This window comes from Cricetulus griseus (genome assembly GCF_003668045.3).
Source record: "Cricetulus griseus strain 17A/GY chromosome 1 unlocalized genomic scaffold, alternate assembly CriGri-PICRH-1.0 chr1_1, whole genome shotgun sequence".
NCBI lineage: Eukaryota > Metazoa > Chordata > Mammalia > Rodentia > Cricetidae > Cricetulus > Cricetulus griseus.
Window position 1 is genome coordinate 93,782,723 of NW_023276807.1, and position 144,179 is coordinate 93,926,901.

At 43.1% G+C, this 144,179-nt stretch overlaps 1 protein-coding gene and 1 long non-coding RNA gene across 16 annotated transcripts; one reads left to right on the forward strand and one right to left on the reverse strand.

The window, feature by feature from the left end:
• Positions 1-15,984: 15,984 nt before the first annotated feature.
• Positions 15,985-90,093, reverse strand: Ikzf1 (IKAROS family zinc finger 1). 15 transcript variants are annotated; one of them, XM_035453345.1, is made up of 7 exons: positions 90,054-90,093; positions 81,733-81,852; positions 40,352-40,612; positions 36,049-36,216; positions 31,672-31,797; positions 28,052-28,156; positions 15,985-16,694 (listed from the first exon to the last, which is right to left on the reverse strand). In XM_035453345.1, exons 1-7 carry the CDS (start codon positions 90,091-90,093, stop codon positions 15,985-15,987), a joined length of 1,530 nt encoding a protein of 509 aa, XP_035309236.1. The 15 variants fall into 15 exon arrangements, with proteins under 15 accessions (XP_035309236.1, XP_035309235.1, XP_035309240.1 ...); XM_035453344.1 differs by having other exon boundaries at positions 28,022-28,156; XM_035453349.1 differs by lacking the exon at positions 40,352-40,612.
• Positions 17,256-24,981, forward strand: LOC118239725. The gene is made up of 2 exons (XR_004772574.1): positions 17,256-17,326; positions 23,235-24,981. It is a non-coding gene; the product is annotated as an uncharacterized LOC118239725 (long non-coding RNA).
• Positions 90,094-144,179: the final 54,086 nt, after the last annotated feature.

The following is a 144,179-nucleotide window of genomic DNA, read 5'->3' on the forward strand; positions in this document are numbered from 1 at the left end:
TGAGGAGCAAGAGAATTAACTCCCTTGTCACGAATTATTGTCATCATTGCCACAAAAATATTACATTTTTCTCTGTGCTTGTCCCATGCAAATGTTCATGCAGTGACTGCATCAGTGTCCACAGGGAAGTGTTCTGATCCTTGAGATGGTAAGAGAGCATGCAGGTTCATCCCTGGGCAGGGCAGGGCAGGGCAGGGCAGGGCAGGGCAGGGCAGGGCAGGGCAGGGCAGTGAGAAAGGCTGTGTGATCACTGCTGGCAGAGGTCAGGGTTTTTCTCATCTTGGATATTAGGGCAAAATCTATGTGGTATTTGGTGTGATTTAGTTTGCAGCCACACTTTTTATTACAGAATATTGAAAATAACAGAAAAACAACTGATCTTAGGAGATGACTTGGTAAACACTAATAGCAATTTTATTCTGTTCAAAGTTGAAAAGTGTAATTCCTTACAGGGTACAGGACAGAATTCTGGAGGGCTTTAGTCCCATGCAACTTTGAAAACTAAAGTTTGTTTTTTTGTACCCCCCCCCCCCCCCCGAGACACAGTTTCTCTGTGGCTTTGGAGCCTGTCCTGGAACCAGCTCTTGTAGACCAGGCTGGTCTCAAACTCACAGAGAGCCACCTGCTTCTGCCTCCTGAGTGCTGGGATTAAAGATGTGCACCACCACCACCCAGCCTAAAGTATGTTTTGACTTATGGTCGACATATAATTCTTATACCTATTTGTTGATAAGGCACAGTATGAACTTCCAGTGGGTGTATAAAAACATGTAAGGATCAGATTAGGACTCAGACATTTTTCACATCTTGCTGGGACCCTTCAAATTGTACTTCACTGGCTATTATGAAATGGTCACACTTAGTTGTGTGATTTTACAGTGTGGATGTCGTTGTGAGCAGAAGACAACTAACTTTATCCTAAGGTTAGGTAAGAGGTTTTTGTGATACATTGTAGGATCTCTCAAAGAAATTCTCCTTAAATTTCCAAACCTTCAACCGGGAAGATGAAGTCTTGACATCTTGTGCTGTGCATCATTTGATACTAAGAATAGTCACTATAGTCTGACAAGAACAGTACCATTGAAGTTTTTCCTGTATTGTTTCCCTCCCACCCCAAATATAGCTTCTACTACAGCTGATATCCCATCTGAATGTTCAGTGTTAGTTTGCTTCCTGTTGCTATGACAAATGTCATGACTAAAAGCGGCTTGAGGGAGGAAAGGGTTTATTTGGTTTACACATCCTCATCATAGGCAATTAATTGTTAAGAGAAGTCAGGGAAAGAACTCAATGCAGGGTGCTGGGCAGTGGTAGCGCATCCACACCTTTAATCCCAGCACTCAGGAGTCAGAGGCAGGCTAATCTCTTTAAGTTCGAGGCCAACCTGGTCTACAAAGCGAGTTTCAGGACAGCCAGGGCTGTTATACATTGAAACCCTGTCTTGAAAAAAAACCAAAAACCAAAAACCAACCCCCCTCCAAAAAAAAAAATCCCCCAAACCCTCAAGGCAGGAGTCTGGAGGCAGGGACAAAAGTAGTGGCCATGGAGGAACACTGCTTACTGGCTTGCTCTTTGTGGCTCACCCAGCTTGCTTTTTTAGCTAATTCAGGACCATGTGCCCAGCGGTGGTACCATCTATAGTCGATTGGGGCCCTCTCACAACAATCTATTAATCAGGAAAAAGCACTACAGACTTGCTTATGCGCCTATCTGATCTCTCAATTGAGATTCTCTCTTCCCAGATAACTCCAGTTTGTGTCAAGTTGGCAAAAAAATAATCAGCACGCCCACCTTTGCTTCCCAGTACATTTCCTCCTTCATTTATTAGAACTCAGACACACAGCACTGAAGCACACCACCTAACTCAGTCTCATGTCACAGGTACTCTGGGGCATTTCTTCTCATGTAAAAACACAGCCAGAGTTCTTCACCATGGTTTTGCTTCCCCAGACCAGTCTGTTCTCACCTGCTGCAACTTCCTCACATATAGTATCGTAAGTAGGCTTGCCACCACCCAAGTGAAACAGTTTTGAGGATTCATGATTTGAAATCATTAACTGATGTTGGACAATCTGCATACTTTCACAGCTAAACCCAAATCCTAACTAGAGCCATCAAGTTATAAGTAATGTAAATTGGAAAGCAGGAAATTAATTAACTGATACTATTTCTACTCCATTTAAAGGCAACATTAGAGATATTAGTAATACTTTATACCACCTCAGTGCTGGTATGCTATGTTTTTGTTGTTGTTAGTGTAAAGGGCATTATCCTGCCTATCAGGGATGCCTGTTTTGGGAAGATAACTTGTCCCATCCGAGCCTTAGCAGTCCACATTTGTAAGTGGGTACAATAAATCCTTATGGGTAGGTTCTAGTCTGGTGCAACCTAACAAATGCTAGTGTTTCTTTTTCTTCTTTATTGTCATCTCTAAGCATGTTTGATGATAGGTCTCACTAAGGGTAGAATAGAAAACATATGTAGCAATGGTATGTTTGTGCTTCTTGTGGTCAGCTCAGGTATTTAGAACTTAGATCTGTTTTGAGCTGTTCAGTCCCTAGGTCAGGCTTCAGTTTCAATGTCAAGCTCAGATATAGGCTGAGGTCATAGGTTGCCCTGCCTTTTATTCCCTGTCATAAGGAGAACAAGCCTCAAGATCCTTCCCAGTGGCTATAATCTCATCTTTGAACTATGCCAGCTTTCTCACTATGGGCTGACAAATGGGCCCCAGAAGCAAGAGATGGTTATGTCTTGAACCTCTTGAGAACAGAGATGCCAAGTGGCCAACAGATTGAGTTGGTTAAGGTTCACCTGTCCTTACCCCAACATTGGCTAACCCGTTCTGTGAACAAAGCCCATCTTCATTCATGGTTCAGGGCCTGGTGCTCCAGGAAGGGAGCAGCAGTGCAGGGGACCTTCATGTCCTGAGGGCAGTTATGTAGGACTATGCCAGGCTTGGGAGATAGGGTCAGACTGTTGTGCATCTGTCATGGATCAGGGCTCTTCCTCTAGGGCCCCATTTACCTAAATTGTTTCCTGCCTACAGTGACATGCATGTTGAAAACAATTTAAAACCGGTTATAGGGACATTTTAGACTAAATAAGTTTGTGGAGATCTGCATTAAATAAGTTATGGCCATTCTCCTCAGGCTTTCACAGGGACATTGTGGATCTCCATGAGGGGATAAGAGTGCATGACTTTTCCTGAGACTTTTGGCCTCATTCCTCTTTTTTGGTATTGTGCACTATGAGCTTTAGGAAATGTGGCTTAAGGGCGACTCCCTGTGACCTTGACCAAGGCTTTCTTCTTCCCTGGCCTTAGTTTCACTACCTGAAATCAGGGATCACACCCATTTCCACCCTTACTCCAGGGGCTGTGCCACCCAGAACAGCCCGGCAGCTGCAATACAGGCCAGGGGAATCATCTTTGGCTAGGATGCTAAGAGATGCTTCTGTAGCTGAGTGGTAGTCACCCCTTCTGTTTTGCTCATTACCACTGAGGTCAACAGGCCTGGGAAGCAAGCCCATTCCAACCCTACTACCTGGCATACTTGAGCACAATAGTCCAGGTCCAAGCTGCAAAGGCCCCACTGCCTAAAATTTCCTCACCATCTTTCTTTGCCTAAGTCATTATTATTTTGCAGGTTAAGTACATCTTTAGTGACTTCCAGGCTTCTGAATCTGTTACTTCTTTTTAAGAAAAAGATTTGATCTGGGGGTGGTGGTGGGTGGTGGGTAGTGGCACACACCTTTAATCCCAGTTATTCAGGAGGCAGAGGCAGGCAGATCTCTGTAAGTTGAGGCCAGCCTGGTCTATAGAGTGAGTTCCAGGACAGCCAGGGTTACACTCAAGAAACCCTGTCTGGAAAAACAGAGAGAGAGAGAGAGAGAGAGAGAGAGAGAGAGAGAGAGAGAGAGAGAGAGAGGAGATTGAGATTTGAAAATTACATTTCCTTTCTTTGTTTCTTGTGTGTGTGTGTGTGTGTGTGTGTGTGTGTGTGTGTGTGTGTGTGTGTGTGTGTGTGTGGCACAGCCCCTGGAGTTCAAAGGACAACTTTCAAGGGCTGTTTTCTTCTATTAAGTAGGCTCAGATGCTAGGCATATGCATGTTCAGGACTGTTAAATTATCTAGGAGTGTTGACTACTTGTTCATTATGTGATGCCCCTCCTAACTCACAATAACTTGCCTTACTCTGCAGTCAGCTCTGTATGACATTAGTATAGTTACTCCTGATTTTCATTTATGTCTTCAAATTAACATCTTCTTTCTTTCTTTTTGAGACTTCGTGCTTTTAATAACAAATACAAGGTACAGCAAAAATGAGCATGGTAACATGATTGGGCTGAATTAACTGTCCTCAAAGGTCTATTACATTTCTGTGATGTTCTGCAGCTTCTGATGTTCTAATGTACATATAGGCTTTTATTAGCTTAAGGTCAACAATTTCCTTTTAAAAATTTTTGAACATTTCCCTTTTTATTATTCATTCACAGCTCTCTGTATACATATAAATATAATAATGTACTTTGATTATATTTCCTCATTATCCTCCTGTCCTCCTCTCACTCCCCCCAAACCCTTTCTTCCCGACAAGCCCTTCTATTTTCATGCTCCTTTTTGTGTGTATGCATGCCCACTGCATTTCATTAGGGTTGCTTGCATAGACATAGGTGGGGATTGTTAACTAAATTGCAAGGGCAATTTAGTGAATACCCCACTGAGGAACATGACTCCCCTCTTCTAGCAATCATTAACTGCCTATGGATCCTCAGGGAGAGATGGGGCCTCAGGAGCCCCTCCTTACTCCAAGCTGTGAAGTTGCTGGGCCAAGTCAGGAGCAGCTGTTGTGCAGGTTAAACAAGCTTCTGCAAGTTTGTGGGTGCAACAGTCCCATCATTCCAGAAGTGAGTTTCACAGCACTTCTCTCCATCCGTGGGTTCTCTTTGTGCTTCCTCTTCTAGGGTGTTCACTGAGAGGTGATGTAGGTATTCCATTTAAGGCTCAGAACTCAATGGTCAATAATTCCAGTGGTTTGACCAGTAATGAATTTCTGCCTTTACTTCTACCCTCTGCAAAATGAAGTCTCTGATTGAGACTGAAAGCAGCACTACTTTATAGGCATAAACAGAATCCATGGGTATCAACACATCCATTTGGTAAAATACAAGTTCTTTATTAGTTCTTCAACAGGTTCTTCACTACGACTTCCCTAGTCACTGGCTTTTGACCAGGCACAATTTCCCTCTAGTGGAATAGGCCTCAAATCCAACCAGAAAGTAGTTGGTTATCATTGTAACAATCATGTCACTATTATACCAGTGGCACATCTTGCCTGGCAGTTTGGGGTCCATAGCTGGGTGAAACCATTAATGACTTTTCTCACCTAACATCCTACATAGTACCCTCCAGCACTATGAAAAATAGCCCATGGGGAGGAAGCTGTCACCTGAATTCTATCTTAGTTTCTCTGTGTCCTACAGATAATTTGTGTGTGTGTTTAGCAGTAGGGTCTTACCATCTAGTTCTGATGGGTAAACCAAAATCAATGGTATTAACCTATACTGTTTTGGGAGTCCTTTGGGGATTCTCTAACAACTTACAGAGAAGAACCACACACCTGGCACTGGGATTTTCATGTAACAATTGATGGCTTCTGGGAGCAGCGTATCCTCATGGAAATTGAACAAAAATCTAGGAAATCAAGGAAAAAATATTTTCCTTCCTTCCTTCTCCTTTTTTTTTTTTTAAACTTTTTAACCTGTATGTACTGTTATATCTAAAGTGAAGGTTGTATGGACAATTTGTAGACATAGTGTCTGTCTTTTATTTATTTATTTATTTATTTTGAGATGGGGTCCCACTATGTAGCTCTGACTGTCCTGGAACTCACTGTAGATCAGGCTGGGCTTGAACTCACAGAGATGCACCTGCCTCTGCCTCCCAAGTGCTGGAATTAAAGGCATGTGCCACTATGCCTGGCTAGTATCTGTCTTTTAATTGGTGTGTTTTGTTTACTGGCACATAACATAACTGTTGATATAGTTTGATTTGCATCTACTCATATGTCACTGTTTTCTTATTGTCCCCTTTGTTTCTTTTTCTTTTTGTCTTCCTTTGTATTCTGCACCTCTGGTTTTAAATATCTTTTATTTCTCCGTTATTCATTCTTTTTTGCTGCCTGTTTGTCGAAAGTTGGCTGAGATGCACTTGGTCTATGGATCCTGACTAGTTGCTGGGTCCTGTCTGTGCACTGTTGGATTTGACTCTGGATACCTAACTCAATCGTGCAGACATTGGCAAAACTTTGGCATTGATCTGATCTGTGGTTCTCTCGTATTTCTATCACTTGTCTTCGGCCCTGAGATGTCAACAGCTGGGCTGCTCAGAGTCAGCTGGGATGAAACTCAACCATGCTGTAGGACAGCACTATACCACTATACTCTGATAGGAATAACAATTGCTTAATTTAGAAAATAAAAGTCACAATCCTTGAATGGCAGTCTCCCCTATACCTACTGCTGCAATAGCTAGCTTCTTGTTTTTTAAGTGACTGCTTCCACCTCCTCTGCTTCATGGCACTTTTCTTTTCTTTTCTTTCAATGATGAGTCCTCAGATGAAGGCCTGAATGCCAGGACAAGGAGAGGCCTCTCCTGGAGATCCCAAGGTAGATGCTGTTGCATTCACCACTCTCCCCAGGGGAAGGCTGAAGCAAGTGCAATGATGAGAAGGAGCTTCTGGAAGAAAAGTCAGGAGCTAGAGTCCAGGTCATCACCTCAAGTAGGATCCATTTTGGAGTCAGGGATCCCAGGACACTGGGTGGGGGGCACATCACTGGATACCATTATTAAGGGAGGGAGTGTCTGGGAAGCTTGGAACCAGCTTAGATCCCTCCCTCTAACCTCACAGTCTGATGGGGGAGGGTCCAGCACTCAATACCAACCACCAAGAGTGCCTAAACACCAAGTTACAGATTGGGTCTTGAGGAAACAAAAAACAGTGGGTGCTGTGAATTCTGTTTTTTTGCAGCCAGTGCAGTGTGGGAAGACTTCAGGGGCAAGCATGGCTCTTGTAGTGAGACTGTTCGGGAATTAGATGTGGTTTAGAAGATATCTGAAGCAATGGATTGGGAACAGGATTGTCATGTTGGAGAGAATGAATTTTATCCGTAGAAGAGCCATCTGCATTTCATGGTCTCTGAGATCATGAGGTTGAACTCATAAGAAAGTCTGCTTTACTTTTGTATTCTGCAATATTCTAAATAAAAGTAAATGTTGAAAAAATGGAGGAAAGACAAGAAGCCCATTTCAACACATTTGAATCCACAGTCACAAGATAAATCAGCAGTAGCAACAAGAAGAAAGGCTTTCATTTTCGTATGGAACTGAAGCATCTATGTGTGCTGATCAATCATCAACGCCACTTCACATTCTGCTTTTTGGGACCAACCAACCAGGAAGAGATAGAAGCTCTCTCTAAGCCAAACCTCCTGTCCCAGACTATGCTTGCCTGTCCTTATTATCTGTAGAGAGTGTTGGTGTATGATTCTTCTCTCTCAAATTTCAATATAAGACACTGGCTGCTTAGAGGTGTGTGTGTGTGGTGAGGACAGTTTTAATATAATCTGGGCATCCTGCTTGTGGCTTAGGGAATTTGTCTCAGGTGAGTCTTTCCTTTGGCTCACATCTATACAGATCTATAAATGCTTTCTTCTCTGTCTTTCTTTCTTCCTTTCTTTCTTCCTTCCTTCCTTCCTTCCTTTCTTTCTTTCTTTCTTTCTTTCTTTCTTTCTTCTTTCCTTCCTTCCTTCCTTCCTTCCTTCCTTCCTTCCTTCCTTCCCTTCCTTTTTTCCTTCCTTCCTTCCTTCTCTTTTGGTTTTTCGAGACAGGGTTTCTCTGTGGCTTTAGAGGCTATACTGGAACTAGCTCTTGTAGACCAGGCTGGTCTTGAACTCACAGAGATCTGCCTGAGTGCTGGGATTAAAGGCGTGTGCCACCAACAGCAGCTATAAATGCTTTCTTTTAGAGTAATTGTCACCTCAAAATTTGGTAACAGAATCAATGGATATAAATGTACAACTTCGTTTCTGTGAGGCGTTATAAAATTAATATTAAAAAAATAGCTCATGCTGCTTGCAGAAGTGGGAATTTATGGGGGCAGTAGGGAGTCCCTGGAAGGGTTAGAGAAGGGCTGTACCCCATCTGTGGGTGGGGACGAGTGTGAGGGTGGTACCATGAAAGGAGGAGGCCTGAAAGGGGAATGAAATTGGGTAGCCCTGAAACCACACACCCTTCTTACTCTGGGACTGACCCACCCTCTGCCAACAGAAAGCCACAGGGATAATGTCAATGAGGAAGCTCAGGCTTTAGGGAAGCAGCAGAGTGAGATAGCATTGGTCAAGTATACCAGCAAAGAGGCAAATGACCATTAATATTGGTTGTGAGCCTCGAATATCACATGGTTGTGCCCAAGGTAAGAGCATTTGGGTGTTCCCATTTGGCATGTGCATGGGAGAGGCCCCTGAGGGAGTGTCAGAAGCTCACCTTTGGGCACAAGGGAATGGTAAAGAAAAGGCTTGGTACCAACTCATGAAGGGGGACAACACTAAAGATAAAACAACACCCCTAAACCTTTGGACAAGTCACACACTCTACCTCATAGCTAGTTAGTTTGAGAAAACATGGGAAAGAAGAAGTGAAATTTGTGAACTATACTGAGATCCATGCAGTTTACTTCAGGGGACAGTTTTGGTACCAAATTATCCTTATTATGCAAATTTCCTCCCCTCGTGGCAAGTTCCCAGTTGTGCCTGGGGACCATGGTAGGCACATCTGCTTCCCTTGGTGCCGATTCACTGAGTTTTCAAGGCCCATCTGCCTTGTCCTCGGCCAAGTGCCTGCTGCTAAAGGGAACATGGGCCAGGACCTCATGGCTGTACAAGGACCCACTAGACTTGTTCTTTGAGGTGGAGATTGAAGCATCCTGCCATAAGCAGCCCTCTCCCCAGGCACTTGCAGAGCTGTAGTAATTGCAGAGAGAGTCAGAGGTCAAAGGATGTTCACTTCCCTCTTGCTTTTGCCATTGTCAAAAAGTGAGGCTCTCTTTCCTTTTTTTGAAAGTCTGGCCAAGAACTTGGTTACTGGCCTGGACTTGGCACCACATAGCTGAAGCCCCTGTCTTCTCTATTAGGTACCTTCTGGAGGTCAGAGTCTGCCTCTTCCCACATGATCTCTTCCTATACACTATCAATCTTTAGTGTCATTTGGAGCATCCTAGACCTCTGACTCAGAGGCCTTCCTCAGCTGCATTCCTCATTTGGGCTTCTTAAGACTTGTAATTTGGTCTCTTCTTTTGAAAATAAAAACTGGGGATGCCTGCTCAACTGACTTTCTTTCCTTCCTTCATGGACAATCATTTTCATTTCCTTTGCCTGCTCCTCCTGTTCCTTTCCCCTGTCCCAGAGATGTTTTCTACTCCATAGGAGCAGCCCCAGTACTGCTCACAGCTTCCATTAACAGTCTGGGGTGGACAGTGCTGCCCAAATACAACCTCCATGCACTGGTGTCTGGAGATGTTCCACAGCTGTCAGAATTATACAAGACCTGGCTCCCTACTTCTGGCTATATCCATGTTCTTTTTTCCTCTCAGCTCTGAGTCAGGATCCTTGCCCTATGAATTTGTCTTGTGGCTCTGGAAAGGTCTCAGGGATAGTGACTCTCATTGAGGGCAACACTGAGAAACTGATGCAACATACAACCTCTGAGGACCAAACTGAGACTGCTTTGAAGGCAGGTATCTAGACACAGGTATTTCCCTCCCTCTCTGGGAGTGACACTGTGGCTCAAGAGCATCAGATTTTACCCATGTTTCCTTAAAAGAAACATTCCAGAATGAAGCAGGAGCCAGGTGGAGAAAGGGCCTTGGCCAGGGTCTATAGTCTATAGTCATATCTGCCTCTGCCCAGCACCTTCTTTCTGTGAGACTTGGGATCTCAGGTGAGCCTCTTTCATCTGTCCAATGGGGCATGATGCTGCTCCTCCTAGGGTAATTGGGAAGAGTGGGGTAATGAGAACTTATCAGTGTAATTGGTGCTACAAGGGAGGAGAGGCTTGCTGCTTCCTGACTACAACCATCTGATCTCTAAGGTGAGGATACAGATAGACTAATGGCTTGCCTGCCTGTCATGGAGATGAAATAAAATAAGAGGGAGAGGACAGCATATACAAATGTCAGACAAAGTAGGACTATTGGAATGACCCAGCCCATTTCTCACAGTTTGTCAGATATTAGTGACTTCAGCTTCACAACCCTCCAGCCTTCAGTGATGAGGAAAGGGACCTCAGAAAGTTTAGGTCACGTAGTGCAGACATTCAAACACAGGTTGGCTGCCTCCAGAATCCTGTTCTTAATGACCAGACCATACTCTCGGGGGTATGCCCAGAGGGATGCCTTCTAAGGAAAAGCCTACCTCATATTCCTAGCTGAGGAAACTACTCTGCTTTGAAACTTCAGTGGAATCACAGTAACTTGGTGAGTCCCCATTTTCACAAATTACGTTGAAAACCCCATAGAGGTTGGACTGTAGTAGGGATACTCAGGAGGCAGGAGGAGTCACGGAGACCACATTGTTTCATACAGAGACACTAGCGAGACCCATGAGAGCTGGCATTGTGGCCTTCTGTCTCTGTCAGACACACAAGCCCGGTAGAGTGACAAAGCTCTCCACTAGGGGAACCGCTGAGGTGTTGAGGGTAGGCTGCTTTTGCAGGGTGGTCACACTTTAAAGCCTAGCTTTTTTGAGTAGCAGAAGGGGCATTTCAATTTCTCACCTGATTCTTACCTGTCTGTGTCTAAGCTGTTTGAGACCCACGTGGAAAGACATTGTTCCTCTATCCAGACAATCATGGATCCAGGCTCAGGAGAGTCAAGGCTGTAACTGGTCCTCAGTGAACTAGGATTGACTGGTTATCTGCTTAGCATGCTGGAGGGTGGCCCCATACCTCATGGCTGGGGATGGGAGAGTTGTCCCACGAATGCCCCCAGCTCCAGAATGCTCAGCAAACGACCTGTAGAAACTGTAACTGAACAATGTGGGTGGGGTAGGGTGGGCTCTGAGATGCTTCTGAGACCAGTTCTGGGACACATGGGAGTCTTGATACCCAGCAGGGCTGTGGTTGATGAATTTGGAGCTGGACCTCTTGTGTGCTAATCCCAGAGTGGGTTTGCTAAGGGGTAGAGGTTAATAGTGGAATAGAGAAGCCAAAGGCTTCAAGGTTGCTAGAGGCAGTACTGTTCAAGGGGCCATGGGAATCCCTTTTGGTTTCATGAGAGGTGGTATGTGTGCTGGGTGGAGGGGAGTGGCCTGGGAAAAGACAGAAGAGGAGGATGTTGTAAGGCAACAGCTACATCTGACCCCACCTCTGCATGGGGGCTGTGCCAGCTGCTTGCTGCTTTAGGTTCCGGTGCAGAGGAAGAGCCAGAAGTTTCCAGAATGATGGAGGAACATGGAGTTCCCACTTTGGTGGTCTGAGAACTTCCTCCAAGTCTTTCACTAATTGCTCAATGCTCCATTTCTTTTGCTCCTAGCTCTGTGTCTTAGTTGAAGCCATGGCATAAGGCAACATTCAGAAACAGTTTTTTGTTTGTTTCTTTTTATGAAACTGGTGTCAGGTACCAAAGGCTGCCCTTGAACTCCGTATGGAGCCAAAGAGCACCTTCAACTTCTGATCCTCCTGCCTTGACCCCCAGAATACTGGGATTTAGAGGTATATGTTACCACAACCAGTTTATGGCGACTGAATCCTAAGGCTCTGTTCATGCTAGGTGAATGCTCTCTGCCAGCTGAGCCCTATTCCCCGTGGCCAGACTTGTTTTGTTTCCTGTGAATCTCAGTGGGTTTGAGGAATTTAAGGAGGTTTCAACCAGAGATAGAAAATATGACTGAGAAACACTGGAAATGGGATCAGGGGTCTTCCCCGCCCCCTAATGATGATTCCAGGCACACACCGGAAACAGAGCCCAGTGTTTACATTTACATACTCCTTGGAGGTGAAGCCTGCAGCAGTTTTCTAGAAATCTTCTGGGAAGAGAAACAGGTAAAGGAATGGGAAAGCCTCACCCCACAGTGTCAGAAAGTCAGGCTGAGAATAGTTCTTGTGCTTATTTAAAATGGAAAGGACATGAAAGCCGCCATTCTGTCTTGAGTTTTGGATGCTGGGTTCCAGAAGGCTTACCAGTGACTACCTAGCTGGCCAGCAGAGCTAACTAGCTGTGCCTCCTCCTGTGTGTCCATTACTCACACTTCTTGTCTCAAGACCTGTTGCTCCTTACCTCCTGGGGTCCAAGAGACTAGAGCAGCCTCCTACATGGGTAAGGCTTCTTTTATGCTTGTGTGAACTTCACTGGATGGGGCAGACAGAGTGTTTGTAGAATTTATTTGTTCTATCACTACAGAAGAAACATGAAATGTATACAAAAGGATACTCTACACCTCCAGTGGAGATCACTTGTTCACAGCTAGACAGAGATCTTTTAACATCACTATGGAGCCAGGGCTGCAGAGGTGACTTCATTGTGTCACAGTCCTCTGCATGCACCCGCCAGCAAGAAAGCGAAGGGCTGCAGCTGCAGTGATGCGTGAAGATTTGACCTCAACAATCACCACGCACAACATTATGAAAAAGTGTATTAGAAAGGACTCAAAACAATATTGCAGATTACTATCTGGTCACACTTATTCACAGTGAGTGTCATAGCACCAGATCCACATGTGCTTCTTGTTTTTTGATGCCTGTACATCTCAAGTCTAATGGTGGCTCACTTTAAAGTAAAAACAAAACAAAACAAAACAAAAACATAGGAAAAAACCCATGGCTGTTAAATGTGGGAGATCTGGGTTTTAGAGTTTATCCATTCTTATTGCTGGAACTGAAGAAGAGAGAAATAGATGATATGTTATGACATGTCTACATAAGTTTAGTTCATCTCAAGTTCGTTTTGGCAAGATGATGTTAGAAGTCACAATGCAGTCAAAAACAAATAAAAGAAGAAAAGAGCACAAAATATAGCACAAGCATAAAACAACCCCCACCCCCATTTCCATAATGAGTGCCTCTGCTTTTCAGTGAAGACTCTAACGTTTTATTATTGGTTGATTCTAAATTGGAAACAGAATGTGCTGGTATCTGAAGCAACTGGTGCTGGGACATGCCCTGGATGATAGCGCAATGGTAACACAGTGATTGATGCTCCTCTCATGGGGACACACACACTAAGGTATGAATCACAGAAGGGACCTGGGACAGGAAGCTGTGGTAACAGGGAGTAGAGGGAATGAGAAATGGTGATTGCTAGCTGTCACTAACAGGCCAGCCTGCTCTTTAGAGCCCTCCTGCCTCTGATAGCTACTTAAAAGACAACACGAGGGCATGGAATCTCGGCACACTTCATCACACAGCAATACTGAAGACACACGTCATACAATAGAACAAACCACAGAACAAAAAGTGAGGTCATGCAAAACCCTACTTTACCAGCTAAAGAAAAACATCAACTTTTGATACAGAATATAGCCACCTTCAAACATAATTTAATTACTTGTGGACATAATATGAAACCTTATCTTAAATACAATAGTTTCAAAAAATGCTGTTATAATATAAAACCACAACAAAAGGTGTGCAAATAGACATTTATATCAGCTAAAAAAGGCAGTGAGAGGAAGGGGCAAAGCATTCTAGAAAACAGCTCCTGAAGCCACTATTTACAATTCTGCTTCAACCTCTGCATGCCAGTGGCAGGGGTGGGGGTGGGGATTGGAGTCATCTCCCTTGGACCAGCTGACCCTGTGGCTCTCACAGATAAGGACAAGGGTGAGCTGCCAGCAAACTGGATTCTTGGAAGGCTATCACCTGGAATATATGAATTTGGGTAAGGCCAGCCTTTCTCCTTACCTGCATATTGAACAAAAGCTGTTCACAGCTCTAGTTCCTCAAATTCTCCCTTTACTCAGTGTAAACCATTATAGTTGCAATTTTATTTTCACTTTCAAAATGCCACATTGTTCTGGAAGCAAAGAAATTGACACTTTAGAGTGACACCTTGGTGAACTTCATTCCTGCAACTGAACCCAGAGGCACTTGAGGAAGTGTAGTCTCAAATGCACAAATAGAATTCATCCACTTTCCAAAGAAGCAAGTGCAGCTTGAGGCTGCTGACTGGGGAAGACTTCAAGTGCTTTTGATTTTTGGAAAGCTTTCCATACTTTCCACCAGCTTAAAATTTAGATCAGTGGTTTGTTTGCCCCAGGAACACCTGGAAGACAGTTTTGGAAATCAAGTAGGATGCTACTGGCATTGACAGTGACCAGGGATACTGCTAAGTAAGCTACAATTCATAGGACAGTCCCCAACAGTGATGACACCTGCCATGTGTTAGGAGGGCTGCGACTAAGAACCCCTGATTTAGTCTAAGAGATGCTACAGACAATTTCCCCTCCAGTTCTTCGGAATCACCTCAGAGAGTTTCTGTGAAGACGATGCTGTAAACACTGACAAGTATATGTTTTTTGTTTTTTTGAAGTGGTGGAGGGTAATGACCTTAATACTGACTCTTAATAGAGGCCCATCCTGATAAGATCTCCAGCTAACTGATTTGGCTTCAGTATGGCATTCCTGTCTTGGTCTGGCTGGACCAGATCTCACCTCTACCACTTTAACCTGCTTCTTTCCTGTGATATCTGGTGGACATTCCTCTTTGGGAACCTGTACATCTAATAAATCTACCTGATAAAGGATACATGCTCCCTGTCCTGTCTATGTGAAAACACATGCTACTTGGTGTTTATACTGAAGAGCTTCAGAACATTTAAAATTTTTGTTTAAAAACAAGGATATTCTGTGTTTTAGCCACTGAGATGCTGGGCTCATATATTTACTAAAAATGGGCATTCTGAATAATGGTTCGAGTAGGGAAAGATAATTATCAGACTAAGATAGCCAGGTCCATAGCTACAATCAAAATAGGGATTCAATTGAAATGAAGAGATGGAGTTGCACTTTGGTGGGCTAGGTCCTGATCCCAGGTACAACCAATCCAGGGAAGAATAGAAACCCAGACAACTGAGAGTGGGGCTTGGAAGAAAGCTTTGGCTTCTGAGGAATTTTAAAGTACGAGAAGTTTAAAGTAAGGTCTCAATTTCAGGATTGGGGTCTAAAATGCAGTGATGAGCTTTGGGACCATTAATGGCATGGGGTGTCAAGAGAAGAGGGCTACCCAAAAGTGCCCATAGGAGCACTGAGCTCATCTCACTGGGCAACAAGCACCAGGAAGCTGGGTGCCATCAGGCATATGAAGAGGAGTCTGCAAGGCTCTCCAATCCCCTTCCCGTCTTGCCCAGAAGAATCCTCTAGCACAACTGGTCCAGACACCATATTCCCATGCAATATATGACTTTAGTATCTTTCAAAGATCAACCTTTGGCCCTGGTCTCCACACAGGCTTCATCCTTGCTCCTTCCCAGCTGCCTTTTATCTGGTCCTGTGGCTCACCTGTGGAGTTCCCTGAGATGGCCCCACCCCAGTGGCTATTATGTTTTGGGGGATTTGGAGAATCCATGCAGCATTAAACTCTGCTTAGGGCAAGGTTCACTTTCCTCCTTCTTGGATAATTGTTTCATTTAATTCTCTGAAAATGCAGCTCTGTTTTGGGAGTGGGGGTGGGTCAGAAAGCCACTGGTCAGGGAAATCTCAGCTAGCAGTCAATAAAACCGTCTAGATGCATGGATGTTCTGAATGTTCCTGATGCAATGCAAGCCTGTCTCTAACATTAAAAACCTGTCTTCTAATGCAAATTAAATCCCAAACAACCAACTTAAAGGAACAAATACTGCCTGCAAATACACACCCAACATTGTCCGCCATGGGTCCAGCTGCCAGGAGGGAGGCAGAGGCAGCTATCTTTGTGCTTCTGTGGGGCCTGGCTGGATTTAGTTCAGGTGGTAGCGATGCTCCCCACGTGTGATATGGGATGAGAACTCGTACCTGTCCTGGCTGTGATAACCACACATGTTACACTCAAAAGGATCCCGGAAACCATGGCAGCCCATGTGGATGGTATACATGACGTGATCCAGGAAGAGCACGCGGCAGTGTTCGCACTTGTACACCTTCAGCTGCTCACCACTTGTGCTGACCACGCGGAAGGCATCCTGCGAGTTCTCTGAGGCCGCCCTCAGCACCTCATAGGCGCGCTGCTCCTCCTTGAGGGCCAGCCCGTTGCGCACATGTGGGGTGATGTGATTGGTCAGGTAGATGAGGCCACTGCGCTGCTCCTCTGCGTTGCTCTCGGTGTCTGTGGAGTCTTGGCAGCTGTTGCTTGGGGAGGCCTCCCGCTCGGATGACACAGACTTGGCCTTGGACAGTAGCAGCAAGTTGTCCACGGCACTGGCACTGTCCTGCGCTGAGTGGTTGGACCGTGGGGGGCCGTCAGTGGGAGGCTTGTGCAGCTGGTACATAGAGCTGATGACAGGTACCACCTCGGAACTGCCAGGGGGCGTCTGCACCAGCGGGCGCAGGGACTCAGCCCCCAGGTAGTTGATGGCATTGTTGATGGCCTGGTCCATCACATGGGATGTCATCATTTCATCCTTCTCATAGCTGGCACTGTCATAGGGCATGTCTGACAGGCACTTGTCTCCTGTGGGAAGTAGGTGACCATTAGTAAAATCTGTACCCAGAGGGTTGGATGGTGTCCCAGTGTCACAGTAGGTAGGTCACATTTACCCAGGCACAGGAGGGAAAAGGGGAACATCCTGCCTAGGGTCTTACTATGCTAGGTACCTAGGCACGTTAAGAAATCCTGTTTACCCATGTATAGGGAAACTAAAGATTGTTCATATAAGCTTAAACAGCTATGTTTCACAGGGTTAAACCCCATCTTTCATTAGATAAGGTAAAATTAACACTATTATATTGAATTCAAATATTTTAAAAGTTTTCTAAACGTATACTATTTAATTTATTCTAAAATTATTTTGTTAAAATACACAGCCATGAATTAATATATGTAATAAATTTAAGATACTATATTACATTTATCATTTTAATCTAGAAAAACATGTGCTCAAACCATGATTACATATTGCTTATAATAAACTAAATATTTCTTATAAATATCTCAAAAGTGGATGGACTCCAATGCATGATGAAAGTAGAATGAATACATTAACATAATTGTATGCACTCTCTTTTTATGGTTAGCAGTGGTGAGTTATCTCAGCAGAAATCAGAAGTTGGAAACAGAGAAAATCTTTTTGAGCAGGCTGGAAGGTAAGCACCATTCACTTACTCTTTACAAACATGCCTAATACTAAAGATGAATGAAATTGAGAATTCAGTGGTGACTTGTTGTAGAATAGAGTATTTAACTATGTAAAGGTGTGTTGTTCTTGTTTATGCTGTATTTGTTTATGTAAAGATGTGTTGCTATTTTACCTTCTTGCCTAAGGCACCTGATTGGTCTAATAAAAAGCTGAATGGCCAATAGTTAGGCAAGGGAGGGATAGATGGGGCTGGCAGGCAGAGATAAAAGGGGAGACAGCTGGGGCCAGTCAACCAGAAACAAAGGAAGCAAAAAAGTAGGATGGACAGTATGTAGATGAGGTAAATGAGCCTGGGGGCAGCACATAGGTTAATAGAAATAGGCTAATTTAAGTTAAAAAAAAAAAAGAGCTAGCTAGAAACAAGCTTAAACTGAGGCTGAGTATTCACAATTAATAATAAGTCTCCATGTCTTTATTTGGGAATGGTTTGGTGGCCCAAAGAAAACCCCAACTCAAATGGTACCCAACGAGGGGCACGTATTTTTCTGTAGGTACTGAGAAAGGTGGGAAAAAATCCCAAACATGGCTTCCTAGTAACACAGTGCTCATAGCATACAGAGAAGCATACAACAAACATTTGAGTGACTGGAACATTAAGTAAAAACAACAAGCTAAGTAAAAATGCCTGCCATAGTTCAATCACCAACTTCCTAGAGCTGGGGCAGTTAAATGCAGCTCCCAGTTAAACTCAGCTCTTGGCCAAGCCTGCAGGGCATAAAGCTTGAGCTCTCACAGACCCTAGTGGGGTGGAGCCAGCCACTAGTGCAAAGTCACCTCTAAACAGGTGGCAGTGTTTAAAAATGTGCATAGGTGCTTAAGAATGAAAATAAGTGGGTATAGACAGTCATAGGAAAAAAAAACAAATCATTTAAAAATAATAAAGTCTTTAAGGAGAGAGTAAAGTAATATAAATGAGAAAAGCCAGGGAGTCTGGATCCTGTATGGCATTGTGCTGATTTTGAAATTTTTTGAATGCTGATGAGCAAATTACATCTGCTGATGAGAGACATTGGATTTTAAAAGGGATTGCTAAATTAAACCAGCCTGGATACTTTATGGGTGTCTTAACCTTAAGATGGAATTCAGAAAATGTGTTGCACTGGAGGAGAGGTTATCCTTTTGTTTCCAAAGGAAACGAAAGTCTGTGGATCCTTCAAATAGAGATCAGGTTTGACCAGGGAAGACCTCCTGAAAATTTTGGCTACAGACATAGAGTAATAAACTAAGAAAAAATACAAGCCACTGATCCCTCTGCATGGGAACAGTTCTGAGACTGGACAACAAATTTACAACTAGTTTTCCAAGAACTTGACCACTGTCTCAATTTTCTCAGGGTCCCCTGGAGATGCTGTTGCCTCCATACAATAGGAATCAGTCTAGAGAACACAACATCCACATTCTCAAGAGGCAGGGTTGGGTGGTTTTTGGTCATTTGGTGGCTTTTGGATGTTTGTCATTGTTTAGGGGGGATATAGGAATACAGGATAAAAAGACAACTTATAACCTCAATATTTTACAGTGGTATGGATTTTGGTATATTGATACAAATTTAAAGTTATTTTTGTTATTCTGTATGTATGTTTCTACTCTTGTTTGGGGTGTTGTGCTTTTAAAAATGTAATGTATAATTAAGAAATGCAGGTTAGTAGTTAGTCATCTATAATAATCAAACTTGTAGTCATATTAGATATGCTTTCAGTGTTAAACAGATATATTTTAGATAGGTGATCTTCAAATGCTTCAGAGACATACAGAATCTGGCATTTAAGATGTTTAATAGCACAGGGCTTTTCATGAAAGTGAGACATGTCTGCTTCTGGTAGCATCAATCTACATAAAAGGATGATGGACTTCCAAGAACCTCAATATGGAGTTTGCTTTCATTGTGGCAAAGCTAGCCATTTGGGCAAGAAACTGTCCTTACCTCGACAGTTTCTTTGTCCAAACTAGACATGCAGGACACAAAGGAAACTTGACTTCAGAACTTTGCCAGAACAAGGCAGGACAGTCCTTCAAAACTCTTATTTCATAAAAAGTCTGCCAGATATTCTAGGCCTGTAGACTAAAGACGGATGCCCCAATGTTGCAGAGAAACCTTGGGTGACTGTCCAGGCAGCCAAATGTCTCTGTTGTTTTTATATTTTTGGAAGTTTCTTGCTCTGTACTTCCTGTTTACTCCAGGTAATACCATATCCTTCTGGGGTCTTTGATGGAGTTGAAGACTAGGTAGTTATAGTTACAGTTTTCCTTAGTTATGATAGAAGGTAAATTAGGTACAGAGCTTTGGACTCATCAAGATAGGATAGATAATAGAATGATTTCTCTGAATTTGCCAAGTGCAAAGGGACTGGATATTGTAATTTTAATTCTTACTTAATAACTGTTCCTATTGTATATACAGTTTTACTATGTTAAAGTTAAAATCTTTCTTTTTATTTAGACAAAAGGAGGACATGTTGTAGAATATTTGTTTAACTAGGCAAAGATGTATTACATTTGTTTATGCTGCATTTGTTTAGTTATGTAAAGATGTGTTGCATTTGTGTTAATTAAATAAAATTAACCCAGGCTCAGCGGGCTGGGGTTAGCAACTAGTTAGCAGGAAATAGCAGGGAGGAGCAAGCATAGCATCAGTTTTTTTCTTGGGGCGGTGTGGAAGGAGAGAGGCTTCAAGGGTCACCAGCAAAGAAAGAGAGTTAGCCAGTTGCTACTTAACTCTCTGAGCTTGCAGGTTTTCACCCTATCCTTTGAATCTCAAATTTTATTAGAATGATAGAGATTTAGTTAAAGCTACCTTTAGTGGCCTGAGCAGTTGGGCTGCTAGTAGTTTAAAACATGGCAACTGCGACAAGGGTAAAACAGCAGTGAGTGGACCTGGGACTCAAGACACTTTTATGCTCTCCTGGTGGTGACACATGCCTTTAATCCCAGTACTCTGGAGGCAGAGGCAGGCAGATCTCTTTGAGTTTGAGGACAGCCTGGCCTACAGAGTGAGTTCCAGGACAGCCAGAGCTGTTACACAGAGAAATGTTGTCTTGAAAACACATATACACACACACCAACAAAAAAACAGGAAGAAAGAAAGAAAGAGAGAGAGAAAGAAAGGAAGAAAGAAACTTATGCTCTTATCTGAGCATAAGCTTGTAGCTCTCACATTAGCTTTTGGACTACATGAACTCTTCTATAATCTGGACCTCGGAAGTTCCCAAAGGCCCGTGTTTTCAGCTATTGTCCAACCTGTGGCTCATAAACCAGATGTATCCCAAGATAGCTATGAATGTGCCTGACTATTTGTAGATGGCAATGTCTTATCACAATGCCAAAGAAGCTTGGTGACGACCCAGGGACACATGCTGTTGGGAGGTTCTGGACTCTTTAGGGAGGAAGGGCCTAATGGGAAGACCTTAGATTTGGGGGACTATATTTAAGGGGATATTGGGACCCTCACCCCTATATATTTCCCTCTTGCTTCATAGCCATCTGGCAAACATTTCTGCTCAATGACCTACTTGTGCTGCCTTGCCACAGGCCCAGCACAACAGGGTCAGTCTTGGAGAGGAGCCCTCCAAATCTTCAAACCAAACTTCTTACAAGTTGAATATCTCAGATATTTTCCTATAGTGATGGAACATTGGGCTAACATAAACCTCCTTCCCTGGAACCTGTGGGAGATGAGTCTAGATTTGGCTTCAGGTAATTAGTTTTGGAGCAAATGTTTTGTTAATGAAATAAAATGAATCTCCATAGGGGGAAATGATGGCCACGCCCACTTGAGGGCTGGCACAGGTGACGATGACTATGCACGCTTGGGCATGGTCAGAGTGACATAGCAAGGCCTTAAATATGAGGGTCGCAAGTATGTGGCTCTCTCTGTTCCCTCTTGGGAAGTACAGTCCCGCTTGGTTGTACAGGACTGGCTCCGTTGCGTGAGTACTTTCCTAATAAACCATCTGTTCATCAAACGAGCTCTGACTCCATTGTGACCCGCATTAATTGCATTTCACAATAAATATCTTTAAAGATTTATCTTCTAGCTGTAGTGCCATAAGCCTTTAATTCCAGTACCCAGGAGGTAGAGGCAGGTGTATTTCTGTGAGTTTGAGGCCAGCCTGGTCTACAGAGTGAGTTCTAGAACAGCTAGGACTACACAGAGAAACCCTGTCTCAAAAAATATGTTTTATCTTCTAGATGTTAAGACTAAGATGACTCAGCAAATTCTCTCACTAAGGCAATTGTTTATATCCTATTAGCAGGGATAGCCATTTGTGAACCTTCTCAGTGATGGTGATTGAGAACACATCAGGTAGCCCACAGGATCACATGCACTGTTTACATCTCACCTCCCGCTCTGCCTCTTTCCTCTTCAATAAATCTGGCTCAACAGCGGGACTAAAACGAAAGCCAGTAAGAATGGTCCCTATCCTTGGATGTACACAGCTATCAGGAGACATACATATTCAGGAGTGATGGCATACTCCATCCCCATCCATGAAATCCCACTAGTACAGGAAGGCTTGCTGCCAGAATGTCATACAGGCGTCTCATCTCATAAGAGCCAGATGGTTGTGTAGGCTTCTATGTCCCACAGCTGGGGACAGCAGCAGCGAAGGTCATGGGGGGAGAGGGAGCCTGGAGCTTTGGTAGGGCAAGGTGAAGGTTCAGGGGCCAGAGCTCTAGGAACATAGGCAATGTCCAAATGGAAGCTGGGGTCATTCCCTGGAACCTTAGACTAAACTGAGTTAGTTTAATGAAAAAAGGAAACTGGTGAAGGATCTGAAGAAAGTGATCTACTCAGCCACAGTCAGAGGACAGACAGAAGATGTACAAAGGTGAGTGGTGGCTCACAGTCAGGCTGTACCTGAAGGCAGCTGATGAGGGTGGTGACAGAAGACGACCCCAGTGTCTTTCACACTGGCATTGAGGTCGTCACCTCCCCCAAACTCTTACAGTAGGACAAACTATTGCACAATTCATAAATCTACCATAGTTCATTAATAGTAGCCCAGGATTGTAGACAACTTGGTCTACTTGTGGGACTCATAGCAGTAGGAGTGAAGTCTGTCCCTGATGTCTTGGCAGGCTTTTGGGAACCTATTCCTCATACTGGGTTGTCTTACCAAGCTTTAATATGAGGCAGGGTCTTAGTCCTACCTCAACTTGATATGCCATGCTTTATTGACACTCATGGGAGGCCTGCCTTTTCTGAACAGAAACAGAGGAGGAGTGGATAGGGGGCAGGGCAGAGCAGAAGTAGGGGGAGGGAATGGGAGGAAAAAGGAGAGGGGAAACTGCAGTCAGGATGTAAAATAAATGAATAAATGTAATTAATAAAAAAGTGGTAGCCTAGGGCTCTATCCCCATGATCTTTCTTTGTATTGTGTTTCTTACTGCATGTGTACTACATGACTATTTGGCTTCATTTGCTTTCATCTGCTATGCCCGAAGCAACACATAGCCTGAATATGGCGCAGAATGATCTGCAGACTATAGAAAACAAACTTGTATATGTCCAGTTACATCTTCTCAGAGACTGGACAGAACAAAATCCCTGTGTAGTAGATGGTAGACACAATGAAGGAATTTCTCTCTCCATTCCCGGGGGATGTAATTATGCAACATCTCTAAGTTATGTAGCATTCCTAAAACCAAAAATTTTTTTTCCTGTAAATTATTTTAGAATTAAGGTGCTAACCTATCTGGTTACATGGACAGAAAGAACTCATTCTTGCTGCACTAGCATCTCACTTGCTGCCAAAGCCTAGCGATGGAGAAGGGTGTGGACCTGGCCCTAGTTCTGCGAGCCATCAAAGTGTGTGTTTTCTCACCTAAGGTGGTGCTTTCCTGTTTCTCCCCAGAGTCGTGGTTCTGTGGTTTTCTAAGCAACCATTGAAGCCTGCTGTTTCAAGAACTTAGTTTCAACAACAAGTGGGTGTTGCAAAGAAAGCAATATACATTATAGATGAGCTTGGAGTGACAAATCCACCCATAGAATTCCTTTACCCATATGTGAAAAATGAAAGCTACAGAAGTCCCCATTGCCTCAGTGAAGTCTATCATCCATCCGTCCACCCATCCATCTTCTACTTATTTCTACTTTACATTCATCTATCAATGACCAAGGAAAGAACAGAAAGTTCTTGAACAAGACGCAAGATAAGCTCTGGGCAGTGCCACTTCTAGAAACAGGAAGTATCAATAACATTTTCAGCATTCTCCCCAATCCTCACACTGACAGAGAAACAATTGAATAGACTGAATTGGTTTTTTCCCTTTTCAGATCATGGAGCTGAAAGCTCTGCTGGCAGGAAGCACAGGGCATCAGAGAGCTTACTTTGTGGGCTGACTCCCCTGCATGGAAGCAAAGGCCTTGAGCTACACTGCAGGGCAAGTGAAGCCCTGAGGTGTCCCCTGTGGAGAAGGAGGCACCGTCTGCTGGATTAGGGCTTTAACCAAATCTAAAAAATCTCAGAGGGAACATTTTAAAACAAAAGCAGCACTTTGCCTCACCTCAACTCCCCCAACACCATCCTTGGCATTCTTTCAGGATTTAAAAAAGTCATAGTTCTCATAGGAAAAAGTCTCAGATACAATGGGAAGAACATTGAAATGTCAATCAAGCCCTATTAGACCAAGTAGAATGAGCAGCATGAAAAGAAATGTCATGGTTACAGTGAAAATATTTTTTTGGCAAGAAAGGAAGTAAGACAAACCAGTAAGTCCATCCTAGGGGAAAAAGAAACTTAATTCCTGGAAGAGGGGAAATTCAGCATAATTGCTTCATGACATGGAGTAAAAAGTAATTTTTAAGTTTTAGCTGTTATAATTTTTGGAATATGCAAGCAGTCAAACTTAGAAAATATTCAAAGGCAATACAAAACAAAACCCCAAACAAACAAACAAACAAACAAAAAAACCAAACAGAAGAGAGGAAGGGTTCAGATCTCAGGAAACAAAATGAAATCCAATCCAATAAACACTTAATACATGAGTTAGAAATAGCAAACACTAGAATAAAAATGGCTAGGAACTGAATTTCTGACAGTGCAGGGATAATATAAAATAACAGTGAATAAACTTAAAAATAAGAAAATAATAACAGATATGGGAGACAACTTATCCAACTATTGAAAGCCAGCACTTTTGAGTAGAGAGCACAACAGATAGAACAAAAGTTATTTATGCAAAGGAATGTTTCCAAAAGAAATAGAGAGGAACCTCCCAGTTTAGAAGGCATGGGTTCCTCCAGCCTGTAAAATAGTAGGATGCTTCTTACTGAGAGCTTTTGGGTTCAAGGAGAAAAAAAAAAAAGACACTTTGTATGGAGAAGTAAAATCATATTAAAGAAAAAATCAGGCTGGACTTAGAATCCCAGTACCATCCAACAAGCAACGCTACAGCCAATGGGGTATGATCTATCAATCTCTGAGAAGGAAGAGTGACCCAAGGCCACATCCTCCTGAGGAAACCCCTCAGGTACAAAGGTGACAGTTGGATATCTTCAAACTCAAAGCAATGTAGATGGAATGTCTACAAAAAGAATGCTCGAATGTAAGGTCTACTCAATGAAGGCATTAAGCAAAATAAACAGAAATGATACTAAGACGTCTGGGTCTGACTCTTCAACATGTTAAAATACATAGTAGTGAATATCTAAATGATGTAAGAGTAATGATTGCTGAATAGAATGTGAATATTCTAGAGATGGGCAATGCTAAAGCAAAATAAATAAAAATGGTTCATAGTTCTTAATGTCCTTTATAATAAATACTTTTATTCTGGGAGTAATTCTTTTTAAAAAGTAGAATTCCCTCTGGGAGTGAATATTTTTTTGAGGGTCAGGAACCTCTTAAAGTTTAAGACATGTTTAATATGCCATGGCCATTTGTGCCATGGTCACTTGAACGTGTTTTCTAGCAATGCACAGGAAGAGGTTAAGCACATCAAACTCATATATTCACCCCCAGGAGAAGCAGTTGGAATCTTTCTAAGGTGGTATCTTTGGAAACTTCCAAAGGCATTTACTTCACATCTCTGTATTGTAATCCACCTATGAGTAACCCTATCCGCTGAAATATATATGGCAGGGAGATATTTGCAATGATGTTCATCTAATTTAGTACTGGTAAGGTCTGGATGTTGGGTTTGAATAACTGAAAACCATCAAATATTTCTGTCAAAATTCTTATTAGCTATCTATCATTTTAGTAACAATAATATATCATCCTAATGATGATATTAGGCCCTTTGAGGGCACCTCTTTCTGTTTTAGAGATGGAGAACTGTGAGACAGTAGGAAGCCATCGCATAGCAGGGAGAGGAAGGCTGGCATGTGAGGGCAGGAAGAGGCACTGGTTAGGACATGAACTGCCAATCACCTCTGGGGAACACCAACAGGCACAGCTGCTAGGAGCTCTTCCTTGCACACTCCACTTCTGCTATCCTGGTCCTTCTGTTCCCACAATGCCACTTCCTCCTGTGTTTAACCTCTCCCCTGGAGAGGGCTTTCTCATCTCAGCTTTGCCTCACCAATTTTGTTGCTCCCTCTCACCCTGTAGCGTGTGAATCAAGACAATGCTCATTCACACAGGACAGCCATGGTAAAATTTCAGATGCTCCATTTGGTAAGGTCTCCCACAGCCTTAGGACACTGCAGATGGCCTTTACTAAAGCATGGGGCATTCTTCAGGTTCCTAATCAAAAAGAGGAAGTCACACCCTGCCTCCTGAGGTCAGAAGCTCTTCACAACCCTTGACCACACTTGCTGCTTCATCTCTGCCAGTCTCCCTGGGCAGTCCATCAAACTCTCCATGATTCGGGTTCTCAGTGCACTCTGCAGGGGGAAATAGGGACCTCACACCCGATACTGTCTAAAGTTTCAGTCATCCAGCAGATGTCTCCTTCCCAAGATTCCCTCCTTCTGTGATCGGGAAATTAAGTCTCCTTCCTCCTTTCAGTTCTGAAGCTCACATTTGCACACACAAAGCCCAGAAATAGGATTTCCAAAAAGTGGTTTCTGTTTTGTCTTCTAATGGTCTCTCTTCCCCTTCTTCCTCCCACGAGAAACCTCTATTTAATCAATAGATAAAACTGGAGTCCTAGTTGTATCGGTAACAGGAAGGCTGTTGCCCAAGAGCCTGACTATGTCTTTCTGGCTCGATGTAGGTGCCCTGGTGTGAATTCTCTCTCTCTCCTCTCTCTCTCTCTCTCTCTCTCTCTCTCTCTCTCTCTCTCTCTCTCTCTCTGTATGTGTGTGTGTGTGCCCACTTTTTAAGTTCCATCTTCTCTCTAGCATAGTTTCCATGGGATATCCTTATCAGGGTGTCATTCTTCAAAATAATTACATTAAATCCTGAACTCTCATTTTCCAGACTTGGTTTCATCTTTTCTGCAAATGGCACACTAAGCAAGGAAACCCACGATTTCCTTCACCAACCCCACCCTGACTTCCATTCCTTCTTCATCTAAGCTCCTCCTTTACTGCCCCTTTCCAGTTAATCTGAGCCCATGCTGTATCTACAATCAAAGTTGCTGCTCCTTCTGAGAACATACCCCTGCTTCTGTTATTCTGAATGAGACTACATTGCTCACGTTGACATGTAAAGGCCATCAATGTTACAGTCAGAGCTTCTTGGAACAACTTCTCCCGCTGCTTCCCAGTAGGCACTTGAGCAAAGTTAGGAACATACCTGCCCCTCCATCATATCCCACTGGTCCTATTCCAAACCCGCCAACAGCATAGTAATTTCTCCTCATCTGCCTAGACCCCATGACTCCTTCAATGACTGTGTGGTAAGCTGCTGAAGTCCTACCCCTTTCTTAAAGTCCATCTCAGCTTCATGAATACTTCTTTTCCTTTCCTGGACATAGATTTCCTTTCTTGACCATGATAATAGTTGACCTTCACACTGAGGGCTTCTAAAAGTTTTTATGTCTGTAGGGGCATTTTATGCTCACAATTGTCCTATGAGAATGAAGAATGGAACCCAGGCTTGGGAAGGGTTGATTTATCTCCCCAAGGTCATAGAGTTAATAAGTGTCTTTGTTCTGACCTCAGGCCTGTCTCCGAGGCTAGTGATTTCCATTAAGGAACCTGCCTCAACTTCTTTCCTGTCCTTACAGTGTCTGCCCTAGCTGGCAGGCATGAAACACTTGTCTATGATTGACAGTAGGCAGCAGTGGCTCAAGAAGCAAGGGGGCTCACTCTGTATTATTCCTCATAGTATCAAGGACGGGTTAATGGTCAAAATAGTAATTCTAGCTGCAATACACCATCACTGAAACTTCTGAGGGGCCATTCTCTGTTTGGTTCCTATTAGCCCTCGCTGTCCTCTGATGGGAGCATTACACAGGCTTCCTGGAAAAATGTGCATTGAAGCTCTGAGAGGATTGTCCTAATTGTCATCAGAGAGGTCACAGAAACATCATACCAAGATGCTACGAAATCCTATCTAATTCCTGCTGAAAGGTTTGTCAATTTGAAAAAAAATATTGAAAAAACTTCAATATTTAAGAAATATTAATCTTATCACTTTCTTTTCAAAAAGTGAGATTTTTCTTTTCCTTTACTTTGAAATAACTTTCATTTGAGTCTAGAACACCCCCATAGTTGTATGTTAAGAGACAGCAAACATTTAACTCTTACCAAGAAATTTCTGAGGCATAGAGCTCTTACGTTTGGCGACGTTGCTTGCCAGTCTGTCCAGAACAAGGGACCTCTCTGCTCCTATCTTGCACAGGTCTTCTGCCATCTCACTGTGGTTAGTTTCTTCCTTAATGACTAAAGTCAAAGACAGAGAAGCTAGTTTAGACATGCTTGCCCTTCAAGATGCTGCTGCATCCAGTGTCAACCTCAAAGTGCCAACAAGAGCCTATTTCTCATCTTCCAGCCCCCTGGCAGAATCAGCCTGCTAATGCCCCTTCCTCCACCTGCTCAACCTCACAACAAGCTTGAGTGTCTACCATCCAAGGCTGGACCATAGAGAATTAACTGTGTCACTTTGGAGGGTCCTGTCTCAAGGTTACCTTAACCAACTCTAACAACAACCATGAGAACCAAACATCATCAGGTCCAGAAATGATCAAAGGGTATGAAGTCACCACTTTATAGGGTACAGTCCGCAACCACACAGCAAGTTCCTAATCGTCACAGCAGCACAGGGTAGGAAGCCTAGCAGTCAAGAAGGGAAATGCAGACATATGAGCTAGACCAGTCCATCTCCTTTTCTTTTCCTTCCTTTTCCTTTTTAAAGATTTATTTATTATGTATAGTGTTCTGCCTACATGTATGCCTGCACTCCAAAAGAGGGTACCAGATCTCCTTATAGATGGTTGTGAGCCACCATGTGGTTGCTGGGAATTGAACTCTGCACTGATCAGTCAGTGTTCTTAACTTTGGGCCATCTCTCCAGCCCCCATCTTCTTTTCTTTACCAGCTCTCCCTATCCATAAGATCCAAGCCTGTCTCCTGCATAATCTCATCTAGCTGACTTCTAGTTTGTATGGCAGGGATTTCTGAAATACAATTCCTTCATTCCCCTGAAACACACCCTACTGTTTACGGACCTGAAAATGTACGGTGATCAGATTCCACTTTTTTTTTTTTTTTTTGATTCTTTTGAGACAGGGTTTTTCTCTGTGTAGCTTTGTAGACCAGACTGGCCTCAAACTTAACAGAGATCTGCCTGCCTCTGCCTCCCGAGTGCTGGGACAAAAGGCGTGTGCCACCAGTGCCTGGCTTAGCTTCTACTTTTTAATCAGCTCTTCCAACACGGTTTCTGTCTTGTGTGTTTTCCTTCTCAGACAGATCATGTTGATTTACCATAGGTTTATCCAGTTCTGTGCTGGCTTATCTCCATGTTCCTTGAGCGATGGCACATCTTCATATAACTCTAGTCTTGCCAATATTCTCATTTATTTTTTCAGAGAGATTTTTGTAATCAATGACTATCAAATGTCAAAAGTACCCATAAAAATTTTGTGTGAAAACTATGCCTAGATTTGGGAGGATGTTCATAGATGGACCAACCTTGTTTTCCCTCTTTCATCTTCTACATTTCTTCCTGGCCCAGGATGACATGGTAGCTTTCTGCCCCTTACTCTGTACTCTGCACGCCAACAGGACCCCTATGTATTTTATATTTTCAGTGCTGTTGTGAATGCCACTTTAAACTCTGCGTTTGTAGTTGAACACTACTGCTTCATGTTCTTTTAACAGTGGATTATGTGTGTCTTGTTAAATAGCTCAACATTCAGCCCACACTCGATTATCTGGAGGAAATAAAGTCATCAAACCTAATTCTGGAAGTCATTCCTACATGTACTCTATCAGGCTAATATGCTCATTTACATGCCTTTCCTTCTCTGTGAACTAGGCTCAGTCAGTCACTAGCCCAGGTCTCCATCTCTCAGGTGAGACCATATCACACCTCTGAGCCCAACCCTTTTTCTCTGTCTTTTGTGCATGTGGGGCCCAGGAGAAAGTTTTTTTTTTTTTCCCATGAAGATATTATCAACGTGTAACAAGTGACCCCAGCCATTTTACAAAAGAAGCTTGGTTCAGAAAAACAAATGTTTTCTTACATCTCTTGAGCCAGGCAGTTTTTGCTTAATGGACTCAACGTCAATAGGTCTGGGGAGTTAATGTGGTGACCCAAGGGACATGGAGGGTCAGGAGAGGGAAATGAACAAGAATGTACAGGCTTATTGGCAGGACTTACACTAAAGTTCATTTCTAGAGCCCAGCAATGCCAAGTTTCTTAACCCAGCACTCACTGTGTATCCACAAGGTAGGTGTTGGAGGGGTGAAATAAACATGGCCTTGGCAGCTCTAATTTGGAATGGGAGTGGCCCTCAAAGGTCCAAATATTGGAGTCCTGGGGGTCTAGGGTGATCCAAGAAAGAGGTGCTGGAACCCTTGAGGGTGGAGTCTTTGGGGGCAGTCCTTATGTCACTGGGGTACGTTCTCAAACAGGAGCATGGGTGCCTAGCCTCTTCTTTCTCTCTTTCTCCCTGGCTTGTGATGATTACCCCTGCTTCCAGCAGGGGATTTCAGTGTACCCACGCTTGCTTCCAGCATAGCATGCCCAAAGCAATGTATCCTACCAACCAGAGGCTGAAATCTTCAAAATTCCAGGGAGAACTGTCTTCTTTTTAGTACAGTGATGGGAAGCTGACTGGCACTGGTTCGGGCGTCTATGATGGTCTTATGTATCTTAATGTGAGTGAGGCAGAGGCAGGAAGAACCCAGTGTAATTAAATGCCGGTGCCCACCTATGTGGCTGTGCTGTCTGACTGCTGCTTCCTGCTAGAGTAATTTCTCATTTCTTGAGAAAGAACTGGAGCATGAAGCCATCACTGCAGTGTTTTGAACCACCTGGCCAGCAGCCAGGATACACCAGAAGTTCAGGGTGAAACTGATTCTCACAACAAGGTAGAGTTTAGTATACATCCCAGCACTTCTCCCACAGCCTCAGTACTGATGACTTCTGGGTCTTCCAACAAGTTAGGCCCTTATCTTCCCAGGTGTGGAAACTCAAAGCCCAGTCTAAGCCCCACCCAACACTTCTCCTTTGATGACCTTAATGAAATTTTTAAAAAGACTCACGTCTTTAAAAAAGTGTTCATTATTTTATTTATATGAGCACTCTATCTGCATGTATGCCTTTGTGACAGAAGAGGGCATCAGATCCTACTATAGATGGTTTTGACCCACCACGTGGTTGTCAGGAATTGAACTCAGGACCTCTGGAGGAGCAGCCAGTGCTATTAACCAATGAGCTATCTCTTCAGCTCAAGACTCACATCTTATTTGGACTTTTAAACACAATGAATCAATCACTACACTTCTCTAGCTTGTTTTTATTTTCGTGTGTGTGTGTGTGTGTGTGTGTGTGTGTGTGTGTGTGTGTGTGTATGTATGTGGTGCTGGAGATCAAATCCAGGGCTTCCTGCATACAAGGCAAGGTCTTTATTGCTTATCTAATGCTGCAGCCAATTCCTTTTGGTTTAAAAATCACCCTCCCCCCCAAAAAAACCCAAAACCAAAAACACCCCACAACACAGAATCTTACTAGGGTCACTACTGGTAAGGGAGGTCTTAAGACAGGCTATGTCTGGTCAGATGAGAACTTGGAAAGTAGAGGAACACATGGGCTGTCCCTAGTGTAGCTGCAGTACTACTGGACAAAAAGTTCCTCTTGGACAGCATGGCCAGAAACATGCCACAGAGCTCCCTCCTGACCCTGGTGCCGGGAGGGGGAGGGGCCCAGCTCAGCAGGGAGCCTCAGTGCTTACCTGGGTACATCGTGCCCGGAAGGCCCATGCTTTCCAAGTAGTTGTGGCATCGCTCTTTATGTTCCTCTAAAGAGCTTCGCTGTTTATAGCTTCGGCCACAATATCCACATTTGTGAGGCTTACCAACTGCAGAAAACACAATTGAGTTTAAGACTCCAATTAAATATTGGCCTTCTGGGTAAAGGGAATGCATGCAATACAATTATAACAAAAAAAGGTAAAAAACAAAAATGTACTCTCTGGGAGCTATGACTATTATGGACTGGGTCAAAATGAATGAATTTCAAAAATGTTAATGCCCATTGATTGCACCAAGAATTCATGATCCTTGTTTTATCTTAACCTATCACACTGTCTACAAAACTCCTTTCTAAATCACTGGAGTGTGTCCTTTAATGGGAAAAAGTAAACCATCACAGTGCCACAGAGTGGACACAAACACGAGGACACTAGACATCACCGTCAGGTGGGCCTCCTACCAGGTCTGACCCCTCATTGGGACAACATCTAATGGAATAAAGTGATCAAAAAGTTGAGGAAGTCACTCAACATCTCTAAGAAACCATGACAGTAAAAGGCTTTAATGAAATGAATATTTATAAATTGTATCTTTGTATATAATACAAACGTATTTTACATTTGCAGTACATACCATCTTGCTTAAGAATATACAACATGAAAATACAAAATGAAAAGTGATATGGATAACCAAACTGTATTTTCATATACATGGAGAATATACAATGTATTTTGCATTGGAGAGCCTATGGAAAGCCTCTGTTTTATCCCCAGAGAACACTAGGATGATGAAACTTCCAGATCAGCTCGTGTCCATTAGAACTCACTAAAATGTTCTAAGTGTTCTTTGCATATCTGTTCATCGTGGCACTCACTGTGTTTTCAATATGGCAGCCACCAGCTTCATGGAACCATTGGACATTTCAAGTTTGGCTAGTGCCACAGAGGACTAACATTTTGATTTTGTTTAATTTTAACTCACAAAACTTAAGCGCCACATATGGCTAGTGACTTCTATGTGGAACAACATTGTTCTATATTAGTTTAGCTTTTCCTGGGTTTTTTGAGTGGTATTTTAGGAGAAGACTAGCAAAGGGCCCACATTGGGCCATTTTTAAAGTCTTCAGTAAAAACAGTATTTAGAGAAAATATTCTCCAATTACTTTATGAGGAGTATGGATTTTTCACCCCGATGCCAACACTGCATTTCTCATGCTGCTGGATTTAATATATTTCAAAGTATGACACAAAGCCATGCGAATAGAAATGCTTGGTAACTGGTTTACAGTGGATGTTACTTAGCTCTCTTTCCTAGATGACCAGATGCTATGAAGACGTTCTCATGGAAACCAAAGCTTCATCTACAGACTAGATTTTTATTTTAAGTATACAGGTGTTTTGCCTGCATGTATGTCTATGCATCACTTGCATGGCTGGTGCCCGCCTTCAAAGGCCATAAAAGGGAGTTAGGTCCCCTAGAACTGGAGTTACAGATGATTATGGATTGCCAAATTGGTGTTGGGAATCAAACATGGCTCCTCAGGAAGAGCAGCCAGTGCTCTTAACTGCTGAGCCATCTCTTCAGCCCTAACAGAATTTGTGTCTAGAGATAGTGATATACCCCAAACTAGGAAATAATGATGAATTATGGAATGAATTTTGCCTAAAATTACATATTTATATTCTATTGCCATAGAAATTAATACAATATAAACACCTACACCATGTACTTTTCTGAAAACTTTATAATGTTAACGATTTAGTGAATCAAAATTGCCCCCTGTGTAAATGGTATGGTGTCTGGGTTTTCCTCAGGGTATGGTTGATTTCAATGCTAGAACACAAGAACCAAACTATCTCTAACAAAGCTTGGAGTTTCCAAAGAAGTACTAACCCCAATATCAGCATAAATTCCTTTACTATACTGAAGTCTAGAACCTCAGACCACCACCAGATGCTAGGGAAAGTTATATGGTTGATCCCCAACTTTTAATGGAATATGGGCCTGGCTATTCACACAGGAGTAAAATGTGCTACTCTTTGCTAGCCTTTGCAGACAAAGGCTGAAGTTTTTCATTCCAGTAAAATCACTTTGAAGAAGAAAACACAATGTTTCTTTTCTCCCAGAGCTGTGTGCCTTAAGGGCATTTTTTTCAGACAATAGAGTCATTAACATCCCTGGTCTATGATGGATGTCTTTATTAGCTCATTGGTGATCTTGTGACAGAAATAACCTGTCAGGAGTCCACCACCTGTTTTTATGTAACTACTCAAGTCATTAGCCGCACTGAGAGGAGGATTCCATCAGTACCTCAAATACAGTGAGCAAGCATATAGGCAAAACACAAATCCTGCACCAATTTCACAAGATTTCATCTTGCCATCTTACAGCTAAGGGATGGATATGCAGGGAAGATTTATATTGTAAACGAGGAATTAAAGGGTGATAATGCTGTGGCTGGTGTTAGCCTAAAAGTAGGTCTTTGAATTTTCTACTGACTTGGGAAGCTGTGCTTGCTGCCAACCCTAGTGCATGGTGCCTGTCAATTGTGTTTAGGTGACTTCGTATAAATGATAGATGTGCAGCTGCTTTCTCTTTGTCACCTGCTAGCATGCAGGAACTGTACGATTCTTACACCTGGCACCTACACAGGTCTGAATGTCACTCCCTCCCTGGCACCACCCTCACTCAGTGACATGCACATACTCATCACGAATACACGTAGACAGTGTTACCCCCATCTCAGAGTGCCTACAGTTCTTCTCATTCCTTGGAGAAAACCTGTCCCAGATCTCAGCTAGTGTCCCACCTAGGACAGGGAAGTGTTCGACCCTTGCATTACCCTCTGAGAGAGCAGCTCCTCAATGGAGGCCAGCACCTTTCTCAGCAGTGCCAAGAAACTCACCACAATCACAGCTTTCTGCTATAAGCTTTTGTGAGTCTCCTGCATGTCCAGTGTCATCAGGGGGAGAGCAGACTAGAGGGGAGGTGATGCTTGGCCTTATCTCCTTTCCTTCCCAGAAGCTGTCTTGTGAATGCCCATCTGAAGGGGACCACTCACTAGAAAAGCCAGCTCTGGCCAACATCTGCTAAAATGTGCCCCATAGTAATACCCTACTCTCACTTGTTTAGAGCTCCCCGAAAGCAAACTCAGTTTGGACCGAACACATTGTCTAGCCCTTCTGCTGTGGGAATCTCTCCCTCCTGATCCTCCCACGGGACACACTGTCTTTTCTTTCTTCTCCTAAGGCACCCTCAGAGCTCTACCATGCCACACACACACACAGAGGATGCCGTGGAGGGGCTTAGGCAATGCAGGCAAAGAATTGGACCATGAAAGCATCTTTCCTGTCTGGGAAGAGGTTAGCAGTGGGAAGGAGGTATAGGAGGCCCTCCATTCTGCACAGCCACTGTCTCAAGGGTGCAGCTGCTGCTCAGAGAAGCCACTGAGCAATGACAGAGTGATGGCTTGCTAAGACAGGGCACTCTTTGAGGGCAGGGACAAGGCCCATCAGTCTCGTGCTCCTAAAGCCAGTGTAGCACATGATACCACATGACAGGGCAGAATGGGGGCAACCTGTGTGCCTTACATCATGTCAACCATATTTCAAGCAAACATAACACAGTTTTTGGACAAAAATCCCTTTCTCTCAGACCTAGAGGCCTGTGGGGCTGCTGGGTAAGAAGCTATTCAGGAGGCAGAAGATGATATCTAATTAAAGATGAGTCTGTGTGTCAGGTTGAGAACATTTGGACAACTGTCCAGCATTCATGTAGATTGTGTGCTGAGATTTCAGGGTATCTGGGACATTTTGACAGGGAAATTTTGCTGTCTGTAATTTTTGGACAGCTCCAGACTGGCCAGTCCCATCAAAGCCTCCACTGGTTTCTGGCATGGGAGCCACTCTCTGGCTGGGGCAGTGTGCCCTGGGCTGGTGTACTCTGACCAAACCTGTGTCCTCTCTGCAAGGAAAATTATGTCTATTACTACTATTCAACATATTCTACACAAGCCAGCAATACGTATGGCATAGCAATGAGCCTAAAGAGATGTGTTTGGAAAGTTAAGGGCAAGAGCAGTGCACTTTAGAAAAATTCCACTTACTAGATATGGTGGGAGGGAGAAGGCTTTTCTGAAATGCACCAAGGAGGTGGGTCTTCCTTTTGTGCTCATCCCCCACCCATTTCCCCTTGTTCAGTAGGGAAAGCAGGTCACCATGTAGGAGGCCAACACCCCAAGAGGGCTGAGGACTGGGTAGAATGGAAGGGCAGTGGCTGCGAACATGGAGCACATGATCTAGGGCCCCTTTACTGAGATGGTCATGGCCTGGCATCCCTGCCATGCCCAGGAAACCTACCAGAGTGCGTCCTCAGGTGGCCGGTGAGGGCATCCCTGCGGCGGCAGGCATAGTTGCAGAGGTGGCACTTGAAGGGCTTCTCGCCCGAGTGCAGCTTGATGTGGCGCAGCAGGTTGCCTTTCTGGGTAAAGGAGGCCCCGCATTGGTTGCACTGGAAAGGCCGTTCACCTGGGTGGGCGAGAAGGGAAGAGGGTGGCTTGGTGAGAAAAGAGCGAGGGCTGCTCAGGAGGACCGCCGGGCCGCAAGAAAGTTGTTTCCCATGGGCTTGGTGACTTCCACCGGCTGCAGGTTTGATAGAACACGAGGCTTTTAGACTAGACCTGCCAGCTGCTTAACGCTTCACTGGCTGGGTCAATTTGATCTGAAAATCTAATTTTTTTTCCCTAAATCAGAATGGCACATCACAATGCAAATTCAAACTCATTTAAATAAAGTGACTGCAACATTTTGTGATGAAGAGTCACTCTTCCTGATCAGCAGTTTTGGAATAAACCAATATCCAATTTTGCGTGTTGTGGCATTTGGTGGGGTTTTTAATGTGGCTTTTTTCAAAGGGTCTTTAAAATATGCCACTGAAGCAGCAAAATAAAAAGGAAACTCATTAAAAATGCATTTCAGGATCACAAGTTCATTTCAGCGTTACATTCTTATATTTAAATGAAAGGCACTTCATTATAACAGTTATAATAACTTCTTTTCATTTACATTTTCCCTGTATTTTCCCTTTCAATTTCTTCTCCATTACCTGTCTGTCCCTAAGCAGGCAAATCAGGAGAGAGACAGCCAGAGAAAGTGTGAGGGTGAGAGGGAGAGATTGGAAAAAGATTGAATAAAACGAGAAGTTAAGAAACAGGGCAGCTATGGCCTGCCCTGCAGAGGGACTCCCCAGGCTCCGGCATAGTGAGTTTGCCTTGAGACCTCTTGCTTATCCTTTTTTCCAATTCAGAAATCATTCATGTTCATTTTTATGTCCACACTGGACAAGTTGTACTTCAGGTACAGATTTCACTGTCATTGGAGGAATCTTCCAAGGAGGCTCCTTGGTTTGTGACTGAGATAGCCTAGAGATCCTGCAGTGCCAAGAGCTGCAGCTTACATCCTGGGTTTAGAGAAGGTGCAGGAATTACTACTTGTGAATAGAGACTGTGTGACTGTCCTACTGGGCAGTCACAGGTCTTAGCACTAACCCAGCCTGTAACTCTCAGGATGATGTGTTGTCGTGATCCTCATACAAGCTTATTTAAAAGACCACAATGTATAAAAATATATGTCCCAAGACACATTTCCCTTAAGAATAAACTTGTTAAAAATACCTAATTAACATTTGCCCAACTGGGTAATGGTGGAGAAGAGATTGCTTATCAAGGTGACTGAGGAAGAACTTAGGTGGTTCTGTTAAAATCCAGGCCAGGTTAGACGCTAAAGCCTGTACTGGCGCTTGAATCTCCTAATTACCACTTAAGTCTTTTTCAGTGAGCAGTGTAGACACAAAAGTTAAAACTAATTCACAATAACATTTAATGAACTGTAGGCCAGTTGGAGGGGTCTTGATACTGATCAGTATATAGTCAGCCTTTCCCAAGATTCCTGTCTGGATCACTCAGCCAATCGTAAAGATGCCATTTAAAGTCAAGGAGATTGGAGAGTGATAACTGGAGTAGCTCATTAACCATCACCAAGTCTTCGAGTCCCAAGTGCATACTTAGCCGACACTCTGTCCACAAAGTGTTCAACTCTAATTGGATGAATGGAAAAAAGAAAAGTGGCCAATGTATGGAGAAGACCCGGGGGGGGGGGGACTGGAACATGCCTAATACCAGAGTTGTTACTCAGAGGGCAAGCCCTCAGTCTATAAGGGAAAGCCCGTGTAACAAAAATGTTCAGGAGATAAATTGTCCTTCTATAGGAAGGGAAGGTTGGGCATTCTGAGGGGACTGAGACCTGCCTTCTCACTTGAGTCAATGCACCTTCATGGGGATTGCTTGCCTGGTATCTTAATCCTGCCACAAAGCAAGCTAAGGCAGGCTTACTCAAATCTGTTGCTATCTAATTGCTTGTGTGGGCATGAATGTACAGCCCATGGTGGGGAGCCTTATAAGACCACATTCCCCAAATGGGTCACACAGTGTTCCACTCAATGGAGGGGTTACACATAAAGGGACATGTCCAAAGAGCTGTATCGTAAGACACAGGCCATGTCTCTCTCTGCTGCTAGTGGCCACAGCCTGTTTCCTGAAGGACAACAGCTTGATACTGTATCTAACTTCAAGTTTCTCTAAGCTTGTATATGCTTACATTTAACTGGCACGAGGAATTAGATATTGAAAATTCTAAATTTAAGTTTCATCCCAGGCACTTCATACTTTTCATGAAGAGGTGTTCTGCACAATGTTTGAGACCTTTTGGATAATGTACTTGGGTAATAATGTCTTCTTCTTCTTTTTTTTTTTAACTTATAGAATGTCTGAGGGCATGTCTGCAGAAGGCAGATTTACAAAAGTGTGGCACGCAAGAATACATGTGCAGCTACCATGCCGTGGCAGTGCCTGTTAGGCTGGAGACCATAGTAAGCCAGAGTTTTTGTTCTTTTCGGGCCACTTTTTGGTCTATACTATTCAGAATAATAAAGTCATGGGTGGTGGCCACTTCCTGCAGCTTTTCCTACCACCCCAGGAAGAGTCTCACACTCACCCTGAGATGCTGGTGGGGACATCAAGGTTGTGACACTTGAACCAACTATGAAGTCAACTGAACACCCAAGGGGAAGTGACAAACTGGTGCCCACAAACCATTTAGGAAATGGTGGCAGTGGAACTTCACTTTGTGAGAGGAGCAGAAACTGGGCTCCACCCCTGAGATATCTGTCTACCAGGGAAGGGCCAGGGAAGTCATGAGCCTTGATGACTGGATCATGGGCAGTATGGGAAGAGAGGCTCTGGTGCATGTTCTAGTTTATCCACTGGGGCATCACATCCCACATAACTGAGAGGCCACACTGATGCTCATTATCTGTTCCTCCACAACATGTCCCTAGAGACTTGTGCTCCAGGTTCCACACCCAGTGTTGTTGGGGACTTCTTAGGAATGCCTGCTCTCCAGATTCTCCTGGGGTCTGAATTAGAACCTGCATTTTCTCAAGACTTCAAGTGGCCCACAGCTTCTTTCATGCTGGGGAAGTATTCTAACTACCTGCTGTAAGTGGAGGAATGTAGAACACAGGAGTTTGCTGACACCTTCCACCTGTCCATCATAAAACCTGTCCATCATATCTGGTTATTGAAACCTACTTGGCTAAACAGGGTTTTTACTTCTACCTGTGGCTTTGTGTATTCTCAATATATGAAGACATACTGTGGAGTCAGCCAGGAGCAAACTCTGACAGGGAATCTCTTCCTGTTTTTAAAGTGACTGTTCATAGACATGATTGTTTCTACTAGAAAGGTGGAACAGGGGTAGCAAAGCCAACTGAAGCTGGGCAGGTTTTCCATACTGCCAATGGCAGGGGTAGGCACAGCTCTTGAACCATTGTTCAATAAATGTGGATAGTCCACATTTATTCACTTTTGAACAGACTATTTCATTGTCTTCTCCCCAAGCTTCCTGCAAGCCTTCTCCTACAAGAGCAGTTTGGCAGACAGTTCCTGGCGGCTCTGGGATGAAAACCTGTGGTGATATAGGAGCCGATCCAGAGACTCAGATTGCAGGGCGAGCCATCTCAAGCCGACCAGCACCCTTTCTGAAAAATGTTTTGCCGCTAGGCCACCACCCACTAATGTCTCTGAACAGAGAGCCCTGAGTGTCAATATGATCAAAACAAGTATTTTATTTATCGTTTCTTAATGGCAAGTTGGTAAAGTCAGTTTTGGTGCATCTCTAGCTTCTGATCTAGAAGGATGGATGCTTTATACACGAAAGTCAACATTGTGGCTGAGGTTTTTCAGTGAGGATACCAGGCCCTCAGAAGATGGCACACATAAGCTAGCAACCTGCTCTTTTGTTTATGGGGTTGATTAGGTATGTGCTGAGAAGACCTTTCAGATACTGCCCTAGAATAAGAAAGATGTGCCTCAGTATAACCTGGGAGTCAATTATGTGCAGCGGTTGCCTTGCTGGCCAATAGGAAACAGGCTTCAAGACCACACTCCCCTCCCACATTCCTTTTGCACTTTGAACTTAGGGACTTGCACGCCTAGGCAGATGCCCTCCTGCTAAGCTGCATCCCCAGCACTTGACAGTACAGTTTGCTCCTCCAGCACCCACAGGACCTCTTGAGACACTAAAGGAAAACTACGCCGGGCCTTACCAGTATGACTTCTCTTGTGAACCATGAGCACATTGGGCCCGATGCAAATGATCCCACAGATATCACACTTTAGTTTTCCGTTAGGAAGTCGAATGCCTCCAACTCCTGACAAAGCCGAGCTGCCTTGGTCCCTGTGGGAGCCATTCATTTTCTCTCCCGAGGCATCAAGCATTCGTAAATCCTCTGCACATTCTTCCCCATTCATTTCACAGGCACGCCCATTCTCTTCATCACTCTGAGTCTCTACTTTAACATTACTGGCTGAAAGAGACAACACAGGAGGCCACTCAGTGTCAGGGCAAAAAATAAGTCACAAGATAGCAACACAGCAGCAACAGGTCATCAAATAGATATTCAGAGCAGTTCTGGGCCTGTACCTCAGGGCAGGCAGCCTGGCTTGGCATACACTAGGCCTTCAGAAAGTGTGGATGGCGCCTACAGGATGCACTGAAGGTGCAGGGACAGAGGCAGGTCTGGACAGGGAGTACAGGTCAAGCAGGAAGAGGCTGTTTATAGAGATCATATTGCAATGGGGGCTTGTGGGACCACAGGGATGGCAAGGGACCTAGAGCTGAATCTAATGTGCTCACAAGAACACCTGGCAGTAGGTAGTGACAGGATATCTGGTCACAATGTCAGTCTCCCTAGGACTGGGGATTATCAGCACAATTCATAAGAAGTGGTTTTCAGGCCTGAAAACGCCCCCCGTACAAAAATGCACAATGAATTTGGAACAAATCTTTGCTGTTTGGAACTCTGATTCCAACTCCTTTTTCTAGGTTCCATTTTGTTTGCGTTTGCCTTCCTTTTTATCTTACAGTGGCATGCCTGACCTGTGCCCTAGGGTAGAGGTGTCCCTCTTTAAGTCTTCCTCCTCTGCTAAAGGGTTAGCTGGAACAGTCTTTGAATGTAACAGGTAGGAGTTTTTCAAACAGAAAGATTGTAGGTTAACAAAGATAAAACCCACTTTTGACTCTGTATCCCTTTATAAGTTACATAGTTTTATTATTCACCCGTTTTTTTTTTAAAAAAAGAAAATACAACATATTGCATATACATTCTCCTGAAACACTAACAGTACAGTGATGCATCTCACATGCAATGGCCAGTAGAAACTGTAGTGATATCAAAAGTTATAATGTCTCTCAATATTTTTACATGCTCATAAGAGTTAGGGAGGTATTTTTTTTGAGTAAAATAAGCAGTGTGGTGATTATCTGACATAATTAAGAAACAATTATTTGTTTTTATTTGGTGTGTATATGGGAGCACCTGCATATATGTATGTGCACCATGTAACAGGCTTGTGGGTTGGACTGTCTGGAACTAGAGCTAACAGCCTATTGGGAACCACCAAATGTGGGAGCTTAGAACTAAATCTGGGTCCTCTGCAAGAGCATCAGGTACTAGTAACCATTGATCCATCCCTGCAGCCCCTATTGACATAATTTTTGAACAGCATTTTCAGTCAAGAATTCTCAAAGTTTGGACCCCAGAGAAGCAACCAGGACACGATCCAAGAACATGTCTCAAGTGTGTATTTTTGGATTCCCCAGCCCTGCTGCTTCCCAGATCCTGAGGTGAATTTAGCCATGTGTTTCAATGGACTCTTGGGGGATGCAAAGTCACTTTACAGTGACCTGCTTCACAGCCAGCAAGATGATCCTGTTCTTGACTGGGACATCTGAGGTCCAGACAGACACCAAGAGAACACTGGCTGACAGGAGGCCTGGCTCCTTTTTAATGGAACAGAGAGCTTAGACAGCTTCTCTATGCCTTGATTACTCATCCATAAATGCAGGAGCTATCACAGCCCTGGGTAGCCTGAGAGACCTGAGGTAAGTAACAGGTAACTGGGACAGGGACTGGGGCACAGCAAGTGACATTCTACTCTGCACACTGTGGTTCCAAGCATAAGACTTTGCCTGATTCCAACAGTGTTTTTGACACTTACCTCGTATAAACCTTTGGTATTTTAATGTCACTTGCCATGTAACCTCACAAGAACTCAACAAGGGCATGCCATTACCACCCTGTGTTTTGTCATGGTTGAGGTACAGTTCAGTCACAGAACTTGCTATGGTCACATAGCTAGCAACTGGCAGAGCTGGGAGGCAAATGCAGCAAAGCAGTCCCCAATGCCCACTGATTGCCACCATTATCCTGTGAGCTCTTCATAGAAGTGACTTACTGACCAATAATGGGATGTGCTGGACAAACCAGAGCATGGGCTCTGAGGTCCTGGAAATGAAACTGTACTCTGAGGCTGAACTCAGCCCATGCGTAACACTGAGAAATTCTGTAGTGGGGGATTCTCGAAAACACTTTTGCCTACAAGATTCTGACTTGAGACTTTGTAAATCAGCAGTCATTCCATTCCCTCAGAGACCAGATCCTATCTGTGTGGCAACAGGGGGAGAGGTTTGCAGCTCACAGGTCGGTGTTTAATGATACTGAGCTATGAAGTATTAGAATTCTCATGTATCCTTTGGGGTATATTCAAACTTACCAGTGCCTGTACCCACTTTGCTATGGTTTGGGTAAATACTTCCTAAAGGCTCATCTATTGAAGGCTTGGTTCTAGGGTGAGGATCTGTTCCGAGGCAGGACCTACAGGGAGGTCCTTAGATTGCTGGTAGTAGTCCCTCAGAAAGGACTGTGAGGCTCCATCTTCCCAGTTACTCTCTGCTTCCCAGCACTTGACATATAATCTGCTCTGACACACTCCCCATCATTATCCTTGGCTGCTCTCACCAAAGTCCCCCCTCGTTTTGCCTGGAATTCCCAGAGTGAGAACTAAATATAAACTTCTCTATAAACTCCTTGCCGTGGGTATTTCACTTAGTTATGCAAAGCTGATTACAAAGTGTTCCCTAAAATGAGGGAGACAGGTCTGGGCTAGAGTGAGTGCCCTGTCTAGCTACACAATGCCTCGGGTTGGTTATGATGAAGCAAGAAGACACTTACCAGCTGCAGACAGCACCCTCAACTTCTCATCCTCCAGAAGTACACGCTAAATGAACTTCTATTCTTTATATGTTACCTCGCCTCTGGAATTTATGTTATAGTGACAGATCATAGACTACATCAGACTACATCTCAGAAGCATGATAAAGCCTACAAACATCTCAATCTCTGGTTATTTTGCTATTGCTCATCCTTTTCTTTTCTTTCTTTTCTATTTTTAAAAAACTGAGACAGGATAGTTAAAGACTCCCTGGAGCAAATCACAGCTTGTTGAGACAACTGGGATTTGTTGTCTTGACAACAATTTGTTGTGTTCTGTCATGACAGCTAAGACACAGGGCTGCAGCGAAGTGTATAGACCAGAAGCACCCACAGCTGGTCAAAAGTCACCCTGCAGAAGAACACATGTTGGAATGATCCCCTTAGCATATTCCTGACTCAGCTGGATTCCGCTAAGGTAAAGGACCTAGTCAAAGGGAAGTGACACTGCTTTCCTGAGGACACTACATACAGGACACAGAAACACATGGCAGTCATAAGCATTTTTTCTGCCCGAATAAAAACTGCAGAGTTCCTGTGCAATCCTCTGGGGAACTCCATGGCACATGTCACCAAAGCCTATGTGGGTGCTTCCCAGAGAAGGCCAGGATGGCAGGGTGCATGGGCAGTGACCTTCAGGCTTCCAGGAAGAGTCCTACTCCAGCAGGCTGCTAGGGAGGGTGAGTGGAGAGTCAGGGAGGAAGCAGGTGAAGAGTCACGTGATGGACACTGCCTTATAGGTCACTGCCTTCTACCTCAAAGCCACCAAGGGCCTACCACTAATGTGACTAGGGCAGCTGAAGGCAGGGCTTTGGCATTTATATCCTACAAGATGGCGCTGCCACCAACTATGAAAGAACCAAGAGAGAGAGGTATCTCAAAAAGCATGAGAGAGTTGTTCATATGCTGCCCTGTGATCAGTGTGGGCACCAGATACAATCTGGGGAAGAAATGTATGAAGAAGAAATGGATGGATGGCTACTAAGCACATACAGCAAGAATATCACGCTTACTTGATCTGATTTATACTGGAGTGGTAATATTTTCAATTATATGTAACATGTAATTCTATATATAATTGTGTGTAGTGTATGTATGTGTGTATGAGAGAGGGAGGGAGGGAGGGAGAGTGAGAGAGACAGGGAGAAAGAGAGAAAGGAGAGAGAGAGAGGGGGGAGCCCATTGCATAGTATGGGAAGGATGAGCAGTAATCAGAATTTTTTTAGCATCACAAAGTTTGTGTTTCTGTGAAAGAAGATACATTGTCTATAGATGCCTGTGGGCTTGGCCAAGGACCATGAGGCCTGGAAACCAGGTTGAGGCTCACAACAGGTGCAAGAGCTCTGGTGCAAGAGTTCCATGGCAACTGCTGAGTGCTCTAGCTCTGGGAGCCTGCTGGTTGTGAGGACATTCCCGGCCACATTTTGAGTTGGGAGGTCTGTGATGTCCAAGAAAGACCGAGTGGCCAGAGAGAAGAGGCTTTGGTGACACACAAGTTGCACTGTCAGCATGAGGAATTTAAGATTCCTGTAGTGCAGGGGTTTTCTATACAAAGATGGGGAAGGCCCTCGTATCTCTGGGGATAAATGCAAAGTGGGTGCTAACTAAGTGGAAGAAATCTGGAAGATTTCTGTCCAGCCAAAAAAGGTTGTCAATGGAAACGGGGGACTCTGCTTAGAACTATTTAGCTGTGGTGTTCCTTCAGTGAAATGCTGCACTCTCCCCAAATAGAAGGAATAGACTTGTAAATATCCTGTAAACTATCCCTACTCCATGACGTAGAACAATGAGGAACTTGCTAAAGTGCAGCACTGAGCTGATTAAATTCAGAGCATGATTGTAACTCCAATCATGGAGCTCGCCTTCAATTGCTGGAGCTTTTCCAGCAATTGACAGATAGTGGACGAGACCCCATCTGAGTGTTTCCCAAATGTGGCTTATATTAACATGAGTATTTTCATGCCCCAAAGAAAAGCTGCTTTGCTTCTCAGATGCTCCTCAAAACAGGAAAAATGAAAACCTCATCTTTACATGTTTTAGAGGTATATACCACCAGCCCAGTGACCTCGCTGTCCTAACAGAATGCTTCCCAAGTGTGCCAAGGCCCCTAGTGTCTAGAAAAAACGTTACAATCAAACAACCCTGAGGAACCAGGTGACTCAGGCCAACAGGAGCCCAGAGGCCTGGCCTCACTGCCAAGTGTGCTGTACCCGTGTGAATAATTGAACATTTTTAATGCAGAGGGGTAGTGCGCACAGGTAGGCTCTGGCTTACAGATGTTATGCTGTTTTCATGGTTATTCCTTTTTCAGAATTTATCTTCATAGTTACTAGAAATGTAATGTTTTGGAACTTAGAATGTGATTTTTCTATTGGGAAGAAATAGTGAAATTGTCCTGTCAGCATGGATGTAGACCATGTAAACGAAATGTTCAACATTTTAAAAGGAAAATGGATAAAGATAGTTAGAAAAATATAATGGGATAAAATACATAAAGTATATAGCAATCTATCTGTGGTAATAAAGTGAAGATATGAGACACCTGCGCATGTGCAGATCAGTGTTCTTATGTCTGTGCTGCACACACATAATGCTAGCACTTGGGAGGCAGAGGCAAGGGGTTAGTCCCAGGTCATCCTCCACTACATCGGGAGCTTGAGGCTAGCCTGAGCTACATGATGCCTTGTCTCAGAAAACAAAAATAAAACAAATTGTAAGCATTAGCTAGACCAATTTCTGTAACTTAAAATGTAGTTAATAGGGTTTCTATCTGATCAAATATGTTTTTTAGAAATAATCTTATTTGACATTTTAGGCTTTCAGTTATGATGAAGTCAGAGATAAGATACACAGAGAAAAGCTGAAAATTATAAAAAATTAGTTTTGGCATATTTTTATTTCTCTTAGATGTCTAGGGACCCAAAGGTTATTTTAACTTAAGTAGGGAGGTGCCTGGGAGCCTGTGGGTCAATTCTCCATCATGACCACAAGGTGGCGATATTGACCCAGAACAGTTTGGTTGCTGTTGGGTGGAGACCTGAGGATCAACCTCAAGACTCAAGTATGTCCCCAGATACTTACATGTCAGGGATATTGAGGGGACGAGGGAAAGAAAAAGAGATAGTACTACTATGAACTCATTTTTATAAGTATGTAGACATGAAATACACGAAAACATCTATTATGTCTCAGAAAATCTCCCACTGTCATTAGTACACGCAGCACTTTGCCCACTGGAAAGCCGCAGGCATCTGCTTGGACATTAGGGTACAGTGGGCTGTGCCCTTACTTGGGTTTAATGACAACATGTCTTAGAATGTGCTTGCTGTCTTACTATTATGACCATCTGACTTCTCAAAACATTCCAAAAAAATGTGATTGGTTGGCTCCAAATTAACATGAGTTCCTGCCCTGGCACATTCACGTCTACCCACACATTAAAAATGTTCACGTGTGCACACTGAAGAAATAAACCTGAAGCTCTCGTCTTCAAGCTGAACTGAAAGAAGGTGAGTAGGAGAAACATCTCAATAAGCTTCTTATGTTCTGGGAGGGGAAGTCAATCCAGTCTTTGGCCTTAAGCATACTTAGATGGATACTGCCAAATCCTCTACTTCCAAAATGGTATCTGATAACAGGATGTCAAAAACCTAACCTTACTGTTACTGACACTTTAATATTAAAAAAATAGTTGTAATTACAATGTCAACAAACTAGCCTCAGGGTGCGATCTCGTGGTCGAGCACTTGCTTGGGTTTGACCCAAAGCACTATGCACAGACAAATCTCCTCAGAGTGATATCCACATAGTCTGTTCTCTAGTGATGCTTTCTAATACTGAAAATTTAATGATACAAGGTCTGAAGACTGAAAACCTAAGGGGATTAATAACCTGTAACAAGTTTCTATTAATTCCACTTGCATTAAGAAAAAAAAAGCCTTCTTTATTCTTGAAAATACTCTTCATAGTTGTCCAAATATAATTATCATTTTCAACTCTCAATACATTAAAATATGAAATGGCTGTCTAGTTTGTGGTCTCACAGCCCAGAGGAGAGCAGGCTAGCCTGCATGCTAACAGGGCGCAGGCTCATGCTTCAAGCCACCACAGAAGAATGGGCTGGAAACCTGTGAGCTTTTTCTTTGTTCTGAGGTTAGCACTCCAAAGCCAGAGAAGGAGAATGCCCTCCCCCGCCCATGACACAAAATTGCGTAAGTTATCTGAAAAGATGTTGGTTTATTTGATGCTGGCAGGAAGCATGGACCACAACATTGTTGATCACAGCTTTAATCCTGAACCTGCTGAAGAGACTCTCAGAGACAGGCCCACGGTGGCTTCATTAGCTCTTTCTTCAACTGCTTCACTTTCATGCTCTCTATACCTCTCACTATCAAAACCATACTGGTGAGGTGGGCCTGGGTCTGCCCAGCTCCAGGGAGCAGAGGCAGGAAGATATTGCAAACATAAGGTGAGCCTGGGTACCACAGAATATTCTAGGCCAGCCAGGGCTAATAGGGAGACCCTGTCTCACAAACAAACCCCAAACCAACCAAACAGCCCCCTCACCTTTTATTTTTATTGTATTAATGGCATGCCCAACAGTGGATGTTTAATGAACAGAATGGCAACCACTGGATTCATCACATTTTTTTTTCAAGTGTAAAGGAAGGTGTTTAAGAGAGAACATGCAAGTTGTGGTGTTGTTCATGTGATGGAACTGACCATGAAATGAACACATGCTACTGTTTTCTAGAAGCAAAGCATATACTTACGGGAGAAAGATTTGGGAATTATTGCATGAAAATCCCTAAAGCCATCAGCCCCATATGCAACTGCAATAAAGAAGGCAAAAGAAAGCCAGTTTGTAATATCATCACACAGAGTTTAGAAGACAGTGCTATTTTAAAAAGTATTTTATTATGTAAAACCACCAGTCAGCTGCTAATTTGTTACTGTTGGTCTTCATACAGGCAACAGAAGTCCCTCTTCAGAACAGGATGTCTGAACCCAAGGGTCACAACTCAGGGTTTCATCACACTGAACCAATGTGGACTAGTTCTGATGGGTGCCTTAAGGCATTCTAGAGCCACGAGAAACCATTCAGTAGTGCTGGTCCACAATTTCAGCCACACTGCAATATCTGTGGGGAGAGCAAACATCTCCAAAAGAGCAGTATGTTTCCTCACAGGCAGACTGCACCCCAAATGCTCTTCATTTGGTTTTCTTGTCTTAGAAAGTATCCAGAGAAAATAAAAAAAGTTTCCAATCAACACATTGGATAGGGAAAACTGTTGCTCCAAAAGGAGCTCCTGGATTTCTGTAGGCATTCCATAGCAGTTGCCTTCATAAATGGCACCAACTCTCCATATTTGTACTCGATTTTTCAAGGAATTCCTGGTGAGTTCCTATTTCAAAGGCTTGTAATACTGTGTACATGAGTCTGTATGTACATACATGTACACACACACACACACACACACACACACACACACACAGAGTTTCTTTCTAAGAGTGGCAGTCAGAATTGTGTACACAATGTAGCTGGCTAGATTAAACTTGGATCAACTACTGACTTGGCAGGAAATAGGCTGAAGAGCTCCAGGAACTAGACATATTTATTGGACTTTGCTTAAACCATTGCTTCTCAAATTTGTTTGGCCATAGAGCGTCCCCTTTTCCCTCATGAAAAACTTTATATATGTGGATAGTGCATGTGTGGCTATGGATGTGGAGACATCAATGTGTGATGTCTTCCTCAACTGCTCTATTATTATTATTATTATTATTATTATTATTATTATTATTATTATTACAGATAAGGCTTTCCACTGAATTTGTAGCTTGCCAATTCAACTGCACCGACTAGCAAGAGAGCTCAGGGAATCCCATCACTGCTGGAATTACAGGTATTCGGTGCCCTGCCTGGATTTTACATGGGTGCTACGGACCCCAGCTCAGATTCTCATGCCCTCACAGCAAGCACTTTACCACTGAGTGACCACCTCTCAGTCCCCTTCAATAAAACACTGGGGTAATGTACAAACACAGTTAAGGCGATATTGTCACATCCCCTTCTGGGAAGTGACACATGTTTTTCATCTATTGGTTTTGTCTCTTGGTCTAAATCTCTAAGTCAATATCATGCATCACATCAAAGTCATCATAAATTTGTTTGCTGGCTGGTAAAATGGCCTAGAGGGGGAAGACACTTGCTGCTAAGCCTGAGGACCTGTGTTCGATACCTGAGTCCTGAATTCAACCCCCTGCAAGTTGTTCTCTGTTCTGCTCCACACCCTCACCATAACACAATAATTAAATTAATATAATTTTTCATATATCGATGTGTACAGATAGGGATATGAATAATGGTCTTCAAACCATTACATATGATGAACAGAACACTACTTGTCACCCTTACTGAACCCAGAACCTTCTATATAAACTTTTCTAACTTCATTACGTCTATACTACAGGGTCCTTAGACATCAGGAGACAATGCAAATTGTTTTACAGGGTAAGAGTTCACATTGCCTTTTTAAGGTGGGCATATTACAGTAGGTGGGACAATAAGAAAGTAGGTGACATGATGCTGAGATGGTGGTGCTGCTGAAGATAATGCTGATATGGCCTGATGGGAAGTCACCAACCTAACATATCCCACTGATCATATGGCCACTGTTTAGCCACATGCTGTGTGTATGCTGGCGGGCCACTGGGGGCACTGGTACCTACTGACACACAGTGGAGTGAAGGTGAAAGAATGAGATGGCTTTCAGTCTGTGTACCATTAGACTGTACGCAATGTTGGGCAATCTCATTGTCACCTGCTTTCCACTGTGCACATTAATTACTATTTAATGTAAAGATCATGATGATGTGTTATGTGCTATGAAATGTGAGCCCCTTTCTCTATGGTAACTCAAGTCAGTCTACTAATGTTCATCCTTAATCAAAAACTATGAAAATATTAAAAACATAGCTCTAGTTATTAAGTTCTATTTGGTACAGCAAAGGTGAATCAGTACAAATACACTGTTCACACAATAGCCTGAAAAAAAGACATTCTACATTCTTCTAAGTGGGTAGGAAATAAGGCAAAACCCTGCGTTGTGCTGAAATCCAGTCTCTTATAGTAGGAACTCAGTGGGGCTTTATAAATGTCAGATGCATACAAGCCACTTTCCACAGATAGCCTTGAAGGCCCTTGGGCCTTTGAGGTAGATACCATCACTGTTTTGGTAGTAAGGGATCTTGAGCTCAAAGTAAGTTTTACAGTTTGCCATTTTGGTGTAAATATGAAAATTTAAGGTCATGGCCAGTTATATGGCACTCAGAATTCTGAAGACACATTATTTTTGCAAGCAGCCTTCCTGGGTGCTTGTGAGGCACTGGGGAATGTGTAAGTTATTGCAGCTGCACACACATTCACAAGTGTGCGCACACACACATATGCATACACTTGCCTGCACATGGTCACATTGGGTGACAGAGCATTTACAGCAGAGTTCCCCAAATGGCAAACACATGGTCAACCAAGAACGTGCAGGATTATGAAATACAATTGCCCTAGTCATACCTGCTGCATGGCCCTCACCACTAAGCCTAGCATTCCTCATGCACACATATGAGGTAAGCTCATAGGTCATTGAGAATACCTTGTCTTCTTGGAGCTGGCTGGCCATAATGCTATCTGACTACATTGTTCCCAGAGGCAGAACACAGCTACTGGTTGCTTGTTCTTTTGCAGAGGTCTGTAGGTACAGGGTCACTCTACTGTGTGACAGCCTGTGAAGTCCCATCAGAAGCAGCATATCCCACTAAGAATGGGACTTAGGAACTACCCAGTGATTCACTTTTGGCTTTTTCCTCATTTCTTAGACAGTCTATCTCCAGTTTTAAGATATATTTTATGAAATGGCAGCCATAACAAAATGAATTTTTGAGACAGGGTCACACTTTGAAGCCTTAGCTGTCTTGAAACTTGCTATGTTTCAAGGCCTTAAACACACAGAGCCATTTGCCTATGCCTCCTTAGTGCTGGGATCAATGGTGTCTGTCATCGCTCTTGGCTGTATTGAGAATTTTTACAAGCATTTAAAGAAGCACAAAATAATTTTTATTACACTTCTCTGCTAGGGATTTCTGATTCCCAAATCTTGAGCGATCACCACTACATAATATGCTGTAATCACCTGAGATTCTGAGCCCTGTTTGAATTTGCCAAATCTGTGAACATTATGGAAAACAGGTTCACACTGCAGAAACCACAGTCTACAGTTGACAGTGCCCTGGCATTCCTGATAGATCTAAAAAAGGGGTGGGGCTACCTATGGATGTGATTGCAGTTGGGGCTGCAAAGGGCACTAGGTCTCCATAGACACTGTAGGTACCCTTCTACAGAAATGTAGGATGAAGTCAGCTGTGGATCCTTTTTGAGAAGCTATATATTTTATAGAAGGATGCATTTGTTCTTAAGCCTCCCTGTTGCTGGGTGTCTCAGGGTTTTCTCACGGGAAGAGGACCCTAGCTAGCTGACATCACTTACAGAAGATGCTGTGGTTCCAACCTTGCAAAGAGACAACTCAAGTACAAAGAAGCTCAGTGTCCTGCCTACGGACATAGAGCAGAGGAGTGTCAGTGTGCGGTCTTACACCTACTCAAGTGACTGCCACAGCTCACCCAGAGGCTGGGTCAGAACAGTTGTGAGGCTGTCACACCTCTTCCCTGGGTTAGCTCTTCCTGTCTAGAATTCAAGGGTCCTGAAGGGTAGGTTATAATGTCCTGAATGCCTCCAGGCACACAAGTGTGGAAAGAGCAGGCACGGGTACTATGCCAGGGTCCAGAGAACAGAATACCCCAGGCTTTATACTCCCTGCCACTCCTCTGCCTTCCAGGTCCCAGACAGTTGTCTATCTCCAAGTTTACCCTCTTCCCCAGGCATAGCTTTCTTCCTACATCTCCACATGCATCAATGAAGAAGGTTATCCAATCCACCAGAACTCCTTCCCCATTACTGTCAAGTCCAATGATCATGTCAGTTTTTCCAAGGAGCCTCATTTCCCCCCACTGTTCTCCAACCATACCACACCCCCAGCCTGTCCATGAAGCTACTACCACCAGCCCTGCCAGTCCTTAGCCAAAGCTGTGGTCTGTGGCACTTGCCGCCTGTGCTCTCTGCTCACCATCATGCACTTGTCTGGCTGTGTGCATTGTGGGTTGTGGCCTTCAGGCTCCTGTCCCAAAACATGTCCACTAGACTAAGGCCATCATCTTCCTTAACTGCTCTTTACAGATCACATCTAGCTTCCAAACGCCCCAGCAGTCTACAGTGCTATGTGAGGGGAGACCTGGAAATCCTGTGTCAAACTTCTTCTGTCTCTGGCAACTGCTGTCAGAGAATCTCTTGGCAGATCACACAATTCAATAAAGGATGAACCTTAAGAAAATGTGATACCAAACAACAAAGCTCACAACTACCCATGTTTGTAAGTGCCGTGGTTTCCGTTTAGCTATGCACATCCTTGTTTCATCATTAAGCCCCAGCCTAGATTTGCACTTGTCACCCAGAAAACCAGGTTCCTCACTCCTCCAGCTCCCCATGTTTGGTTTTTACAGGATTATGGAGTCTTCAAGGCCTGCTTGGTGACCCTAGCCCAGAGATGCTTCTTCAGAAGCCTGCCTTCTACCCCACCCTACCCCACCAGCGACTATGGCCTTTGGTCTTCACATGAACCTATACCAGGTCAATGCCCAGCTCTTAAAACTCATGTGCTCCAGCTAAACACTGAGTTGAACTGGAATCCAATTGCAGGGAGGGAGAGTGATGAGCAAAGGGTTCAAGACCAGGTTGGAGAAACCCACAGAAACAGCTGACTTGAACAAGGGGGAGATCATGGATCCCAGACTGATAGCTGGGAAACCAGCATAGGACTGATCCAAATGCCCTGAATGAGAATGTCAGTTTGGAGGTCTGGTTAATCTATGGGGCCTCTGGTAGTGTATCAATATTTATCCCTAGTACACGAATGGAGCCCACTCCACATAGAGGGATACTCTCTCAGCCTAAACACACGGGGGATGGTCTAGACCCTGCTCCAAATGATATGACAGACTTTGAAGATTCCCCCATGGAAGGCGTCCCCCTCCTTGGGGAAAAGAAATGAGATGGGATAGATAGATGGTCGATGGGGGCAGGGGAGGAGGGGAGAGAGAGGGAACTGGGATTGACATGTAAAACAAGTTTGTTTCTAATTTAAATAAAAACCCTCATGTGGTCTGAGTTTAGGCATGCTCAGAAAGAGGCCATGAACGACTAGCACACGGTGTCCCCTTGGCAGCAGGTACGGGAGGCATAGGGTTCCTATGACAGGGTTGGATTAGAAAGTTCCCTACTTAATAACCATAATAGTTGGTTGGCTATTTTCAGAAATCCACTTGAACTAATTGAGAAGTGTCAGAACACAAGGCAGAAAGAACAGGGTTTTACATGCAGTTCCAGGGCACATGTATATTTAGAGCAAAGTCAACAATGAGGAAAAGAATTTTTGACATTATTTTCACACAGTGTCAGACATTACTATGTCTACTGGCTCTCCAATCAAATGGAACCCCTAGATTCTTTTGGTTCTGGATGTCCTTGAACTCATACATTCATAAGTCTGCAGGAAACAAAGGTGGCCATGATCTCATGGGAGAAAGAGGCAGCTGACCACACCCTGGTCAGTGGAGGCATCAATGCTGGGCTTTCCCTCCTGGCTGGAAAACGTATCATGGGCTGACTATCTGAGCTCACTTTCCTTATCCACCAAGTGGGAATAATCCCATCTGTTCTGTCAGGTTTGCGTGCTAATTCATGATAATACTCTAAGGGCCCAGCTGTCAAACTACAAGACAAGTAGTTAGCTTTGTGTTCAGCACAGAGCCACAGGCTGGGACGATAATGCCTTATCTTCGTGTCCACAAAGAATCCCATGGGCCTATGGCATTGGCTACACCCAACTACCGTTTGCCACCTTCCTCAAATGGGAACAGCAGCAGGAAAACAGCTCGGCAGCCCACCCACGACAATGGAGTCAGGGTAGAGGACGTCAGGACAAACACCATTTGTGTGTTCCAACCTCAAAGATCCTAGCAGTGGCCTTTTGTGCCAACACTTTGATGGGGACTAGTCCCATCTAGGATACGTTTGAGGTGATCATCTCTGTGTTTTAGGTTATTGGGTAGACTGACACTGGGGCTGCTCCCAGTGTCACTCTGTCTTGCTCCAAGTCCTACCTGCCCAATTTGCTTCCAGAGCAGACAAGGTAGAGAACACAATGGGAGAGGACAGTGTCACCCTTGTTCTTGATGTGGCCACACCTGGATTTTACTTTCAGTACTGAGGGCAGAACCCAGAGCCTTGAAGATGAAAGGCAAGTACTCTCCCAGTTAGTCAGTCACCACCCCAGTCCCTGTCCTCTTTCTGTTTTTATTTTGTTAATGCAGCATTAAATTGTCACAGTGAACAAATTAGACAAGACAAAGTTCAAGCTGATAAAACAATGACTTATAAAGAGAGATGGATCCAGACTTTCCTCTAGAGAATACAAGGAAAGAACAGAGATTAAAAAATGATTGTTCTATTAATATTTACAGGAGTGTCATTATGGTACCATTTGTAACTTCTCCATGTTTTCTCCCCCTCCTCTTACACACACAGGTCTCTGTCAGTAGGTCAGGGCCCTATGTCTCACAGACCCACAATTTGGAAGATTAAATTAGGTGGGCTGAAAAAAAAAGCTTAGAGATATATTATGAATGTTTTAAGTTTCATGCTTTTTCTGTATTTTTAAACAAGTGTTATATTTTAAGCAAAAACATAACTTGTTCTTGTTGTGTTGGCACTAAGTATGCAGAAATGCCATGAGGACATTTCTGTGATCCAAGAAGAACCATGTGAGCAAGAGAAAATTAAAAAAATAAAAAAGCTTTTCAAAAAGATTTATTTTATGTGCACTGGTGTTCTCCCTGCATATATGTCCGTGTGAGGGTGCCAGATTCCCTGGAGCTGAAATGACAGACAGTTGTGAGCTGCCATGTGGCTACTGGGAATTGAACCCAGGTCCTCTGGAAGAGTAGTCAGTGCTCTTAACCACTGAGCCACCTCTCCAGCTCCAATAAAGAAAGCTTTAAAGGCAGAGAAAAGGAATATTTTGACAAGTAGGGTGGGCACAGTAAAGACAGAAGAAGGACAATTATTAGAAAGGTGCTTGTCAGTAGGGTGGCATTATTGGAGGTCTTGGATCTGAGTTAAAAGTTGAGATATTTATCTCCCGTTTCACTTGAAATTCTGTGTATTGAGAGACATCTTTACTAGATGGCACAAGCCAGTATGCTAAGGGGGGAGTGTATGTGGGGAACCTTGCTGGATAACTAGATCATACCCCAGAGCACTAATTGCAGATGGCAGGAGGCACACCAGGAGGTTTCTGTGGTTATCTTCCAACACCCAGGTCCTGAAAAGGCTGGGCAGACATAGCCAGAGGCACCCACCACAAGGTGCAGGAGTGGCTGTGTTCACCAGAGAAGTAGAGAGGCATGGGAGGAAGGCAGCCTGTCACACATGACAAGCTGAGGCATCATAGGAGTACTGAGGTATCGGCCAACTAATGAGCGTTTCCATCCACTGCAAGAGCTGAGCAAAGAGGTTACACATGGACAGTAGCCTGGCCTTCCCAGCAACACACTTCCAAGAGCAACAAGTTGAACTGTCTGCCAGTTGGCAAAATGTAGGGCTGAAAACATGTGGACTGTTCCACTTGACCTGGCTTCCTAAGTATAGCTCAGAAGTGTAAAGCTCTCACATTGGTGAGGTGCAGGATATGCCGGTCCTTAAAATGAGGGGACACATGCAAAGTAAAGCTAGGGTCTCTAAGTCCCAAGGTGCTCAGGAGAAGAGGACACCAAATGGGTTACCTCCCTGTGGGCTCTGCTTACATTTATGGCCATTCTGTCTCATCCCCAGAACTGGCTTTGTGTCAGCCCCAATGATTCCAGAAGCCTAGGCCCAGCTTCAGGGAGGCCAGAGATAATGTAATCTCTCCTGGGACACACAGAGGGTGGATCCTCTGCTGTCCCTCCCTTCCAGAAGCCCAACAGATCCCTGTCAGAATTCCAAGCAAAGAGTGACTCAGCAATGAAGGAGGAGTGATGGGAAGGACAAGTGTCACTCTGCAGCCCTCTGGGCCACAAGCCCAGGTGTTAGCTTGCAGTGTGTACCTTTGGGTGGGTGCTTGTCTATGGAAAGGCACTTATGCATAAACAGGCTGAGAAATTGGGGTGGGGGTGGTTCCCAGGCTTCTGACAATTCCACATACTTCGGGAAGCAATGAGGCCTTAGTTCTGCTTTGGTTATTTCTCCATGTGCCCCCCACCCTCAGGAAGCCTGTTTCTCACATACTAGTTCAGACAGTGAGGAGCAGAGAGAATATCTGTAAGGATCAGCCATGAACACCTGGGAGTTGGTGAGCTTGGGATCAGCCGCATGGGAATTAACAACCCTCCTACGGAATTCTGCCACCAGCTGCAGTTCACATGATGATAATTCACATGATGAGAAGGCAGGGCACACAGAGAGGTCAAGCCCTTTACCATCTGGGGGCAACTTACTGCTAACTTCAGCATAGCAAAGCCTTTGCACTGTGTGGTTCTTTTTATAGGGAGGTCTTTAAGGCTTGTTCTCCATTTTCTTACTTTCCTTCCTCTCCTCTCTTTATTTTTCTTCTAGTCTCCCCTTATAAGAAGTGAGTGTGACAAATAGAATGCAAACCACATTCTATCTTGTTCGGCCATCATAGCAAAGCTCTCAGGTGTTAACAATGAATATGGTCCTAGCGCCTGGCCTCCAAGCTTTGGAGGCTGCTATGGAAATGACCCACAGAGGCAAGCCCTATTTAGGCCCCATCCCTACCTCATCATTTCTACATCACCAAGCTGCAGCTTCCTCAAAAAGAAACCCAGAAAAATGCCTGTCTGGGAGAGCAGAGAAGACACCTGGCCCTCAGTAAATGCTGGCTGCCCTTTTGTTCAGGTGCCATTACCTTTCTCTGAGCTCAGCTCATTACTCAGAAACCCCTAGGTTACTGGCACTTTCATCAAAATGTCACATCTCTTGGGAAGAACCTTCAAATACCACATGTTTTTCCTAGTAGGGCCCAGCAGTTTCTTATGATCAGGGCAACTCAAAAAGTCCTGCCCTTCTTATCATTAGCATTTCTTTGAAATGAGAGAATTTCTTTCTTCCTTTCCTGTTTTTCTCCTTTTATGATTCAGTAGCATTTATTGGGAAATGTATAGAAATGAGTAGTTCAAGTCATGTGTTCTTCCCAGTTAAAAATCAGATGTATTATGCACGTAACATCTGGGTCAAGGCCACTGGCTCTCCCACAGGCCCCATAGAAGCTTGTGAGCTTTCTCTAGGTGAGGGAGCTATGTTGAGCATCTGCTGTGGATTTCTTCTTTAATCCTTGAAGCAACCCTTAGGAAAAATCCCCTTCCCCAATCTGTATATTACCAGAGAGAGAAGTAAGAGCTGCCCAAGGTCACCGGCAAGACTCAGCCCAAGTTCATGGGACCCAGAAGTCCATTCCTCCCAGGTTACTCCCTAAGTCCTGAAATGGGTTTTTATAAACTTTCTGCTTCTAACAGTTTTTGAAACATGGCCTTTCCAATAAGCCAAACATCACTGTAGGAATGTAGGCATTCCAGAAGCATGGTCATAACCCCCATGGGGTCACTTGAGAACTTGCAAGAGGAAGCTGTGTCTCTGCCACCAGAGTTTTTAGCTTGACAGCACTACAGGAATACAGCAAACACACCACTGCTGCCCAAGAGCCACCATGGAGCATCAGCAGAAATGGGCCATGGGCCCGGGTTTCCTAGGGGGCTTGTCAGAAATCGTGTAGGTGACTCAAGCTAGGGAGAGACGTGTAGTGGGCATGCAAGCGATCCTCTGACTACTCAGAATTACAGAGACAGTGCTCTGCGATCCAGCGGTGCAGGGATGGGAGGCCGGGAGCCATCCTAGGACCCTCTGGAAACTGGAGTTCCCAGGCAACAAGAACTATCAGAGTAGGGACTGGCTTGGGGATGGGGAAGCCTCTGAGGAAGAAGAAAACCATAGCACTCCATGGGCAGAAATAGGGAAGTTGGGAGCCAACAGGCATTTTGGAGGAAAAACAGGATTATGAGGCAATGACTGAGAAGCTCTGTCCCCAGGGCAGATGCACGAACCCCAACTGCCATTGTTGAGAGGTATGATATGGTCTACTTTGGCCACCACACTTCTGGAACAGCAGCTATGCAGCAGGAAGCCCGGGGCTCCCAGAGCAAAACTTCTCTATTCTGTCCTTGCCCCTCCCTGCCTCTCCTACCCCACCAACATCACTATCTCCAGAAGGTAGGGCCAGGCTCAGTGATTGTGACACTGCGCTGTGTGTCATATTGTAACTGGGTTTCCACATCCTCCTGACTGTATGGTAAGAGCTTGAGAAGAGGAACGAGGGTGAATATTGAAATGTAGGAATACAGGAAAAGAGGAAGCTGCCCAAGACACCAGCCCAACTGAAATCAAAGAATTATGGAGAACTGACAGAAAGGGAAGTAAGAATAGGGAATCATACCAGGGGTTGAGTAGAGAGCTTGGGGACACACACACAACACACAGGCATGCATGTAGACACAGTTACAGGTTCACACACAAACAAATACTGCCACACACACACACACACACACACACACACACACACTGAATAGGCATATATGCACAAGTTTATACAACAACAAACATGCCATATATAGGCACAAAGTTACAAGACACACGTACACATACATGTATGCTACACACAGGCATGTGCACTCCCACACACACACAGCATTTCTTGAACATAAAATGAGAGTTTGAGCTTTCCATTCCTAGTCTCTATAGAAGAGTATGATGGCCACCTTAGTTTTGCTGGCTGAGAGGAACTGCTCAACTGCACCATACATATCTATCTGTCTCTATCTGCTATTCAGCCCTAAAATCTAGGTACTTGTGACACTCCTAGTAGACCACTCAAATATTTTTCTTCTATATTAAAAAAACAGAGTAAAAACCACAATAAGATTTTCTTACATTATAATAAAAATCCAATGTTAGGGCTGAGACAAAAGGAGCAAGCAAATAACGATAAAAATAGACTAAAGAAACAGAAAACGTAAGTATATTTAGGAAGGGCACATTTGGAGACCTTTATAAGTTAGTTTTTGGGTGATGAGAACACATGAAAAGAGAATATCCCAGAAAAATGAGAACAAAATTACAAATCCACACGTTTGTCTGTGGCATTCTGTTAGCAGAGATAATCAGCGAGCAGAGTTGGGCCAAAGGCATCCACCGGTGGAGTGTGGACACCGCTTAGAAAAAAGTCCTTATCTAACATGTCCACAGGCTTGCAGCAGAGCCAGCAGGGCCCACCGAGGAGGTGAGAAAGCAGCCTGGTGCAAATGGAAAGTTCCCTTACCAATCAGGGTTAAACTTCACATGCTGCTGTCCCACATGGTCCCTGAACTCACTGCCCCATGGGAGCATCAGCAACCCCCGAGACACTGTTAGTCTAACAACTAACTGATGCTCACACAGACACTCCATGCCAGTGGCTCTGAGGATTGTTTCTATTGATTTATTGTCTTGTGACATAGCATTTGAGACTGTTTTTAGGGACTCTCCACAAGAAAGCCTTAGGCCAACTGAGAAATATTTGGAAGCTCCAGCCTCAGCCGCAGCTTAATGTAGTGGGCAATGCATGCAAGCCTGTGTGTTTTTGAGTGTCTGCCCTGGGGAGGCCATGCACTGAGTGGGAGAGGGCTCTCCTGTGCTCTGAGCATTCATCATACAAGACATTCCTACTCAGACACTACCATATTCAGCCCTTTGCCAGGCCCCAGAAGATGCACTGTACCAGGTGCCTATCCACCTGTACGGGACAGTTGTGTTTCTTTGTGAGTGGGAAGGAAAGTTCAGATGTCTCAGTCCTTCCTGGAAAATGAAGGCTAGGGAAGATTTGCCTAATGGAGGCTGGTGGAAAGGGCTATGCAGAAGAGAGGTGTAAGACCCATTGAGTCAACTTTTCAGAGAAACCCTGGCCCATTCCCCACCTGTCAGGCTGTCTTCAAGGCTTCTGATGGGCATTCTCCTGATCAGATGCTCTGGGTAGTATTTTCTCTGTGCCACATGTCTCAACCATCATTATTTTTGATCTTAAAGTATACACTGAAGCCTGCAATGTCAGGTAAAAGATCAGAAATGCTAGAGACTATGAAAAAATCTATACCTGGAGATTTCTGGCATTCCATTTTCCTCTTAAGTTCTGATAAATATTTTCATTTCCAAAAACTGCTTTTTTTGTACTATGTAGAAAATGCTCATGGTGTAAAGGTGGCTGCCTGGGTGCTGTCTCTCTCACTTGTCTGGTACCTCCCAGGCCACGTTCAGAATAAACAGCCCAACGTCATCACCTCAAGCCTGGCATCTGCCTTCTGTGCTGGATGCATCAAGCCGTGGAAAGGGCTGTGCTCACGCGTGTGTAGGTAGGGAAAGGAGGTTGCCCACCTTTGCCATGCCACCCTGAGGGAAGACAGCCCACAGCAGTAGCTGCCACATACCATTTACACCATTTTCCTCTCCAACCTCTCCCCTTAAGTCCCTGGGACCACCAGCTGCTCACAGTCCGAGAGAGCTCATAAATATGTAGCTCAAACACACAAAAGGTAGACACAGCCCTTGAATGCTCACATGGCAGAAGGACTTAGCAGAGCCCAGGAACAAGTCCTCCAGACAGAAGCTGGGGGTTCTGCCTTCTCTTCCCACACCCTAGCTTGGTGCTAGGCTGGGTCCCAGGATAAAGGTTCTGGGTATAGATTGTTTGGGACAACAGGGCCTTCCCTGAAGATGTCAGGTCAAAGCTGTGGAACATGGAATGTCTTGGGTGCATAAATATTAAGAGGGTTGTTGATCCTCTGTAATAAATGAAATGAGAGTATTTTTATTATAAACAATAAAAGCAATACAGTTGAAAGTTAATACTGGGGCAAAGGCCATATCCACTAGGCCCTTGGCCATCAGTCTGTCACCACAGTCTCTGGGACACCACAGACATAAGTTTAGGTAGTTGTGCTGGTTCTGGTGGCCTGAGTCTTCATGTGTGCTGCCTTGGTACTCTTGAATATTAACTGGATTTCCTAACTTGTGCCATTTGTCACCAGAATGTCCCAACTGTAATGTAGATAGCCTAACTTGTGTCACTGCATGTAATCATGTGCCATGTGGAAGTCCTACCTGTGCTTAGCCCATATCACCCGAATATCTTCACCTGTGTCCCATGGCCACTTAACCCATGTCACCAGGGATTGCACTAGATAGTCAGCCATACCATGCCTGTGACACTACAGTGGCCTGGGAGAGGTGGCAAAGGCTGAAACAGCTTGTCATTGTAGTGTTGGGGGGAAGAGCTGAGGTCAGGAAAATCAGGCCTATCAGTCCAAGTGCTTTGGAAACCTTGGATATACAAGCTGCAAATACCTTCTGGTGCAGGCATGGACACTATTACTGTAGCCTGCCACCCCCCATCCTTTTTTTGTCTTGTGATTTTACGAAGAGATCTGACTGTGAAAGCAAGACCAGGGCCGAGAGACACAGGGAGCCATACACCACCCATGAGTGTCAATGTGTTTTCCACCAACAAAGTTTTAACAACTTGAAACATATCTGAGGAGCAATGTGCATTGCATGAAATTTGCAAACTTTTGCACTCTGCAGTGACAAAACATTCGTGTCTATGCTATTGATTGATACTGCCAAGCTATGTCAGGGAAGAAATCCAAGTAAAACATATTCTTAACAAATATAAAGACATATTTGGACATCAGTTAAGGAGGTGGTTGTGTTTCATGTCAACTTGGAGGCCTCTGGTTTAAGAAATACAATGGAAGCTTAGCTAGGAAGAATGTGAAGAGAGAGCAGGGGTTGCGGCCTGACTTTAAAATGCTAAGTTTAAAATGCACCCTTTTGAGAACACCAGCAGATCCGTATCCGGTCCCTGCCACCATCACCCTGCTCACTCCTTAGCCATTCCCATTCATCTGCACCTAGCAATGACAAGGGATCCAGGATGGGAAAAAGAGAAGAGCCAAACACCAGGACAAGCAAATCCCTGAACTACTACAGTTCGTGCACTTACTCAGCAAACCCCTGAGTTAGCCACTCTCAGGATGAGGATCCCTGTTTTACACACTGTAGTGGGGAAAAGACACTTTCTTATCTTAATCTTCAGCAGCTTAACAGAGGAAGAGACAGAACTCAATAAAGGAACACAGCAGACATCTCAGAGCCAGCAGCTCCAGAGGCAAAACAACTTCTCTTTAGTGGAGTGAGGGACCTCGGGGGTTGACAAACACAAGCAGGTTTTCTGCCTCAGGGGTTCTAACCATCTGAAAGTTGAACAGAAGTGAAAACCTCAGATCAGTACCCCTGCTGTGTGGGGAAGCAAGAGACATGTTTGTGGAAGGAATGAATTAATGAATGAACAAGGCGTGGGAGTGTGGCTCAGTTGTATACCATGTGCCAAGCATGTACAGCTGCTGGGATCACTATCATCATCATCATCATCATCAACACACATACTTTTTTAGAGAGGTATCAAGCAGATGCAATGAAAATTCTTTACACACAGTGGTTCAAGTGCACCGGAAATAGAATAGGACAAGATTAAGGTGTTTAGAAGCTTTAGTTTTGAACGCCACCCCCACTTCAATGACAGATTGAAAACACTGTCTGTGGTAGATTGGGAGCACGAGAGCTTGTGCGTCAGACATGGCACATCGCTGCTGTGATGAGGAGCTCAGTGACTGGCTGTGACATTTCAGACACTAGGGGAACAGCCAGCCCACAAATCTATGTAAAGATAGTTTAGAATGGACAGCAGCTATGTGCAAAATGTGTGACTCTTAGGTGGGGCAAGAGTTTGATGTTGACTTCCAGGGTCATGCTCCTGGGAGAGTAGATATGGAGCAAATACAGAACAACCTGAGATTAAAAACAGGAAATGGGTGAATTGAGTGCCCCTTCTGGGAAATGATGAAATGAAATGTGTTTCAACTTTAAGGTGTAACCATGAAAGGCTGAGTTTAATCAAGGTTCTTAAGCTGCATGCTACGACATCCTTCTAAACATAAAAGCCTTATTAGTACTACGGTTCAACCAACCTCTCCAGTAGCAGAAGAATACAATGCTCAAGTCCACAAACCATTCACCACACCACAAAACTACCTAATAAAGTGTACAACTCAAGAACTGCAAAGTGCTGAATGTTTCAGAGCTCCTCAACCTGAACTCTCAAAGTTTATTACTTATTAGTCAGCGTGCGTGATTTTATCCTGAGATGGTAGCACATAAATAAGTAGAAATAACTGGGGATCTGAAAGAGAATTCCTCAGTTCAGAAGCAGGCCTACGTTTACAAGGCAGGTTTTAGACCAGTAATTGTGTCAAACAAATACACACCTTGTTTCCCCAGCCCTTGGCTCCAGGCCAGCTCCTATGGTACCACCTGTGACTCACATCCAGCACTTGCAGATGAAGTAGCACCAGAGGCCACCCCACCCCCGCCCCAGCAAGGCCTTTCTACAGAGTGACAACAGAGCAGTTGTACAAATCATACCCAAGATCTACATTTATGAGTAACCCATGCAAATGAGAGGGATCGAAAGACTAGAAATGATGGGAAATCTAACAGCATAAATATTTTCACACTTTGGTGACACATTTCTAACGGTCAGGAGTGAGGCAGAGCTCTCTGCGGGCAAGGTTAGCATCTCTGGGCAATGGCCAGCAGCATTCTGCCTGAGGGTCTGCGGTGCAGCTGCAGCTGCAGGGCCCCTTGCAACAGATACTCTTGCAAGAGAAGTGCAGAGGGGAGGGAGCTGCCTTTGCTTCAGTGCACTAGATTTCCAGGAGGGTGCAAACCACACCTCGAAAACCTACTACAAAACTCCAAGGGTCTGGACCAGTGGGGAGGAAGAAGGTTTGGAGATCTTTGTGAGGTATCAATCAGGGACCCGACCCATGTCTCACCAAAACCGATTTCTCCCTTTGCTTGTTGTGTGCATTGCAGCTTTTAAAAAATATTCTATCTCCTCAGAAAAACTCAGGCTATGGCTCATTCACTCCTCATGCTCCCCATTATATGCCTGGCAAGTATGTCCTGAATGAAATTAGACTAGATGGTAGATACCAGGCCATAGAATGCCACTCGGCTAGTATTCGTTCTTTGGATGATGGTGAAGGTTATGAACACATACATTTAGAGGAAAAGTCGGTAACAGCCTAAAGAGGGTTCATAGTACTGTGAGATGCAAAGATCAGAAAGCTAAGCCCTTAAGCTAACAAGCTAAGCAAGCACAGTGTCAACTCTACACAGTGAACACTCTTCCAGCCTGTGCTGGGTTCCTGGCATGTACTGGGAATCTGTCTACAGCACAGAGGCCAGCAGATCCATACCTGGCACCTGCAGCAACCATATCCCACATGCTCCATGCACTCTTCTCCCTGCGGTTAGTTGTCCACTGTTTGGAGTGTCATCACTTCGCTTCTGTGAGTAGTTTATGGACATCTTATTGAAGGATTGGGTGGTATTATATATAACTACCACTCACTGAAGCTGTTGCCTCCTATCTCAAGTTTATTTTACTTCCCATCTATCTTGGTTGCTGACTCCCAACATATCTGGTCCAGGGGTCTGGTTGAAATAAAATGGTGGCCCAGTGAGGAGGGCCCCTGTTTGCTGTGGGTGATACCCATGGCCTTACCATCACTTCACTCTTGTTTGAGTCTTCATGCCATAGCAGTAGGGAAGCAGCATTTTAGAGAGGTGCCACAAAGAAAGTGTCAGAAATCAGTTTCTGAGTATGCCCACCCCACTCCTGCTTTCCTTTTTGAGGCTAGAATTTCACTAACCACTTATTTATGGGGCATCTCTAACCAGAAAGTGTCCTCCTATCTCCCTTGCTGGTACCCAAGTGGGTCTGAAAAGATTGTGTGGTACCTCTGGATGCCACAAAATGAGACTTCCAACTTTTCAGAAACTCAAACGATTTCTGCCAGCATTTAACAGTGTAAATGACAGGTGGGAAACGGAGCAAGGGCATTCTCTTGGAAATGCTCCAGGAATACAGCAGGAGAATCTTAGGTTTACATTATCCTTTCTAAACCAAAAGCTAAATATTTTACATCTTGATTATAGCAAAACATTCTGCCTTCCAAGCCAGCTCCTGTTTCTTTGTGGAATGGAGGGCAAGCCTTCTTGATCTGAAGGACGAGCAAGGGATTCCACCAGCAGCAAGCCAATACATTTAACACAAACCACGAGTGTTGTACCAACAGCCACACACACACATCTCTGCACACCATTATCACCAAACATTCTTTCCCCCATCCCCCTTTCATTTAAACCTTCTAAGAAATCTTTCTGCGTTTATAACCCACTCTTGAATGATTTGACACATTATGTGGCATGGCACCAGACCTTTCAACTGACTCTCAGAAACCCCGAATGTTAGGAGAAAAATGAATTTGCCAAAGTAAAAATGAAACTCAATAAAAGACCCAATGGTTAAATCTCCTTGTGAAATAAATTTCACTGGAAGAAGAATTGAAAACAGTGGGGCAGCAGGGTATTTTTACTTCTTTAACTGTGGGTTTGGGGTCCCTTTAAAGAACTGTATTTTGAATGCATTGAAAGAATGACTTTGACTTTAACCTTGGTCCATCAGTTGTTTCCTCTTGCAGGTGTTTGTCTAGGGGAGTGGGGATCAACACAGAACCCCGAGTAGCTCAGCAATACTGGTTTCATCATTTCCATTTTTTTTTGTCCACAGAGTATCACACTATCAAAAAAGAAACACTGATGTTTTCTGCCAGACATATGGAATAGAGACAATGAACCTCCTAAAGGAAGGGATCTTGTCTGATTCAACAACATCCACGTATCCTGCATGGATTGAGCAAGCAGGATAATGGATACAAGCAAATCACATTGTTCAGCCAAATGTCAAAGGTTCCAGGATGTACAAGAGCTACCTCTTCTGGGGAAACTGCTTATGAGCTGCTGGTCAATAGGGGACAAGGGATGAGGCTGTAAAACTCTCAAGGTAAGTTACATATAAGATTTTAGACTCACAAAGATAGGATAGATAAAACATTGTCTTTAAATCTTGCTAAATGTTATTGGACTAAATTTTATAGTTCCTGCTTAAAAACTGTTTTGTTATATATAATTTGACTATGTTAAAGTTAAAACCTTTCTTTTTATTTAGACAGAAAAGAGGAGATGATGGGAGATGTCATTCTGTTAATGTGTTTATCTAACTGGTTGATGAATAAAGCACTGTTGGCCAATAGGGAAGCAAAAAAACAAAAAACAAAAAACAAAAACCTCTCACACATTCTTGTGTGTGTACTCATGCAACACACTAAGAGCAAGAGAGGCGGCTTTCCTACTCAGCCTTGCATCCAAAGAACTGTAAGAGTTTATAAGCAATGAACATGTGCTTAAGAGGCCACAGGTTTACAGATCATTACTAGTGAACCCCCTGGAGATTCATGGCTAGCTATGGCAAGATGACTGCCAGAACCACCCCCCCCCCCATGTAAGATAAGTGCATGCAGGCAAGCACCCTCTAAAGAGTGAGAACGATAAGCAAGGCAAATGTACTGTAGGTTTCACTCTTTGTGTTTATTCTATTTCAAGGAAAGGAATAATTAGATAGAAGAATGGGGTATTTATTGGGCCTAATGTATGTCTCATCTGTAACTGAAAGGGCTCTCACTGATGAGAAAACAGTGATGCTGCAGACAGAAACAAGGGACTCCAGAGGGACAGACTTAGCTCAATGTTTGTCTCACCCCCTCCTGCCATGATAACAGCACCTACCGTGAGTGACCTGCCTGTTGATTGGTTTAAATGGACAGCTGAGTCCACATGGTATTTGGGTGGCCTGCTATTCAGTGTGTTTCATGGAAATTGGGACCTCTCCGCACAGTAGCAACATACTATTGCTTCAAGGTGTGCTTGTGTTTGCCTTCTCTTTGGGAACAGGGAGTGGGAGAAAGGCATTAGCATTCAAGGCCAGCATGTATATTCATTGTATGTTTCATCCATGTTCACATAGAAGCTATTACAGGAATGTATCACTTGACAACATGAACATTCTTGAGGAAGAAATGTATCCTGAGGTGGTTTCATCCCCATGTGATCATCGAAGTGTGTTAAGTACAGACACAGACAGCTGTGACACCATGAGCAGATACCATCAATGGGACTGTCACATATGTGGTCCACTAGTGACTCAAATGTCATTTTCTAACACATAATAGCTTCTGCCAGGAGAATGGTCACACTGCCATCAGTGAATTCAATAAAAGCAGCTATGAAATTCAGTGTACCTAGCTAACCATTTCCATAAATATTTAAGTGAATTTTAAGTGTCCCAAACCAACAGAATAGTTTTTGGGACAAGCTATATTCGTCTACATTTTATTTCCCACTTTTGTTATTTCTTGTCTCTCTATCCCAGCACCTTTCCTCTTTTCTATCAAAGGGTACCTTTAAACCCTGTGACCTCTTCTTACTTGGTGACTTCTACCTAACAGGGTACCTGGGAATGACCAAACTCTTCTTCACCCACATCTGTCTCAATAGTGCCTCCAGTTGTCTCTTGAGCTCTGTTGAATCCATACAGAACACACCCCCTTTCGCTCCAAGTCTGAAGAGCAGCCAGAAGTAAGACACAGTGTACATTTAATTGGTTAGAGGAACAGGTTTCTGTCACCTGTGACTCTCACGACACTCATTCTGGTGGTGGGAAGCAGGTGCAGCAGCAGCATTCTGGAGACTACACAGTTGTGAGGAACATGGCAGTAATTATTCAGGTTTCTTATTAGTTTTTACACTAAGTAGGATTAAACAAATCCACCTCTGCTTCAAAATTTGCTACTATAATGCTGGTTCCACAGTCTGGAGTGATCAACAAGGTCAAGAATCTCACATGCTCAGGAGCCTTGGTTTTATATCTATGGATACTGCACAATACACCTTCCGTGATACAACCAGCTAGATTATTTCATCACCATAGATCCAGGAAATGCCTAAGTCATTTAACAGGAAGGAAAACAAAACAAAACAAAACAACAAACAAACAAATAGGAGTTAGTGACCTTGAGATGCATGGCTTTAACTCTGCTAATTACCACCAGCACCTAAAGATGCTTCAGGTTGCTCATGACAACGGGGCTGTATCTGATGGTCCTGCCCATTCCTCTTGAGCAGAGTACTGAGAGTGGACCAATGCAACACAATCAATCTATCTATTGGTTCTTAGATCCACTTAAGCAAATTTTGATGACAATGTATCTATGATCAAATGAAGGACTGGGGGAAAAAGGAAGAAAGGAAGAAGGAAGGAATGAGGGAGAGAGGGAAACAGAAAAAAGGAGGGAAGGCAAGGGTAGAAGAAAAGGAGGGAAGGGAGGAGAGAAAGAGTGAGGAGAAAGGAAGAAGGGTAAGCATGAGGGAGGGAGGGGAAAGAATAAAGTGGGGAGGGGAGAGGGGAAAAGGGAAGGAGGGAGAGAAGACAGAAGAGGAGGGGGAGGAAGAGAGAGAAAGAGGACAGGGAGGAAGGAGAGAGAAAAGGGAAAGGAGGGGGGAGGAAGGGAGGGAAGAAGGGAGGGAGAATCATAAGACAATAACAATACAAAGCCACAGTGACAGATCCTATCTCTGTGCTCTGGATCATGGTGTGCTCAGGAAACCCAGCAGCCACACGCACAGGGACACGCCCTGTCTCCTGAACTGTAAGAACAGCAGTGGGCAGTGGCGGTGCAGACATCTGTAAGGCTGGGGTCTATGCTGGGCCCAGACATGGCAGTGAAGCCTAAGGGGTGGGAATGTCAGAACCATTTATGCCTGGGCCCTCAGAACAGCAGTGGGTGCCGGGGCAAAGGCGAGGCTTACATTTTAAGGTTACAGGAAGGAAGCTGGCCTCTGTTTCTTCCTTAAAAATCCTTTTCCAATACCTCTCCCCCCACGTTGCTTCATCAGGTTGCAGCAGCGGCATTCTTTAGGAGGTGGCAAGAGGATTCGGTGGCCACCATTTTGCAGAACCAGTTTCACAGCAGTCATGGTGTGTCTTTGAGGCTCAGTTTGCTGGGAGCTGTCTCCTGTGGTACTCGTCAGCAATGTACTTTGTCAATGAAGCAACCACCATGTTTTGAAGATATTTAGTTAAATAAATAGCATTGCATGGAGAACACAGGAAAATACAGGAGTAAAATAAAGGGGTAGAAGCTGGGCGGCGGTGGTGGCACATGCCTTTAATCCCAGAGCTCAGGAGGCAGAGGCAGGTGGATCTCTATGCGTTCAAGGCCAGCTTGGTGTACAAAGTGAGTTCCAGGCCAGCCAGGGTTACACAGAGAAACCCTGTCTCAAAAAACCAGAAAACCAAAACCAAACCAAACAACAAACAAAAAACCAAAAGGGATGGAAACAAAAGCTAGAATTATTCCCACTCTCACCTGCAAGTGAGCTGGGCTCAGGGAAACTGATGTGTTTTCCAGGTTCCTGCTGCTGCCCTGCTGATCTCTGTGTGGGAGCAAATGCCTACAGGGCTACTGTTAATTCGGGTGCCCAGAATAATTCAAGAGTGTAAACGGGACAGGATTTAGATTGAGCAAAATTGTGGAAGACGTAGAAATAATCAATCTCATTAATCTAAGCATTAATCCCATAATATTTTTCTATAATGTAATTATAGGCTTTTCTCAGGAACTCTCAAGCTCTACCTGCCCAAAGGCTAGGGCTACAGCTCAGTGCTAGAGCACAGTACTGAAAACAAAAAGAATCAGCCACCTTCAAGTAGCTGGCTTAGTTGGCTCCCAAGCATAAGAAAAGTGGCCAGTCCAAACTGAGATATGATATAAGCACCAAATACACACTGGGTTCAAACACTTAATCCTAGGGGAATGTAAAAGTTCTCATTTTAGAACTAGTAAAAGCCCTATTTAGAATTAGTAAATATTTGTAATAATATTTGGGTATATTGACTAAATAAAATATGTTAACATTAATTTACCTGTGCTTTTTTTTTCTGTTTTGAAAAAGAAAAATTCTTTTCTCTAGGGAATTTAGAAGGACCTTTGTAGGTTACTGCATTTCCAACAGATAGTGCTACACCAGGACAGGTGACTCATGCATGGCATAGATTACTGCTTTTCCAACAGCCAGTGCTACACTAGGACAGGTGACTCATGAATGGAACAGATTACTGCATTTCCAACAGCCAGCGCTACACCAGGACAGATGACTCATGCAAGGCATAGATTACTGCATTTCCAACAGCCTGCACTACACTAGGACCAGTGACTCATGAATGGCATAGACATATTCCAGAAACATAGGCTAGCAAGCATCTAGGAGACTCCTGCCCCCAGACAAGGGCTGCTCCTACGTGTGGCGTGAGCCTGTCAGTGTGCTAGAGGATGACAGCAAGTTGGGCATGTGTATGGTATGTAGGCACAGAGCAGGCTGAGAGAAGGGCAGATATTCAAGGGGCTTCCCACCAATAATAAAAGTAGTTATTGGAATATGAAAAATACACTGATAAACACAAACCCATAATAGGTGTTTTCATACCCATAAGCACAAAGGCAAATGTAAAAACCAGTGTGAGGACCACAGGGAAGTAACAATCCTCTAAAACTGTAAGTAATGCACATGGCTTTACAGGGACCATCATCTTCTCAGGATTAAAGCTACTGCACTTAAGTCTCAGCATTCTCCACCCAACACCAATTTCACTAAGGGCTGTTTCAACTGCCATACCAAGATCAAACAAGTGGTTACCACACCAGGCAATAGTTAATAGTCATTATTAAACATTATGGTGTAAATAGAAGCTGAGAGAAGTGCTCTGGGGTCACTGCGATTCTTATTTTTATTGCAACCGAGTTCAAACGGAGTGTAGAGACCTTGTGAGAACAGTCAACATTTTGCCAGGTTCTAAGAATAATAATAACAACAATCATATAGCTGCCTGCAGGGCTGCAATAAAAGTCTTTTTCTCATTTCAGCAGGGTTTCACTTCTAGTGTAACAGTCTTTCATTTGGAAAAAGTGAATGTCCACAATTGCCTGGGCCCTGCTGGGCAGCAGGAGCCATCCTGGAAGCCATCCATTGATCACAAGATCATAGATCATGCCCTGCTGGATGGGGAAGATGCTGGATGTTCAGTGTTTCACTGGAATCCTGGCCTGGTGACTTCAGTGGAAATCGACAGCCTGCAGCCACATCCCCTGTAGGGGAAGTAGTCTCCTGGCAGCCAGCCTTGCAAAGACACACCTCAGACCTGTGGCCAGCGATGCCTGCCTTGACCTGACTCCTGACAGGGGTGGCACGGATGGCACTTCTACCAGAGAAGTGAGTTCCAGCAAGTGTCATGTGCTTTAGAGCCCCAAGAGTCCCTTGGGTTCCTCCAAGGGAGGTTGAGTTTTTGATCATTCTCTTCCACATTTGCATACTGCTAAGCCTTATTGAGAAAGTATCTTCACAACACCCCAGGTGCAGGGAGTCACCTCTTGATCTGTGTACTGGCTTCTGGGTTGAGCATAACCGATGGAGTCAACGGAAGTGCTCTGCTTATTAAGAGGCAGTGGGCCGTTGCTGCAGGAGGCCCCATTTGTGACACCCACAGCAGAGGGCCCCTGAGAGCCAATTCTGGGGAATCGAAGTTACCCTCTACTGAATAGATAGCTATCCAAAGAAACAAAGAAACAAAAAAACAAAAACAAAAACAAAACAAAAAAAAAACCAACCCCGGTACTTCATTGTAGCTCTCAAGATAGAAAACCATATTAAGCCAGCTCTCAAATCCCAAGCCAAATTAAAACAAAACAAAACAAAAAGCCCTAATTTGTAGCATTGGCCAAATGTCTGTGGTGTAAATACTTCTAACTACGATGGACTACAAAGCTGTTCAATTAGGAGTCGGGAAGCATGAATGGGTCTATCTGAAGTCCAGTGATTCTATTTGGCTCCAGGCTAACTGGAGCACTCTTCCTGAATTCTTCCCAAGTTTCTCTTATCCTAAAAGAACTCCCAAGAAAAGGTTAAAATTCTGAGCAGATTTGTGATCTGTTGAGTGTCTCTAGTGGAGGCCAGAAGCTGGGACTAAATCACTCAGGGTTGAAGGGGGAAGGCTTCCCATACCCTTCACCTCCCCCAGCAGGCATCAGCACTGTTCTTAGCTGCATCTCTGCAAACTTGAAGGGTGATGGGTAGGATTTGCTGTCTCTACTTAAACCTTTCTACTTTTGCATAAAAGGAAGGGAAGCTTTTTTTTTTTCTTCTGGGTTATATTTACACTTCCCAAATCAGAAAAATGTCCTAACCAGATAGGAGGACAGGTGGCAACTGGCAACCACAGCACAAAACCTGTTTTTTTTTTTTTTTCCATTTCTTTCTGAAACCCCGTGCAGAAGGAAAGTTAACGGAATGTCAGTTGGCTGCTCTACACACAGAGCCACCGATGCTTTCAACACTAGAGAACAAAGCAGAAAATAACACTGAGACCAAAACCCAGAAACAGAAAGTAGCACTTGTCTTATCTTCTCCAGGGCCCTTTAATCTTGGACTGTTCTTCATCTATCTCAGTAAATTAATGGAGCACAGTGTGATTTTTGAACTTAAGCCGTCAGAGTAAAGTGAAGATGAGATTAATATTGGGTTTTAGTTATAGAAACAAACCAGTTTCCACAGTTAGCCTGGACCTTGGGAGATACAAGGTGTGTATGGGGAAACAGGAAGAAGGGCTATTCATCCAATGATGGGATTCGGTTACCTTTTTTGGCTCAAATTTTCTACAGTGTACTTTTAATTTCTACGTTGGTTTCTGGAACATTACTGACCACAATGAAAAGTCTTAAGCAGCCGAAGATGGCCTGTGTGAACTTGGAAACTGTCATGTGGGGAGTTACTGAGGGAAGTGTGGATGGCATTTAAGTCAGTTTCTCACCTGGAAGCTATATGGAGATATGTGGTTGCCACAGTGACCTGGGTGGAGTAGCACCACTGGCAATGCGGCAGGGACAGCCTCCCACAAAGGCTCTGCCCCTCTGCCCCAAATAGGAGTTGCCATTGTGAATAAATAACGAAGATGCTGAGCATCAGATCTTGCCATGTTTTCTCTTCTCGACTTTAAACCCTCTTGCCTGCCCTCTTCTCTCCTTTCTCCACCCTCAATAAGGCAATACCACCACTCTGTCTGCACTGCTGGGACACCATCCTACTCTAGGGGATAACAGGTGTTGAAGGTACCTCAGGGAGAAAATCAATGCCAAGTCCACCTGTAGGGATGAGGTGTTAAGCTAGAAAGAAAACGAAGAGTCCATGAAACTCTCTTCTGGATCAGGCTTTCTGAAGGGTATCATGGGAATTACCTGCTTGTCTCCCAGGTCTCTGAGCTCTATCTCTCCTTTTTCTCCAGTCCTTCCTACTTCCTAAAATGAATTTAAATATTTTCATTCTAAAGTTCCAGCCTGGAAATCCTCCCCTTCAGCCAGCAACTTTCTCAGCTCCCTTTTCCACTCCATCACATCTTTCCATCCTCTCTGTAATCCTCCCTCCACCTCCCCGCTCCTACTGCTGATCCTGCCTGATTTTCTGGGCAGTCTGGTTTCTGCCTGCACCTGTTGAGCTACTTTTGGGAAATGCACAAGTGGCCCCAAACCTCCTTGGAGGGCACTTCCTGTGCACACTTTGACATTTCTCGCCTTTGCTACATGTCTCTTCTATGGCTTCCATGCCATATTTCTTCTGAGAAACACCACCTGCACCATAGGATTCTCTGTGTTCTCTGTCCCCTTCTTTTCTTTTCTATAGAATTAAAGGCTACTGTTCTTACAAAGTTTCCAGTGTGTGCTGGAGGTTTCCCTCCACTGTCCTACCTAGCAGACTTCACTCACACATGGAACTTCTGCCTCTTCATCTCTGCATTCCAGCTAATTCCTTGGCTCGGAACCATCACTGAATTCTATCTTAACCAACTTTGGATTTCCCACTTGGCTCAGAAGAACACTGTTGCACCGGTCACTGCAGTTGGTCACTACACACAAGGACCTATACCAAGTGAGTAGACAAACACCTTCTCAACCTGCTTTCTTCTTTTCACCCACACTGCCTCCTGGCACAAGTTCATAACCCTTCCAGAAGACTCAAAGACTATCATGAGAACAAACTCTAGCATGCAGATCAGCTGGGGCTATCACTTGGGTCAACATGTTGGGAGGGGCCCCTTGCCAGTGCCACTGCTCACACCCCAGGCCAAGCTGCTGAAGTCGTCAGGTACCTCAACGGTTGCTTCTAAGCATCCTCCCCTCTTTTCTCAACTCTTCCTACAGTCAAAATGGGGCTGTCTCCCTCTCACACCCCTATTCAAACCAGCTGTTCTGTGAATCTGAACCTCAAACCAGTTAGGAAAAACTCTTCTTTGTGTATATTCTTCAAGAAAACCATATTCTTGTGAGTTTATCATTGCATCATTGTAATACAGGCCTCACACTCAAGCCTTTCTTTAGCTGTCAAGTTTTCCAAGGCAGTGGCTGAGGCCATCTTGTACACTAAAGGGCTCTAGGAATAATTCTGGGATCTGATGGGATTCCCTCATCCCTGAAGGGCCAGCAATCCAAACAGAGCTGGGAGGGGACCCAAACATCTATACAAATACTAAAATGAATTAATCAGAGGTTGGGGCAGGGCTATGCTTTGCACTTAAGTGGCTCTGTTTTGGATCAGCTATTAAAGAAATTTCAGAGCACTATGGTCACCAGTTTACAAATACAAGGAAGTGAGTGGGTATAGAGTGGCCTTTGTGTACAGATAGAAACTAGCCATGTTCTCCCTGACCCTGCATCAGTACATTTGCTTATACTCTCTCTCCACCAAGGCCTGGCAGAGCAGGCTTAGGTTTTTTGTGTCCAGGAGTTCTCAGTTGATGGTTCAGACAGGAAATTGGTGAAGTTCTTTCAGGGATCTTGGGTTGTCCTCTGTTGGGGCCCAAGGTATTATTTCATGTCAGACTTAGTGTCAAGGCTTCTGCCCAAGTCACTTACTCATAGGGATCCGGGCATAGGGTCACCTAATTGAGATGATATGTAAGTTTTGTCATTAGCACAACATGAAGATATCAACAACATCATGTGTGTTGGCTGGGATAAACTCCATGCCAGGGTGTAACTTGCATGCATTGCCTGGGTTAGGTGAGCTCCTCATCATCTAGGTGCACAGAGGGTAGTCACTGCAGAGCTGATGAGCTAGGACATACCAGAATCAGGGACTCCGACTGCTTGTAAAGCAGCTAGCTGAGAGCTGAGAGCCAGAATGTCCAAGGAAATAGCAGTGGTCTACTATTTGGGCCAGTGAGATGGCTCAAGGTAAAGGTGCTTACTGCCAAACCTGACTTCAATCCCTGGGATCCACTTGGGGGAAAGAAAGAACTGACTCTTGCAAGTTGTCTTCTGGCATCCGCACATGCTCCAGGGCACATGCACATTGCAGCTCCACACACCCCAAAATAAGTGCAATAAATATTTAAAAAGGCAACAATCACACACTCATCTCACAACACACAGCACATATACACACCATCATATACGCCACACCTATACCGTAAACACTGTGTGCAACACATATGCTACACAAATCACTGAGCCACACATAAATACCACATACACCACACACAAGCCCCCTGTACACCACAAATAACACATACCACACATATACATGCCACACACATCCATACACACACCCCACACAAATACTACATACAAGACACAAACACACATATCACACATATACTACACAAGTCACAGTGCCACACACAAGCCACACACACATACATACCACATATATACATACCATACACATGCCATAAACATATATTCCACACAAATCACACATACCACACATATACCAGACACACTACTCACACATTGCTACACATGATACAAATACACAAGACTATACAAACCTCAAATGTGCACTATATACACATCACACACATACTGTGTATAAATACAATATCATATATGTACCACATACACACATATCACACAGATATACATATATACCACACATCAAATATACACATGCACTATAGCATATGCATACATAGCATATACAAACATACCATATACACACACATATATACATATTCCTCACATATCTCACATATACATACTACACACACCATACGTGTTTATGTATCACCCACAAACACATATGCATAAGATATCACATATCCATATCCACATACACCATACATGTGCACAAATACACATGTATATGCACATGCCACACATACGAACACATAAGCAAGCACACACATATCCACCACACACATAAACAAACATGCATCCATCCATCAACACACAATACATAATCTCCATGTACACAGAAGCAAGCATGAACACACAGGTGCTGGCAAACACATATCCAAGGGATGGCCTTAAATTCCTGCTGCTTGATTTGCCTGTGTATAACTTAGCCCAACCCAAGATGGCGGGTGTCACACATAGTCACTTTGAAGTTCAGGCATAACCAACTGTCAGTGACGGTCACTGTGATTCCTCCTGGTTGATAGATTTAAGGGAGATGCAGAGGGCAAAAGGCTTGGTTGACAGTCTGCAATTCTTGTTCCACTGCTGGAGGCAAGGCTGCAACCACCCACCAGCCTCTTAGGCCCAACATGGAAAAAGAAAGAGGGTGAGGAAATTGTTTTTATAATACTGCTTAGTAGCTCATGTTTTGAGAAATTCATGAGAAAGGGCTACTTCTCGGATGGTTGGGAAATGCCTATGCTGGTTTGGGGGGGGGTGAGGCGGTGGCGGCGGGGGGGGGCGGGCATGTCAGTGGCTTCTACAAGCATTCCAAGGCAGAGATGGTAAGTGACATTATGAACAGAATTTAACAGATCTGCCCCCATGGAAACCACAGTATAGATCATTCATCTCTGAAGAGGGGCAAGGAAGGGAGAAAGAGAAAGCCAAGTGCACCAAAGGCAACCTACATCTCCAGTTATCCCCAGAGAGGAGAACCAGGCTGGAGACGGCTTGCACCCTCAGTCCCTGCACTTGCTGCAGCTGCTCAGATACTGCTAGATAGTGTTTCTTCCAAGCTGAAGTGGGGCTATCGCTGCAGAAGAGATGCATTTCACTGATAAAAACAACTTCCTCTAGCTGCTGATTAGATAACGGGGCTTACATCCGTACTTGAAGCCAGCTGCCCACTCTCCAGCCAGGCCTGCTCTCTCTCTTCTAGTCCTGAAAAACTCCCTCCAGCCCCACTTCCCCATCCTAGGCCTAAGAGAAGCCTCATAGGACCACTCTGCCCTGCCTAAAGCTGACCACGGAGACAGGAGAAAGGTAAGGACAGTAGAGACAGGGTGAATAAGCCTGGTGCTGTAGTATGTTTGAAAATCCCACAGTGAAACCCAGAGTTTGTATGTGAAATAAAGCCCAAGTTAAATGCCACCCCTGCACAGGAGAGAACCCTGGTATCAGGACTATCAGTTACAAATATGTAACATTATATTTTAAATGCCCTCATGTAATGCACTACCATCTATACTACCTATAAGCAATGAAAATTTGAAATGATTCCTCATAGTTTCTGCTTCAGTCTTGCCCTCGTGGCTGAGTCAATGCAATGAATCGAGAAGAAAAAACAACAAACACAAAAACCAACAAACAAAAGGAGCCAAACAAAATAAAAACCAAGATCAAGATTTTTATATACTTCATTACTTTTCTCAGGATTCCTAGAGGGATGGAGAATGCAGATTTCATTTGTCCTCCCCCGCCCCCTTTTCCATCTAAGCCAAGGAAGAACCAGACTCCGGCATAAGCACTTAGTGAGAAGCTGTGCAGAGGAATATCAGGCTGAGATGCACCCAAAGGAAGACACACAGCATAACATGCACCCTCTGAGTTTCTCCCATTTCCTCCTGTCTGAGTTCTGCACAAGATTGTCCCAGTGCCAGGGGCCAAACATCCCCTGATGCCCCCACTCAGGTTGATTTGGAAACATGACATTTCCAGTTCAGCCTTGGGCTGGTCTACGCTTCTGTGGGCATTTTCCCTGGACTCTATGCTAAGCCCACACTGGCCTGGCCTTCTAGTGTTGTATGTCTGTGCTTTTAGCCTGGAATCCCCTTCCCTGCATTCCTGGGTTCCTTCTCCCTCTGCTCAGGCTGCCCTGTGGTTGCATTCAACACTGAGTGTCACTCCGGATTCTCAGTGTTTGGCTACAGTCCTCAGCTTACCAGGCAGGAAAGGTGACACAGCTTTGGTCCCTTCTAGGTCACAAGGGGAAAGAGCACACCCAAACTTGGAGAAAACTCCCCAGAAAAAAAGGGAGAAGTATTACAACTGAGCAAAGGAGGGGAATATGGAGTTGTTAGTTTTCTTTTACAAGTTGCCCATCTCTCTCTAGACATCAGCTTGGACACTGTCCCACAGGAAGGCCTTCATGGGGCCCCAGAGTTCTGTGTCAATGCAATCAGCCCTGCCCTCCCTCCACAAACAACTGAGCCTTGGTAAACTGGTTGCCTGAAGAGGTCAATGAGTGCTTCCTTAGCTTCAACTGGTTTCAGACACAACCACTTCAGAGAGCCGAGAGTTCTGTCAATTTTAAAGAGACCACTTCAGAAAGAACAAGCCACAGAGTCATTAAGTAGATCATTCTGATGACTAAATCCCTGCTTGCCAGAAAGTTCTCCTTTGGGTCTGACTTAAATTCTTCAAGATGCACTTCAAATCTTTTGTTTCTTCTTACTCAGCCTTTGGAGAAAATGGAGGCCCAATACTGGAGTGTGTCTTGCTTTGCACCTCTGTCATTGTTCCAATATTTAGACATAGATCTTGGGTGCCCTTTCAGCATTATTAAAAAAAAGCAGCAGTGTGTGAAACCCTAACTTTCAAGTCCTGGGAATGACCCACTAACCAGACGGGGGTTGGCTTCTAGCATCTCCTACTGCTGATTTTCTTACTTGGTCTGTTGTCTGGTGCTAAGACTCTTCTGGAATGATGCACAGCTGTCAACAGCAGGCCTGTCTCTCTCCTATTGAGTGACCCAACCTCCTCCACCCTCACTGCTGGTCAGCTCTGACCATGCCTCCCTAGACTGTTCACTCTGATGGCTCACACCTGGATTTGAAGTCATTCTCCCCCTTGGTACCATCCTACTCTAACATATTTCTCTCTTTTCTGGCTGTTTTCAATTTGCTTATTTTACGGATTCACTCCCTCCTTCCCAGAAAGGGTTTCTCTGTGTAGTTCTGGCTGTCCTGGAACTCACTTTGTTGACCAGGCTGGCCTCAAACTCAGGGATTCAACTGCTTCTGCCTCCCAAGAGCTAGGATTAAAGACATGCACCATCACTGTCTGAATTACGGATTTTTTAATTAATAAATTTGTTGTCTCTTCCTGATGCCTTGTTGCCTGCCCCTCTCTCATTATTGAAGCTACACTGGGCCCCTTTCTCCAGGACTGTAAATCTTGGGATGCACAACAAGCACTTGCCCCTACCTCTTACTTTTTGTCTGCCATTCTGTCTTCTGCCTTTGCCATCTGGTCCACAAAGCCATTTTGGGGCATGTGGTAGCTGCTCTTGCTCACATGAGTCTTGGGAAAGATGAGAAGCTCTGACCCTGAGGGTCACAACCAAGGACCAGGAATCTTGGATGTATCCTTTCTGAGACATGTCTTCCCTCTTACTGACTCCCTGTCTCCACAGTGACCCTTGCTTCATCTTGCTGCCCTTTGCTTGCTGCCTCTTCTGGCTCCTGGTTCCCTGTCCTTTTTCACTCCTTGGTTCTCATGAGCTACCCCATGAGACAGTGTGGTGAGGTATGGCTTCAACTTTATTTACTTTAATCTGTGAAATTCCCTACATGCTATCTTCACAGTATTCTATTTAATGTTATATTTTACAAGCTATGAAACTCACAGCCTATAGCTTACATGTGGAACAGGTGGTTCCTTCCAGAGTCACACAGGACAAGGTGACAACATGTAATGTGGCTGGGGGCATTTCTAGGGTGGATTCTCTGACTCCTTTCCCACATCCTATCTGTTCTCTGGGCTTTTTCTCTCACCTTTCCTGGCAAGTGACTCTTTGGCCTCTCGTTGCACACAAACACCTTTGCTCTCTTTATGGGACCCACTTCAAATAGCCTCTCCTGTCTTCAGGGCCAAGTCAACTGCTATTGCCAAGCCAGGCAGAAAGGTTTACGTTTGTGTAATCTCTCAAGTTCAAAATGACTATTTTTCTAAACTTCACCCTGAAAGGAAATTGAATTGAAAACTGTACATAGTGACAGATAGGGAGAGGAAACCCTGGAAATGACAAGTCCAAAGGAATTCCCACACCAAGAGCACCTGGGACTGTGAACATTACTCAGAATGCAAAGGGCACAGTCTGTGATGGAACCAGCCAGTAGTGCCAGCCAAGGTTGATCCCTGCTCACACATGGTCAAAGGGACAAGGTGCTACAGAATTTTGCTGGCACTGGTGACCTATTCATTTATGACAAGTGAAGTATACATGTTTTCCCTGCTCTCCAGGAACCAGCCTTGTTTTCAGTTCCTGAAAGCATGCCTGCAGTCTGATGATTTTGCAGAGGCTCCAGAGCCTCTATGGAATTTCAGGACAAGACCACCTCATTCTCCATGAGAACCAAGTCGGCAGCCTGACTCTAGTCAGGGCTCTCCCTGTGTAGCATGGCCAAAGGACAATGTCTTCTGTTTCCCAGAATGAGCCTCTTGCTTTGTGATGGGAACCACAGGCAGGCTGTGAACATCTGTTTATGCCTGGGTTACCTTGTAAAACAAACCCCTAGCACACAAGGGTGCTTCTGGGACTAAATAAACAAGATCTGTATACTCCAACACTGACTGAATCCTTTGATTTAAACAGATCTTTAAATTTATATAAATGTGTTTCAAAAGGTACCCATGCTAGGAATTCAGACATAGTAACACCAAGACCACTTGCAATAAGCAGAACACTACCTTAAAAATAAACACATCAGATAAAACAAACTGCTCAAGTCCCAATTTCAGGAAATCCTGAAATATGTAAGTGACTGACCTCAGAGGACAAGAGGGGCTGATCACACCTACCTTACCCTACACAGCAGCCATTTCCTAACTGCGTGCATGTTGCAGACTGAAGGATACCACGGTGACCCACTTACCCATGCCTCGCTCACTCTTGGAGTTCTGCTGTGCTCCAGAGGTGGTGGAGAGGTCTTCGGGGACAGGCATGGGTTCATCCCCTTCATCTGGAGTGTCACTGACTGGGGGGCTCTCCTTCCCTGAAGACACAAATTAGAGCTTGAGTTTTTGGCAGTCATTTTCAGCTGTTGGGGAAACCTTAGTGCCTGGGCTTCACCTTGATGTCATGAGAGGGTAGCCTGAAGGGTATATGTTCTGAATTCCTATTTTCCTGTTAGGACCAACATGTGTTTCTCTTTCTAGTAATGAATATCACTGCCAAGCAATAAATAAACATCAGAGAACAAGTATTTACAAAAGGAAAACAACACCTCTAATCTTAGCTATTCTTGGCACAAAATTACTACATAAACATTGATATATTATAGGGAATATGTGGTGATGTTGTTTTTCCAAAGAAAACTAGCTTTTTAGATATTTTCAGTATATTTTGGTACTACAGACCTATTTCTACAATTTTATTTATAATGGACACATGAGGGATTTTACTCTTTTGCTGCTTTTGACTCTATTGTTTTTTGTTGTTTTTTTAAAAATACCTTTAAACAATATTGAGCTAAACATCCTACCAGTCAATTTTTGGACATATCCTTAAAGACACCATTATATACTCTTCAGAAGTGTTCTGCTGGGTCAATGGCACTTGTATCTCTGAGGCTCTTCACATGCTTTGACAAACTCACAGTCCATAGGAAGACAAAATTTTGTTACACTTCATGAAGTAGGGCTTCCTTCTTTCCTCTCTCCCTCCCTCTCTCCTTCTTCTTCTTCTTCCCTCCATTTTTCTTCTTTATTATTATTTGACAATCCCATACATGTACACACCACATTTTGGTCATTTTCATACCCTCTCATCCTTCTCTTAATCCCACTTACTCCCTTCTCCCCAGTGATCTTTTGCTGGATTAAAATGAAGTTTGTCTAGCTCCTTTCAGTATGGGGAAACTAAAATCAGCATTGTGAAGCTGTCATTGGTAGAAGGCACTCTTTTCTCACCAAGGCTGGAATTCCAAAAGCTTCACTTTTCTAAAGGGGTGACATAAGCCACATAGGGGGCATAGCTGGTAAGGCCCTAAGCCTATGCTAACTGACTCACTGTGGCTACTTACAAAAGACAGTCTTGATTAAGAACCTGAAGGTAGACTACCAGAGCACCAATATGCCAGATGTCTGCCTGCTGAGTTGGCAACTTGGCCCAACAGTCAAAATGACCTCTCTTCAAACATTAACCCAGACTTTTGGGAGCACATGCAAACAACATGTCAATAAATAAAAATTTCTGAGAACATGACCAGACAGGGTGTGAAGATTGGATCAACTCACAAGAATTGAACTGACATTTTAGGAGATGGACAAGAGCAGTGAAACGCTCTCAGAACATGAGACAAGCATTACTGGAAACTTTAAAATAGAAGCTGTACCAAGGACATGCTTTGGGGGATAGCATTACAATCACTAAGAAAGAGACATCACAATGTAATATCCTAGGTTAGCTGTGATTAGAGCAATTGGCATATTTTCAGAAAGAGCATTATTGGGTATATTTGGATAGCTGATACAAGATAAATAGTTAAAGATGGGGTAAGAGTATAATAATTTCCCAAAGAAAAGCAAAAGGCCCAAGAGACTGATTGAAAGTGTTCATGTCATGCTAGAGTCTGGGTGCATTAGTCAGCACTGTCTCCATCACCCTAAATAGAAGACCTTTAAAGTAACAGTAACTGGATGTGTGGCATTGATTCTCATCTTTGCAATAATGGGGGAAAAGCTCTAACCAGGAGGATACAGAAGGCATTTGAACAACTTGACAACTCTTACTTTCACACAGAATCATAGCCCAGCATAAAAGCTTTCAAAGTCTGAGGACTTTAGGGAGGTATTCAAAGATAATAACCACACAAAATTCTCATTAAACAGATCTTCTGTAAAATGTAGAGACCTTGCAGAGGGGAGGGGAGGCTGGATGAACGAAGACCTATACCTCTTGTCTTCTGAAAGGCCAATAAAGAACCTCCAAAGAGGAAAGGGAAGAGGGAAATTATGTAACTACATTATAACCTCAAAAAAATAAAAGAAATAATTATAAAAAGAAGCTCCCTCAGATTGATAGTGGGGCCCCTGGCAACAAGGCCACAGCTTAAGAAGCTGCTGCATAAGGTGGCACATACAGAACGCATGGAGCGTTGGGTACCCTGTGATTAACCACTGTTATTAATATTGAGTGGTAGTGGGAGAAGAAGAGATGGAATTGCTCTGGCTTATTTTGTTCTGATGATCTTTCCTATTGTAATAACTTTGGTGTCACCCATGATGCTTCTGGGCCCATGGAGATGCCATACCACACTAGAGCTGGGAGGTGTGTGTGTGTGTGTGTGTGTGTGTGTGATAAAGATCAGGAGTTAGTTAATAAAAGCATGCCACACTTTCAACTCAATTCATGCTGAATTGCATGCAGAAAAAAACCTCTTAGTTGCCTATTTTTTAAAAGCGTGGCTGATCCATCTTTGAAAGAACAATATCAATTGTGTCTTAAGGATGATATTCATGGTAACAGCTGTTCTTAAGAATCACAACTGGCTCAAGTTATTGCACTGAGGCCAACTCCACAGTATTCCCTCATCTTATGTGTCAGTACTTTGTTTTTTACCTACGTGGAGGACAAGGTATAATGAAAACAGTAGGGATCCTCATTCTAAAATACTGTGGGTCAGACTGATCAATAGAAACTCTCAGAGCAGAAGAAACCACACAGGGAGATGAAGAATAACAACCAGTCCCTGTGCTTATAGGGGCAGGGAGTACAAAACCGGACTGGAAGGAACACAACCAGATGTACTCCCATGGCAGCCAAGAGTATGGCATTAATTCAACCCTGCCTCACCTCGGCTCACTGATGGTTTTTAAGAGGTGCTCTGATTTGCCTAAAAGCCTCTAGTGTGAGTTATGCTGCAGAGACACTCATCACTCTGGGGGCTCTGTGCTCTAGGATCTTTGCATTCTTTGACTGCTGGAAGGTCTTCCTGAGGAAAATTTACCATTTTGTGAAAATCTTTCTGATAGGCAAAATCATGGTGCATACCAGTTTTTGTCCCACCAATCATTTGTAACATTTCTTTAAAAAAGAAAGTGCTAGGTAAAGTCAACACAGCCACATTATGAAAACCTTGATGTATCTGCACTGGTGGGTCTGGGTTACAGGTCCAAATAAAGCAACTCAAGAGCTGATGGGAAGGAGAGATGGCCACCACTTTAGAACTCTTTCCTCAGGTACAGCAGGAGGCTAAAATTCAGGATTTGGGTATAGTTAGGGGGTCATGGTGCAAATAAAATTAATAATGAGCTCAATGCTAACTTGTTAAGCTCATGGTGACATTTGGTAATCTGTAGTAAACCACTGAGACATAGGTTGTGGCTTGTACCTTTACCCTGCAGCACAAGCAATGGGGTAGAGAAAGCAAGGCAGTAAGTATTTAATAAGTCATATGGATGACTCTGAAGGGGCAAGTACAATTTCATTTACTTAGAAAACAAAACTTCTGGCTAAATTATAAATATACTAACTTATGCTTAAATTTGCCTGTTGCCTATGTGTCAAGTGTGTCTTTGAGAAATTTCTGTGTCGAAATTAAAGAAACTGTGCCCTTAATCTGAAACTAAAAGTAAATGACTTCTCAAATAGATTGTAGTTTACCCAGCTGCCCAGCAATGCTCTGGGACTCTCTCCCAAAGGCATGTGTCTTTAATAAACTGAGGGACCCAAGGGGACATAATACCTGGGGTAAATAGACGCTCCCATTACAGAACCACCATTCTAGAGAAGAGTAAAATGTTTGGAGCCAATGGCTAAAGTTGGCTCATACTATCTGGCCCCCTGTGGGACATCTTGCCAATTTCTTATAAGCTGAGTTTCAGCTTCCTACAATTTGGAGACAACTACATCCTCCATCAGTGGGTTTTTACAAGGTGAAAATGAGAAAATGCTTAGAATAGTATTGGGTAATTCAAAGTGCTCAATCAATGTGATTTACTATGATTAACTGGGTAGGATATTTCCATTGTTGTTTAAAATATATGAGGCTCCTTTGCCTACACAGATCATGCATGTCTACAGGGTGTACTCCTTGTGTGCACGTTCCAACAAATACATTACAAACAGCATTAAGAAAATATCAAATACATAGTTCAGGTGATGGGAGCCAGAGGAACCTCAGAGATTCACTGGCCAGAGTCCCTGCTGCTGTAGGAGACAACACTAGGCAAGAGCACTGGCTTGGGTTCCACAACTGGAGTCAGAAATAGGTGTGGAGATGGCCTTTCAAATCTTTCAAGCTTCTTCCCATACACTGTCTCTTTCTTTAGAAATCCATGTGCATGAGTAATTTGAAAGGACCAATGGAGAAGAAATGTGAAAAATAGCTTCACTCAAAAATTTAGTGAGGAGTGCCCCAAAAGGAAAAGACAGCTTTCTTTAGGTCCACATGTGTTCAACTCAAAGTCAAGAGGACTGTAGGCCAGGAGAGCTTTGATGCCCCGATTTGGAAACATGTTTTAAAACATGGAGGGGTTCTTGGTGATTATTTTGTAACTTTATTGCACGATCCCTGAGTGAGATTTCTGTAGATGACAGTGTAGTAAGGCTGGACATTCCTGCAACTTAGAGTCTATTCCTATCAGTGGACTTTTCCCAAATTGTGGACTCAAGTCAGTGAGCTTGAGCTGTAATGCCTGCTAACCTCTAGGATTGTTCCCAGCCCAGAGGTGACATCAGCTGGAGCAGAGTCCACATTTAGGATAAATACTAGGGAAGAAAATCCAAAGGACTTGAAAACAGGTTTAGTGGGGCCTGTTTTTTAACCAATGCACACGTTTGGGGGAATCCTATGAAATAGCTTTGAACATCTTATGAAAAAAGGAATGACTCAGTAACACATTTCTCAGTTCCTTATGAAGAAAGTTAACCCCCAGGCTGGGAATACAGCTTAGTGATAGAGTGCCTACCAAGCAGGAGCAACATCCGGGGTTCCATCCGGGATTGCAAGAGAAACAAAAGAAAACAAGTCAACTCCTGTTTAGCTAAATGTGCATCTCATTGCATAGATTCCCACTATCTTCCCAGTCTTAGCAGACAGAGAAGGAAATATTGGTTTGAATTTGGAAAGTATCACATTTAAAGAAGGATAAAAGGCGTGCTTAATCCCTTCCTAAATGTGACACAATCTGTGGATGCTCTAGTCATTGTTTAGAATGCTTGAGGCTGAACAGGGAACTCAGCAGTTCCATTAGGGCTGAGAGAGAGTCATTCCTTCGCTATGGGCAAACAGAGAAAATTTCAGACCAAATCTTTTCAAACAAAAAGGAGATGAAGGAGCTTTCTTTTTCTTTCTTTTTTTTTTCAAGCCATTTGTTATCCCTGCCCCAGGTGCCCTCTCCTTTAGGGCAGCCCACAACACATTAAGTATTCAGCATAATGTTAAGGGCAAGAAAAGGAAGTTCAAGAAAATAAGGCATTTGGAAATCTCAGGATTAAAATGGAAAAAAGTGAGAATACCGACTATTGCTCCTAGTAAACATTTTAGGGGTGTTTTTCAAGGCTAAGATATATTTTCAACTTTATTATTTTAATTTCTTATTAATACCCAATAATTGCTCATATTTATGTGGTGTAGGGTGATGTTTGAGATTTCAATCATGTACACAGTACACGAACACTTAAGTATCTACATGTGGGTGGCACATGCACCATGTCAGACTCTCCATTAGAATGAGCAAATTCAGAATCCTGTCTAGTAGGTATCTATACTGTTGTAGCTACAGTCACCATACCGTGCTAAAGCACATTGGGGTTTATTCCTCCAGCTAACCATGGCTTTGCATACACTGATCAACCTGTATTTCTATACTCCTCTACCTCCCTGCCTCTGGCAGAAGTCATTCTCTCAACTTCTTTTTCTTTTTAATAAAAATGTTCAGATAGTATACAATCCATCCCCAATTCACTTAACATAAACACACTGCTTACTCACTATGTTGCCCAAATAATAGCATGTCTTTTTTGGGGTAAAAACGTGGACATGATATAAAATAGTATATATAGTATAAAAATGTAACTATAACATGGGCTGAAGGTCTTATACAAAGGTATAGAGCCTTAGCTGAGGGAATCTGTTTCCTTTGTGGTGTATTCTTTTTTGCTATTTGTAAACATGCTGTGCCCATGTTACCTCAATAAATCACCATATTTTCTGTGAAACACTGAAAATATTGTTGTGCTTTCTGTCTGAAATTACTTTTCCTCTTCACTTTGTTTTTTTTTTGTCCACCTTTTAGGAATCAGCTCAAGATCTTACCTTATCAAGTGTATCTTTTTATTACACTTCTCTTATGAGTATACATAAGCACACACATGCACATGTGTGCATGCCATTGATTTTTAGTGCCTGGACTGTTGCACTTAACTTAATGCTCTCCTGGTCTATCCATGTTGCCCTAAGTGACAGGATTCAAACCTTTATGACTAAACAGTGTTCCATTATATACACATACCACACTTTATTTATCCACTGATGAATATTTGGGTTGATTTAATCTCTAGCCTACTGTTTTGACACTAGGACATCAGAATGTAGGTGCCACGTGGACCAAGAGGTCTCACTCTCACTGAGTGCATTTTATAAAATATAAACTCAGAAGTCATCTGAGGCCAAAGTAGCAAAGGAAAGCAGAACAGAACCAACAAAAGGGTCTCTTTTTGCCCTTGGAGTTTCTCAACATCCCTGCTTTTTGACATTCAAAGCAATCCAGCTATAAGGGGTCAGTCCAATGGGTGAGGTCTTTCATCAGTAGAACCCATCCTCTTCCTTTAGTTATGTGTAGCCCACACTTATTTCCTGGGCTTGGGGAATGGGTAGGGAAGCTAAATACAAAGCTACAACAAGCTAAACAACATTTTTTTCACTTAACTGTTTTGCTTAAGTAACATGAATGAAAATAAAGTTAAATAACACTGAAAACTATAAGACAAAAGGAATGTCTTCTGCCTCCCCCCACATGCCAATCTTTTTTTTTAACACGCAGCCTCTGGGGGGAAAGTCCAGGTTAGTATATACACTCCAGAGTCACTGCTACTGTTCACACAAGCATGTAGAATGTATGTGTGCACAAGTGTGTGTGTGTGTGTGTGTGTGTGTGTGTGTGTGTGTGTGTGTGTGTGTGTGTGTGCATGATCTATTTTCTTTTTCCATATGGAATCATACTTTTCATCTTCTCCATTTTCATACACATTTCAGAATTCTTTCCATACCTGCATATTTATATTTTCTTCGATTTTAAGAGTTAAGGGTACAGGTTTGCGCACGTACCACAGTTTTTAAGTATTAATAACAATGCAACAGTGAGCATGTGCTTAAATGTGATGTCACTTTGTAAGGGGTGGAACTCAGGACCTTCACTGAGCAGCTCAGCACCATACATTCAAGGCTGGTCCCCTAGGAGCAGCCACCTGGACCAAAATGCAAATGTACAAATAAATACCTCCTCAAAACATGAGGGGGCAGCTCAGCCAAGGTTCAGATGGCAGACTGACCAGTGACATACAGAGGCCAGGCTTCTGGGACTGGGGAATTGCCTGGAGGCTCTGAAGCAGAACTATTGAATAAAACTCCAAGTCCAGGAAGCCTACTTCCAGGTACTGTCCCGATACAGGGTCAGGCAGGAATGCACCTCATTTACTCATCATACAGGAACAGGGAGGATCTGCTGGATGGCCATCCTCAGTGCTACCAACCTGGGAATAGCCTGGGATAGCCTGGGAATGGACCTGACTTTCTCTAAGCCATAATATTCCATTTTCTAGGCCTTATAAGATGAGAAGACCTAGGCAGCCATGTTCCTTCCTTCCTCACTTGGCAAGTGCTCAGACTCTGAACTGGGCCCTATTGTTAGTTATGCTTTCTTTTTATGCTACTCTCTCCTCCTCTTCCTCTCCCATCCTTAATCTTTTAAATGCCACATTTTGGCACACGTTTTAGCTGTTTGGTAGATGAATCCATCATAATTTTCTCCAGAAGTACAGTATTTATTTAATCCTCTTTGAGAGTTAAGACTATAACTAATTTCACTTGGGAGGTGTTATATTCAGGTTCTCAGATTGGGATGCCTTGAAAGTTGAAGTAAACACCGACACACATGCCATCTGGGCCTTTTCCTTTAGGGCAGCCCCGCTAGCTCTCCTGAGCACAGCCAGCACAACTTCTGAACACACATCTATCACCCAAGGTCTCACCTGAAACTTGGGACATGTCTTGACCCTCATCGGTATCCATTGTCTTCAGATTATCTGAGAAAGAGAAGAGAGGAATGGATTTAGTTTAAAGCAAAATTGCAGAGAGAGAGAGAGAGAGAGAGAGAGAGAGAGAGAGAGAGAGAGATTGTGCTATTTAACAACAAGGCTATCTAGCAAGAATAATGCATTTTCTTTTTCACACACTTCTGGGGTATCAGACTAGCACAGACCTTGATCCTTTAAAAAACAGCATTACAAAGATTTATAAAAATATCATTACAAGCACAGGAGGACCAAATTTGTTATTTATTGTTAATTTCCTACTGCATAATAACCCAAAATGCAAACTGACTGCAACAAAATTAAGCAGAAAATTAAATGGCCCTGGGTCATTGTAGGCACAGAATTCATTCTCTTGGCTGATCCATAGTTATGTTCTTTCTAATTTACTGAGCATGCATCGATGAACCTTGAGTCAGCTTGGTGACACGCGTACAATCAGCAATCAAAAAACGAAGCAATTTGCTGAAGAATGTCTCATTTACCCAGGCAGGCTGCATATCTGAACAGCAACGCACTACCTCCATCAATAATGAATACACCTCCAGCCTGGCAGATGGGCAATACATGCTCTGTCCTTGTCTCCCACTCCTCAGCTCTGGCTTCAGATCCCACCAGCACTGTCTCACAGAGAGAAGTGACAGAATAAGCCAGGAGAGGGCCCAAACCTTCTGTTTTGCAGGCCTGTGGCTGGCTCCTCATCTTGGTTTGAATTGAAAACACTCATAGGAAGAGGCTGTCCTTTAGCGGCCATTGCAAATGTCATGGAGAGACCCAGAGACAGAGGGAGAGAAATGAAGGCAATGGGACTTGACTCGAAGGCCAAGGTGCCCTTAGATGTTACGTTCATTAGTACATAGCATCTAGAAGCTCAATAAGAAATCTCTGTCCAGCAGAGTTTTGTGGTGACTTCATTCAATCTGTTCACCATGCTCTGCTAGACAGCTGTCACTGCTGGCAGATTCAGGCCGTCTGCTGAGTTTGTGCCAAGTCCTTTGTTTTTACCTGGGTACCACCATTTCTTTGCTTCAGCTATGAGGGTATGAGCTGAGGCTCACTTTCAACAGAGACATGAAAACTGATGGGGGATTCCAATCATTTGGGAAATTGTGTAGGCAGTGGCACATATGTAAATAATTCTAGATAACACAAAATCATATGTATGTAAGACATGGTATAGATAACATGCAACCTATACATATATTCATATATTATATATGTATATACATGTCATATATTACTACATAATTTATGTAATGTTATCTATGTATTTAAAGCTTGATGTATCTTTTTATCTTTAACTTTTATAGTATACATGGATGGAATACACACACACACACACACACACACACACACACACACACACATATATATATATTCAAGAATATCACTAGACATAAGGAAGACATAAGTAGCAGCCCCATTTTCTGGATGGAGAAGGGTTTCATCTGTTTCTGAAAGGAATTTCAGTAGTCTCAGTTGTGAGGATTTTCAAGGCTGATACAGGGCTTCAGAGAGCAGCCAGGACCACAGGGAGACAAAGGCCGTATACTACACGTGTGCTCAGGCCCCCAGTGAAGGTTCAGCAGTCTCTGAGATGACAAACCAGCCCCAGAGGCACCAACCAGTACAGGAGCAGCCAGAAGTTTGTGCCCAGAGTCCTGCAACCTTCAGTGTAAAAGGGTGAGATCTTCTGAAGCTGTCAAAACAACGATAAAGACTCAGAGGAGAGGCCTGTCTGGTGGGTTGGGCTGCACTCTTCAGAGCTAAGACCTTATTCCCGTGGCTTCCTAGCCACAAATGCACTGACTTATGAAGCTCATCAAAAGCTCTGCGATGCCCCAATGTTGGTAGGCAAATCAGAACTCAATGACTACAACACAAAATGTTTGTAATGTGAACTTTGAACTTTTTGTAACATGAATGAGTTTTTGTTTTGTTTTGTTAAGAAACTCACGTAAATTCCACCACTAAGGTTTAACTTTCAGCTTTTTCTGTGTGTGTTTTTCTATGCTTTTCATAAAATAGGACACTAAACCTATTCTAGAAGTATTTTTTATTTAACTACTACATAGTACCATCATTATATTTTAATGGATATTCATTAAAGACTTGATTCACTAAATGACAGCCCAGTATAATATACCCAAGTTACTTTCAATTCAAATGAAAACAAATGTTTTATCAGGTCCATGAGTACCTGGCCTCCTCTGAACAGTATCTCATAGACAGAGCAAGCAGCTCTCATGGAACTGGGGGACAGGTAATTGAGGTCATTGAAAGCACTTGGAACAAGTTTCCATGGACACCATGGCAAGAGTGGTGCTTGTCAGGGTCCCAGAAGCTCACCTCTGCACATGGCTACATGGCTGGGCTGGCCAATGACAGACCCACTGCCAGCCAGAATACATGGACCCTTGTGACACACTTCAATTTTCATGCACATTTTCAACACCATCCTCTTGACTTGTGATTGTACATTTGCCAGCAGGGTCCCTTGTTTGGTGTAAAGTTCAGCCATCAATAATGTTTTCAGATACTTAATAATTTTTAAACTAAGGGCTGGAGTCTGCCTACACTGTGTCCTATGAATTCTGCAGCTTGACTTGTCTGTCATCACTGGAGTGACTTCACAAGCCCCCCAAACGTCTCAAAAGTAAAAATCTGCATCTGTTTGGGGAAAGACTAATGAAGTAGTCTACCAGTGGCAGAGTGAGAGGGAAATACATTTTGCCTCTTTCAAGGTAGAGTTTACAAAGGACATTTAGAAGTGTCCTGAAGGACTCTAACCCATCCCTGGGGACTATGGTGGTCACCCAGGAACTGCTTACAAAACATCTACTTAGAATCTCTTCTCTCACATAGAAGCAATGCCAAGCATCTGAGAGGGAAAAGCTGGGATTTAAAGGGCCAGAGATGCCTCAACAGATAAAGACACTGCTACCAGCCTGTCAATCTGAGCCACATGATGGAAGAAGAGAATTGACTCTTACAGACTGTCTTCTGACCTCCATATGTACATGCATACAGAAAGAAAGGGATCCATTTTAAAAACTTAAAAATAAAGACTTTAAGCTCAGTTGTGCTATAGTCTCTGCTAAAAAAAAAAAAAAATAAAAAATAAAAAAGAGCTTTCATCCACTAAAAGGAGTTAATTACTAAGCAAACTAATGCACATTTTCCTAAACTTTGGCCTGTCTGTAAAGTTAGCATCTTCAGGTGTGAGCAGGGGTGTCAGAAGGAATAAGTATGTCACAGAAACGTGTTGTCATGGCCCACTTTGCATGGGAAAAGCAAGCAATCTCAGGTAAGAGCCAACCCAATGGAGAAAACACCCCAGTATCAATAAGCTAGCTCTCACCTGTGCAGTTCTTCTAAACATGAATGCTTTTATTGTTTCTTTGGAGCAAGCAGTTCTGAATCTTGCACAAGGGGAAACAGATGCAGAGATAAGTGCAGGCCAGTGTGACAGAGGCTGCCCAAGGCTGGCCCTTCAGGACAGTGAGCAGTGAAGCTTCCCTTATAACCCACCATCCTTCCAGATAGCTTTGCATTTCCTGTCTTCTTCAGTTTACTCTCTTTCCATCTCTATTTCTGTGTCTCCCTCTCCCTTGCCTCTGTCCTGCTCCCTTCCTGTCTGTCTCTTTTTTCTTCTGATTAAACAGGGACAAACAGGTTTCATTTCCTTGATTCAGACAGAAGGAGTCAACATATCACTAATGTTAGATAAGAGGCCTAGAAGACAGGAGAGTAGGTGCCAGGTTTCAGACTACATAGGAAGGACCCCATTGCTCTGGGGACCAGGAAGCACAGACTCAGAGCTTCTGCAGACCATGGAAGTCTCCCTGGGAAACCAGGAGCCTTTCCTCTTGCCAAACAGAGGCCATTGCCACTAGGCTGGAACCTGGCTGGCTCCCGGGAGAATCATCCAACAGCCCTGGGCAGTCACTGCCTCTAGGTAAGCATGCTGGCCAGGTGTTAGTTAATACTGGCCCATTTCTAAATTTGCAAGGCCCAGAGGAGGGCTTACTAGAGCCTAGGAGCACATAAGTCCCCAAGGATAACTAGCAGATCTTCCTTTAGCAACTATCTCTGTCCGTGGTGCCTGACGTCACAGCCAAGTGTCTTTTCCAGAATTTTCTCAAGCTGAATGAGCCTAGATTTATTAAATCAAATGGAAAACCAGATGCCAGTCAAAAATCACAAATGTCTGTCTTTTCAAGTTAGCCCAACAGTATGGCTACCAGAGAACTGCTAGTGGCATGCAGGTGGCATGTAAAAAACTAGCCTGTTACCCGGCCTGTGTAGTACTTCCACAAGCTTTGAAAAATGTCCCTGAAATTTAAAAGTACTGTATACCAACTTTTGCATTTGTTTTCAGGGCAAATGGCCTTTTTTCCTCTTGAAACTGCCTTTTTATCTCTCTGTGCAATGATATTCCACAGGAACCATTGAGGACATGGTCTATAGCAAATGGAAGAGCACAGATACCTTTTAGGCAGCTCATTATATGTGAGACTTTGGAGAAGAAAACTGTTAGGCTTCCTGAGACTGTGAGACCCTGCCTTGCCCAGCATTTCACTGGGCAGCCTGGCTCAGAGTCCAGCACAGAGCTAACATCCAATGCCTATTTGTTAGGGAGACCTTCTTTATCATCTCCATTTTACAGAAGGGAAGACTGAGGCTGAGAGTAAAGTCACAAAGCAAGAGTAGCCTGCCCAAGACTATATCCAACCAATAGCAGAGCTGAGCTCTGAAGACACAGTCATGTGATGACAACATCTACCCTCTGCTATTCCTGCTCTAAGAACTCCGTAAGCACAAAGCAGTGGGGAGAAGATCCAAGTGTCTGACAGACAAGGAAAGGTGCCCCTTATATCTGGCCAGAATATCAACTTGCTCTTTGCAATAGCCTGAAACCAAGACAACATCTTCATCACAGGACTTCTGCAGCACAATTAAATTCCAGTTTTGCAGTTACACACATGTGCCCAGTAGTTTTCTTTCTTGCTGGTGAAGCTGCCTCAGGGATACTTGGAACTAGCTACTTAAACACTCAACAGAGCTTGCTCTGAAAGCAGTTAAAAGTGTGTGTGTGTGTGTGTGTGTGTGTGTGTGTGTGTGTGTGTAGGAAGAAAGGGGTGGGTCTAAGACAATAACTTATTAAAAATGCCTGGGTCATAGACCTCTTTAATAAAATGCATTATTTTGTGAGAGACATGTCTTTTCATCTGTACATTGAAGATTTACTATTTTTGCAAATTTATCATATCAACTCGAATTACGCTGTGTTTTTCAAAAGGAATGCTCCACAAGAAAGGCCAGCAATATGCAAATCTTTGTATCTAGTCACAGACCTTCTAGGTTTGCGGAACAATTTGACAAAGCTGGATGGGAGAACATAAAAACTTCTGAACACTCCTATTTCATCTCTGATTCTTTTCATTTTTATCAAAAATTAGCTGCCAATCTACACATTTTCATGATTATTTCCCAGAGTTTTTGCTGGTGCAAATAACAATGAAAAACAAGATTTAAACAGGAGCACAGGAATCCAATTTAGCGTTCACCATGCCCCTCCTCCCACATTCTGCTACAGCTGCAGAAGGCTCCTGCAGTTTGTTCTGTGAACCTTCTTCTTCAGGGCAAATCACTCAGATGTGCAGCCCAGGCTTCACATTTTTCCCTCTGTGGGCAGAAACTGATATGCAAAAGGAGAAGAGCCAAAGGGAAACGAGGAAGTCTTTCACAAATACAGCAAGGGGCTAAGGAGATGGCTCCATCAGTAAAGTGCTTGCCAGCCAGGCAAGCATGAAGATCCCAGTTTAATCCCAGAAACCCACAGCGAAAGCCTAGCATGGCAACTGTAATTCCAGTGCTGGGAGGTGGGGAGAAAGGATCTGTGAGGCCACATGGCTAGTCAATGGAGCCAGTCAGGAACAGACTGCCCTGGAAACCTAGGGGGAGAGATTGAGGGAGAGTCTCCATTTTAACCTCTGGTCTTCACACATAGATACACATACACATATGAACATGTGAACACACACACACACACACACACACACACACACACACACACACACACACACTAAGGAGGGAGGGAGGGAGGGAGGAAACAGAAAAGAAAGAAAGAACGCTTCCTAGTATAAAGCCATGATTGAGCACCTGTTCTGTGGCATGCAATAGAAAATGGTGGAACCAGGCACGGTGGCTCACACTTGTAATCCCAGGACTTCAAAGAGGCACGTGAGTTTGAAAGCAGCCTGGTCAACAGGGTGAAAACCCAGGTCAGAGTAAGAAAGAGAAAAGATGGTAGATCTTACATGAGAAAGACTACTTTAAAAATGTAGACCATGGAACTGGAGACAAGAGGCCCACAATGCCCTGACGTGACAGTCAGTGTTCCCTTTGCTCCCTCCATGCTTAGGTAAGCCATGTTCACACCACAAAGCTGGGTTTCCTGTGTATCTGTCGGCCACCTACTTCCAGCAACTGAGGAGAGACATACAGCTACAATTAACATGCTTTTTGATTTGGATCATCAACACTGGCCTCTTCTTAAGTAGCTTTCTCAAATATAAATGGCCTTTCACACTTCATCACTTAAGGGAAAAGAGAATAAGTTTAGAAACATTTTCTTAGGCTTTCTTACTGTGGAAGACCATTGTGCATGGCCAGGAGTAGTGAGAGACAAGGGAAATGCAGCACGAATGAGATTTCTATCTTTTAAATACAGCAACGGCTTCCACAAGACTGATTCACACAGATAACTCCCAAAGTGCTGATAGTTTGCAATTGTTATAAAGAGACAGCAGGGCCCTCTTCTCCCAAGTTTCTGCTTGTTTATTTTAAAAGAGATTAAGTCAAAACTTACAACATTATTATTCTTTTTTTTTTGGAAAGGGTTTATGGTGTTATAACAAATGCAGATATGTTTATGGAGATATAACAAATGTTATATCTCCTGGTGACTTTTGGCTGTGAAATTATATAGATATACAAGTAAATGCTATCAAGTGGACACTTGAATATCCAACCTTAAAACTGTATCTGGTGTTGAAAAACACTTGTCTATCGGTAACATTAAGATGATGATATTGAAACCTACCTCCTAGGGACCAGCATATACTGCTTTTCATTTTTCTTATCATCTCAATAAAATGGGACACTGTTCATATTCCAGGTCAGAATCATCACTGACCCATTGTGACACACACTTGGTCTCTTAGTCTTTGAAACGCAAGAGACCATATTGGCATACCCGGGACATAAGGAGCATCTAGTCTTTGCTCCAAAGAGGAGGACAAATCACTGTTGTCCTGCTTGTTGTCACCCAGTTCAGGTAGGCCACATGGACTCTGTGGCCATTTTCCCTAAAGTACTGGAGTGGATGTTAGTTTTATTGACAGCACCTGCAAAAACCACCAACTGTCATCACTTAAAGTGAAATAACTTTTCAATAAAAACTATTAATATATTAATATATATGTTCTTATCTCAAAGCTGTGTTCACAGTATTGTAACTTAGATTCAAAAACTGAATTAAATCACATCATGGTCTTTTAAGGGCATTAGTACTTTGGCACTTTAGTAGGTTGGTTACCTTGCTCACCCAACTTCTGGTGGGGTAAGTAAGACACTTGTAGTGTCAGCATAGGGAAAACCAGCTATCTGGTAAATACTACAGGCAATAAACTGAACAATGACAGAAAAAAAATACCTATCTTCACTGGCTTTCTAGTAAGATCCTAAGGAATGTCTATGTTTATTTCACTCTATGATATGGCTCAGTAGCAGTGTCCCCTGACCCAGACCACAGAACATTCCCAAGACATTCATGCGAACACCACATATCATGAGCAAGATTGAGACCCATGTGTGACATGTGTTCACCCAAGCCAGACCATTTGGATGGATTTTATAATCCTTCACCTTCAGCCTACAGGGTCCTCATGCAAACCCAGGAGACAAAGGTTATCAGCTGAATCTAATGGAACCTTACAGCTTCCTCATTTGTACAGTTACAAAAATTGATGTGTCTATTTATAATCAGCAGAAAAAGCCAAACATAGGGAAGCTTGGTTTTGATGCCTGCCCGGACTGTTCTGCCGTCTCCCAACAGACAGGAACTCTTAAGTCTTTTTCCGAAAAGTTCAGTACTTTGACAAAAATCCCATATGCTCTGAATTAAAGTGAAAATCCTTCAAATTCAGTCACACATATTTACAACCTCATGGTGGAAAAGAGATAGAACTTTCCACGCCCTATTTTAAAAAGTAACAGAAAACCTTTGCTTTAAGGACCTGAGATAATTAGCAGCTGGCTTTTGATGATGTAGGATAGATAATTTACCTGTTATTACAATAGTTCTCTCTGAATATCACTTTAATTTTCTACTCTACACAAAACTCAGCACAAACAAGGGAGAAAAGGTCACTTTTTCTCAGACTAAAAGTGGGGCTCACTCTAGGGGGTCAATGGCTTTCTCTAGTTTGCATTAAAAGCACTGGGGCACATTTCAGAGCGCCTCAGGTAAGCTTATAAAAGGTCAGCTCCTCATTTTCATGTCTCTTAAAGTTGCTAAATTAAACATTTTTCCCATTAGGCTGAAGGAACTATTTTGTGGAATTCGATTTGCTCCAAATTTACCAGTGAAAACTGTGATATGGCAGAAAATGATCGAAACTCACTGAATGCCTAGCTTTGGCAAAAGTTTATTCCAAACCACACTGTTCATCTTGCAACAGTTTGCGATAACATAAAATGACATAAAGTGTAGAATCAGTGTGTAATCTCAAAAATGCAGCACACACACACACACACACACACACACACACACACACACACACACACAATCTACTTGATACATATAAAAACTTTGAAGAATGCTCTTTGGTATTTGATTCAATAGTTTACTCAAAATACCACATACAATAGAAAAAAAAGAAAGAACGAGAAGGGAAGAGAATGTGGGAAAGAAAGGAAAACATATTACAGCTTGGAGACAGTGCCAGGTTTCTCTACAGACTCTAGTCCAGTACACCTAACTCTCCACCAGTCGTCTTAAACTTTTGTTTTGAAAATGGCGGCAAGTGTCAGATTTGCTGCAGAGGTGAGCTGCTTTCTCAAGAAAAACCTATCACTGCACATTCGATTGAGAAAATATGAAGAAAGCTCTTTTGCTCTAATTAGGGCCCACTATAAGCAATTCATTAAGTCGTGGCCCCATGCCACAAGCCGTCAGGAGGTGGAGCATAGGGCTAACTTGAGAGCAGAACACACAGATGGAGCCTAATGATGCTTTCCATCAGCAGAGACAGAGCAGGGGTGCCAGGGAGCCGCTCTGGATGAAGGCCGCGCACCAAAAACCCCAGCAGGAGATGGAAAGAACACTGGCTAGTTCAAGCCAAGCAAGCACGCTGAGAAGCCAAACCATGTGACACTCACCAACAAGCTTGGGCCTCCCCAAGGCCAAATAAGAGCTGCCTCTCTCTCCCACACAAATCCAGACTTGGTCTGAGTGCTCTCTGAGTAGCCACCTGGGAAGGACCCTGGTCTCTGGCTGGGCCTCAGATCCCTCTTCCTCTTCCTCCAAGGTCTAACACACCACTGGGGCTCAGAGAAAGGTGGAACCAGCCGCCAAGTATGCAAAGGAGGAGGGAAGCTCTTTTTCTCTCAGGGAAGCTCACACAGGAAGGGAGCCTGTGCTTCCTGTCCTAACCAAAGTGAGTTCAGAAATCATTCGGATGTCTGATTTGTCAGACAGGATGGAAAGGGGTGTTCTTTTAGTCAACGGGAATTGTGACTTCCCCCTGGCAAGGCATGGTCTCAGGAGAAAAGCAGCAGGGCCAGGCCTGTGGAGCAGAAGACCAATGGCCTACATGCTGAGACTTGGGCTTTGAGACATTTTTTTTAAAAACACTTTATCACCATTGGCTGAGGACACACTGACATCCACTTATTTATCACAGTGAAACATGAAAATGGGAAAATGCCAATGAAAATAATTTGCCAGTTGTCTTTAGATGGTGCCAGCTGTGTCCCTTTGGGACTTTTTCCATAAAGAACCAGTAGGATACCCAGAACCAGGGCAGACATCCATTTCTCCCCTTAGAAAGGTTTTGCAAATCGTGTTTTGTTGTCTGGTACAGTTCATTTATAACACGTGGTATTATATGCAAAATGCTTACACATGTCTCAAAAATGATTGTTACATTATCATCCAGCAGTTAAAGGCCATATCAAACAAACACTTTCAAAGAGATGACACTGAAATTCAAAGACCAGGAGCATATATTCTAGCAATGGGACAAAGTAAGCTGAGGTATGAAGCCAAGTATTAAATTGAAAGGGATTTGAAAAGGCAGTGGCTTATATGAAGAACACCAGTGTGAGCATCGCATCAGCACCACAGTGCAACAGTTTTATTACTCTTTATTTGGGGTGCTGACCTAAGACTCTAGCAGAACCCCACTTCTCCATTGCTCACCATCTGTATTGTGTGTGTGTATGTGTGTATGTTTAGTGCTAATTCTCTGACATTCAAGGATCCTAAAGCCTAGATTAAAAAAACAAACAAAACAAAAAAACAAAAAACAAAAAACAAAAAACAAACATCTTTTTTGAGCAGAAACTAAGACCTCTTTCAAGATGTGAAATGGATTTCTATTTCTCTCCCTGTATCCCCAGGAGAGATCACTTGTTGCATGTACATTTCATTGTTTTCCTGTAAAATGCAATGCTCACACAGTTAACTATGGAACGAAGCACCGTGAGAAAGCTACAAAAGAGAACAGTCCTGCTCATAGGTTTTTAGTCAGAGCATGCGCTTCGGCTAAAAGGAGGAACCACAATGTCCCAAAACATTTGTCAGGCATAAAAACAGGCATAGGAAGCTAACGGTTCCCAAGGAACTCTGAGGCGGCTGGTTTGCCTTCTGAGGCTGAATGCACTTAGAGCACAGTAAGTACCACTTATTTTATAGAGAGATTGTTTTGAAGTGTCAAATATTAGAGAGGACATACTGCTATTTGAGCTAGTCTTGATGAATCTTGACTAACTGCAGTAGCAGTACGTGAATGTGCAAACTCTGACAACCAGTTAAAGTTACCTAGTATTATAAAACCACCATTATCTACATCCAAATTTGCCATTATAAAGAAACCATTTTTATTTTATATTAAAAAGCAAAAAATAAATAAGATGAAGGAAATTTATCCCTCATGTTAGGTGTATATTAATGTTAAAACTTCTTTCATTGATACTCTCAAGCCTCTCTCACACCACACAATGTGTGTGATGTGTGCCTGTGTAAGCAGGTGTACACATGTAATTTATTTCCCGTATATATATTAATGTAAGTAATCCTGATATTACACACACACACACACACACACACACACACACACACACACACACACGATCCCCTTGAATTTCAAAAGTTCTGACATTCTCATGAACAGTGTACTGTTTTGTTAACTATATATGAAATACACAAATTCAAATAAAGGAAAAAACTTCCTCAAACCAAAGAAACATTCTTACACTCAGTATCCAGTGAAGCAGAAAATGCAAGGGGCCAATAGCTCTGCTGGGCATTAGATCTTTTGGCCAAAAAATTTACTGTGATCTTAATTTTTTTAACAATGGAAATGCTTCAAGAACAACTACCATTTGCTTTCTCTTTAGGACACAGTACACAAACCTCTCGAAAGAGACAAACACCCCACTCCCACACTTTTATTAGCAACCAGTGTCTGTATGTGAGGCCACCATGGTGGCCTATTATTGCAATGATGCTCCTAAATTTGGGGGGGGGTGGAGACTTGGGGTTTGGTCTTCCAGTTAAAACACCAATGAATTAAACAAACATTGGAGTTTCTTAACTCTAGGTTTTAATTATCACCATGAACAACAAACCAAAGCCATTAGACTAAAAACATTTTGGCCATCATTTTTAGTGGATTGTAAGTCTGGGGAGCACATTTTCTTTTTCTACAATAGAAAGGAACAAGGATGTATTTTTGTGGGGAAATATGAAATTATACATGTTTTTATGAAAACAAATTATATAGTCTGTAAAATACTCCAGTCATTTACATGGATGTGCCCACATTATGTCTTCAACATGTTCTGTGTATTATAGGGTACTGATCCAATACAAGCAAATGAATCTTTTGTCATAGATATTTGTCCCCGTTTAAATTTTGAGTCATATCCCAAATAAGCTGATTTGTCACTGAAACCATTTGGACACATGCTAACATAATACGAATAATGTTTAAATTTTTACCTTAAAAATCTCACAGAAAAAATTTGAATGAGTTCAATTAATCTCATAGGACAAATATCGTCAAACAAAGAAACTAATGCAGGCTCTGGGATTTTCTTGCAGATGTCATCCCCCTCTCCATTAATAACCCAAAGGAACTAATCGTTAAAAGCATTTCAATGTCTATGAAAGATATTATACATTTTATTAATTTTTGACGTTTTAAGTTTTCTTTTACAGGTAAGTAGGACCAGTAAAGAGCTATTTCCTTAACACCACTTTGGTTCTGGAAGTTTAAAACAGGGCAGCTCAAAGATGAAAATACATTGTCTGCAGCAGAGAGAGAAATTACGCGTGGGTAACTTGAGCAAACTGCATGTTAACATTCACTCTGGGTGGGCTCCAGCCCGAGAGAAAAAGGAAACTGCTGCCTCAGACCTTTTGTGTTGGTACCTCTTTGGGTCACAAAATCTCATATCCTGAGCTTCCAAATTAGAAGGAAATCAGAGGCTCATAAGACTTCTTGGGAATTACTAGTGATGCTTGGCAATTAAAAAAAAAAACATTTCAAATAAATTGCAAGCGTCCTGATGCCTATTTGATAACAGGATCTCCTTGCTATAGTTGCATGACCTAGTTTCACATACTGCAATGAGCAAAGTACGTTTTCAATACCCAGATAATTTCCATTTTGCACAAAGCAAACTCAGACTGGATCTTACCAGTAAAGCAAATAGCTCTCGCACCCAAAATAAGGAAAGTCTTTATCCACGACTTTGGAAATGCTTGTTTCTGTGATCTGGCTAGATCTGTCCACGTAAGCCTACACATGGGTTGGGCATGCTTTTCGTGGGACTGCAGGCTACTCAGAAGTGCCTCAGGCTGGCCTGGTCTCGCACCTGCTGTCCCAGCCTAGAAAGGCGGAGGCTTTAGTTAAAGTTCTCACAGTCTTCAGAAAGGAAAACATAGACGTGAGGGACAGGGACACTATGGATTTCGAATGACTTCCCTTTCTTTCCTACTTCTAATTAAAAAAAAAAAAATTCACCAGTTACCCCAAGTTTTCCTACTGAAATTCAATTTGAAAACACTCACGTGGATTTGTGCGCCGCGCTTTGGGGGCCAAGACTGATCCTGGGGCGCGAAGAGCAGCCGGGGATCTGGGGCTCCTGCACCCCGCGGGACCTACTGGGTCTCCGCCTGCCTCGGCTGAGTGTCCCGGGATGGGCTGCACTGCGCCGGGCTGCCGCTGTCGCCGGCCGGGGCGCGGCCGCGCAGGGCAGGCACTTGTTAGAGTGCCCTGCTAAGTTGGCCGCGGAGCAATTCCCAGCTTTCTTTCACAATGACTTCCTCAAGTTGCTCACTCGCATTGTTCCCCATTTCTCGCCACACTCCCCGCCCCCCGCGGCTCCGACCGGGCTTGGAGCCCCGGGCCGCCCGGCCGTCCCGCGCTACAGCGCCGCCCGCGGGCAGCGCACCTGGCCCGGGCTCACCGCGCCGCCACCTGCGGCCGCCCGGAGCGCGCGCCCCTCGTCCCGCACGGTGGAAACTTTGGGGTGGCACACGCGACCCTCCTCCCGCTCTGCTTGTCCGTCCCCTAGCCCACCCGGCCCGCGCGTAACACCTCGCGGTTTCGTGACACCGGGGAGGACGAGGAGCCGGGCAGAGTGCTGTCCCGTCACCGCGCCCGCCGCCCGGTCCCGCTGCAGACCGCAACTCCGCGACCTGCCTGCCGGGCCGCGCGCACAAAGTTTGCAGCCGCGCGGGCTCGGGCCCGGCCGCCGAGTCGCCGGGGCCGCGGCGGGCACGGCCCGTACCTCTGGCGCGCCGGCGGCTGCAGGCCCCTCTGCCCGCGCCGGCCGCTCCGGCGCGCCGCCGCCACCCCCGCGCGCAGCGCGCCCGGGCCCTCCCCTTGCAGCCAAGCTTCCTCATTCCAGCGCAGCATCGTGCCGCTGCCCCGTGCGGGATGCGGCGACCGGCGCTTTGCCCGCGGGTTAGCCCAGCTCAGCCGCGCCACTGCGGGACCCGCGCTCAACACGCAGGGGTGCGGCACGTGCGGACCCGCGGGGAGGGGGAGGGGCCTCACGGCCACAGCGCCACGCGCGGGACAGCGGGGCGGTCGCGACACGGGCGCGCTCGCCCAGTTGAGGGACTCGAGGGACAGGGGACACTGTCAGACACTTTTTCCGGTGTCTAGGAGCACCCGCTGCCTATGCAGAGCCAAGTCCCTGGAACTGGGACCCCTGGGTTCCCACGTTCGGGCTCAGACCCCAAGGTACTAATGCCCACCCTAGGGGGTGGGAAAAGTTGATCCTGTGCGAGTGAGGGGAAGAAGGTGCAGTTCATTTTCCCAGGCAACCAATGGAATACCTCTCGTGTCTCTTCCCTCCCACCTGCTCACAGCAGAAGTTAGGATGGCGCCTTCCATCCTGGCCTGTGTGCACACGCCAGCGTGGAAGGGGTCTGCGGCAGAGGTTGGAGCAAAGCAATCCTGCACCTCGCTCCACGGAGCCTCAGACCTCTCCCTGGCGTGTCAGGCACCACGGAGTGCCTGCGTAGAAACAGGACTGCAGCCTCTGACACCGCACCCTTTACACTCTACAAAAGAGCCCATCGTCGTTCTGATTAGCTGGGCCACACCCGAAGGGGGCCAGGCAATCCTTAACCCTGAGCACAGAGGGAGAATCTTGAATTCTGCAGACACAACAGTGTCCCTGACGGGGACCCTTACCTCACCACGTTTCAAAGCCACTTAGTAAAGCACAAAATAAAACTCTGGAGCATCCTTGAGAGCTACGGTGGCTGGGAGGAAGATTGTGGGCTTCAAAGGGGTAAGACACAGGCTTCCCAGGTGGCAAGAGGAGTGAGCCACAGCGACAGGCAGAAGATGTGACTTCAGGGCAGTTGAGTGTGGCTGGGGACACAGCTGTCCAGGATGGTTGTGGTCTGGCTGAGGAGGCTGCCATAGCACCACCCACACACCTTAATGTCAGGCTTTGCCCCTGGTGTCCTTGAGAGAAGTCCTTTCCACTCCCCATGAGCCCAAATAACACATGGACAAAGTTTTCTTGGGCCTCTTAGGCAACATCTACTACCCAGTTTGTTCCCACAGATGTTCCATTGTACAGAGATCCTGAGCCAGTCAACTCACCGGTAAAAGCCCAGGGAGGCCAGAAACTGCCTTTGAGTCCCATTGCCAGCTCCTGCTTCTCCTGTGTGACCTTTTATAAGTGTTCCAAACTCCGGCTGTCTTCCTTATGCCTAGGAGTGTATTGACTCTGGAGGAGTCCCGTCAGGATTCACTGAGACTGTAACTATAAAGTACAAGGTGTAAGAGGAGGTTATCGGTGATAAGGAAGGGGTCTTGGGCATCTCTAGTTCTTAGATGCTCAAGCTCTCTTAGACTTCAGATGTATCTCTTTAAAAGTCCTTGGGAATGGACTCAGACATGGTCATCCTGGCCAGGTGTCTGCTACTTAGCCTACAAGTCCAGATACCTTGGGCTTTCCTATATTATCTTATGGCCTTACATCCTCTAAGTCTGTTTCCTGTTAAATAACTTGGTGGTAATGATAAAATCTTCCCCAAGGGATCATTTGAGAGTTAAGAAGGATCTATATGGAAGATGCTGCCGTAATGTCTGAGGAGCAGAAGGATCAGCAACTGTCATTTACTATTCAGCCCATTAACCACCAATATCCCTCTTTAGTGGGGGGCATATTTCGAGTTAGGTTCTAGGATCTACTTCCTGTTCACCCCTCCCCCATAAGCAGATGGAGCTGAAGTAGCTGGTTGTAACTTGGGGTCTCTGGACAGACATCAGGAGTCCAGAGGTCGCTTAAAACATTGATGCCTTTAGAGATAACAAAAAACTCATGATACTTTTATGTCTGTCATTTTATTTATGAATTAATAACATGTTTTGCCATTTTCAAAATGCTAGAGAATTAGCACTTCATGTGTTCGGGAAGATTCACTGAATTACCAGTTTTTCATTTTGAGAAGATTTTGTTGAAAGAGTCAACACCATCCATGGAATTAACCTGAGGCTCCTTGTTCCCAGCTTAGCACTGTGAGGACTCAGCTGGGGACTTTGTTCTCACAGGGGCTGGGAGACACTTTAGGGAAAGTGAATTCTACAGAGTAGTAGGGTGTCTGGATTCTGTGAGTCAGCTAACAAATTGTCAGTTTTCAGAAGTCGCCTGAACTCTCCCAAATTCAGGTTCTCTTCTGCAGTGCACCTCCTCCATCTGCAGTGATGTTGGTACTTAGGTGGGACAGGTGAAAAAGGCAAGCTCTTTTTTTTTTTCTTTTAAAAATTGTTTTTCTTCCCCCTCCCTCCCTTCCTCCCAGACAGGGTCAAGTGTATCCCAGGCTGGCCTCAAACTCACCATATAAAAGAAGACGACACTGAACTCCTCATCCTCCTGCCTCCACCTCCCTCCCAAATGCTAGGGTCACAGGCATGTGCTACCATGTCCTCTATGCCATTGTTAATACAAGTATAGCTTTCTCCAGTGTTCTGTCTAGTGGATGTTCCTTTTCCTCTAGTCACGGGGAGACAACAAACATATTTTTCAAATAATGGGAGAAGAATTCCGTGTTGATCATTTTTCTTTAAAGTTAGTTCTGGAGAATTTTGCTAATTCTGTCTGATAAGGCATGAGAGCCCAACGCTGGGGCCCTGGAGTTGTATGAAGCTATTGTCACAACGACCAATCCTTCAGTTTCTCTTTCCCAGTTTTCATAACTTCCAGCTTCTGCTTCTGTGTCTTTGGACACCAGTGGTGACTGCAGGGGTGGGTGACGTCCTTGATCCTGGCTTCAAGTTCCCTTACTGGTTTCCTTCCTTTTACTCACAGACTATAGGCTCCCACCTTCTGCTGAAGTGAAGGAACAGCAGACTAAGGGACAGGTGAGGGTCCCTCTGGCCATGGCTGACTAGGAAGCCTCTCCAGGAGCCCCAGGAACCCCAGGAGAAACCCCTGTGTGAGCTAGCTCCCTTGGCAACCAGAAAAATGTCCCCTCTGTCCCTTCCCCAGCTCTGCTTCTGAATATAGTCACAATCCAGACTCATTTTCACTCACGTCTCATGAAAGCATGCCACAGCCCACAATCACCTTCCATTTCCTCAGAAATCCCTTCACTTGATTATTTTTGGATTTGTAAGATTTTGTCCTCAGGTGTTCAAAAATAATTGATTTTTAAAATTAATATTATTTTCTTATATTGAAAATTAAAATCAGAAACCATTGGAAAAAAATTCTGCAAATGTTTTGAGTAAGTGCAGAAACTTGATATTCCTCTTACCTGAGAAAGCCAGAATGAAGTCAGTGCGTGGCAAACTCTGTTGGCTTTGCTAGACAAGAAAGTCTTGGGATGCCAGTTTTGAAAATATAAATATGCAGGCAGCATGTAGTGATTCACTTGTTCAGAAACTACTTAGCTATGATTTCAGGTGCTGTTTGATCCACCAGGCATCATAATAAAGCATAAGGTGTAGTCTTGGTCTCTACAGGGCTCAGAATCTAGTGCATCAGAAGGACAATTAGATAATTCATTTCATCCCAGCATATGTCCTGAAAAATCCTCTTAGAACAGGAAGGGTGGAACTCAGTGGTTACTAGAGTCAGGAAAGCTTCATGGGCACAGGAAGGGAAAAGAGGGGAGAAGAGGGCCCAGAGCAAAAGGAGATGCTTTCTTCTTCACAGCCAGGCAGGGCCCCTTAAAAAGTCCCCTCTCCAAAAACAAAAACAAAACGACACCACACAAAGATTAACGGTAGCTTGTGATACCCTCCTTGAACCTGACTCAGCTCTCTGATAAGTGTTCCCAGGCCTGACACCCATAGCAGGTGCATCCCTGCTGTCCCAATTTTACTTAACGTTGAAGGTCAAAGAGGGTCACTCACCTGCGGTTGAGAAAAAGCAGAGACTAGCAGGAGTGATAGAAGCCTGAGCAAAGCTATTTGGTTGGTCTACAGGTAGTAGCCTTCTCTATACCTCGGTTTCATTTTTGTAAAATGGGAAACACAATCATCATGATAACAATAGCAATGATACCTTGCTCAAAAATGTTTTGGAATCTAGATGAGTTGACATATGGTAACCCTGCAGTGGCTTCCAAGCATGAATATGTGTTTAGTATTTTGTAGAATTCAGTGTTTAAGTGGTTGGGTTGGGATACAAATCTTGTCAATCTTCTCAACCGTAAGGCCATCTTCTCTTTCCAGTCACCTTTCAATCCAGGAGTCCCCTTTCTCTGCTTCCTTCCTGATTGCTCGTCTCTGTCTAAAGCTTCTTTCTCCAGCTACCTCTTCCTCTGTCCCTCACACTTCCCCTACTTGGAGGAGCTTCTGAAGGTTCTTAAGATGTCACTCAAGCAGACAGATTGTCTGGAAGATGTTCCCAGGCTCTCCATTGGAACTAACCTAGACCAAGTTGCAAAATCACTTTCTTTCTTTCTTTCTTTCTTTCTTTCTTTCTTTCTTTCTTTCTTTCTTTCTTTCCTTCCTTTCTTCCTTCCTTTCTTTCTTTTCCTCTCTCTTTCTTCCTTTCCTCTCTCTGTCTTCCTCCCCCATCCCTCCCTCCCTTTCTTTTTCTCCTGAGGAAAGCTGAAAAAACATCTGCTGTCGAGGCCAAGTGTGGCTTGCCTGTAAGGTAGGAAGAGGCTACTTATTTCTTGCTGTATTTAAAAGTCCCCCACCTCAATTTTATATAAGGTTTTCAGATTATTTCAGTGAGTGAAATATTTCAGGACTCTGTGTTTATCTGTTTTTTTCTCCTATGTCATTGACAACTTAGCCTCCTTCCCAAAATGATGGTACTACTCAGGTGAGGCTTTGCCCCGGTCTCTTAGTCATCAGGGACTTGAAGGCCTCTTCTGCCTCAGAGTTTAATGTCTTCTCTGCACTGTTGATACTAAATATCTACACATATGCTTCAGACCTCCTTCTAAAAACTAGTCTGGTATACCTCACTGTCTCTTTAACATCTTCCCCTGGAATTCTAACTGGCATCCCATGTTTTCTGTATCACAAATGGATCCCTCCCTAACCTTCTTTGCAAGCCTTGCCTTTTTCATCTCAGTGAATAGCAACCAGACACTACTTAGTCATTTACGTTTATTCTCTTTTCACTTTCAATCTTTTCACATTCAATCTCTCAGGAGTTCCTGTTGGCTCTGCCGGATGGTTGGAAGCCCTTTCTTCCACCCTCCCTGCAGTCACCCTGCTCACCTCTGTCTTGCTCCACACAGAGGTCAGAGATGTCTGGTAAGAAGCTGTGCCAGATTGGATAGCTTCTTTACAGAAGTTGAAGCCAGCTCTCCTGATCACAGCCCAGGTCTAGGAGACCCTAGACACTACCCTCTCTTTGCTTCTGTCCCCTGACTTCTCCTGTCTAGCTGCTCTCTACTTTGTCTCCACTTCCTGCCACTTTGCCCAGGTTAGTTTTCCTCCGATACTCCAGACTGGTTACTGCATGTGCACTTACTGTTCTGTCTTCTAGAATGCTAGCATGGAGACCTGCCTGCTTGTCCCATTTCCTGCCCTGTCTTCCTCAGTTGCCACTGTCACACGGAGAATGTCACTAGCTCTCTCTGACAGCACAGCACAGCAGACCCTTCTCTTTTCTCTCTGTTCTTTTCCACAGCACTTGGTATTTCCTCAGGTCATAATTAACATTTACTTTGTTTTCTTTAACGTAGAGACTGTGTGTGTGTGTGTGTGTGTGTGTGTGTGTGTGTGTGTGTGTGCACACTTGAGCACTTGTGTGTGTGCACATGTGTGCATGTGTGTGTGTGGTTTCCTCACTGCCTTAACCATAGAACAGACACTGAGAAAGTTTGCTTTTAATAGTGCCATATTTTAAAGGGTTTATAAGACTTTCCTAACTTAGGAAACACATTGTGCTTTCATGCCATGACAGCATAACAGCCTGGGCATGTTAGTTTTACAGTGTGCATGTTTGTGCATGGTTCCTGTGTTTTCCTAATATTGCAGCAAGAAGGGGCTCCCTTCTCTTTGCTCCTCATGTCCTCTCTGGTCTTCAAGTTGAGGTACATTGTGATATTTCTTCTTGACTTGTTTAAGTCTCCTAGAGGAAAAGATTCAGTACAGAATATTCCAAGTTTCTTTCCTTCTTGAACCCACAGAAAGGTTGACAATTTTATTCATGCTGTTCTTACCTGTGCATTATTCTGTTCATTTTCTATTTATTTTTAAAAGAGTAAACAAAGATGATTTTTCAAGTACAAACTTTGGTATCATAATGAGTTTCTCTATGAATGTTTTGGTTGTATCAGGAAAGTATCATAAAAAGACTGATGTGTTTTCATTTCTGTAGGATGAAAATACCTTATACTTTAGTAAGGCCAAGAGTAAAGTTTTCTTTGTTTAAGCTTGATGATTTAAAACTTATTTACAGATATCATGTATTCTGTGGCTACACACAGCCCAGTGGTAATGTGCTCCGTTAATACTTACTCATAATATTCTTATTACTTGCAGGTATGTTGTTCTAATGAAGAAAAAGAACTCATTTTCTATGATATGCTTCTCAGATGGTAGCAACTTTATTTCCACTTCAGAGCTCAAATTCACAATTTTCTTGCGCTTACACACTGTTTTGCAATTAAGCCAAAGGGTTGACTCCTCATTTGAATATCCTTTATTTTCTATGATTATATCTTATAAACACTTTCTGCCAGGCACAGTGTTTCCAGTAAGTTGTAACAAATGACCCTGAAGTCCAGGAGAAGGAATAGTTTTAATTTATAGGTGACAGCAAAGGCTACCATTGAAAAGAGATTTGTAGAATAAAGATGCCATATTTGGCCACAATTTGAAATAAGGGGCATGTAAATATTCACAAGAGAGTTGACTACAGTTGGGGATGTCTTCTGTGGCTGTGAAAAGGTGGCAAAATGAATGACTAACTTTGGGGTAGAACTGGGAATTTGGCTCCATTGGTTAAGCGGAGGAGAACAGATATGGTTATTGGTTGTGTGATGCTCAAAACTTGCATGGTGCTTTAACTACCTTTTTATTAGACTATTTGCTGTTAGCTAAAGCAAAAGGCAGTTCCAACTTTGCAAGTGCTTCAGCCTTTGGAGAGCCCATTGCTTGCCTCAGAGGGCAGCTTTTTTGGCCCCTTAGATTCCAACGCCATTAAGCCCATAAGACAACGTTGCACCTAATGATTGATGTCATTTGAGTGGACTATTTGATGCAGCAGTTCTCACAGCAAATCCAAATGCAGCGGTCGATAATCACACACTTAGCTGCTGCCCTCTAGCACTGCAGTGTACTTCATAATCGCCATGGAAACGCTCTGGACCATCTCTCCTGCTACATATTTCTTCTCCATTCCTGGAGCTCCTGTTGATGTCAGTGAAAGCTCCCGGCGCCTAACGTAGAGTGCGGCAGCCTACATAGCACTCAGAGATTGATATTTGCAGGGCTTCTGAGCTAATCAGCAAAAAGCACTCAGGAGTCTCCTCCCCAGGAAGTTGGACCACATTACCATTCTTATTTTGTGGATGAGGAAACTGAGGTTCAGGAGCCTCTCAAGTGATGATAGATTTGTTTAAATATAAGAAACACAGTTCCTTCTTAATGACCCCAAACTACTGCTTCACAGATGGTTGTTTAATAGGTAATAGTGAGTGTTTTGCTTACTCATTAAAAATCACAATAGGTAGAGACATTCAGGCCAATGGGAATGTTACCACTCCACTGTTACAATTCTGTTTTTTAATTTGAACGTATTTTAAGTTAAACTGACTGATGTACAAATGGGACTGAATTCTTGCTCAGCTTTCCTTTGGCCAAGGTAGACAGAGAAGAACTTGTTGGCCACTGCCCATGTACTTGCCTAAATTGGCCTTTGTACACTCATAGTAGGGTAACGGTTCTCATTGAAGGACACATTGTATGCCTTGCTTCTTTGCTTCTTGTGAGATACGAGTGTGCTAGAATCCTTTCCTAGGCATAATAAATTTAGGAGCCTCCCACAGTGGAACTGACAGCAAAGGCAAAAACTGTCAACCCGCCTCCCCCCCGTGATGGGAAACTTCTCAAGGTTTTCCCAGCAGTGCATTAGGCAGCACTGTAAGAACCCACTGTTGTGCGCGTTTTGAGACTTCATGCCTTCCATTAACCAGTTCTCAGACAGAAGACCAGTGTCTTCATTTCCCATGTTGTTGAAGTACTTTACATAGGCTTTAACCCAGTTGCTAAATTGCTTGAATTTGTTAAATGTACAAAAGGGCCTACTCCCCGTTGATGGAGGGAAAGTAGATGTTTGATTAAGTAGATAGCTAGATGTGCTTTCCCCCCACCATCTGGATGTGTTAAGGGGGTATGTTTGAAACTTAGCACTCAGTTCATGCCTTTCAGAAGGGGAGGGAAGAGGGTATTTAACAAGGTTAATAATGACAGAAAGAGGAATTGACACCACAAAAGAAAAAGAATCATTCTAGCATTTCATGACAGTTCAAAGACAGATGTCGTTGGCTAAGTGAGAATCTCGTAGACATGGGGGTAATATACACCTTATATGCATATGGATTAGTGAAAGCAGACTGTCAAGTCGGGGAGTGTAAGATTGTCAAATATGAGACATAGCTGCGGAAACCCTGGAAAACTACTTACTATTTATTTCTTCACTGAAAGACCCAATCCTGTTGTCTTTTCAGAGACAAAAGACAAAGTTCTTACAGGCTGAGGCAGGTCAATGATAGGATGGGACTGACACTTTGTTTGAGAGCCTTCTGAGGACATCAGGGCTAGGGGTCTATTCTCCTTTAAAAATCTGTTTTTCACCTGATCCTTATGCTCATATTTGCCTTTCATTTCAGTAGATGTTAGTTTTCACCAGGGCTTGATTGATGTCCCTGGTGCAGGACTCCAGAATGGCAGCTTATGTGACCTCATGTTGAATAATTTATGGTTGAGTCTTTGGAAATTAGTGTAACAATTGTAGTCAACACCATTGAGTTGATTTTAGGCCCTGCCATGACACGAGATGCCCTTGAAGAGGTAACACTGGCCTTCCATGCTTGGGTGAAAGCTTTGGTGCTACAATATGCTACCAACCATTGATGTTCTGTCTTGGTTTGGTAGACAGAAGAGTCAGGACACCTGCTTTTGATAGTGTATTTTTCTTCAACCTTGAGTAAGTCATTCAGTTAACCTTACTAAGCTGTAGTGTCTCCATGAGATATATCGTCTATAAATTCTCTCAACTGAATTCCCATGGGTTAGTTTTGACCTAGGCAATGCATTTCCATGAAGATGGTATGGAACTAAGAACAGCCTCTGAGAAAAGCTTGCTAGTATTTGCCATATTGTCTATTCATGCATCCTGTCTTCCCGTTTTTGTTTGTTTGTTTTTTTCGTGTGTTATTCTACTCAGAAGGCTCCAAGCTCCAGGAGGGAGCTGTGCTCAATTGGTCAAAATCTGTTCTATTCTCAAAAACGCATAGTCCCAATCACTAAGTCTATCATTTATGAACTGATCACAAGTAAACACTGTTATTTTTAAATCTGAAATGCCCCCACCTCCAGGTTCATATTTTGGATGCTTACTTATTTCCTCAGATGATGGTGCTATTCAGGGATTGGTCTGAAAACCTTATGAAATAGGACATAGATGGTGAAAGTAAGTGACTAGGGATGAACCTTTAAAGGTTATAGCTGGGCCCTTGGTTCCAGTGTCCACTCCCTATTTCCTGGGCTGCTGTGATGTGAATAGCCTCTGCTACATGCTCTGGCCATGTGAGCTGAGCTGCTCCACGATGCCTTCCTTGCTACGGTGGGTGAAAACCCTCTGAAATATGAGCAACAAGAAATCTTTACCCTCTAAGTTTCTGTCAGATAATGTGGTCATTGTGTTGCAACTCAGTACTGTGTGAGTGAACCAGGAGAAGTCACAGATTCTCCTATCCTGAACTGTTTATAGAACACACGAAGAGCTGACCTTTGTCTGTGCAGTGCCATCACCGAGAAGGTAGACATGTCTTGTTAGAGGCACAATTTTCCTGGGAAAGTCCTCCTGAGTAAAAGAAGATAGACAGCTGGTGAAGGCAGCGTTCTGGGAAAGCTGCTTGCTGCATAGGCAAAGGGAGATTTAATGAAGATGAGCTAATATGGCACTAAAATAAGTGTATTGATCTGGGGGAAATCCTGAAGTTGGCTGTGAGTTGGGTTGTTGTGGTAAGTGGGAAATGCTTTGGGGAAAACCCGTAACTTCCCCAAATGCCTATGTAAATGCCCACAACATGGAAAATTATCAGGAAGAGCTTGTGATTTCAGTGTGCACTATCATTTAAATTGGAAATACAGATCTCTGGGGAGAGGCAGACCTCAGGTTCAAAAACCTTCTATCATCTGGTGCTATAGGTTGTGGAAAACAAATAAATGAAGGAATAAAAAACTTTGTGAAAATGGGTTTTGATAATGAATTTTTTAGAAATGTGTCTAAGAACCTATGAAATGTAAATGAAGTCTCAGATGATAGTTCCTGGGGAAAGACTGTAGTAAGAGATTTGGAAGGGGCAGATGTTATGCAAAGGCCATTAAAGGCATGGGTGGTCATTTCCTGGTGGATAAGTTGGGAAAGGGCGTGTACGTAGTTGTCATGGTATCCTTACAGTTCTGAGTACATACTGATGGATTCATAGGTAAAGTGAGCTTTGTTTACAACAACAGTGGTAAAGAAGAGTTCACACATAGAGCCAAATTGCTAAAATCTTTGTGATTTTCGGTGATAGGGTATTTCTGTATGTGGTTTTATTATATAATTATCTCTACTTTTGTGTATCAATTAGGAGCTTTCTGAGATAATGAGAAGAAAAATATTATTTAACACAAATATTATTTTGAGATTGTTTGCAATAAATATGAAAGAATACTACATTCCCTAATATACAAAATCTCTTAAAATTAATGAAAAAGAGATAAACAATAATGAAGAAACCACATAATTTAAAAAGAAATCCAATACAGAACTGAATACAAATAAAACATCTAACTTTTGTAGAGGTTAAAAGATGAAAAAAAAAACTATGAGATATGATTGTCACATACTAAAGACTGTTATTCAAGGTAGAGACTGGATTATACTGACAGCAATTACAGGAGACTTTAGTGGGCAGTCAAGCACTAGCCATCAGTATAAGTCAGTGTAGAAATTACAAGAAATTGTACTTGTCATTTGATGGAATATACTCAAAGAGATAGGTGATTGTGTAAGGAAATCCCTTTGTGTGTACATTGAAATTATGTGTACATTAGAATACAGTTCCAGAAGAAAAAATGGAAAAAACCCTAAATGCTCACCATAGATAGGATAGTGGTATGCCAGTATAGCAGTGATGTACTGAATATTTTGAGGATTTAAAAATTAACAATATATGTCCATTAGTTAATTGAAAATAGAAGATGTAAGAGTTTGAAGAGAAAGGCAATACTTCACACCTATATCTGAAATCTGTTCACTAACACACAAACATTACTTGTGGGGAAGAAGCTCCTGAGTGATTTATACTCTCCTGATAGTGCTTTTTATATTTCTTGACTGTACTATGTTATCATTTTTCAGTAATTCCCTTCAAGCTTTTGGAGAAACAGAACAAGAAGAAATGTGTATATACAAGGCAAGAGATCCACTATGGGACAACTAACTCTAGACGTTATAGAGGCTAAGAAGTCTTGTGTCTACACTCAGCAACTTGGAGGCCCAAGAAAATGGGTGGAGTGTTTCCAGTCCAGACACAAGCCCCACCCCCCAAATTTGGAGTACCAAAACCTACTGGCAGGAAAAGATGGATGTCCCAACTCAGTCACAGAGAGAGAGCAAGTAAATTTGTCCTTCCTCCTCTTTTTTTTTTTTTTCCTTTAGGCCCTCCATCACATTGGCAAGAGAATTTGAGTCTTGAACTCAAGTGTTAATCTCTTCCAGAATGCCCCACATACATATCTAGTGAAAGTGGCTTACTAGGGGGTTCCTCTACTCAGTCATATGGACACTAGGAGTTAATCAGCCTAGTAAAAATGCTCTCAATAAAGTTATGCATGTTCAAAATGAACTTGAGATAACTTAATTCATTTTCTTCAAAAAACAAAAATGTAACAACTCAAACTGGGTCAAGATTATGTTGGAAACTATTGTTATAATTGATTCATACCACACAATGATTGTAGAAAATTTTACTGAAACTGAAGAGATAAATGAATTCAAGGTTATAAGATGCATATATTTTGGTAGATGGTTAAATTTACAAAGAAATGGGAAGACTGTGTTTCTTGGAAAATGGCGAATACAACCTGACACAGACAATGTTTAGAAAGACACATCACTATACCTCCAAAAGCGTCTATGATAAGCCTACCCCATAGATGTAGGTAGGTTGATGGATCATCTACCTACCAGCTTTAACTAACACCCATAAAGGGCAGATAAAGTGGGGAAAACAGTGGAAAGGTGGTGGTACACTTTCAATCAATATGTCAAATTAAATGCTCTAAATATGTGACTTGAGGCCTTTGGCCTTGCTCAGCATTATCTGTCACTAGGCGACTAAAAAAGCAACAAGATAACACCACACACCTGCATTAACGTATTAGTTGCTCTTTTTATTATTGTGATAAAATATCAGACAAGAAGCTTTTTAAGGGAAGAAGGGCTTATTCTGACTTCCAGTAGAAGAAAGGATGAAGATTTTCTTTATGTATTCTCAGTCAGGCTCAGACAGTTGAGATCTGCATATACTGGCTGTTAGCAGAGTCGAGAAGAGAGTAGATATTGGAAGTTGTTGAGAACCTACTGATACACAGAGGATCAACGCTTGGGCATTTGACTCCTCTATCCTAACAACTCTGAAACTCTTAGCTGGAAAATTATATCTCCTAGGATGACTGTGAAGTACTGCTGTGTACTTTAAGTGCTACCTTCAGAAGCACTCTTCTAATCTGAGCATGTCTCTTGCACACCTGTAAGGCTTATTGAAACAAATTGCTCATCCCTATCACGTTTCTGTGACAGGTGGTCTGGCTTAACACTATGGGCTTCACCAGTTCTCCTAGATGAATGATCGCAAAACTGTGTGATTAACCAGTTCTTGAAGATGATGCGATGCCCGTTTTGATAGATCCAGTCTTTGGGGGATCTATTCTGAAAGAACTAGTGGGAAACCCTAACTGAAGTGGCTGTGTGTAGGAGTTTGGAGAGGTTGCTGTGGACTCTTCCTCCCCACCTAAAATGTTCCAGGGCTGTAGACTCTGTATTTCTTGATCACAAATAAGTAGTGTAACTGATAAATTCAGAAAGCTCCTCAGATAGAGATCTGAGAACTACAACTACTTCAGAAATAATAACCACAACAGCAGCAAACTGGACCACAAATACCATTTTAAAAATTGAATACTAATGAAAAGTTGGGAATAAACCAATAGCTCACTTGCTCTCCTAACATGAGGTGAGCTCTGGGCATTCCCTCCTCAGGACGAGCTCCTGCTGCCCACTTTCCTCAGGAGTCAGATACTGCATATGGAGTGAAGATCCACCTCGGTTAAGTACCTCCTGAGCCCTTTCGGTATTTTACCTGTTGTTCAACATGCTGCATTCCAGTGAGCCTTTCACCATAGTGACAAAATACCTGATGAACCGCTTAAAAGAAGGGGTGATTCATTTTGTCTCCTGTTTTCAAATCATCATAGTGGAGAGGGCCTTGAGGAGCAGAGTAGCTGATCTCATGGTAACCAGGAAGCAAAGACAGACTATGTGAGCAGCCTTTTCTTTTGTATTCCAAGTCAGCCCCAAGTTTTTGGGATGTTGTTGGCTATTCAGGGCAGACCTTCTTACATAGTTAATACACAATGTAAGGATGTGAGCAGAGATCTGCTTTACTGGACTTCACTGTAGATGGTGTTTGTTTGTTTGTTGTTCTTGTTTTGGTTTTTCAAGAAAGGGTTTCTCCATGTAGCCTTGGCTGTCCTGGAACTCACTCTGTAGAACAGGCTGGCTTCAAACTCAGAGATCCTCTTGACTCTGCCTCCTGAGTCCTGGGATTTCCACTGACCCTCTCCTTAGGTGTTTTTTAATCTAATCATTGAGGATTAAGATTAACCATTATCCCAAACCTGAAGAGGGTTTGAGAGTTGTTGGTTTTTCCGAAGGTTATCCCACAGTACTGCTGTGGAGTTGGGAGGGAGATGGGGAAGGGAAAGAAACTGGGTGGAAGAGTAGTGCACAGGTAATCAACTGTGAGAATCCACTGATCATTGAGAGACTACCCAGTATACTCTGTTATATTGTTATGCCCTTCCCTCCACTGATGACTGAGAAAGAAAGCTAGCTATTCAGTTGTGTCTACACTTCTCTGTGTTTCTTAGAGGTGTTAATATTACTGCATTCCTCTGCCATGGTGTGTGTGTGTCTGTGTCTAGTTTTATGAAAAGGGTCACTGCCAGTCTAAGAATAGGAGAAGGACCCCCCACATTATCAAACTACTGAATTTGCTTCTAGAAGACTAACAGTATTTCCATATGAACAAAAAGTGCATAGTTGGAGGTCTGATTCTGACACAGAACTGTCTTCCTCTCAATCTGGTTATTGGTGTCTGGAAATCCCCTAAGCAGGACACTTTTCCAATTAGGGATGAAAACTTAAGAAATGCAATGAAAATATTGACCAGGCACTTGTAGTCTCTGAAAACCAATCTAGGCCTATGAGCTCCTGAAACCACTTTCATCAATGTCTGAGTTTTTGCATAGAGGCACAGTGAAGAGTGCATTTTTTTTTTTTTAAGGAGAGCCATATATTGCTTTTAGTGGATTGTCAGGACAGATCTGTGACAAACCCAGTCAACCACCCTCTCTTGTCCTTGTAAAAGTTAGGAACTACTATGTTAATGCTGAAATAGTCACAGTACAGTGCAATGTATCCATAGGAGCAAATGAACAGTGTCAGAGGTGGCTGCTACTTGATAAAGAGGCCCCAAGGAGGGAGCAAAGACGCCAGAAACTGTCATGGTATTTAGTATATTTGACTTAGAATGAAGCCAGACAGCAACTTCCTGTTCATGTTGTGTTTGGTCTAGGAGGCTGCATATATCTGTGGACAGTGTGGCAGCCTAGTCCCACACCAGTACTGCTGACTGGGTGCACATATCTGCTGCTGTAGAGACTCTTCCCTTCTCTCCTTCTCTTCATTCCCTCATTCATTCTTTTCAGTGTTCATTCCTAAATATTTCCCACTTCCTATCATTTATTCATCGATATAATACCAATTGCTTAGCATTACATGCCAGGCCAGGGACCAGGTTGTGAGCATATGAAATGCTGAGCTATGATACCTTCACTCCAGAACACCAGTGTTTAGTGATGAAGACAGACCAGACAAGAATTGCGGCCATTCAGGTGATGATATTATGTAACGATTGCATTGAAAGCCCAAAGGAAGTCAGCGATTTCTTTGAAACTCATTTATGATTAAGATATTGAAATCTAGGCATCATTTAGCCTGGCATTCCGCCTGTCACCTGTTCCCCAGCATTAATGTACTTCTGCATTTCATATTTACAAAGCTGATAGGCAGTGTATGCTTTCATGGCTTTCAGATTTCCTCCCTACAAGTGAGAGATGAAGGCTGGCTGTTCTGGGTGACTTGTGCTTACCTTGTGATCAAAAACACATACTGCACATCGGTTTATTGGTAGCAAATCTGTGAAGGGGACTGTGGATCCACTTGTGATGTAAGCAATGACCTATGAATGCAGTCATTTGCTTCCTGACAGGATGTAGGCTGTGTTGAGCACACCATTGGAAGGGAAGGGTTTCTCAGAGCTTTCCTAACCAGTGAGGCATAAACCTAACAAAAGGAAAGAATGCAAGGCAAGTACGTGGTGCCCAATCTCTCTTCCTCCTCCTTCTAAAGAGAAGCCGGGTGCTTGGCCCAGTGAACATGTACTTTCTTGACACTAGTTCCAAAGTCTGAAAAGGCACTGGGTATTTCCTGAGCTTCAGTATCATGGGATGCCTTTCATTCCCTATTAGAAAACAAAAGTTCCTAGAGGTAGTGTAAGCGTAAGTGAGTTTTCATAAACTATAAAGTAGAACTTTTTTTTTGGTTTTTTGAGACAAGGTTTCTCTGTGTAGCTTTGGAGCCTATCCTGGCACTCACTCTGGAGATCAGGCTGTCCTCGAACTCACAGAGATCCTTCTGCCTCTGCCTCCCGAGTGCTGGGATTAAAGGCGTAATGTAGAACTTTTAAGTGAGTCCATCTTTCTACGACTGACCCGTTTTCTTGACTTCCTTTGGGCCAATGATGGAGATTTTCAGAAAGAAGACAGAATTTGCTTTTCATGGACTGGCAGAAACACGCTGAAGGTGAGGGGGATCTTTGTTATTCGGTGCCTCTCATTGTGTATCATGAAATGCTTATTGAGTTGGAAGGGGTCAGTCCCTGCACCACACAGTCTGGCCAGCCCTGTGAGCATATTGCCTACTTCCGGGATCTATTTTTACTACACCTTTTGTGATTGGACCTTTGAAAAGTACCCCTTCCATAGTCTCCAGGGTCCCCCCACTCCAGGGAGCTCCTCCGGACTGCTACTGGAGGTGAGTGACTCAGAGAGAAAGACAGAAATCAAGCAGGAAGGTGGAAAAAGTGAAATGTGCATCGCATTTCCCTGTCCTTCGTTTGTCTCTATCTCTCTGGCCAGGATTCATCCTGAGAGACTATTTTTACCCTGCTCCTGACCCAGCGAAACCTTGAGGTTCTGCAAATCTTACCAGATTTAGACTCCATTTGTGTTTTCTCTATAACCTCTTATTTCTGGGAAAAGGAGCCCATCACAAAGAAATGCATTTAGCCTGTTCTCATTTGTCGCCTTCACATGGAGGGGGCCTCACCTCTTCTAGGGAGACTGTATGTGGGACCTCAAGCAGCCTCACCAGGGGAGAAACCTGTGACAATGTTGAAAAACCAAGGAAAGTTACATCATTTCTTCCTAGGGCGTGGAGGCGGTGGGCGGGGGGGGGGGGGATGGCATATACACTTTCTCTGTTTTTGTTTGTTTTGTTTGTTTTTAGGCCTTAACTTTGGGGGCTTCAAAGCTGTAGGTTGCACGTTGTGCCCTCTCACTGCAATTCCAGAAGTGGTGCTGAAACTGCATCAGACCCTCACACAGTCTCTACCTTCTGATGTCATCTGGGGAGGCCTATTACAGACTCCCAAAGTGTCGAAGTAAACATCTCCCACACAGCATGTCCCACAGTCAGCATGTAGGGCAAGGAGAATCCAAGATGGAAGAGCACGAGCATCGGGAATCCCAAGAAGGGGCCGTAGCATCAAGAAGGGAGACTGCAGTTTTTGCCAGTTTGAGTTTCTAAACCATTGCAAGTCATTGTGTAGTTAACAGGAATTTGAGTGGAAGAGAAAAGCAATGTTTGGGGGAATATTTCTTCCGTATGCACCCCTCCTCCTCTCTCTCAGAACATGCTGCTTTGTCTGAACTGAGAGTGAGACCTGGGGTCTATTTCTGGTTCTGCCAACTGACTCCTGGGTGACCTCAGTCACTTCCTCTCTTAGAGTGTTCAAAGTTCCTCTCTCCGAAAAGAACTTTAAAATATCCTTTTAATCAGAACTCTAGTCTAAGAACCTAGCATATATGACAAACACAGATCTTGGTTGCAATATGCAGAACCTCCATAGAATTGATTAGTAAGGGTCAATAAAGTCCAAGCACAATATACCCTCTTCATTTTCTTCTGGCCAGCATGTGGCCAAGTGTGGCAGGCTTCTCTGTGGGTCGTCTGGGACCTCACAGAAGTCTGGAGGTGAATGGCTGGTTCCATCCAAAGCTGGTAAAGAAAGATCCTGGAGAGTAGGGCTCTGGGCTACACTCAACGTTAGAAGTAAAAGTTGGCTTCAGGAAAATGTCATCTAGATAAAATCTCAAGGTATTAGCTTTGTGTCTTAATGGCACACCTGAAAGCTAGTAAAACAATAGAAATATGTTTGTGTGTGTGTGTGTATATGTGAACGTATGTGTGCATATATGTATGCATATCTTTGAATTTAGTAGCAAAGAAAAACTGAATCCAAAAAGAGGCAAGAAAGGGGTAATAAAAAGAAAAGAAAATAAAATCGAAAGGACAAATAGAAAACACAGATCAGATGCTAGAAATCCATCAGGGTTTATCAGGACCTGAAATCTATTTCAACAGATTCATTTCTCTATTGAGATTGGACTGGATTTCAAGCATGAGCAATTTCCAAGAAATTAAGAACAGAGCTGAAAATATATGGCAGCTAAATAGAGACCAAAACAGCAGACAGGCAGGCAAGGGCAGCCACATCCTTACTAACAAAGGGGATTAAGGTAAAAGAGATTATGAGAGAACAATGTGCCCAAAACAATCAGACAAATACAATATTTCCAAACCCTTAAACTTCACGATGGAGAAACATAAAAATACATAGAGGGCAATAAAGAAGGATAAACCAACTTACCAGTGTCCACCGCAATGGGAAGATGAACTATGTTCATGGATAGATTACTGGGCTGGTTTAAAGAGGCCAAGTTATAAAACTGATTCTGGGAATGCAACTTAATCCCAAACAAAGCTTCACCTTTTCACAAAGATTGACAAGGTGATTTTTATTGTTTTGTGAAATAGCTCCAATGGTTAAGAATAGCTAAGCAAAGAAACTGGCCACAGGAATAGAAAAGAAGGTACCCGAAGGCAACTCACAAAGCTGTGAAAATTTATTTAATAAATGAGCTAGAATTGTAACTGAGGAGACAGGAAAAAATCCACTTTGTCATAATTGGAGACTAATTTATTATCCACATAAAGAAAGAAATGAAAATTAACCCTCTCTTTAATCATTTCCTCAACAATCAAATCATTAAAGGTAAAATTGTGAACTACTACACTTTTGTTTTAGAAGAAAATATACCCTGCAAGTGAGATTGTTTAAACTAACAATAAAGCAAATAGCAAAATAAACAAAAGCTTGAATAGTTACCTATAAAAGAGGAATATTACCTATAAAAGAAGAAAATGACTTATAAACATATGAAAAGATCCCTAATCTTAGTGACTAGGGAAATGCAAAATTAAAACCACATTATCCTATCACCAGATTGGTAAAAATTAGAATATTCAAGACTATTCATAGGAGCACTCTTTGTAATAACAAAAGCTTTAAGAAACCAGGAGGCCCATGGGGAAGTGAGTATTTTATGAAGTGTGATGTGTGCTTACAAAGGGATGCCACATAGCAGGTAAAGGGTTCTAACCATACGCTACATATCAGTGTAGAAGGATGCAGTGATTAATTCTTGAGTGGACTAAGCAAACTACAAGAGAATAAAAAATGTTTTTCTTTCTTGTGGGTTCAAAAGACATAAAACCTTCAAAATATACTATTGGCTAGTTACTGGAAAATGGGAAACAATAATTTCTCTAAGAAAACATAGGGCAGGGGCCCCATGCTCAGGACAGTGATTAATCTGAGCAGGGATGGGAAGAATAAGGTTAGGACACTGGCAGTTTTCTTAAGGTAGTAAGTGAGTTCATGGCTGTTGAAAGATGGCATGTTATGTTTTTTTGAGTGTCTTATACTATTGCATTTACTCAATGTTTAAGAAAATATAATTTCAAGGTGAGGTTTTCAATTTCAAATATTTGTAGCTTGAAACATCATTTTAAAAACTTCCTAATATGTATACATCATTTTTTTATCAAATCATTTTCTTATTTATATAAGATTAAGAATATTGCTTCTAAATACAGAGCATCCTTATGTTCAGTAATTTTAAAGTTCATCTTAATAAGTGATTTTTTTAAAAGAAAGGAAAAATCCTTATTTATGAAAAACAAACACCTCCCAGCTTTTCACTTGCTCCATGAAAGGATTAGATGCTAAGTTCATTAGTGTTGCCAAAAACTGGCTCAGAATGCAGGGAGCTAATCCCATGTGTGAGAGAAAAAGAGAGGAGCCCCCTTTCCTATGCAGACAATGCAAGAGGGAAGATTGGGACTAGAAGGGAGAGGAGAGGGTCACGGTGAAGCTGACTCATATTCTGAAAGGTTGAAGCTACAGAAGAATTGTCTGCCTTTAGTACTGAAATCTTCAGCTTGGCTAAATTTACTTAATGCATTTCCCCCCTTATATGAAATTCTCTTATATGCAAATTTGGTATGATACTGCTTTTTCTCTATAAAGTTCACAAATTAATGAGGAGGACTACAAAATATGAGGCTGAGGAGTTGAATATAGAGAGGGATGGGAAAGAAAAGGAAGGGATGAATTAATGTTCTTTTTCAATCTTTCTCTGCCAAAAAGACAGGGCAAGGCACCAGTGAATCTCAGGCATATGGCTACTATCACTCTTCTGATGTTTAATGCATGTTTGTTGATTATTAAATTTGCTGACCATCTAATAAGGAAATAATTTGTTCAATTTAAAACAGCTCATAATGAATTCTTTTACTAGAGATAACTCTATTTAAAAAATATGTTATTGCAAAGATGGCCAAAGCCTTCATTTAAATACGGATGTAATATGCAATGGATCACAGAAGCCAGGAGCACAATATTCAAGTGATTTAATGACAGTTTAGGAATAAGATCTCTATTAGACATGCCTGGAATTAGACTATCCCGCTTTACTGCTTTCCAACAAGACTTCTAAATTCCCAATTTAAAGCTGATATATTTAGGCACATGAATTAATTTGAGTAGGTATCTGTGTAAGAGAATAAATTGGGCCAGTGATGTAGCCATTGTAGTTGTGGTGTGCAAACCTGATTGCTGGGTTATTAAAAAATCCTGGGCTAATGTTCTGGAAAGAATGAATTTGCTGTTATAAGAATCCTCCTGCCTCATGATGCCTGTGCAGCTGAAGCACTGTGTCTAAATTTAGCACATACTTGAACAAGGAGATTAATTGAATTAAGAAGTATTTATTAAAGAAGAAATAAATAGCTCTTACCAATTAATGAGATCAATCAGGCCAACCACTAAAGAGAGCGAGGGAGGTGTGCCAGTGGTGTGGGCTTTGCAGATATGGAGCAGATAGGCAGGGTTCCAGAGCCTGTGGACCCATTCATGGGCTGTATAAATTTAGTGAGGGAGTAAATGAAGTGTAAAGAGAGTAATTGAGCCATCGTCAGATCAGATTAGAGAAATGCATCACCTCTTGGCTTACCTTTCTTCCCCCATCTCCCATCCATTTCACTTATATATTCCTCTATATTGACTATTAAATTTGTTTTTTAATGTACAATGACCAATAACTGCCAAATGCTAACATTTGCCACAGTTTGCCACTATCTGGACAACAGCAATATGTGGACAATAGATTCTTTCCACTTAAAACAGTTGTGTCCCGTTTAGACATTCTGGAGATGCACAAAAGCCTTACAGTCACTTCCTGAAAATGTCAATCTGACAATCAACAAATAGATACATACTTTCTTCTAACATCCCAACTACTTTCTGGAAAGCTGTTATTTCTGCAAATTGCAGGAATAGAGGGAACCCTCATTTGCACTTGTAACTTACACAAGTTTGGTGCATCTCATCTATCAATTTCTTGCTTCATATGCTATAAATAAAGTGAAAAAGTTAGCCTTGGGAGCATTAGTTCCTGTATATGAAATACAGATTAGCTGGTTTTTCGATGGCCATCATTAGGATAACTGAAGTGATGGAATATAGGTTTAAACCAGGAGGAACTCTGGGAGCTACCTTGCTACACCATGAGGACAGCCTCTGTGCCTGCATTTTCATCAGAACCTGGCAACATCTTCCTTGTGGCTGAGGATGCATCTGGAGTCCTCACAGGATGAATGTTTCTGCCTCCATGAAGGCATGACCCAGGTTATCCAAATTGTTAGTATTTTCTGTTTTTCAACTATAAGAAGACACAGTATGGGTAGCTCTTAGCTTTTTATGCATCTCTGATTTCTTTTATGAATTTATTTTTTACTTTTCAATTCCAGTTGCCTCTCCCTCCTTTCCTCCCACTCCCCCCACTCCCGCCATCTCCCATCTGCTCCACAGAGAAGGTAAGGCCTCCATAGGAAGTCTACTAAGTCTGTCTCATCATCTTGTTGAGGCAGGACCAAGGCACCTCTCCACCCCCACACCTCTTTGTCTAAGCTGAGCATGGTATCTCTCCATATAGAATGGGCTCCACTAAGCATATCTGATTTTTAAGCACCTTCTGCAAAACACTTCCTCTGTGTAGATGGGTAAAACCAAAGCCTCTAATGCAGGTCACTTGTGAAGTCAGAACTTTAAATCATGGCATACCTACTTTGTCTTCTTCCAAGGCCTGTCTCCCTTTGCCCTCTCAGCCCAGAAGAAGGCAATACCAATGCCTTCTCAGTTGTCAATAGGAAAGGTACTTATAAGCAGGCCCTCCCAATGCTTGCTCCAGTGGCTGACTCTTGTTGTTTCTGCTCCCAGGAGAAGAAGGGACAGGGGTTAAGAACGTGGACTCATGTTTGGATTGGAATCCTGGATCTTCCTCTTACTGTTCTTCACTAAACAGATTTTATTTTAGCTTTTTTGATTTTCAGTTTTCTCAGATGAAAAATGGAATAATAGTGGTATCTCTCCATATGATTCCTGAGAACACTAAATGAACTAGAATTAGGCATTTTAAATGTATGCATGACACTCAAATCTAAGTCAGTGGAATTGTGATGGTACAATGGGCATGCGAAGGTACTGGAATGGCTCCTGGCTTATGTTAAACTCTCAACTAAGCATCATGCTATTCTCTTAAGAACTTAACAGTTCATCCTGCACAGCTATTCTTGTGTTTCTCTGACTTCAGTGTCTTTGAACTTCTTGGCCTGACAATAAAAGTAAGTTTTTGAAAGTCTCTAGGGGAGGCCACAGTTCTTTAGGGTGGAATTCTTTATGTGACTTTCGGGACATATGTGGTGAGTTTTCAAGGACAGGTTCCTAAAGCTGGGTACATATGTGCACATGTGTTTATTTCACAGCAGGTCTTTAATAAATGTTTACTGGGTGAATAAGCAAAGTCTTGGTCCCTTTTCCAAAACGGCAGCCGACTCATAACTGAAGACTATGAGGATGCCACTGGGATGCTTGTGGGTGGGAGGAGCCTACAGGACCATCTCCCCCTTGCTCTGCACTTTGGGAGGGTTGCCCTTCTTCAGTGTGCAACAGTTTGTGGCCACACAAATACTCCTGCTTTGCAGCCAAGAGCATTGCCTGAGAGCGTTGAATCATCCCATCCACTGCAATTCAAGCATGCGTGGAACCTGGCATCACATAGGAACCATTCCACAGCAGTCAGACACACATAACAGAAGACTTGGTGTAACAGCCTTTTGGTTCCCAATTAAGGGGAAGGCTTGTATTGGACACAAGAAATTCACGGAAGTATACCCATGTAGCAAATGCTTTAACCCAACACTCATTACTTCCCTCCACATTAAACAAAGGAAATCCTGCAATGAATCTATGTAGATAGCATACAGTGTCGGTGGTAACGCTTAGGTGAAATTATGTAGAGAATGCTGCTTTCCTGGTCTCCTGATTCTTGTTATAAGAGGAGAGAAAATCTTGACACAAACATGAGTCTGAACAGTTGTCATTAAGAATTAGAATGCGTGGTCCATGTAGGCTGCATCTCTTGCTGTGGTCTGCCGAATTTGCATTAGTGCTGATGACAAAAACTAAAGGGACTCTTTTGATTACACGTATAAAAATAACTAGTGAATCAGCAAGGTATGCCTGACACTGACTTTTGCTCCTTCGATTGGAGCCCTGGTAATGGAGGACAGGGTATGCATCTGAAGAGATGAATGTCTTCATTACTAGGGTTTCCCATGTTGTTGAAGTGCTCTGGCTCTTGTCATGCATCACAAGGGGCATTCTTCTTTGTGAAAATTTCCACTCCAACTTAAAAGGAATCCCAGTGTCTGTTGCTATATGCAGTTGTATTTAATGGTGTCACCTACTCTTGGATCTATATAGCTTTGATGCTGATGAATTCAAGGGAACTGTTTTTTTTTCCCCACAGTGTATCCCTTCTAGAATGTTCTGGCAGCTGTCTTGAGACTTGGCTATTATTTTCTCCATTCTTCTTGAAGGCATTAGTGCCATTGGATTTAGTGTGAGGGAGAACAGGGCTCTCATCACAGCACCTTCTGCCCCATTGTGAATGTGGCTCTCCTACATTGAGCGGGTCCACCCCCACCCTCAGCAACTGCAGACCTCTGAGGTTTTACTGTTTAACCCCTTCACATCTATGGATGGTGCTGTTTTGACCATATCTTACCAAGTGAACAAAATGTAAAGATGGCATGCATACATGTTAGAAAACAGCTCGGGACCTTTACTGATGGATTTATTCTAGAAGCAAGCACTTTGAAGTTAATTCAAGCCTTACAGGTGTGGATGTGGGCTGTTAACACATGAGGCATACTCCTAGGAGTCAATTCTGCAGCCTGCAATGGTTTTCAGATTGGGCTTCTTAATAGCAGAGACTGAACAGTGGCAATACTTCCTTTACTTAATTCTCTGTTCATTTTTAGCACACACAGACAGCCCAGCTCGTTATACATTTATTACTCTGTAATGCACTTGGCAACACACACAAGATCCCCATAGCTGTCCATAACAGGGGACTCACACTGCTTGAACCAGACCTGTCTCAGCCCCTCTGCAGTCCCATTAAGTTAAAGAGTAAATTATTAATAATGCTGACTAAAATCAAAGCTCTAAATGACACAAACAAAATTAACCAACGCTGGGAAAACAGAAGCATTTAAAACAGTAGAGAAACATTTGCTCCCACAGAAGAACGTGTCTTGACAGTTACCATAAGATATTACAAGGACCATCGTGTGAGGAGTAAATTACTGCAGAAACTGACAGAGGAGAGAAAGGAGCCTACAAGATTCATCAACTGGCTGTGTAGTTTCAAAAGCAGACAGCGATATTAGTGCAATGATTTGTGAAAATGCTGATTTCTGGCCTCTATATTCTTTTAAAAATATCAGGGAAAAGACTGAATTAAAAGATTTTGGATTTGGTCTTTAAAAACAAAACAAAACACCAAATGGAATCCAGATTCAGGGACCTAACTTTCTTCTTAAAATAACTAGTAGATCTTAGAGTCCTTGTAAAATGACAGTTATTTTCCAAACCTTATTTACAGTGCTCAGCAGTCCAGGGGATCCTAGCAGCTGGTGACCCAGTCATTCCAGAGAGAAGGCAGGGGCTCCAAGAAGCCACTCAGCTTCATAAATCAGTCAACAGCCTGGTCTAGATTCTTAAGACGATCAGGCCAGAAAGGCTAAGGCCTTTAGATAGCCTTAGCCCTCCTGTCCATACTTCAGGTGCTAGTGTCCTGCCACCAGAGAAGGGAGAATATTTTTCTTGAAACTCCAGCTTAAAGTAAAACTTGTCTTCTAAAGGCCTTCTTGAACTGTTCTTGGCTCTGTTTGTCCCTATCCTGTACTCTCACCCATTTCTATGTTAGGGGTAGCATGAGTCCACAATGGTATCAGCCTGTGGGGCATGGCTACAGCTGACAGTAGAGTTAATACTAGCACAGCTCAGCTCAGCTCACCTCAGAGGAGGTTTGTGGAAGAAACTTTCAGAGAGATGGATGCTCCATAGTGATGTCAAAAGGGGACATACATCAAGTTACTTGGAACCTACTTAAGCTCTGAGATGCACAGAAGGATTCTGATAGGGGAGAAGGCAGTATCCTAACAGGCCGAGGAAACTCTGTCCACCATGGGCCATCATCTCACACAGGCCAGTCCTGTTTGAGGATTCACCCCTTGCAACATTGCCAGGCCCCTGAATTTGGAACCTCTGTCCATTCCTGCGTTTCTAGTGAAGGTCACAGACTGATCCCTATCTTGCTCTGGGCAGTAGGGCTGTGCAGCTGCCTGCCCAGGTTCCCGAGTCTCTGCTGCACGTGCAATGCAGTCTGCACCGCTCTAAGCCACACTTGCCTGGCTGAGTGGCCCTGCTAACTGTCCTTCCAGTAGGTGGGAATTTCACTTCCTTATTTCCAGGCATAAATAATCGCAGATGCAAAGTTGGGCCTTATTTTAGATACAGGCGTTGAGAATGTGACTAAAACATTCAGCAATATTTTTAATCCTGGCTTTTGAGTATGCGATAGCCTGAACAAGTTGCTGGTCAAGGCTCTGGATTTAGCAAGCCACACATGTCAAAAAGGTGACAGGTTGGAGGTGAGGTTTCAGTGTTGCATGTAAGTTGTGTTTTGCCTCTGCTCCCTATATTCTGCATATAGGAAGAACTATTCTCAAACATACCACTGCACCAAGGCTTTAGGAGCCGTTGCTCCATCAACAGTATCACATCCTGGGGTTCATGGGTTACTTGGCTACATCTGCCTCTGTCTGGCAAAGTTGGCTTCATAACTTTCAGGGCATGGCAGTTGTGTTTTGCCTCTGCTCCCTATATTCTGCATATAGGAAGAACTATTCTCAAACATACCACTGCACCAAGGCTTTAGGAGCCGTTGCTCCATCAACAGTATCACATCCTGGGGTTCATGGGTTACTTGGCTACATCTGCCTCTGTCTGGCAAAGTTGGCTTCATAACTTTCAGGGCATGGCATGTTTCCTGGCCACTTAATGCTGTATCCTTAGTCAGGGGAATGCTCATAGGAGATCACACACACACACACACACACACACACACACACACACACACACACACACACACACCTGCCCTGTGTCCTGGTCTCCTTGCTGCTGGGTGGGTAGTGGGAGAAAGAGTCAGTCATGTATGAGCTCAATGCAAGTTTCATTGCTCTACACAACTTTGCTGACAAAACACAGATTTAGGATAGAATGATTTCAGGACTGTGACCACAGGACATGATAGAGCCTGGGGCACATGGCCAGGTCCAGGAAGCCTGCCATGCTGGCAGGCTTAGTAGATGGCTAGAGGAAAGGAAAGGTGTAATGGCTTGTGTCTATCAACATGCATAGACTTATATAGCTGGTCTTCATGAGTATTTGGACTCTCGGTTTTCTCATCTATTCCACCTGTGTAGCACTAAGTGATGGAGAATTCATGAGCACAGAGACCTTGGGAAGTATGTAGGGATTCCTTGGGAAAGGTGATTATCAGTCAGAGAAAGTGGAAGGTTCTGGAATTGCAGCCACCATGACATGACTCCAGCCTCCGAGGTCTGCAAATAGAAAGCTTGGGAATGGTCAGTGAGGAACCACAGGCAGATCTGAAGAGTGGAAGCTGTAGAGTCTGCCTTTTGGGCCCAGCTAACTGCCTCTGATCTGGAATCTTCTTCTTATAATTGTTCTACAACTAGGTGGCTGAGGGAAACCAGGGCCTTTCTGGCCTCAAACTGACAAGCAGGGCCTGCGTCCCTCTAATGACCAGTCTCTGCTTGGCACTAGGAATGGAGGACAGACATTGGTATGGCTTTATCTTCCAGGGCCTCTGCCCATGACAAGAAGAGGTTATTTCCTGCACATCATAGGTTATAAAATTCTAGCACATATCTCTTGGCCATTTCTACTGAAACAGTTGCTTACAACTGAATGGGAAGACAGGAGGCCAAACTAGCTTGGGTCAGGGTAAACAGTGCTCTTTGCTGGTTCTAGTTGAGTCATGTAAAAGAAGGTGACTAATGAGACATTAAATGGTGTGCATGTTTTAGGGACACATAGGACAGGGGCTCTCAGAACCGCAGGAGCCTGTGGTTTCTGAAATACTGGTGGGTGGCTTCCTGTAGCTGCAAGGCATGCTGGGGAGATGAGATAGGACAGGCTTCACCTCCCTACCTTCTCTACCCAGGTTCTGGCAGTTTGTCTCCTGCAGTCTGGTCTGGTCTGCTGCTCCTACGCAGATGAGTGAACTGAACAGCTAACAGCAAATCTAGTAGTAGACATCAGTCCACATGGCCAGAAGTTGCAGAAGCCCATAGAAATGTGTCATGGACCAGTTTCTGGGGGAGAGATCTGAGGTTGTTCACTTTGTTTTGTGCCTGTAGACAGTGACTTTAATGTTATGTAAATACAGCCCCTAATTCCTAATGGTCTGGAAATACATGTGTCAGGGCTGTGGCAGCTCAGGTCGTGGATGATACAGATGATGGAAACAGGCTATGGTGTGTGTGTGTGTGTGTGTGTGTGTGTGTGTGTGTGTGTGTGTGTGTGTGTGTGTTAAAGGAAAGCTTGTGATTATCAGGTTCTGTTTTTTTCCCCACTACAAGATTTAAATAGGGCAAGGCAAGATGATGAGAACCGAGGGGCAGAGCAGATGTTTTCTGCGGAAGAAGACACTGTGAGACCTCACTGGGAGAAGGGGGAAGGAGGTGGAGGCTTTGGGGGTAATGGACACTCCGGTTTCAAGTCACAATGTGATACCCACCTAGTCAGAATCACTTAACCAAATGGGAACTCCAGGAAATCAGTATGAAATTTTGTGTCTAGGAAGATGAGCACAATGTGACAAAAGTTTGCCAGAGAGCCATATGAGTGGGTGGCAGCAGAGTGCAGCAACAAGGGCCAGTGACACACACACTAGGAGCAGGCTGAAGGAGTCTGCAAGGGCATGTAGGCCCCTGCTGCCCACTTTGTCTTCCCACAGGAAGCCTGTGGCTTAGCATAAGTCTAGCTGTATGGTGGCTGTGCAAACAAATGTGTTGCCTTCTTTATCCTCATGTCCTCCCTCTTTCTCTCTGGGGTCACTTAGGATCTTGGTTAGCGGGATGAAATTTGCCATCTCTTGAGGTACAGGTAGCCTAGGAGAACAGAGACTGGAATAACTATCTCTTTTAGATGATCCAAATAACTAAGTGTGTATACTTGAGCCCAATTCTTTGCTCCTAAAAGACCCTGTAACTTTTTTAAATTCAACTTTTTTTGATGACATAGAAAAATTGTTCATGCTTTTTGGCTGTTACATGATGTTTTGGTACATGCATATATTCGTAGTGATCAAATAGGTCACAACAAACGTATACATTTCTTTTTCTTGCCACAAAGACATTAGATTTGGCTGGGTGTTTTTTTTCTTTCCATCATGATTGTTGAAGAAAGAACCACATGGTCAAACCTGTAGAGAAGGATCATAATGCCCGGGACTCTGCAGGGTGAGTCGGGAGGATGGGAAAGTTCAGGATCTTTTAGGGCTACAGAGTGAGGTCGGCCACTTTGAACAATTTAGTGAGAGTATGCTTTAACATAATAGGTAAAAATAAGGCTGGAGGTGTAGTTCAGTGGTAGCATTCTTGTCCAGCATGTGCAAGGCCCCACATTCAACCCTGAGCACCACAAAGTAAAAAAAGAAATTATATTTTTGAATCAACTTAAAAATAACAGGGTTGTTAATGATAACATTTTCTTTGTATCATCCTGAAGCACATGGGCAGTAAAGCGAATTTCTCCTCAGAAGGCACAGAATTCACTATTCCTAGATCATGTGACTAGTGTGATCTGGAGATGGTCCTTCTTTGTAGTGACTTAGACCAGCATGCTCAAAGCCAAAGTATTTGAGGCAACTCCATTTTTCTCTGCACCTAGAAATCCTCAAAGTGTTTTTTCCCTCACATCCTCCCCATCCTCTATATTTCATAGTTGCTAAATTTATTATTAATATGCCTTGTTTTGAAATTGTGAGCCAAATTGTAAGTGATTTTGGAGTTAGGAGAATTACTGGCAACTAAGTATAAAGGATGTCAGCAGTTGTGCTCCTTGGTCATTTCTGCTGGCTTTCCATTTACACACTGTAAAAGTGGGTGTGGCTGCCTTTCCCAAGACTTGCAGTAGCCTTCTCAGCTTAACAAATCAGTTCTGTGATATAGTCAGCGATTCCAGCTGTGGAAATTCCACAAGGTATGAGAGAAAGGAAGTAAATTTTGCTCTTAAACAGGTTTCAAGCCATGAATGAGTCATGAGCCTCATTGCTGTTCCTTTGCCTTCATCAAGCCTCCCCCCACCTACACACACATACACATTCACACATACATACACACATACACCCATCTACACATGCACACACACACACACACACACACACACACACACCACACACACACACTTCCTGTTATTTCTAGAGACTGTCAAATCTGGATTTGCCTGGCTTTCTCCCTCACTACACGTTTTCTAGGCCTACCAGGTACATTGGCAGGTCATTTGTATAAGCTCTCTTCCCATAGTCTCATAGGCCCCTCCTTGTGGCATCTCCCTAGTGGAGCTCCTCCTTCAGTTGCACACCAGTGCTTCCAGGCCGGGGTTTTGCTTTGCCTGCACCAATAGGCCTGCATCCAAAATGACCAGTACTTGCCATTCATTCATTAATCAATGTCCCTAAGGACACCTCATTCCTGTCCATTCAGCCCATGTTTGTCACCAGTCACCCCACCTGACAACCTTCCTGGCCCCATTATGCAGGTTTCTTTCATGTGGACTCTACTGATCAACTACAACTCTAAGATTAGTTCTTTCTCAGTTGTCCATCTCTTCCCCTAGAGTTTAGATAGTAGGAGAAATGTGATCATAACTATCTAGTGTAGTGGCACCTTGCCCTACAAGTTCACTGACAAGACAAGATACCACTACAATCTAGTTCCCTTGATATATTTCTTATGAGCTACGTGAGAACAAGTAAGAGAATCAATGAATAAGAGATATTGTTTGACTAGCTCTGGTAGCCGGAGCCTCAGCGTTGTTCCTCTGAGCCCTCCCAATGACTCTCATTCCTTACTTGACTCTTAAACTGAGAGCCTATTTAATTCTCCTAGAATACTGACTCCCCTGTGATATCCCTTAAAAGTTCTCCTTCCTAAGGGCAGAGCAGAGTTCCTGGTGCAGAGCTGGTCCTGGATGTGGCCTTTGGGCTGGCTGTGTTTCCAGCACACTTTCCTGGGCAAACCACTCCATCCTAACATTTTAACTTCTTATTCAACCAGGATTTCATTTGGAATGTTGGCCATTCTTCACAATAGTTACTCTTCATTTTATGCCACCTTCATGTTTTCAGGTAGGCGGGATTCCCACAGAAAATGGAACCATATTCTTTGGGGAGTCAATTTTTGATTCAAATTCAGACTGTGTTATTTACAGTATTGGCGTTTTCCTCCTCTCTAGGAGAAGACTACTGGAAAAGGTGAGGTAAGATGTTCTGCGAGCAAAGGGCAATGTGTCAGTTTTTTTCCCCACATCTTCCATTCTTTACAGCCCTTCCTGTGAGGCCAGATGCAGTCGCTGAGTCCCTAAAGCCTTGCTTACTCCTCTGTGGTCATTTCTTTACCCATTCTTCTGCATTAAATTGTTATGTATTACGTATTAAACTTCAGCTTACTCAGCACTGTTTAGCTGTATGTATATAATTTCTTCTCAATTACATTTTATTCTCAGAGAACCTCAGGTGAATTTATGTGTATTTCCCTTTCAGTTTGATGTCTGGTATGTATTGGATACATATTTGACATTTTGTGATTTCTTTCATTTGTTAAGTATTTACTGAAGTCTTGGTATGTTGAAGGCAAGATGCTAAGCTCTGCAGAAAGGGATATATATATATATATATGGCAAGGGTTCATTTTGGGAGCATTCCTGATCCACAGGGCTTTCACACTCAGCAAACCTCACATTGCATCATGATTTTGTTCCTCCTCTTTGCTGGAAACTAAGCCCCATACCATTCAAGTAATGTCCCGTGTCCTACAGATCAGGTTGATAAACTAGAGATGACTTCTGATTTTACAGGTATTTAAAATAAGGACAGATGATAAAGATGAAGATTATGATGCAGAATTCAATGGTAAAATTATGTTTCTTATTCAATTTTCAGATTTAAAGCTATCATTAGGCTTGATATGCTGAGGCATCTAGGAGTGGCAACTACTTAGTGACCTTTTGCAGTTTAACTCCAAACTCACCTGGCTAGGGAGAACTCTGACACATCATGTGCTAAGTACATTTTCCATTTGTTCAGTGCGGAATGAATTTGATGTTACTAAATGAAAATGGAATTCAGTGATGACACACTGGCTACCCAACTCCAGGCAAGGTGAGGGATCACATCTCTGGCTCCCTGACTTGCTTTCAAGTCATTGAGTTTCATTTAGGAATAATCCCCGTTATTGGAAATATCCAAAGAAAATGTCAGTCAATTGACAGAAAAACAAATTTCATTCAACAAGTTCTAGGGACCTGTTTTCAAGCAGAAGATCTCTTTCACAGAGAACCACAATCTTCCTTATCTGCATGTCCATCTCACAGTCGTCAGTACCAACTTGAGGTACAAGCTCAAACCATGGCTCAGAGCAGAAACTTGCTAATAGTCCCTCAGTCCTTTACTATGTGTTCTGCTAATACAGACAATCAGTATTATATTTCATCACCAGAACAAGTCTCCCAGGTAGAAATGGGTAGGAGTTGGTATTCCAATGCTTAAGATATGCTAGGGAATTTGTGCTAGCTTTCGGGGCCCCTGTGAATTGGAACCTCTGTGCACATGTTCTGATGTGGCATCCGAGGACAGAGCAGAAGACCTGAGATGGCTGCTGTACTACTTACTACCCACCTTCAAAGAAGGCCCGGTGAGGTTTTGAGCCCTCTAGGTACCTTCAGTCCAGTACTGCTAGGATCTAGGTGGTGAAGGTGTCTGCAAGGCAGGCTTTGTGAAGGAGCAGAAGGGTGACATTGTTCGTCAACACCTCTGTCTGGTTCTCTCCACTTGCCACCACAACAAACCAACACTTGTCACTTTTCTTCAGTGTTGCCATCTTCTCCAAAACTGTTGTCCCTACTAAAGTCAGGAAATTTTGGAAATCAAGCAATGAAATATAATCACATTATTTCCTACTGAAATAGGTACAGAAAGCTTGAAGATTCCAGGAAGCATATGGCTTCCCTGAGGTTTATCTTAACATTAACCTAAAAGATCAAATGTTCTGAGGCTCATTAGATTCCAAACCAAAGAAAGTGATGAGATGACTCTTTCCTTAAAGGATCAAAAACAATTTCCACCTATATTGTTATGACTTAAGAGAAGATAGTCAGGGTTCTAACTTCCCATTTAGTTACAGGAATAAATACTGTCTTGCAGGAGTCACTGTGTATGTGTGGGTGTGGAGGGATCAAAATCCAATCAGTGAAATGTTGTCTTCACCCAGAACAGGGTGTTCTAGTTATCTGAATACCCACAGATACAGATCTCTCCTACACCGAGGTGGCATAGTTACCAGAGCTGCATCCAGGCACGCACCACATGTCAATAAATTCCACAGGGTTTGAAAGCACTGTGACTGATTCATAGCTGTATGCCCATTTCTCAGAAGGGAAAAATAAGGCCAGGGCCAATTAAGAAAACATAAATTCCAAACATTGGGCCTGGGATATAGCTGAATGGTAAAGCATCTAGGCCCTGAGTTCAATTTTTAAAAGATTTATTTTATTTAGCTCTGTATACATATACATGTGTGTGTCTGTGCAAGTGTGTGTGGCATGTGTCCTCTGAAGCCAGAAGAAAGAGTTGGATCCCTTGGAGCTGAAGTTACAGTTGTCTGTGAGCTACCTGACATCAATGTTAGGATTTGAACTCTGGTCCTCTGTTGGGGTCAGAATATGAATGGTTGAACAGCATGCATCTTAATTGCCAAGCCATCTTTCCAGCTCCCCACCATCAAGTGGTAAAATGTTTTGTACTCATTCAAATCTCCCTACTCTCATTTATTTACTTGCAAAATAAATAATGGTGTCATGACTGCTCTTTCATTTCATGGAATATTAAGGTTCAAATATGTTGAATGACAGATACAAAGTCTTGGATGGGACTGGAGAGATGACTCAATGGTTAAGAGCACTTGCTACTCTTACTGAGGACTGGAGCTCAGGTTTTAGTACCCATGCTAAGGGGCTCACAATCACCCATACCACCTTCAGCTCCATGGATCCAACAGCCTCTTCTCTTCATGCACCAAGTCAGACCTCCCTGAGAGGTGATTTTGCTTTCTATGGCTAACACAGAGTTCCAAAGTCAGCAGCTATGGCAGTAGAGAATGCCATCATGTCCATTAAGAGAGTGTTTTGCTTCATGAGGAAACATTGAGCTTGGAGACACAAATTTCCTATATCTCTGCTTTTGTCATTGGCATTTCTTGTATCTTGGTATGTTGCTTAATTTCCCGAAGTCTTAGCTTTGGTACTGCTAAATTGGAGGGCTCTATGAGGGTCAAACAAAGAAGTGGACTAGGTACCTCTATAGATGGAATTATGCCATGTCATATTCCGTCTTGAGTTCTTTCTATCTGGGATTTACTTGCTGGTCTACAGGTTTAAACTCCTGATAAAGTGCTACTTTCTCTATTCCATTCTAAGCTTCTATGGGATGCTCAAACTCATGTTATCCTTCGTATTAACTGGTTGGGAGATGAAAAACTGAAATCATGCAATACCATCTTCACTGGAGTTTAACACTTATAGTTTATTTCTATCTTTGTCTCTATCATGTGTATAGCTCTGAACAAATTATAGTTCATGAACCAATTTGGCTTCCTACCAATAATATTTTGTGGTTCAGTGAAGGTGTAGGTGATTTAAAGTACAGTGTGAATAAAGAAAAAACCTTGAGGCCAGGGAGGTGGCAAAGTAGGTAAGGGCATCTGCCACTGAGCCTGATGATCTGAGTTCCATTGCAGAAACTCAAATGGTAGAACTTTTCTGCACAGACTGTCCAGACTCTAATACTTGATAGTCATAACAGGAAAGAAATTAATACATTAAATGTAAGAGTGCATTGAGATATAGAAAAAATTAAAAATTAAAGAAATACACCAATAGTGCTTTGAAGCATTTTTGATTATTATGACAATAGTAACAACAAACATTGAAGGGGAAATATGAATTAATTGGTTAACCACAAATATATAGCTATCAACACTTTGCAGCCATGTCTTGTAATAGACTATGTGAAAAAAAAAACAGTAGAAATGAACAGTCAGTGCAAAATATACTGAGAATATGATCTACTGGGGATCAGTAGATGATGAAGAGACAGTCCCTTGAGAGTCTTAGAAGATGATGTCACTCACCCAAACCGTTAATGATGCAGCAAACTTGTTTCAGCTGACCAAGAAATGAGTGAAAAGCAACCAGTCAAGAATCGAAAGTGGGCACAATGCTAGTGTCATTTGGGATGCTAGGCAGGAAGGGCACACATTAGAGGATTATGTGAGATGTGTAGTGATGCACTAGTTCCAAAACAAATAAGTGTTAAAAGACTAATGGTGAAACTCAATTTAATTTATTTAAAATTGGCTTTGAATTGATTGTAGACGGTAATTTTACTTCTGAAACAGAAAAGTAAAATAACTTAATAACTCGTCTAAGTAATTACCATTACTTAGAGAGAGAAGCCAATTTTTATCTTGAATTCTTGTGTGAATTTTGATCTGCCTAGAAAGAAGCATGATGAAGGACTCCGAGGCTGTGCCTGTCTCAAAGAGAAAGAATGTTGTGATTTAGTGTGGCAAGTCCCAGGATTCATCTACTGTGGCTTCTCTGGGTGCACAAGTAGGTGTGAAGGTTCATGTGTCACCTTCACGACACCTGTACATTTTCATAGTCTAGAACAGTAAAAATAATTCATAAACTAGTTGAAAACTAACATCATTTTTACAGTTATATGAAGCGATAGAAGGAATAGGCAACAACATAAATAATATACCATACATATACATAGCCCCAGAAAAATTATAAACTTCAGTATATTAGAGAGCTTCAAGATGGAGATTTTATTTGTTAATGGTTAAAAATAGTACTATTCAGTTTTCAAATGAAAAGGACTGTTGAAATATTTGTGGAATGGTGTCTGAATAATATAAGTTCTGTGAGTATATGTTAAAAGTTTTCCAAACTAAATAGGCTTTGGAAGGGCTATATTGAGCCAACAGCATGGATACTGACAGTAAATACTAAAATACCAATATGTTCAAATGATAGGTTTGTTGTCAACAGACGGTGTAAGTCACTTGTGAGTGTTGTGATGCCTAGAGTCCCAACAAAAAAGTAAATAATACAAAGAAGCATACCTAAATGTCATGAAAATAGAATGAAAAAGTTAAACAACAGGAGACTGGTAATGTGGCATTAGGAAGGGGTTGTGCTGTTCAACAGTGTGGGGCAAAAAGAGTTATCAAAGCTCACATGGTGCATCATGGTTGCAACAGAGCTTGCTTATGCAGTAGATGCAGAAACATACACATCATAAAATTGATAGAAGATACATGTATACACATATTCATAAGTAAAAATTGGGGGAAATGCATACACTTGATGGATGCCTTAGAATTATTATTGTTGTGATGAATCACCATGAACAAAAACAACTTAGGAACAGGTTTATTTGGCTTACACTTCCACATCACTGTTCATTATTTAAGGATGTCAGGACAGGAACTCAAACAGGGCAGGAACCTGCAGGCAGGAGCTGATGAAGAGGGACAGAGGAGTGCTACTTACAGAATTGTTTCCCCTGGCTTGCTCAGACTGCTTTTTTTTTAATAGAACCCAGAACTATCTGCCAAGGAGTGGCCCCATCCATAATGGGCCCAATCAATCACTAATTACAAAAATGCCCTTCAGGCTTGCCTACAGTCCAACCTTTTGGACCCATTTTTCTCAGTTAAGGCTCCCTCCTCATTGATGACTATAGGTGGTGTCAGGTTAATATAAAACTAGGCAGCATGATGGATCACATCAATGTCCACACCACAGTTATGACTCTGTTGCTATGAGTTTGCAAGATACCACCACAAGCAAAAGCAAGAAGGTGCAATACATGATCTCTGTTAGTTTTTATGATTCCAAATGAATGTACAATTATCTAAAAATTATGAAAGTTTCATTAAAAACACTTTATTTCTTAAATGGACCAAAAATAGGGCATAAAACTCAACATGCTTATTAAGTAACAAAATAATAATAAGGAAAAGAACTAGATGTGGTAGAGAAGGCCTGTGATCCCAGAGATCCAATAGGCAAGGAAGGAGGATGACAAGTTCATGGCCAACTTGGGCTACTGACTTAGTTTAAAGTAAACTTTGGCACCTTTGTGAGACTCTTTTTCAAAAATAAAATGTAAAGGGACTTCTGAGGTTGTAGTTCAGTGATAGATTCTTACCTAATATCGTGAAGCCCTGAATTCAGTATATAATAGTGAAAAAAACAAAGGTGAGTGGTGCACTATGCAAGATAACAGATAAGAGAAAAATAAGAGTCTATAATTATCAAGTAATAAGAGAAACAGAATATTTTTTAAAGTTGATTTAGGGCAAAATAAGAAGAATGGGGGAGTTAAGAACAGAGATGGAGCAACAAATTGAAATAGACAACAAAATGGTAGATTTAAATATAAACATAAAAGTAAGCTAAAAATATTCAAAATAAAAAGATGAAATAATAGTAGTTTTGGATGAAAATAAAAACTATATCTTGAAATTATTTCTTTCAGAAACCAGTCACATGATGTGTATCATAATAGCCTCAGGTGAGATAGGCTTTTGGTGAATACTGAATGGTAGTGATAAAGTTACCATGTAGTTGTGTGATTAGACATACACAGATTCTGGGTGTCATGTAGTGTCATGTGGTACAACCAGTGGCTGGGGGCAACACAAGGTTTAGATGATCATAGGCCTACAGAGTCTCAGGCACCAAAATCCAGAGGGTGAGCAGTCCTGTATACCAGAGTTGAGATTCGGTTTGGGTGCACACAGACCTGGGGAGCTCCAGGTACCATGTGGCATTGGGGCCTCAAACTTTCTCAGTGATGGGCAATCTGGGCCTGTCAAACCAAGTGGTAAAGAGCAGGGCCAAGTGTGTCTTAGAGTTTTTATTGCTGTGATAAAACACCATGACTAAAAGCAACTTGGGAAGGAAAGAGTTTATTGTGTCTTACATTTCCAGATCACAGTTCATCACTGAAGGAAGTCAGATCAGAAAGTTAAGGCAAGAACCTGGAGGCAGCTACTGAAGCAGTGGGAGAACACTGACTAATGACTTGCTGCTCATAATTTCCTTACAGGCCAATCTTATGAGGTGTTTTCTTCAATTGTGTTTCATTCTTCTTAGGTAACTCTAGTTTTTGTCAAGTGGAAAAATACTCAACCAGCAAAAACCAATAAATTAGGACAAATTATAAGATTGGTTAGGACTCTGGAGCTCAGAATTCTATTTGCACACAAAGATAGGCTTAATTTGACTGACCTACTAAACACATCAGTTTTCTCCTATTCTTGTGCAAACTAATATAAAGGACAATCCCAAGAGTAGGAGAAATCACAGCATCCTGCTGAGGGAAAAAGGCTGGTCCAACTTACACTGAAAAAAAAAAAGGTGACTTTTATAAACAAACAGACAAAAATGCAAACAAATAATTAACCAACAAATGAACTTCATATGTACAAGTCCCAATGCTGAAGCAAAAGCAAAAAGAGAAAATTAGACAGTATATCTCTCCTCCAAAACACACCCCTTCCACCGTAAGAGCAAACAAGTGAATGTAGCTAAGAAAACACAAACATCTTACTGAAATACAGAAGTCAACACAGGATATGAAAATAGAATTCAAAAAAGAGATAGAAATACCAAGAAAAAGCATGTTGAAATGATGCTTGGAATGAAAGTACCTAATCAGTCAGATGAAAAGCTGGGAGGGAAACATTATCAATAGGTCAAGTGGACTGCAGAATATCAGGGCTTGAAAGATGAAGCAGTGGAAATGCGTTCTTAGCCAAAGTCAATGACAAATTTTAAAGCCAAATAATGAGCTAAAGCTTTCTTATGAACAGGGGTGTAAAACTCTTAATTGAAATATTAATCAACTAAATACATCACCAACACAAAGAACTGGACATCCTGCTTAAATTGATTCACTCTGGGAAGGCAAGTTTTGCTTAATATTAGAACATTAACCACTATGATTTGCCACATTTTCAGATTAAAGAGAAACCGTGGGAGAATTATGTGATAAAGTTGAGGATCTGTTTGAGGTAGCACCCTATCTTCAGAATCCTTTTTATTTTTATAAGAACTATCCCAAAATACAGAATAAAAGAAAAGAAAAAACCCAGCCCATGTCAGTCTCCACCCTAGTTGAGTTAACATGGAGACTAACTAAAACCTCTGCACAAACTTCATAAATATGCCCTGAGATCCTGCATGAAGAACGAATGTAGGCAGATCTCTTTGTTGAGTTGGTGATTAGGGGAAGAAGGAAATGTTAGGTAGGGTTCCTTTATTTAACTCACTTTTCATCTTATAATAAAATCTTCTTTTGTGCCCTGCAGTTTGGTGTGGGGTAACTAAGTTGGTACCAGAGAGATACCAAAGAAGGGGAGAGTAGGCAGAATGATGAGAGACTGCTAACACTAATCAAGAAAATATTTTAAAAAATGATGGGAATCAAATTTTTTCTTATTGAGGAAGAATACTAGTAATCTGTCAAGAGAACAAAGTAAATAAACCTATAATTCTGGTCATAATTGGAGCTATCTGTGCAGATGTACATCACCCATGCAAATGAGTACATATACAGATATGTCCCAGTTCTGTCCCCAAGAAGGAGCAGAAACATCAAGTCTCAGTGTCCAAGATCACACTAATCTTCACTTCTTAGATTTGGAGCATCCTTCTCCATGAAAAGGAAGCGATGGTCCTTGAAGCAGGTGTTAATTATGGGGCTTGGTCAGAGAAGACATGACATGAGC

Coding starts and splice junctions, on each gene's coding strand:
- Ikzf1 (XM_035453344.1), bottom strand. CDS start 90,093: ATGGATACCGATGAGGGTCAAGACATGTCCCAAGTTTCAG. Junction 40,613..81,732: donor CAAGAGTGAGCGAGGCATGG/GTAAGTGGGTCA, acceptor TGTCTCTTTCAG/CCAGTAATGTTAAAGTAGAG. Junction 31,798..36,048: donor CCACCTGAGGACGCACTCTG/GTAGGTTTCCTG, acceptor TGTTTTCTGCAG/TTGGTAAGCCTCACAAATGT.